This window comes from Pollachius pollachius, assembly GCF_949987615.1.
Source record: "Pollachius pollachius genome assembly, chromosome: 7".
Classification (NCBI taxonomy): Eukaryota; Metazoa; Chordata; class Actinopteri; order Gadiformes; family Gadidae; genus Pollachius; species Pollachius pollachius.
In genome coordinates this window covers 13,739,588-13,861,483 of record NC_136940.1, presented here as the reverse complement: position 1 = coordinate 13,861,483, position 121,896 = coordinate 13,739,588, and the positions used below count along the sequence as shown (strand labels likewise).

At 44.4% G+C, this 121,896-nt stretch overlaps 4 protein-coding genes and 1 long non-coding RNA gene across 7 annotated transcripts; 3 read left to right on the top strand and 2 right to left on the bottom strand.

Moving 5' to 3' along the window:
• Positions 1 to 1,737: 1,737 nt before the first annotated feature.
• Positions 1,738 to 24,657, bottom strand: nrd1b (nardilysin b (N-arginine dibasic convertase)). The gene is made up of 31 exons (XM_079739640.1): positions 24,560 to 24,657; positions 23,775 to 23,990; positions 23,294 to 23,564; positions 23,102 to 23,183; positions 22,723 to 22,876; positions 20,776 to 20,849; positions 20,598 to 20,693; positions 20,278 to 20,400; positions 19,996 to 20,053; positions 19,712 to 19,785; positions 19,432 to 19,501; positions 19,247 to 19,324; positions 14,877 to 14,997; positions 14,711 to 14,769; positions 14,535 to 14,589; positions 14,286 to 14,390; positions 13,780 to 13,903; positions 12,812 to 12,898; positions 12,448 to 12,567; positions 10,008 to 10,059; positions 9,510 to 9,660; positions 9,189 to 9,316; positions 7,386 to 7,548; positions 6,921 to 6,952; positions 6,571 to 6,709; positions 6,286 to 6,333; positions 5,228 to 5,280; positions 5,032 to 5,115; positions 3,412 to 3,619; positions 3,052 to 3,141; positions 1,738 to 2,953 (listed from the first exon to the last, which is right to left on the bottom strand). Exons 2-31 carry the CDS (start codon positions 23,966 to 23,968, stop codon positions 2,744 to 2,746), a joined length of 3,303 nt encoding a protein of 1,100 aa, XP_079595766.1. The 5' UTR covers positions 23,969 to 23,990; positions 24,560 to 24,657; the 3' UTR covers positions 1,738 to 2,743.
• A 470-nt stretch (positions 24,658 to 25,127) lies between these two features.
• LOC307078497 lies at positions 25,128 to 26,021 on the top strand. The gene is made up of 2 exons (XR_013811990.1): positions 25,128 to 25,426; positions 25,792 to 26,021. It is a non-coding gene; the product is annotated as an uncharacterized lncRNA (long non-coding RNA).
• A 14,516-nt stretch (positions 26,022 to 40,537) lies between these two features.
• axdnd1 (axonemal dynein light chain domain containing 1) lies at positions 40,538 to 53,106 on the top strand. 3 transcript variants are annotated; one of them, XM_079740084.1, is made up of 24 exons: positions 40,538 to 40,796; positions 41,021 to 41,160; positions 41,468 to 41,574; positions 41,673 to 41,751; positions 41,862 to 41,947; positions 42,042 to 42,095; positions 42,347 to 42,455; positions 42,589 to 42,710; positions 43,007 to 43,147; positions 43,443 to 43,547; positions 43,714 to 43,834; positions 43,926 to 44,027; positions 45,578 to 45,744; positions 45,874 to 45,934; positions 46,346 to 46,580; positions 49,126 to 49,342; positions 49,614 to 49,707; positions 50,008 to 50,189; positions 50,332 to 50,413; positions 50,654 to 50,983; positions 51,190 to 51,324; positions 51,553 to 51,617; positions 51,923 to 52,053; positions 52,485 to 53,106. In XM_079740084.1, exons 1-24 carry the CDS (start codon positions 40,754 to 40,756, stop codon positions 52,628 to 52,630), a joined length of 3,054 nt encoding a protein of 1,017 aa, XP_079596210.1. In that variant the 5' UTR covers positions 40,538 to 40,753; the 3' UTR covers positions 52,631 to 53,106. The 3 variants fall into 3 exon arrangements, with proteins under 3 accessions (XP_079596210.1, XP_079596209.1, XP_079596211.1); XM_079740083.1 differs by having other exon boundaries at positions 42,039 to 42,095; XM_079740085.1 differs by lacking the exon at positions 50,654 to 50,983 and having other exon boundaries at positions 42,039 to 42,095.
• A 120-nt stretch (positions 53,107 to 53,226) lies between these two features.
• Positions 53,227 to 60,017, bottom strand: nphs2 (NPHS2 stomatin family member, podocin; the record flags this gene model as incomplete). Its single annotated transcript, XM_079739341.1, has 7 exons — positions 53,227 to 53,493; positions 53,771 to 53,849; positions 54,235 to 54,494; positions 54,929 to 54,990; positions 57,802 to 57,874; positions 58,053 to 58,156; positions 59,636 to 60,017. 7 exons carry the CDS (start codon positions 60,015 to 60,017, stop codon positions 53,227 to 53,229), a joined length of 1,227 nt encoding a protein of 408 aa, XP_079595467.1.
• Positions 60,018 to 61,469: 1,452 nt separating this feature from the next.
• Positions 61,470 to 101,500, top strand: tdrd5 (tudor domain containing 5; the record flags this gene model as incomplete). The annotated part of the gene is made up of 17 exons (XM_079740634.1): positions 61,470 to 61,704; positions 62,232 to 62,437; positions 63,660 to 63,963; positions 64,174 to 64,370; positions 64,542 to 64,625; positions 64,986 to 65,069; positions 65,372 to 65,531; positions 65,858 to 66,015; positions 66,499 to 66,713; positions 67,262 to 67,471; positions 69,973 to 70,039; positions 70,417 to 70,614; positions 71,190 to 71,318; positions 72,996 to 73,073; positions 73,307 to 73,465; positions 88,942 to 89,143; positions 101,403 to 101,500. 17 exons carry the CDS (start codon positions 61,470 to 61,472, stop codon positions 101,498 to 101,500), a joined length of 2,784 nt encoding a protein of 927 aa, XP_079596760.1.
• Positions 101,501 to 121,896: the final 20,396 nt, after the last annotated feature.

Sequence of the window (121,896 nt, the reverse complement as noted above, 5' to 3'; positions counted from 1 at the left end):
TTCTTGTGTTCCTCCTTACGGGGGAGAGCTTCAGAGCATCACCCGTTGTGGTCCTCCCGTCCTTGAGGATGACTGGTGCATTGTCTGAGTGTCTACCATCTGCCGGGAGGAGATATGGGGCCCTGGCTCTGGCCCTGACCTGACTATATTCTCATGTATGTGTTATGTGTTAAAAGTTGACTATATTATAAGGTGACTGCCATGTGATGTGCTCATTAAGCTAGGGTAGGAGTTAGCTATATTTATAATGTACATGTGATGTGCTCAGCAGGTTATTTTGCCCCAACAGTACCTCGGACGTTTTTCATCCCCCCTACGTGTGTCGTTAAGAGGCGAGAATTCTGCACGATACGAGCTTAATAATAAGTTGACACGATGCACTCAACTCTTCATTAAGACACCTCCAACACTATACTTTAAATAACTGTTTCACTAAAATGCAAGTCTGAAGGTGAACAGCTCCGAAGGGTACGTGCACTCACACCACCATCTTGCGCAGCCTCCTGCGTCAAAATGGCGGAACATGAACATCAAGAATCAACAGTCATTTTATACTTTAATATTGATTGACGATGTAACGTCTGTTGGCATGACTTTGCTCAGTTTTAAACGTTGTGTACTGGTAAACCAGCTCTAGATAAGGGGAAATGCTGCCTTCCATACAGTGTCAATACTGTATTGTTGGGAAAAACGGTCTGTCTAGTTACTGGACCAGATAAAATGAGACGGAGAGGTAATAAAGTCTATCGGCACGAGGACCTTGGATTTATTAAGTAAAGTGGCAACGGTTATACAGAGTCATAAGCGTGAGAAATCGAATATGTCTAAGTCCCTAATCAGCGCTGATGGTTCGTCCGGAGCTTCGCCTCCGTGGAAGGTCTGCTTCAGAAGAAGGTGAAGAGTCTCAGAGTGATACAGTTTTATGCTGTATCTCCTCGGGATGAGGTGTGTGCGTTTGAGATGTGTGTGGTTCTGTGTGTTTTTACTTGACCTTGGTTCCCAGGCACTAGTGTATGCATGTATATCTTCTTGTGTTCCTCCTTACGGGGGAGAACTTCAGAGCATCACCTGTTGTGGTCCTCCCATCCTTGAGGATGACTGGTGCATTGTCTGAGTGTCTACCATCTGCCGGAAGGAGATATGGAGCCCTGGCTCTGGCCCTGACCTGACTATATTCTCATGTATGTGTTATGTGTTAAAAGTTGACTATATTATAAGGTGACTGCCATGTGATGTGCTCATTAAGCTAGGGTAGGAGTTAGCTATATTTATAATGTACATGTGATGTGCTCAGCAGGTTATTTTGCCCCAACAGTATGCTTCTCATAAATAAAGCAAAAGGATAGTAGGTGATAGGCATCAAGGAAATAAAGGCATGCAAACTTGAATCTGATCCTACTAAGTTCTGTTTAGTTCTGATTGGTTTCTATCGGATACCTGCTGTGAAGATTCCCAACCGGCTGTTTCCCCAGTGCACATGAGCGGTCGTTGTCGGGAACACGCGTAAGCGTGAGCGTCATCACTGGCGAGCCGTCTCGTTATCACCAGGAGAGTAAACGCGCCTTTACTTCAGCAAGAAAACTCAAGAGGGAACTCCAACCCATCAGAGTGTTCAAAGGACTTTCCTCCGAGCTAAGGTCCGAAACTCCCGGAAACTCTTGAGCGTGTTGAAGGGGGCATTAACCTGATTAGTTTGCACCCTTATCGCTAGTTTTGGAGAAAAAAAACACTCGGGACTGACAGGAATTCTCAAAGCTTTTATTTGTAATAAATCTATACATTTTTCTCCAGCTATGATCGCAATATTATGTCAGAACAAACCTACCTAGTGAGTTTTCAGGAGGTAGGCTGCAAATCTAGAACATTTACGCTATGCCAATTAACACAACAAATAAAATACTGGTAAACCATATTTTACCAAGCAGACTGCCATAAACCTGAAAATCAATTCTATATTAATTTCTTCAGTCGGCAGCCGAGTATGGCTCTTAGGTTTGGCCCTTGAAAGAATCGAGACCAGAATATAAAGGGACCCTATTTGACCACAAGTTGTGATGTTGATTAGCCATTACAGACTATTCAAAACCTACCCTATTGCTGAATGTACCTACCAGACTAATCAGTCGACTCTACCAACTGGCAGGTTGATGTAGCTGTTAATATACATCTGGGTGGACACTCCCCTTTGTGATGTCACTAAAAGGCAAGCTCTTGGCATGGTTTGTAATGGCCAATCACACTCACCTGGTGGCAAAGTAAGAGCCCTTAACATGCTCATGCAACACCCTTGAATGGCATTGCTGCACAAATTTGAACATGCAGTATTTAGTCCATGAGATAGAAAAAGATGGCATGTAAGAACGAGAGATTTCAGACACTTTCGGACTCACTCTTCTTGATGAAAGAAGTTTTTGATTACTGATTGTAATTTATTAATATTGAAACAAGTGCCTAGTTGCCAATTAAATGAGGGGCTGCAGAGGGGTGAGGTTAGGGCGTGTGCCTTGAGGAAGAGCTATTACTTGTGGGTGTGGTTTGAGGGCATGATTAGTAAAGGATATTGTAATCAGGTTGTTGGGTGTGGCTTGGGAAAGGGCTAATCGATGATCATGTCATTAGTGGAGTGGTTAGTGGAGGCTCTTGCAGTTGGGGCATGAATAATATATATTTTTGTAGTTAGGGGTGTGGCTATTGGAGGATATTGTAGGAGTGGAGGGGTGTGGCTGGTGGTTAAAGGGCGTGGCTAGTGGAGGATCTTATGGTAGGGGTGCAGGGGCAGGGCGGAGGTGAAGGCGCGGATATCCATGATCATAGTGGTGGTGTCCTTCAGCGGCGTGGTGGCAGGGAGGAAGGTGAGCTGGGAAACCTCGCCGTACGTGGAGAGGGCGTCGGCCTGATGGCCACACCCGGCTGGCTGTTCTAGGTCGCCCTCAGTCTCTCCGAAGCCCACCACCTGACATTCACACCAGACATATTAATATATGCACAGTATATAAAATAAAAATAAATAAATAACAACCAAAAAGTGGAGAAAATCACAGAGGTTCTTACATGCACGCTGAGCTTCCTGCTGGCGTCACAGTGATGTTCTCTAAACCAGGAGATCAGCTCCTCCTTGGTGATGAGCTTTAAGGCTTCGATCTGGACGCAGTGGGAGCAAGGAGACAAGTGTTTGGAGTAGAAGCCCATGAAAAAAGGTGAGCTGACAAATTAAGATCAGGCAAGGTCATGGCAAAAGATCAAACTTGCATGCGGCTGTCATCAGGTGGGAATGCAAGTATGTCAAAAAAGTTAATCTGGCTGTACCCTTATACCTTAGCGCTGTCTTTGGTTGAATACGTGAGTACGTGTCTCTATATGACTAGGTTATTGAATATATGCATACTGGGAATGTCTGTGTGCATCTCCCACCTCTTTATGCAGCCGGTGGAAGATGTACTGCTGGGTGAAGACCTCAAACCAGTGTCTGTCCACCTCCTCCCCCAGGTGAGAGTCCTCGCACTCCTTCAGCTTCACCAGTGCCGTCACCTGGGTCTTAAAGGCCTCCTCGCTCAGCGACGCCATTTTTTCGCCAAAACCCGCCAGGAACTCCTCAATCTTACCCTCCACGAAGTCAGTGCTGTGGATCGGCATTTTTAAACATCAGCAGTTTGGTGGTAGAAAGTGATACCAGGATATAAAGCATTGGTTCTCAACCTTTTTCGAGCAAACGTCCCCTTGACCTTACCCTGATCCTCTGCCCCCCCCCCCCCCCGTAAAAAGTAAGTAGTAAATAGCCTATATCCATTACCAACCCCACTCACACTCGTGAGTGGGGTATTGCTTAAATATTGCTCATATTGCTTAAATAAGAAAATAGCCCATTTCCTGTGCCGTTTTGGTTACTTATGGAATTATAAGAAAATGTCCCTATGAGCCTGTTTTATTAGTAAGCAGATTTAGCCCTTATAAGCAATAGGAGGCTGGTTGGATAAGAAAAAAAACGACCACATCAGCAGGCTACAAGACATGTCATTTTATCATGGACACATCACGTGAACAACATATGCACATCACCTGAATAATAAAGTGAATAACAGTCAACTATCAAACCATTCACGATACAGATCGCACAAGTGAGGCCTAATTAGGCCTATATATTTTGTATTTGAACTGCCACGGTCTTTTCGTAGAGTCTACTCTCAGAGCAGCTGGAACTGAAAAACAGCAAGAGGAAGGAGGAAAACGGGCTATGAAACAAAATTTGTAAGAGCCCTGTGCTTGATGGCCCGCTGCCAGCGTCTTGACATTGTGAGGTCCATCCATAATTGATGTAATTGACATTGTACTGGCGGCACTTTTTCTTGCTATCCGCCATGTTAGATTGTGTTTTGTTGGTTATTGAACTGTTAACCCGCGAACTGGGGTTATGTTTATCAGCGTTACTATAGAGATCATGACAACAGCTGATGTAACGGGAGTCCAGGCATGTGCAGGACCAAACCACGCAGTATGACCAGTGTTACATTTAGCATCAACAGTAAAAAGTAGCCGAGATGGTAGAGCGGTTAGAAACCCATAATTGAAAATAGGCTATTTAATTCAGGTAGCCTATTTTTGCACCAAAAAAATTTGAAAACCATGAAAGTTTAAAATAAAAAAACAAATGAAAAAAATTAATGAAATAAAAAAATTCCAAACATCTCTCACCTTCCCAGCGCCCCCCTAGGTTGTGCGAGCGCCCCCGTTGAGAATCCATGATATAAAGAATGTACATTTTCCATGTTTTATTATTTAAGAAGAACAGAACGTTCTTATCTGGCAAAGCCACACTAGAAATGGGAAGCAGTTTAATGGATAGGGGACAGTTTTATTGCCGTGTCCCCTGCAGTCAACACTACGCAACTACACATTGCTTTGCTGTTGGCAACTATGTACAATATAGCATAAACAGAAACTTAAGGTTATAGTTTAAACGTTTTTGTGTGAGTGAGAGAGAGAATTGTGATGTAGTCAGACCTGGTTTTGCTAAGCATCTGAGACTCAACTCACCTGTACTTTGTGGCCTGCGTTTCAACAGTGACCGAGTAGCCAAGTACTCCAGAGGTGTTCCTGCAGCTGGGGTACACCTGATATCTGTAGGGTCAAAAGGTTCCGGTGTTCTGTTAATTATTCACAGTCTTTTTGTGTAGTCCATATAGATTGATTTGGAGATGGTGTCAGGGGCGGAGCTGGAGAAAAAGCTCACCCTAGGGTCTCTTTAGTCCTCAGGAAGTCAAAGCAAGGCTCCTCCATGTGCATCTGAAAACAGAGGTCAGGGGTTGTCAGCGTCACCAACACTGCTTCTTTGACAGTTGAATCACCGTCACAAGGATAAGCAGCTTTCACTAACTGATGAAATGAGATTACTAGGGCTGTCCCCTGAAAGTCGATGATTCGAATCATCAGTTGGGAAACCCTGCAGGGTTTCCCGCCGTCTTCCTTTATTTATTTATTTATTTTAAAGACCCAACCTATAGTGTAGACGTGTCAGACCATATGCATGAATCGACACATTTATTGTGACTTTTTATTATTCTTCTGCAGCGGCAATTGGTGCTGAAAATAAATTGCAAACTGCGCGTACAGATGCCACCGCAGGCTTAATATTCACCTTTTGCATCATAGCTCTAATGATAATAATAAAGAGAAGCTTTATTTAGACACTGTCCATGTCACTGTGGCGATTGATTCATTGTAACTTTGTTTGCTAGACAGAATCTCGCAGAGGGAAGCGGCTGTCTCCCCTAACATTATTGCTACATTTTCTCTAGGAGTTCAGTCAGTGTGGCGACACAGCGCTGTGTATTCTTTCGGGCTCAATAAATACAATCAGATCGTGAACACGGGGCTCATATAGTGGATTATCCACTAGCCTATACATGAGCCCCGTGTTCATTATCGGACCGCATTATGGGCAGGAGCCTAATTAAAACCCGACAGGAATAAGTTGGCTACAATTCCGACGAGTTTGATTGACAGAAAACTATTCAGGTGAGAACGTAATGAGCGCAATGCGCAAGCACATATAAAAGGCCTATAGCCTATCAAAACAGAGTGTTAATAGAAAGAAAACTAATTTTTTAAACCTCCAAAAGACCTGCCCCACACGGCCGCCGAATAGTCAAATCTCTGGACTGAAAAGGCAGATCTGATTAGACTCAGAAAATTCAGAGTCGGGGACAGCCCTAGAGTTTACACTTTATTGCCTTACAATTTATTCAGGAGATCACATTCCATACACAGAAAAGTGAGGAAGGTACCCACCACCAGCAGCTCCATCAGAGTATGTTCACGTAGGTTCTTCAATCCAGACTGAAACAGAAGGAAAATATACATATATTCAGTCATTAAACACACAGACATTCATCCATTTATATTTACATCACAATTCCTGCGAGTACGCTGTACTCTACCCCAACATGTTGAAGCCATTACAGTACTGGACAAACAACACCCTGGCTGGTATTAGTCAGTACATGACCAGGTAGTAGTCAGTGGTACCCTACAAAGTATCAGTAGCAGCCTAACAGGTATTAACCAGCACCCTACCTGGTAGTACACGGTGACCTCAGAGTTCGCGTCTCCCTTGTTGAGGGACTTTATCTTACACAGGTGATGTTTCTCTGGGATCTCCAGCACGCGGAACAGCACAGGGACCTCTATTGCCAGCGGGTGGAACTGCAGCTTGCTGTCAACAGGAGAGACAGAGAGCAGAGAGCATCAACCACCACACTCACAACCCTGGCATCCGTGTCAATGCGATGCTCTACCAGTTGAACTTAAACAAAACTCAACCATTTGATGCGTTTCTTAAGGGAAAGGGAATTCTAAGTCTAGCAGGGGATGCGATGGATTGGAGCAGTCTGAACCGAGAACAGAATACAAGACCTAATACTTACTTTGTTAAGTACTGCAGGATCTTTTTGGACTCCTGTGTAGAGAAGAGAGGAGGTCATCCCCATGCTTCCAGCCTCCACACCGACTCACCACATATGTGTGTGTGTGTGTGTGTGTGTGTGTGTGTGTGTGTGTGTGTGTGTGTGTGTGTGTGTCAAGGTTGGATATTTACAGTTTTCAACAATGGCTTTTTATGCCCCCTTGTAATACTCTTGTTGCTTTGTTAACCATTTCCCGGGCAATTTTATCAAATGTGGAAGCATTTGTTATTTTCCATGTTCAATGACATACAATATTAAATTTCTTCAATCCAAAAAAGAAATCATATCCTTTGCAAATACAGGGGTCAACTGAGTCTCAAAACCGATTGAGAGTAAATCAAATAATGTTTTAGCTACAAAAATACTCAGAGCCCCGGTTAATCCTGACCCTGGTGTGCGTGCGTGGTAGTGTGCTAGTGTTCTGACCATGCTGGTGAGGTTTCCCTGCACCAGGCCCTCAGCGTACAGCTGCTCCTTCAGCTCTCTGCTGAAGGCCAGCAGGTCCTCCACGCTCACCCCCTCTACCAGGGCCTGGTACTTCTGTACAAGGGACCAGCGGCTGGGCTCCAGAACCAGCAGACGCACGTCTCTGGAGAGGCGGGGAAGCAAAGAAAATCATAAGGAAAATGAGGAATGAGGAAATAAGGAATAAGGAAATAATAAGAGAGCATAAGAGAGTGAACTCATGAGTGTGTGCACGTGTGTACCTGGCAGAGATGGGACAAAGTCACTGTTTGGCAAGTCCCAAGTAAGTCCCAAGTCTTAGCAGTCAAGTCTGAGTCGAGTCCCAAGTCAAGACAGGGAAAGGCAAGTCAAGTCCAAGTCAAAGTCACACCAAAGCCAAGTCGAGTCCAAGTCCCAAACTTTTTCTGAAGTCCTGAACAAGTCACCATGTATTTTTACTTAATGTCATTATTAGGCTTTTGATCATAATTTCAACATATCACTCTAATGTACAGTATCATTTCTTATCAATAGAGTTTTAATATGTTCATTGTTTCTGTCTTCAAATGTTTTATGATATGCGCATGCGCCGAAATCTTATGTTGTCTCAGAGGGCAAGCGAGAGTGGACGGTGGATTTGAATTGTATTAGTAGGCTACGGAAGGCACCACTGTAACCCTAAAGTTGGTAAAGCTGTGCCTTGACTAGTGTGGCATATGAGCTATGTATGGATGTCTGAAAGGACTGCTTGAGTGGATGTCAGTTACAGTATGCCACAATTTTCCTTAAGGAAATGTTCCTTACCACCCGCCTGTGTCTTCAATACTAGAAGCTGAAGTAGTAGTAGTAGTAGCTGATGTAGTAGTAGTATTAGCTGAAGTATTAGTAGTAGTAGTAGTTGTAGTATTAGCTGAAGTAGTAGTTGTAGTAGTAGCTGAAGTAGTAGTAGTATTAGTAGATGAAGTAGTAGCTGAAGTAGTAGTAGTAATAGCTGAAGTAGTAGTAGTAGCTGAATTTGTAGTACTAATGGTTGTAGTAGTTATGGTAGTAATGGTATTCTCTTTAAGAGAATAGCATAGCCGGTGCATGATTAAAAGTAGCCCAATAGGGTGGGAAAAAACACCCAATCTGGCAACACTCCATGAACATCCTCAAAATGTAGCCCAATAGGGCAGTAAAAACTGCCCGATCTAGCAACACTGCTGAACATCCTCACGCTCCAGCGTCAACGTTAATCAATGAGACCAACTGAAACAAAGCCGATATGAGACTTAAACTGTGATTCTGAAGAAAGCATAAATGATATCAAAATTCTGTTTAGATATTATTGAAGATACGAGTGTGTAAATTTGTTACTTTTTTTTAATGAAGGTAAACGGTTGAAAAATGATTTAGTTACGATGTCTTAAGTGTCAGAGGCTGGCCAGACGCTTCAATGGGACCAACTCAAGACGCAGCCGATATGAAACTAAAACTGTTATTCTGAATAAAGTATAAATAATATCGAAATTTCGTTTTGATATTAGTGAAGATAAGATAATTTTTTTATCTTCACGGAAATGAATGCGTCTTTGGTGTTTAGCCCCTCAGGTGGGAGATATGTTGGATTTCTAAAATAATAAATGCTTTTGACTCAAGACATGTCGAGTCATTACAAGTCAAAAAGGCAAAGTCCGAGTCAAGTCTCAAGTCAATAGCAGTCAAGTCTAAGTTGAGTCGCAAGTCATGCGTAATTTTGTCAAGTCCAAGAGTCCAAGTCATGTGACTCGAGTGCACATCTGGTACCTGGCCAGGCGCTCTGGGTTGATGAGGATGTTGAAGTAGGTCTTCTTCATCTGCTGGGAGAACATAGAGAAGACCTCCTCTTCTACGATGAAGTCCGCCAGGTGGTCCACGAGGAGCTCCAACAGCAGCTGGACAAACACACACACTTAGTTTACAAGGTTTGGGGACATTTATAAAGTGCTGTTCCAATGATTACCTCATCTTTTTATATTTGTGTTTGTGTTACTACGTGTGCAAAATGTGCATCTCTCAGAAAATGTCTAGAGTCATTAGTGTCTAGAGTTTGAACTTGAACACACTTAAGTGTGTGTAGGTGTCTACCGGCAGCTTGTGGTTGAAGCCCTTGAGCCTGAGCAGCAGGCCGTGCTCTGCAGCCACAAGCTTGTATTCCAGCTGGGCCACCTGGGCCTGGTAGGCGGGCTCGGCCAGGTTGTGGGCGAGGATGTTGACAAACAGGTCGAACAGGACCAGGCTTGGGGGCGGGTTGGACATGTTACTTCTAGCACAGTCAAAACAATAACAGCTGCACATACAAATGGGAGCCAAGATCCATTGCCCTTATATAAGATAGTAATTTAGATCCATTTAGTTAATAAACTATATATATGGCATAAACTATCAATAATTGTTTACATTCATGTCCTAACTACTTACTACTATTGTGCACGTAGAAATTTTCTGACATCTGACATTTACGTCGATTTTGCATGTTATTCAAAATGATCGATCAATGGTCACATTCTCTCCACTCACTAAATGTTAAGGCCCTGACATACAAAATTTGTGTCAACACGATCAAAATGTATAGGAGGGTTTTACCTCTTGGGGCTCTTCTGAATGATCGGGGACACCAGGTGGAAACGGACGTATGCTGAAAGACAAGATGAACCATGAGATTTGCAGAAGAACAACTGGCTATCAAAAGGTAAGGTATTCACCTATTGTTTACCATTGTTATTAAGTAGACACTTCCATCCAAACACATGGTGGGGATATTGGGGTTCAAACCCTATACCTTTTGGCTGGTGGTCCAACCACTAGAATAGCCCAACCCTAACCACTAAACTTTCCTGATGCTCACAAGTCTGTCATACAATTACTCGAACTCCACATACAGTATTTACTCTTGTGCGTCTAATGTGATTGACAAAGGACTACTCTTAAAATCCAACAACCTTTTCTTATCTTCTTTAGCATAGGGTACACTGGACCATCCTTTATGAAAGGAGAGGAGATAATGCTGTCCCACAATACCTTGCAGCAAGAACATAAAAACATTTCCCCATCGGGCCGTTCATGGAAACAAACAACGCTTATTTTCATACGATCATACTAATTGGTAGCCTGGCTCCCCCCGCCTAAGTACTTTCGCTCAATTTGAATTTCCCTTCAGTACTAGGTCTGGGTCTGCGGTATGTTAGTGGGTTTTCTCAGTCTAAATTTTCTGCGTCTAATCAGCGAACAGAGGGAGTGGCTCAGATCAATGACGTTAAAGTCAGCCCTCTTCTTTTTCTTTTGTCCCTGCAACTACCACTTTACACATACACATAGGCACACACCATCCACACTCACGCATAACATGGCCAACCCATTCCTACACCCTAACCACTTAATGTGAATCACCGATCACTCCACCCAATCTTTAATACCATCCCATTGTTTTTGTCAATTGTCTTGTTTTGTCAGTTCTGATGTCGTCTGTCTCTCACCTTGTCGCGTTGTATATGTTATGTTTTACACTTTATCGTGGTGCTATACTCCCCCCTCCCCTTATATGGATTCAGGACCTTACTAAAACAGGGTGAATTGTTATGGTAGGAAAATAGTACATGCAATGTAAATCTGAACGTAACATATTGTATATGCTATATATATATATATATATATATATATATATATATATATATATATTAGTGATCGACCGATATATCGGCCGGCAGATATTTGCGTTTTTTACGCGTAACGTATCGGCCGGTATTGTTTTCAGTATTGACAGATTTTTTTATTTTTTTAAACTTTTTTTTTTCTTCAGCATGATTTACAGACAGTTCAATAAATGTTATTTTTTTTAAATTGAGACATTGTAACATTTGTTATCATTATTGTGTCATTTTTATGATGAGGCTTAGCCTGGAAATCCAGACGCACATCTAGAAAGCTGTAGGGTCTGGCAACGAGTAATGTAAATGGCCCAACTCGAGGGGCGGCATCAAGCATGCATTTGAAAATATCACTGGATAACACACATTGGATAACACTACGACCAATCAGAAGAATACAAGGGGTGACGTATCCAGACCAGTGGGGCTAACCAATTGACAAGACTCTTGCCGTATCCGGTCGGTAAAACAGCAACGCTTTTGGCCCGCCTATATTGATACATCGATGTGATTGATTAATGTTCAGGGTCAGGGGAGGCCCAGAATATACACGACTATATTGCTCGTTCCCAGAGTGACTCGCTGAGCAAATTCAAATTGTAATCTCGCGAGAACTCTGGATTTCCAGGGTATTATCGGCTCCAAATATCGTGTCAAGAAAATCGGTATCGGCGTATCGGTTATCGGCTAAGGCTGATGAAAGAAAAAATCGGTAACGGTATCGCCCCTGAAAAAATCCATATCGGTCGATCCCTAATCCAATAGTTTTAAACTTCAACAGACCCCCGCCTTCAAGTGAGTTAACGTTTGTCAATTGAGTATGTCCAGACTCTCTGTACAAATGAAATGAAGTACGAAGTACTGGTAAGACCAGGCTAACTAATTAGGACCTATATCCATAAATATGAGAGGACAGAAGTGTGAGCATGAGCAACCAGTCTCAATGTGACAACTATTTAGTTTCCATTTTGTAACTCGGAGCCTTTATTGAAAGTGTTTATTTCAATTCCCACCATGGTAATAAACTGGTATTTTTCACCTGGTTGTCATACGCCCTACAAGAAACCACACGATAAGAACGCAGAAGTATCCAAAATCCTTCGTCCTTCTTCGGCGCGTTGTAGATTAATCACGGCAGACCAACGTCCATTACAAACCGCCGTCACATAATGACTGAGCTTAGTAAGTGCAGTCGGATTCTCTTCGCACTTCGACGGCCTTTTCCTCAGTTCTTAAAAATTCTCCTTCACAACTTTCCTTGACCTCATGATGTTTTCCATCGAGTTCAAGGTAAATAAACCGCAGGTCCAGTCTTATCCGATTGGTCTTGGCTGCCCCCTAGTGGATAGAGTATAACGTCAAGCCCAAGTTAGTCTTACCTTTAGGGATCTTGAACTTGTTGTCCTTTTTGTACCAGAGACAACCTCTGTCGCTGCTGGAGATTTTGACGGGAAACTCGCTGTCGGGACAGTCCAGCGATCTCAGCTCAAAGTCTGTCGCTGTAGCAGGAAGCAGGTAGGTTTAGTTGCATGCAGTTACTCGATTAGTCAAACTCAAACTACTGTCTCACCTTATTTTAGTGTTTACTATTTTTAAGGGTTATGTTGACACTTGTTAACCAGATAAATTTCAACTAGTTAACTAGTTGTGTTGGTTCTATTATTTAGAGACAGGCCATTGTCTGGTGTGCTCCATGTTGTTGCATTCTGGGTCAGTAATGGTAGGTACTGCTTCCAGACTGACCAATGAACTTGTTTTCTTCTGGTAGGTGGAGGTCTGAGTTCAATGCAAGTTCTTCTTTCCAGCGCCCTGCCCACTCCTCTGGGATGTCTGAAGGAGACAGAACAAAGCAGAACCAGTTGGTTGGCAATGAAACAATCAGAACCAGTCTCACAGAACCACACAATAGGCATTTTTACACTGCTACAAGCTGGTACGGTTGCGGCTTGGCACACCCTGCAATTTCACTGTCTTGCCTGTGTAAAACGAAGGGGCTATATTCCACCTTAGTCAAGGAGCCAGCTTTCTTGGTTCATTGGAGCAGTTTGGACTATGCATGGAGAGAAGACCTCTTTAGAATAATTTGCATACTCTGTTTTATTTTATTCAAGCCACTCGCATGCAAGAATGAGTAGACACCTGGGTGTAGGCTACAAACGCGATTAACTATTTACAAGTGCAAAAACACCAACATATTTTTTATTTTGCTGACTTCATGTTTTTTATCCTGACGAAACCCTTGTAAGGAAAGTTCCTCTGCTGCTTTCTCGGATATATCGCTCCATCTTTCCACATCTTCGTTAAATGCGACTGCATCACCTTCTCTCCCATGATGGTCAGCAGCTCGCCAAATTCACCGCCTCTCCAGTCAGAACTACAAATGTTGATATCACTGCGTGGTCTCGGTCATAGAGACAACGCAAAAACACTTCTACCCAAGGCCCTCCCCTGGTACCACGATACCGTCTAATCGCATTTACATGAAAGTGAAACGCCCAATATGTGTACAGTTCGAGAGGGGAAATTCGGGTGCGAAATCAAGCCAGTATATTACCTTGGTCAGTGTAAACGCATGCACCATGCCGTGGAAAAGGCGGGTATAGGAAGGGCATATTTGGCAGTGTAAAAATGACAAGTGTAAGACAGAATCAACAAACATACTATACATTTTGATCAGTTAATACAATCTGCATGTAGCGTGTGTGTGTTACCCTCTATGCTGTAGCTGGTGGTGAACCAGCGCTCCCTGAGGGGACAGTTGCCCTCGTGTTCCGGGGACAGCAGCAGCAGGTTAGCCCTTTCTGGAGTCAACCGTCTGAGGGCCTCACTAATCACCTACACACACACACACACACACACACACACACACACACACACACACACACACACACACACACACACACACACACAGCAGACACTTGATTCCAAAGCGACTTGCAATGAATTCCGATCAAGGTCCTTGAAAAGCAGGCTGAGGTTAAGGGCATATTGCTGAAGAATGCCAACAGCTTAGAAATTGGGGATCAAATCTTAGACATATCAATCTTAAGAGAAGCTTCTGATTTACTAAATGAATGGCACGTTCCATACTCAACCACTTTATTGATCAGTTTCACTGATCAGTCAATAATCGTGTGTGTGTACCTCATAGACATTGTTAGCTCCGCTTCTGGGTTGAAAACATTAAACACAGGGAAAAGGTTGGAGGTCACTGTACCTGGGGGTTGTACTCAAACATAAGCTGGTCTCCAGTCAAGAAGTCCTCCTTGGGAAACAGCTGCATATTCTCACAGATGTTCTCCACATACATGATGGGATCCGTCTGTCAGGAAACACACAGAACCAGAAAGAACCAGTCAGACCTAGTGAGAACTAATCAGAAACAGTACGACTCAATATGACCAAGTACAACACAATAATACCCAGCAAAACCAAAGACAACCATTAGACTCTTTAACTTCCTGACCTGTTCCTGATAATGGAACTCATTTGCTTCAATCTTCTGGATTTCCTCATAGATCCTGAACAGAGAGAGAAAAGGCCCACAACATCCTCATTAGTTATTATTTATCAAGTCTTCGAAAATGAATAAATGGGTCAAAGAACTATTTATTGGAGTATGCAGGCCTTTCGTGTGTGTACCTCTGCTGTGGTCCGAGGGTCTGCAGCATCTTCATGTATTGAAACACTAAGTGAACCACCTGAATGACATGAATGAATTTACCAATTACTAAATGAATGGCACGTTCCATACTCATCCACTTTATTGATCAGTTTCACTGATCAGTCAATAATCGTGTGTGTGTACCTCATAGACATTTTGGAAGCCCTGGTCTGTCAGGGTGATGGAGATGGAGAAGATGGAGTAGGTGGAGTTCTGGTCAAAACCTGTTTCATTGTTCCCTCCGAACAGAGCCAGGGCCCAGCACCTACCACACACACACATACACACACACACACACACACACACACACACACACACACACACACACACTAACTTACATGGGAAAATTACTGATCCAAAAATTGAAGGAGGTATGTTAAAGTTTTTAGTAAGGGCTGACCAAAACTAGAAAGCTTTATGCCAATACATTTTTATCTGCATTATTTTTTGTGGATAAACATTGCAACTTTGTCTCGAGATTGATAGACTGCCTATAAGGGCAGCGATAGAGCAAACTTTGAAAGTCTCTTTGCGTTTGGTTTCCTTAGTTTGTGATACTGTTTACAAGTGGTAAAAAAGCTAAGTGTTAAAGCAGATGTCCATATACAGGTCAAAGCAACATCCTAAATCCATAATATTCACAGACTAGAAACATCTACTATGGTGATATCAGGGTTTTTTGGATATTACTTAAGTAGGTGTTCCCAGTTGAACCAGTCCATTTTTACTGCAGAGTGTTTGTATATATTTGTTTCCAATTGCACTAATTTGATGCCTTGTGTTACTAGGCTCCACTAATCTATCATGCCTTGCAATGTACAGGCCTTTGTAAAAATGTCATCTATTTAGCACACGAGCTGTGGTCTCATTTTTATGGGTGGTAGGGTGGAGAATGAAGTGTGGGTCGTGGCTGGAGAGGTACCAAGTGGACTTTCAGGATGCATTTCATTGGAAGAACCTGGAGCCGGGCTTTAATAGTAAAAAAGAAATCCTCCTCGCCAATTTACCAGTTAGAAAAAATATGGGGTGAGAAAGGGAATGATTTGCAGATGGTAAGCATGCTAATTTTGCTTGGAGACTAAGGCTTGTCCAGTGCTGTGTGCTTTGTGTGAGGTTCATGGAGAGGATAGTAGCTCTGGCTGCTCTTGATGGTAGCTCGCAACACTAATTACGCTTGTTGCTGAGCTCGTAGGTTGCGCGGGGGTAGATGAGCAGGTGCGCAATGATGTCCTTAAGCGCGACTGCTGCGCTGTTCGGCCTCGTCCACTTAAGTTGTAGTCCAGTTCAGTGGCACAGGTCGTTAAAATCAAGCCAATCTGGCCTAACGCCAAATCCAGCTGATTTGATGTCCAATTTGCCATTGCTCTTAACTTTAAATCCCAGGAACTGCTCCTTGTTCTCTTTTGACAATGGGACTTTCCATCTTTCGAGATGTTGAATAAATGATTTTATTCAACATCTCGATTATTTCGCTTATTTAGTAGATGGCATGTTCTAGTGGCTGTGTATATTCACTTGATGTTTGGGACACCCAACCCGCCATCCCTCCGGGAATGAAAAATGATGTTTCTGGTGTTTAGCCTGGTCCACTTCCTTACTTGTCGCACACTCTTGTCATTTAATTCTTTCAATGTGGTTTGTGGAATGTGGAGATTAGCGAACAGGTGCTGAATTTTAGCCAGTGCTATTTCTGTAATGGCCTTCAGCTCCATTAAGATGGGTAAAGGGCTGAAATCAATGAGGTCAAGCCTGTTGGAATAGTCGCTGGTGAGCTCTGTCAGTTGCTCTTCTCAGTTGCCTGCCACATTGAATTTGTGTCCAAGATATGGGTAGGTTTCGTGGCGCAAGTACACTCTTAATGGTTTCTGTAGTATTGTGAATGACAGTGGTGTGTCTGACTTTGATGAATACCAGCGGTTTCCTCCGCTAGGCCTCTCATAGAAGATGACGCACTTCGTTGTTTCACCTCCAGTTTGGACCACTGCAAGAACATCTCCGTGCAGCTAAGCATCTGTTGGATGACCTCCTCGTGTCTGGATGCAATCTGCACGTCATTGGCGTACCCTTGGACTAGGTTAGGAGAGCGCACCCCTGCTGGCGCACACTGTTGTAGCCACCTCAGCCAACTATTTATGGTGAGGATAAAGTTGACCGCAGTCCATGGGCACCCTTTTTTAATTCCAATTTGTGGCAGTATTAGGTCGGATAAGTTGTTATTGCAAATAACCTGGAGGAAAGATGTTCTGTATACATCAACAATTATTTCAGTGTAGGCTTGGGGAAGATTTATCTCTTTCAGTGTGTATAGCATGACACTGTGTGGTAGAGTGCCGAAAAAACTGCATAAAACTTGTCATGCTTGAAAACATTTATCTCAATCTTTAGGCAGAAGGCGTGTTCATTCATCCCTTGCCGGCTGATGTAGGCCTTTTGACTTGGGGAGAGTATTTCGTTTTCTGTAAGCCATGGCAGAATGCGGGCAAGTAGGCATTTTGTAAAAACTTTATACACTGTCAGCAACGATGAAATGTCCCACCATGTAAACGGATCCATGTAAAGGGATGTTGTCTTTTTTTAGGGATTCTATGTATGAAAGCCCCTTTCCATGATTCGGGAACTTTACCGTTCAGTAGGCACACATTAAATATATGCGCATGAGACTTGCATCGTGGCCTTTAATGTCTCGTAAGTTACTCCATCGGAGCCACTCGCCTTATTATTGGGTAGGGAGGTTATGACTTTTCTACCTCTGTCTCTGTGAAGGCCTACATATGAAGCTTGCACCCGGGGGGGGGGGGGTCAATGATAATTTGGGATTGCCACGGTGCGTCCTAAAGTTGGTCGTGATCTACTTCGCCGCATTTATCAGTGTAATATTTATGGCCCAGATCCACATTACTTACTGCGGGGATTGGGTTTGGGTATGTGCTACTGTTTAGAACTATGCCAATTGCATTTGATCTGCTTTGTAGCCATAGATAAGAAAGTTTTTTTCTTCCCACCTGTATCGGGTGATGACTTTCTGTGCTTTTGTTGGTTTGCTGCGGTTGTATGACATTCCGAATGAAGCGTAACTGCGTCGCTATCCACTCCCGGAGCGAGTCCGGAAGCCGGGTGTCGGGGAGAGTTTGGTTGAGGCATGGGAATTTTTTTATATCCTTTGGGTATACTTTAATAATGATATTCCATATGGTATTCCATCATTATGGCAAGTCTTAAAAGCGCCGTTCTTGAAGTAAACTCAACAGAAGATACGGTTGATCTTAATCCATTTGTCTGCGTTTCAACTGCGAAGTCGAAACTCAGTTCTCCTCCAATCGCTTTGTATCCAAACTTTTCCTGAACGTCGCCTCCTCATGCTGGAATAATGTCCATTTGTCTGGGGGCAGAAGTCGGGTGTACATGGAAAGTCAGGCCTCCCTGCTGCCATCTGCGCCTTGGGCGCCGGGTCATGAACGCACCAACTTTGTTGCCTGATTCTACCAGTGAGTAATGCGGGTTTAAACGCCAACTTTAAAGTGATGATTATGCACATTGCAAACAGTAGTTTCATCACTTCCATAATAAATCCACAACCTTTACTTTCCTGCGTTATCTAGGGATGGGTCAGAATATTCGATTAATCAATTTTTCTTTCCCGAGGGTCAAAGCCGATTTTTAACATTTGGATCGTTAAAAGGTCCCATGGCATGAAAATCTCACTTTATGAGGTTTTCTGAAATCCTGCTCGCCTTTGAAAAAATGGAAGCTGAAGCACGCTGATTTGGAATGTGGCCCCATATGTCGTCATAAGGGGCCAAGCTACCTCCCCTTTCTCTGCCTTGCCCGCCCAGATAATTTGGCCCACCAATGAGACAATGAGCTAAGACCTTGCGAGCGCCGTGTGTGTGTGTGTGTCTGTGTCTGTGTCTGTGTCTGTGTCTGTGTGTGTGTGTGTGTGTGTGTGTGTGTGTGTGTGTGTGTGTGTATGTGTTTACACACACTGTAACGCAAGTGTTGTACACTTCTTTGTTATTTGAAAAACGGTTCTGCTGTTGGTGTTATGGCGCATAACACGTTGGTTCTCTGACGTCTCTCGTATTTCCACAACAAGACTGTAGTGGGGGTTATCTCAGCCATCATTGAGCCCTGCTGCCTGCTGCCCGCTGCCGCGAGGCACCACATCCGCTAGGCACCACCGCCGCGAAGCACCACCGCCTGGCATCCGGCAGCGGGCAGCAGGCAGCCGGCAGCGGGCAGCGGGCAGCGGGCGGTTCAGTCTACTTCAGATTGATGTGGAAGTGGAAGAACCAGAGACGTCGGAGAACCCGACGCAGTCGTTTGTGATCCATAATATCGCAGACTTATTCACATCCCTAGCGTTATCAGCGGCAGCCACGACGGGTGCGTGCTTAGGGTGGTGAGGCAGCGTTTGCGCTGGCCGCCACACACACACACACACACACACACACACACACACACACACACACACACACACACACACACACACTTCTCTTTAATAAATAATGACTCACTTCTTCCTGAGCACTGACAGGATGCTGCCCTTCCCCTCGTGGCCAATCAGCCATGAGATGTAGTGAAGGGGTTTCACTCTGCCAGAGAACACATGGAAGGACAGCACAACAGGCAGTGATGTTATCGCTGTGCAGAAGACCCAATAGGAATCCTCCACTGAAGCCACATGTGGACCAGGACTTACCTGTAGTGACGGGCCTGGGGGGGCACGGCCCAGCTGAGGGTGAGCCCATGCACCTTCCTCACCGGAACCACTAGGGGGACACACATACACACACATTAATATTTATTTAGAACTCAATATACCATACTATACAAAACTAAAAGTAACAATACTCAAAGTAATACAATCAAGAATAAGTAGTGTCAATATCAGCAAATCATTACATTTTAGTAGTAGCTAGTAGTACTTATTGCAACTAATGCCTTGCTTAGTAACAGTTAGCCGGGGGCCGGACCCTTACCCCTGTACATCTTGTTAAACGCTGGGGTCTCGAAGGGCTCCTGGAGATGAGAGAAGTCTGGCTTGGGTTCACCACTGAAAAACACAGAATAACACACCCAAACCTGTATCACATAGATGCACCTGACCTGTAACAGATTTAAATGATGCACACTTATAACACGTACCCGAATCCCTCACACGCACACGCACACGCACACGCACGCATGCACGCACACACACACACACACACACACACACACACACACACACACACACACACACACACAGTGGTGTCCATCTTACTTGTTGGGCACCTTGTCAAAGATCTCCCTCACCCACTCCTCCAGCGTGTCCAGGGTCTCTGCAGAACACAGAGCACAGAAAAATCAACTCCACCCACCTGGGACACAGCCACACACATACCCTGAGAGGACTATAGCTATGTAGTGGTTGGGGCAACGGCACCTTTTGATTGGATGGATAGGGCGAAGGTACATTTTGGCGGCTAGGTTCATGCAGAGGGCGGGGCTAATAATGTTTAATTGGAAAGCGATGGACAACCAGGGTCACACCTGGCAATAGTACCTTTTGATTGGACGGTCAGGGTCATGTAGTGGGCGGAGTAGAAGCGTTTCCAAAAATCTCTGAGCCGCTGATAGGTGTTGATCTGTTTCTCTTTGGGCTCTTGTTTTAAAGTCTGGGCGTTGCCTGTCGGAAGAACAACAAGAGGCAGTATGGGTTTAATGGTCAACAGAAAGAGAATCTTCAAGAGAGTAACCTTAAATTGTTTTTGGGCAGAACTTTTTGCATCATAATGGTAAGTTGTGTCACAATAACTAGTATGAACAAAATCAGGGCCATTTTCTATGGATATATACTATTCAGATTGAGGTTAGGCTGCTTACCCCAGCAGAACTTGGCCATGGGGTGACCCGGCTTGGCCAGGCTGCCGAACAGCATCTCCTTTCGGTGAGAATCTGACGGACGAGCCAACTGGTACTCTGGAGATCACAAGAACAGGAAGCCAATAAGATAGACAGACAGGAAGCCAGTAGGAACAGAGAGAGAAAGACAGAGACTCACCACTGTCCACTGCCTCCACCTCTCTCTCGATGGCGTCCTCAATCATCAGAGGGCAGATGAAGAACTGAGCCCACCTGGAAGATGAATACATGATATATCAGAATCAACCTTTTAACACCAATAAGCTGAGCAGCTAGCAGAAGCAAACAGCGGCTAGCATCAAATGACCAGCAGTATTTTCTGTGTTCCGCTGGCTACACCATAGAACAGGGGTCTTCAACTAAAATTTAACAAGGTCCAGTTACTAAAAATTCCTTCCAAGAAAGGTCCGAACCTCTAACCTACCACCTCCTAATAGCCTACTTTTGTCAAATACAATCAACATGGCATATTTCCTTATAATTTCAGATGTATTTATTTTCAATTTCCAAATAGATTACTTTTAACCATGAAAAACAAGTAAGACAAAGTAACCCATATTAACATTTCAAGTAAACAAAACAGGTACATTAGGCCTGCATTTCAAGTAAACATAAAAAGTGCATAAGGCCTACATGTCAAGTAAGCAGAACAGGTACACTAGGCCTGCACTGCAAATAAACAAAGTGCATTAGGCCTACATTTAGAGTAAGCTAAACAGGTACACCAGGCCCACATTTCAAATAAACACAAAAAAAGCATTAGGCCTTCATTTCAAGTAAGCAAAACAGGTGCACTAAGCCTACATTTCAAGTAAGCAAAACAGGTACACTAGGCCTACATTTCAAGTAAGCCAAACGGTGACACCATCTGTAGTGACTGAGACAACCTTTTTAAGATCAATCCCCCCTCTTTGACAGCATCTCCTTAATAGCCTCATAAATATCTTCTCATCTTGTGTGTGTCTCAAGTGGTGTTAGACCCAACAGGTCCTCACAGATCTCTTTCTGGTCTTGATGAAAAGAATCGCACATAAACCAAAAGCTGGGCATAATACGTTACATCTGAAGACTCATCAATGGCTAAGGATATGCATGCATGGGGCATTCTGAACAGCCGCATCAAGCTATGACAGTGCCTCATCTGATAACATTTCAGATTTTCTGGTTGTCGTTGCAGCTGACATTGGGATTTGCTTTATTTTTTCACACAATTCATCCCTTTGTTTACCTTCAAGTAACGTCTCGGCAGCGGCGTTCAAGCACTCCTTCACAACAGTCGCGTCACTGAATTTTTTGCCCCAATTATGTTGCCCCAAAATCCATGCAATCTTATGTGAGCATTCATTTGCACGTTGCTGGCCTATAAATGAGTGTATGAAGACTCGCTTAGACCTCTCAGACTGAGCTCTCAGCTCGGATATTTTCCGCGCTCTTACTTCTGGGGATACTTTTCCTCGAAGGATCTGTTTTTGGATTCGGATTGCAGCTTAATATTCCCGCTTTTTATCAGCGCCACGGTTTCAACACATAAAAGACACAACAAAGGTTTAGTACTGCTTTGCGGGAGAATGAACATGTATTGGTCAGTCCATTCATCTTTAAAATGTCTGTTTTCGTGGTTAACTTTCCTAATTTTCGAGCAAGCCATTTTCTCATTCCAAATCGCTCTTCTGGTAAACAAACGATTTGATTGGCTATTTTTTGAGTGACGCTATTACGCACATGCCGTGACAGACGGAGGGAGGGGGGGGAGTTCGGTGAGTGCATGATCTTCGCTCTGTGAAGATCTTTACTTTTTGCTGTTTTTAAGCTACTATTCTGCCTTTCAATTTGTATTTCAGTGAGAAATGTCTTAATTAACATAATCATGCTTTGTATGGTGAAATATAAAAAATAATAATAAAATATATATATATATACACATATATATATTATTAAAAGAAAAAAAAACCTCATTATTTTAAATTGGTCATGGGTCCGGATAGGACCGTCACTTGGTCCGGACCCGGACCGCGGTCCGCCATTTGGAGATAACCGCCATAGAGCATCACCGTGGCTTGCGCGGCTACATCAGCTTGCCTCTGACCTGTCCAGCGCTTGTCTGAAGTACTTCCTCTGGACATCAAACTGGAAAATGGTCCTCTCACAGTCGGTGGAGGCGTTATCGCTGCCCCCGTGCTTCTTGAGGAATGCATCAAAGCCGTTCTCAGCGGGGTACTTCTCACTGCCCATGAACACCACTAGGGGGAGACAGACACTCATAAAGATGTCATAAAGGACAGGGCGAGAGAGATAGACAGTCTGAATGACGTATAGACAGACAAACATACAGACTAAGAGACAAATAGAACACAGACGCATAATGAGAATTACAGACAGATAGGAGACACAGACAGACAGCTAGGAGACACAGACAGACAGCTAGGAGACACAGACAGACAGCTAGGAGACACAGACAGACTCACTGTGCTCTAGGAAGTGGGCCAGGCCTGCTAGGTCTTCCGGATCACTGAAACTTCCGACGGCAATACATAGAGCAGCTGCTGACTGGACACACACACACACACAAAACACACACACACACACAAACACACACATACAAGGGTGAGAAAAACACACGCGCACACGCACATACACACAGACGCACGCACACGTACCTGCTTCTCGCTGTTCGCCTTCTTGCCCTTCCCCGCTTCCTTCTCCTCATCCAGCTCCTCAAAGTCGCTGTCCGCCTCCTCCTCTTCTTTTTCCTCTTCTTCCTCTGTCCCCTCTCCCGAGTCGCCCTCGTCGTCCTCCTGCTGCGGCTCCGCCGCCGCCTCCTCCTCCTCCTCATTATCTCGATAAGGCTCCGCTGCCGTGCCCCCCCACTCCCCGTCCTTCAGCTCCGAGATGAGCAGCGCCCGCAGGCCATTGGCCAGTTGGATGTACCTGGGAGTGAGGGGGGGGGGGGGGATTTGTGCTGCTGAATTTGTGATTTCAGGCACTGGCGTATTCTTGACGGAGGTATAATTTGGCATTTAGCGCCCCCATCCTGCCATGTGTCGATATCAACATAAACCTCATCATTACTAATGGCACGGAAACCCATGCCCTGGAGTCGATGCGATTGGTGCCTGGTTGCCCTGATGACCAGCTCACCTGTACTTCTTGGGGTCGCTGGGAGATTTGACGATGCCGGGGTCTCCCATGTCAGAATGCACAACTCTAGCTGCTCCAGGACCAGCCCCGAGCGTATCCATGTCCTCTGCTCCCGGAGGAGGCTCACCTTGCTCAGATAAAGGCACCTGTCCAGGCCCGCACCCGCCACTCACACACTTAATGCTCAGAGGCATTTCCACAGAGTCGTCGGTCGCACTGGTAGGACAGAGGAGTTAGCAATAGCATTACCATGCATGCATTTACACGTTGGACGGGAATTTATAGCAGATCAAGACAGTAGACCATAATCACAGTGAATTAGAAATTAAGACTCGACAGAATAGACTCAACCATTGGTTATCGTTTGGATATTACGATCTTTACTTCCTACTATCCGTTATAGGGACGCTTTACATGCCAACAATCGCTAATCTAATTTCTGAGAGAGAGCGGTAAAACCAGCTCACTATAGCATCGCATCCTGCATATCCAACGTGTGGCATCATACACACCCTGACAAGGTAGTACGAGCGTAGATTATGCCAAGTGTGTCGCAAGAACATGCATGGCAGGCTATTTGAGGGTTATGGAAGTCTTAAGGCAGACTTAAACGCTGTGGTAGTCTTACGGAGAGGCTAGCTTCACACCATTAGCTTTAAGTAGTTGACAAGGAGCGCCCGTGAAATCAACCACCAAGGAACTCCACGTACCATACAGGTACGTTGGAGCCGCCAAACGCCTTGGCAGCGATACACAGAGAAGGCTACAGTTTCCTCAAAACTCACCTTTTTGCTGAGTTTATGCTATCTGTGTTTGTAAGTAAGTGGCCTAGTGTCTGACACGTATTGTCAACCTAACTGGAAGGAAGCTGCGTTGAGTCAAAACAAAGCCTGCGATTAGCGGACCGCCTCGACGGAAGAGATGTGATTGGCTGAGGTCAAAGCGCGTCTCCACAGCGTTGCGTCTTACGTAGGATACGTAGATTGGAAGATATGAAATGAACCCCTTTTTGTTTCAATTTTGTTGTAAGAGTAATGGTGATCTCATATGGGTTACAATTTTACACCTCTGGTGATGCACTTCTTCTGCAGCCATTCTCACAGGTGATGACATTTACATTTAGGGCATTTAGCATCTAGGGCATCTGTTTCTATTCGAATTTCCCCCTGGGGATCAATAAAGTATGTATCTATCCATCTATCCATCTATCTATCCATATCTATATATCTATCTATCTACTGCAAAACAATATTGTGGGTGATATTGATGGCATACATTCGTTTTTAAATTATTTTTTGTCAATGTTACTAAAATATATATTTCACAATATTTGTCTCCGATTAGGCCTACTCCTACTCCACCTCTCTCGGGAGAATTGCTTTACGGCACTACAGACCCACAAACACGGAACCGGCTCGATATAAACAAAAGTAGCGAAGGGATTGTTACATTCATCATGGATCAGCCGACTAAAAAGAGACGGAGAAACCCAATGTCGGAGAAACAGAAGAAGAGAAAAGGGACACTGACCGACAGAGATGCCAGACACGAGTAAACGTTGGGCGAGCTTCTCAGGAATAGCGTGAACTGAAAGAAAAAGAAGACTGCAAATCGGATGCCGACTTGCCATGGCCGTGTTGCTTGTGAGCCATGTATGTTTCTACCTTGCTTGCTTGCTGGGGTGTTAGCGTACTCGCTACCAAACACGTTTGTTTTCATGGTTGTTTTGCTGTTAGTCTGTCTCGTCCCCCCGAATCCAAGTTCTTGTTTATTTAGATCACTAGACCGCTATTCGAATGCCTCAGATTTTTCTAAGAGTGTATAGCCTATATCATGTGATATGTCCGGCTGGCCATATAGTGCAGTACCCTGCACGAGAGCTGCTAGTTAGCACATATTCGTCGGTAACAGAACTGTTACGATACGTGAACCTCCATTATAGCTTTAGCCATGTTATACCTTTGGTGTAGTTCTTGTAAACATGTTTGTAAAAAGATTGCTTTGTATTTTTTCTTAGTTACAAGCGTTGGCAAACAGCATTGTTATGAGGCTTGAGGCTTGATGACCCAAGACGGCTCGACCTGCCTGCCCCGGCAGTCACCACCCACATCCGAACTTGTGCGGGTACAAGTGTCATGAGGAATTTCAGAGAACCCTCAAGAAGATGTTACACAATAGCCGTAAGGCAAAAAACAAACCATGAAGAGCATTTCTTTCAATATCCAAAATAAATATTTTTCTAACCAATGTGTGTATTATTGAACGAATGAAAAAGGTGGGCAAACAACTGTTATTTAAAAAAAAAATGGAAACATTTTAAAACCATATACAATATTCATTTACAATGTTTATTTGCAAGCATTTACACGTAGACATAAATGTGTCCCTAATCTTCCAGACACAGCATCTGCCTATGACAACTCTCCTGCGGGGACTAGCGACAGCATACCGTCTCGATCTCTGAATCCATTTCCCTGTAATTCCGTACAAAAGTTACATACTTGAGCAGATACTTAAACGTACGATTGCTGCGCAAATTGTTCATGCCATCGCTATGTATTATGTTGGCCAACACTCTTACACTGATCGTTCTGTTCAACAACCAAAGATAAAACAATTCTAATCTAGGATATAACACTTCCCCGTCAACTATAAAAAAGGATGGGTTTATTGTAACACATACACCCTTTCAAAATGTATAACCTTGTCTAGTCTTTATGAACATCTATCTCGGACATGGCTCCACGCATTCGTCAGCTTCTTTGAAAACAAATGCACATGGCTAGCGTAGAAGTGGATGGGGAAGGGTCGTCAACGAGTTGTTACGACAGTGTTGTAAAATATGTCCTCTGGAGCTGTAGGGGGAGCTCAATGCGAGCACAAACCAAGAAAACAGCGAAGAAGTGGCCAAAGTTGCATAGTTCCCCTTTAAGAGACTGCATCTTAATTTGATGGCTGTGTCTCAATTCAGGGGACGCATCCTTCGAAGGCTACATTCGAAGGCCGATTGCTCACTGCGACGCGTCAAGGCTGTCCCATTTCGAACATGTGCGGTGTTCCAATATCCGTACTTACTACCCTTAGTTTGAGTGCGTAGGGCGTTCCAATTCAGATCGGGCGAAAATAAGTGTATCGAAAGGACACGGATGGTGTACTCAAAACGGTCAAATCGTGAAAGTGTACTGTAGTGGCTAAAACTCCCTTCTTGTGCATTTGTAAATTGCTCTAAACATATTCAGTCGATTAACCACTCTTTGCAGAAAGAACGAGATCTACGCGTGTTTACTGTTGAAACGACGGAAGAAAAAACAGTGCGTTCGCTCCGTCTTTACTGAATGACAAAAAGATAGAAAACAGTTTTACTCTCCCTCAATGCTACGGCAAAACAGCGCCCTCTATAGCAACCAATGTCCTATGCATCTCTAATAAGTATAAGCAATGAAAACAAGTACACTAAACAGTTATTAAACTAAAAAGCAAAACTATGCAAAACAATTAGTTAATCAATATAATAAACAATCACTAAATATTAATCTAAATATATAATATCTAAATCCTAATAATATCTAAGTCTAAATTACAATATGGCAAAATGGCACTAACATTTCCGGCCCCTAATTGCTCATCATGGGGATGACAATTACCTATCTAAAACTAAAGAATAATTTTGCATATTCTAATTCCTTCTGTCCTCTTTCATAGGTCTAAAACAACATAAACAACCTCGACCAATCTAGGTGAGGCCCACAAGATGGGCAACTATGGAAAATAATAAAGTTCTAAATAATAATGTCCTTTATTGTCCATGAGATTCTTCCATCTCTAGCAGGAAACACAACTTATCTATGGGTCTCTGTAAGGTGCTGGTCTTTTTTTTGACAAGGACCCGACGGACAAACCCTTTGGCATCGGGGATTGTCTTCTCCACTTTTCCCATTAACCAGGACCCTCTTGGAGCCCTCTCGTCCACGATTAGTACGATGTCTCCCTCTTTCACATTTCTCCTCTTCTCCAGCCACTTCTGCCTTTCTTGCAGTAGGGGCAAGTATTCTCTGGACCAGCGCTTCCAGAAGATGTCAGAGATATACTGCACCTGCCTCCATCTTCGTCTTGAATATAGATCCTCCTTCTGAAACACACCCTGGAGGGAGTGCTGGTTTTCCCTTGAGCAGGAGAAGATGATTCGGCGTCAGTGGCTCGAGGTCGTCCACATCATCAGATGACTTGGTAAGGGGTCTGCTGTTGATCACTGCTTCTACTTCACACATCACAGTTTGCAGACATTCATCATCCAGTGACTGGAGCTTCAGAAGGTTGGTAAGTATCTTCCGGACTGTTCTTATCTGTCGCTCCCAGATACCACCGTGATGCGACCTAGCAGGCGGGTTGAAGATCCAAGTGACTCCTCTTTGCAGTAGAGCCTCAGAGATCTGGGACTGGTTCCATTCTTTCATCGCCCGGCGGATCTCATGTTCTGTAGCTACCAGGTTCGTTCCATTATCGGATCTCATAACCTCCACTTGTCCTCTTCTGGCTATGAAACGTCTCACTGCGTTTATACACGAGTCGGTGTCAAGAGAGTGCGAGATTTCTATGTGGACTGCTCTGACTGTAAGGCAAGTAAACAAGACTCCATAACGCTTGACTTGCACGCGTCCTCGCTTTGCTTCAAAGGGGCCGAAATAGTCTACACCGATGTTAGTGAACGATGGTTGGTCAGGCAGTAGACCAGGGGTGGGGAACGTCCGAGGCCATTTCAACTGGCCCGCAATGCAATACAATTTTTATATTTTATATCTTCATATATGCATACATGAATAAAAATAAAAATCAGGAAAAAATATATATCGCCCGTCATTAGTTTTCCGAGAGAGAGTCCTATGTCCGAGTCAACGTCAGGGTCAGTGAATACAGCATGTGATGTACGTACCACTGCATTGGGTCGGAGTGACTGACACATGACAAGTACCGACACAGACAAGTGATGCATCATGGCGACTGTCAAGAAAAGGAAGGTGGACGCAGAATGCCGCGTATTTCAGGAAAAATGGACAAATGACTTTTTCTTTGTTGAAGTGAAAGGCAAGCCAGTGTGCCTAGTTTGTGGCGAGGCGCTTGCGGTGATGAAAAAGGCCAATGTCGAGCGCCATTACAGCTCGAAACATGCAAAACTCGACGAGTTGAAAGGACAAATGCGTTTGGATAAAATGAACGCTCTTCGTCGGAGTTTGGGTGCTCAACAAGCAGCTTTCACCCGGCCACAGACTGACAGAGAGAATATTACGCGTGCAAGTTTTGTGGTGAGTGAACTGATAGCCACGAAGCTGAAACCTCACGCTGAAGGAGAGTTCGTGAAGGAGTGCCTCGTAGCCGCCGCGGAGCTGCTCGCGCCCGACAAAGTGAAATTATTTCAAAGCGTCAGTTTGTCCCGGAGAACCGTTTCAGAAAGGATTACTGATATGGCGCAAGATATTGAAAAAACACTCAAGAACACTGCAAGAGACTTTGAGTATTTTTCTCTGGCCTGTGACGAGACAACAGACATCACACACACAGCGCAGCTTGCCATTTTTCTGCGTGGGATTACGTCTGAGTTTGAAACAAAGGAGGAGTTGCTGTCTTTGCAAGCCATGCATGGCACTACTAAAGGTGAGGATTTGTTCAATCAAGTTATTGTGGCCATGAACAATTTTGAACTGCCATTTGAGAAGTTGAGCGGCATCGCCACTGACGGAGCTCCCGCAATGGTTGGCACGCAAAAAGGATTGACTGCTTTAGTCAAAAAAGAAATGAGCCGACTGAGTCTGGATCCAAGTAATTTAGTTGTATGCCACTGTATGATACATCAAGAGAGTTTGTGTGCACATTCCCTGAAGCTTAACAATGTGATGAAAACAGTTGTGTCCACCATAAACTTCATTAAAAGCAGAGGGCTGAACAACCGCCAGTTCAAGGAGTTACTCAGCGAGCTTGAGTCAGAGTATGGTGATCTGGTTTATCATTGTGAAGTGCGATGGCTGAGTCGTGCAAATATGCTCGCACGGTTTTATACACTGCGGGAAGAAGTCAGACGCTTCATAGAGATGAAGGGTAAACCTGTCATGGAGCTCAGTGATGGCAAGTTCCTCCGTGATCTGGCCTTCATGGTGGACATCAGCAAGCACCTGTCAGAGCTAAACATCAAGCTGCAAGGTCCCAACCAGCTCATCAGCTCTCTGCTTTCAAATGTGAAATCATTTGAAGTGAAGTTAAGGCTGTGGCAAGGACAGCTGGAAAGGGGAAACACTGTGCACTTTCCCACCCTACAAGAACAAAAGCCTGATGTTACGACTGAATATGCTGGTGAGCATGCAAAACTCATCCAGGCATTTGATGAGAGGTTTCATGATGTGAAAAATATACAAAAGGAACTCGACGTGTTTGCGACACCATTTAATGTGCAACCGTCTGAAGTTAACCTCCAAATGGAAATAATTGATCTGCAAAACAACAACGAGCTCAAAGCCAAGTACCACAACCTTTCTCTGCTGGACTTTTACAAACTGTATGTTCGTGCTGAGGATTTTCCCATCCTGAGGAGACATGCCCTGAGGTTTGCATCTCTGTTTGGGACAACGTATCGCTGTGAACAGTTCTTTTCAAAACTGACTCTTGCAAAGACTCGCTTCCGCTCAAGACTGACTGACTCAAACTTGGAAAACCAGCTTTGAGTAGCATCATCATCACTGCCAGCTGACATCAGACGCCTTGCTAGAGAAAAACAGTTCCAGCCATCACATTAGGTGAGTCTAGAAATGCAGCAAACATGAGGCTTAGTAACACAGCAGTTATAGACTTTTTTGTCTTTTTTTTCATCTTTAGTTATGTGTTCATAATGGTATGGCCCTCTGAGGACTTTGGAAAAATTGAAATGGCCCTTGATGTGAAAAAGGTTCCCCACCCCTGCAGTAGACGATCAGGTGGTAGATTTGCCATCTGCCTTCTGTTCACTCACAGCAGCTTGACACTGCCGGCATTTCACACACTTTGAAAGCACACTTCTCACCGCTGCATTTCCTTTGCATATCCAGACCCTTTGTCTCAGCTGAGCAAGGGTATGGTTTCTCCCTCCATGTCCGATTTCCTCATGAGCGTTCCTGATGATCAGGGTAGTGATGTGGTGATCCTTGGCCAGGATAGCTGGATGCTTTGTGTGTTCTGGCAAGGCTGCCCAGTGCAATCTTTCACCAACCCGGAGAACCCCATCTTGGAGGAAGGGATCCAATTTCATGATAGAACTACTTCTCTTGATCTTTTCACCTTTCTGCAGAGCGCGAAGCTCCTCACGGAAGGTGTGACTTTGGCTGAACTGAATGATCACAGTTTCTGCTCTTCTGATGTCCTTGACAGTCAAACGGGTTCCTTTCAGGATGGATCTCCATTTCTGCATATGGTTCTTAACTGTCTTGATTTTCACAACTTGACTTTCTGAAGACTGGGCTTGCGACTCGAACGTCTGCCTTGTTATGCACAGACTTCGAAGCAGCTCCTTCAGCCTCAACATCCAGGCAACCGCCTTCTTCAGACTGTGCCAGTCGGAGTAGTGATGAGTCAGCTTGAAGAGAGGGTCTGTGCTTGAGTCGACAGTCTTGATGATGTTCACACTGGTCGTACGCTTCACATCAGCATCGTCTTCACTTATCTCTCTTGAGAACTCTGATAGGACAGGCCAGTGAGACTCACTCTTGGCTAGGAAGTCAGGACCTTCAATCCAGTTCTGACACTTTATGAATTGCTCTGCATTCAATCCTCTTGATGCGTGATCAGCTGGGTTGGAAGTCGTGTTGACATACTTCCATTGTGCTGGCCTTGTGTTCTCTCTGATTGTCGACACTCTGTTGGCAACAAATGTTTTAAAACGAGCGCCGTCGTTGTCGATGTATTGAAGGACGATGGTGCTATCTGTCCATAGTACAGACTCTTTGAGGTCCATCCGAAGCTCTCGCTTCATGATCTTATCCATCTTCACCGCAATGGTAGCCGCGGTGAGCTCGAGGCATGGGACTGTGACTGGTTTAAGCGGCGTCACTCTGGCTTTTCCTAGAAGAAACGAGCAATGAACTTGACCGTGGCTGTTCTCGATGCGGAGGTAAGTGACGACGCCGTAGCCCTTCTCGCTAGCGTCTGAGAAATGATGCAGTTGTGCTGACATTACTGGACCAAATCCCTCTGGCTTGATGCACCTCCTGACAGAAAAGCTAGCGAACTGGCTCAGATCAGACAGCCAGGCGAACCATCTGTTTGCCACATCTTCTGGAATCTCTTCATCCCAGGTAAGTTTCATTCCACAGAGACTCTGGACGATGGTCTTTGCGAGAAGAATGAACGGAGACAGGAATCCAAGGGGGTCGTACACTGAGCTTACGACAGAGAGGATACCTCGTCGGGTGATGGGCATGCTTTTCACGTGAATACGGAACTTGAAAGAATCTGATTCTATGCACCAGTCCACTCCAAGTGCCCTTTCCATGGGTAGTTCATCCCTGTCCAGGTCTAGGTTTTTAATCTCCTTTGCTCTCTCTTGTTCGGGAAGTGATGACAGCACTTTGCGGCTGTTACTTGACCACTTGGTCAAGCGGAATCCTCCACTCTCACACAGTGCAATAAGGTCCTTGGTTAAGGTAATAGCTTTCTTCTCGTCGGACGTTGAGACCAGGAAGTCATCGACGTAGAAGTGCTCTAGGACTGTAGTTACTGCTTCAGGTGATGACCTGTCTTTTCCATCCGCTGCAGTCCATCAAGCGTAGTTGGCGCAGCTTGGGCTCGACTTGGCCCCAAACAAGTGGACCACCATCTTGTACTCGCGCGGAGGCTGACTCAGATCTCCCTGTGGCCACCAGAGGAATCACAGAAGATCCGTGTCCTCATCAGGGACTCTTGCTTGATGGTACATCGCTTCAATGTCGGAGATGAGTGCGATGTGTTCGTGTCGAAACCTCGTCAGGACTCCTACCAGACCATTAGTGAGGTCCGGACCCTGTAACAGTTCCTCGTTCAGTGACTTCCCTTGAAACGAAGCAGCACAATCGAAAACAACCCGCAGCTTTCCCTTTTGTGGATGGGTCACGCCGTGATGGGGGATGTACCATACTCTGCCGTCGTTGCGGTTGCGCTCGTCTTCAGGAACTTCCACTGTGTAGCCTTTGTTCAGCAGGTCTGACATGAAGGTCTTGTAGTCATCGTGGAAACTAGAGTTCTTGGCGAGTTTCCTTTTCAGGTTTGACGCCCGTTGCTCGGCAACACATTTGTTGTTTGGCATCACCACATTTTTGTTCCTGAGAGGCATCCCAATCCTGTAGTGCCCGTTGACTTTCTTGGTTGTCTCAGTCGCAGACTTCATGAACTGAATGTCCTCTCATGACATTTCTGACTTCTCTTCGCAGGCTTGCTCTGGAAAGTCGTAATTGTATTGCTGCAGCAGCATGCTGTCCATGCCGCTGACTGAAAGTCTGTTGACTGAAGCCCTTTGACTGAGGCTTGACTTGTGGTGATCGTCACCTTTCTTGAGAGGGCCATTAACTACCCAACCGAGGGTCATCTTTACCACATAAGGCCCGTCGTCTTGGCTGTGGATTATTTTCCACGGCTCCATTGCAGAGTGAGCGTTCACTCCGATCAGTATCTCAACATCTGCGTCGATCTGTGGTAGCCGTACTTCTTTTCGTAGATATGGCCATCTTTCCAAGTCCTTCTCAACAGGAACATTGTCTTTTGTTACAGGTATGTCTGTGTGGGTGTAGACGTCTGGCAGGCTTATGTACTTGTTCTCTGTCAGACCGCACACTTCTAGATCTGAGAGCACATAGCAGGACACGGCTTCTCCTGGCCCATAGTACGGAGTAGCACTTGAGTCTTCTTACCATGGACACCAAGCCGTCTCATCAACCTTTCAGAGCAAAACGTAGCGGAACTTCCATGAACGAGTCCATGAACGCATACGTCTCTATTGTCGTGTTGCTCCTCTTGGATTTGATGCACACGGGCACGATAGACAGGATACAGTCATTGCTTCCGGCCCCGGTGACTGCCGTGACTTCACTCTTGGCTGACGCATCTTCTTGTGGAGTTGAGTGTCCGCTGGTGGAGCCTTGACCTTTCTCAGGCCTGGCGTTCTCTTGGTCGGTGTTCTCGTCCCTTTTGCTGTGAAGCAGGCTTGGGTGGTTCTTGCTGCAGATTTCACATGTGGCTCTCTTTTTACAGTCTTTTACCATGTGCCCTTGGGTCAGACACCCGAAACAAAGTCCTTTACCTTTAAGGAACTCGATTCTCTCTTTGTTTGGCAGACTTCTTATTTTGTAACATGTGCTCAGGTTGTGTCTTTTGTTGCAGTACAGGCATGGCTCTTGAAACGCGTTGCTTGTCTGCTTGTTCTTTCCAAGTTCTGAGGCAACCCCTTCTTCTGGCCTAACACTTGTGGCACAGCCAGTAGTTCTTCTCGGTCCGCCTCCCTTGTCAAATCTAGTGTTTGACTTGCTCTTTTCTTTCACTTCGAAGGACTCTTTGAAATCACCGAACAGTGGATCTAAAGCTATCTTAGCTTGTCTGTTGATGTACGTCACGAGATCAGAGAATTTTGCTCTTCTTCCTTCTCTTTCTTGTATGTCGAAAGCTATAACTCTCCATCTTTCAAGAAGTCTGAAGGGCAACTTTGACACGACGATCCGAAGGTTGCTCGGGCTGTTCATCTCCTCGAGGTACTCCATGTCCTCCATGACATTGTTACATCCGGTGAGATAGATGGAGAAGCTGTGAAGTGACTTGGCATCTTCTGCTTTAATTTGAGGCCATTTGACAGCCTTATCCACGTAGGCTGCAGCTATTTTCTGCTCATTGCCATAGTGATAGGCCAAGAGCTTTCTTGCTTCATTGTAGCCTCGTCGTGCGCTCATGTGTTGGCAACTTCTCACAAGTTCTCTTGGTTCACCGCTGGCGAATTGCTCTAGATAGTACAAGCGGTCTTCATCGTTGTCTGTACGACTGTGGATGATGTGCTCAAAGGCCTTCAGGAATGGCAGGAACTCGAAAGGATCACCACTGAATTCAGGGACTTCTCCTTGAGGTAGGTTGGCTAGTCTCTGTTGTGTGACTAACATCTCTGTGATATCCCTCTGGTTCAGTATCACTTCGCCGAGTTCAACTTGCTTCCCATCGGAACTTGTACTTGTATTATTGTTGTTTTCCTTCTTTGCTTGCACATAAGCCGTGTGTCTAGTTGGCCTGTGAGAAGCACTGTTGTCTTGGATAACTCTAAAACTGCTTGTCAATTTTGGTTTGATATCTGGAGTATGATGTTCAATGGTTGCTGCTGTCGGCATTTTCTTGTCGAGGTAGGAATTCATCCCGTCGTCGTCCATGTTATCTGTATTATCGTATTCTTCCAGAATTAGTAGCTTTGCTGTGGATTCTGCGATCGCAGTTTCAACGTCTAGCTCCTCCATTTGAGCCTTCAACTGAATCTTCTTGACTTTCAGCTGTGCTTCCAGTTGAGCCTCTTCCAACTGCAGTGCCTGTTTCTTATTAAGCTCGGCTGCGCGTGCAAGTAGGGCTGCACGGTTAACTTCCTCTTTTCTACGCAGAGACGATGCATGAGATGACGCTTTGGATACATTTGAGTGTCTGCTGCGTACACTTTGTGCTGTGAATGACCTACATTCTTCTAGTACTGCGGATGCACTGCCGTCTGGATCCACATCTTCGGTGGCGGACTCACCTTGCTGTGACTTCGTGCCATCCTTTGGAGTCACCTGTTCAGTAGCAGCCTGTTCGTTAGCGACCATAGCGTGTCGTCTTGCTTCTATTATCCACTGCTCCAGTTTGGTCAAAAAGTTCTCATACAATGTAAGATTTGGCTCACTCCAATACTGCTGGTCAGCTTCCCTTTCATCGTCTGATAACAGCATACTAACTCCATAGTTCACTTCAGTAAAATCATTCAGGAATTTTGAGTAATCAATAAGATGTTCCTTTTCTACTAGAAGTGCATTGGAATCATTTTTCATGAGGTTTTCTATTTCCTCTTTTTTGGATACAAGGCGTGCTAATACACGTTTCCTGAGTTTCATCTTGTCATCAAGTTTCTTTTCTAGGGCCTTTGTGGTCAACTTGATCATTCTTTTAATGTCTAGCTCGACATTGCCTTCCATTTTGGTTTCATCCAAATCCGACATTTCAATTGGCTGTTAATGTTAGCTAAGTCTCTTGTTATAGCAAACTCTTGCAAACTTCTGAAATCCAGATCAACAGTCCTTTAATCTCAAAACATGTAGATGTCTTCAAAAGAAAGATTCCAGGGCTGTCTTTATTTCCAGAGTCAAACTCGAGCTTCTTATGGGCTAATATGACTATAACTAGCAATAGCAGTTTTCTCAAAAATGTCCTTTGTGACTACTGGCTATACGCACATCTTGGCTATGTTGATTACAATGACAGAATTATCCTTATTTCGTCATGGACATCAAATATGCAGGTATAGCTTATCCAGTAATTAATCTTTGTTCTTTGTGTACTCATCCATCATTGAAAAGTCGTTTGAAATTCCAGTCGGGTGTACTGCGTGGTCCCAACAGCTAGCTACTTCATTAGCTGGCTGGCTAGCTTAATCCGGTCTCGTCCAGCGCGGCACATCTTCCCTCGGCTTCCAACGATGTTCTCTCACCCTCGGCGAACTGTTTTTTCTACTTAATGTAGTGGCTAAAACTCCCTTCTTGTGCATTTGTAAATTGCTCTAAACATATTCAGTCGATTAACCACTCTTTGACAGAAAGAACGAGATCTACGCGTGTTTACTGTTGAAACTACGGAAGAAAAAATGTCCAAAACAGCACAACACAGCAAATGTCCATCTCTTTCAGTTCACTCAGAAGTGACAATCTATTATCTATAGTAAAATTGTATAATTGTATATGTATTATTGTGTATGTATAATTTAGCATGATGATCGTCAGCATCAGCAAACGGTGACAAAAGAAAAGAAGAAAATGCAGAAAAGATTACTGGTGGATTCAATGAAGAACTTCCATTTGAAGTTCCTGGCTGAGCAGACCATCCTCCGTCTATCATACTCACTGTTCTGCACACTTCGCCCCTACTGGGTTGTGCATCCAACATGGGCAGATCGTGAAACATGCATGTGCAAACAACATGAAAATCTAGGCTTTATTGCCAAAAAGCTTCACCAGATGCACATCATCGACACATCCAATTTGGAGTGCCTGACTCAAGCCATCACGTGTGACACCACAAGCAAGCAATATATGTATGGGGAATGTGAGGAATGCAGCAATAATACCTATGCACTGATAGTGTCTCCTACCTTCAGTGGGCCACTGTGGACAAAGAACACAAAAATGATTCTGGAGCAGCCTCAAAGATCATTTTAAAAAAAATAATTTGAATGCTCCCAAGAAGAGCTGGTGGAAACTTTTTTCATTTTGCTCCAGAAGTTCAGGCTCCATCTCTTTAACATCAGGCTGCTTTCTCAGGGGCCCTGAAGCTGAACCTCCCTGCAAATGAATGTGCAGTCCATATTGACTTCTCAGAGAACTACGGCTGCAAGTACAAGCTGTCCATTTTGGTGCATCACACCAACAGGCCACTTTGCACACTGGGGTTTACTATGTGGGGGGGGACATCTGCCCCTACCTCCTTTTGCACTGTATCTGCATCCAGACTGAAGGGACCACCTGCCATATGGCAACACCTGGAGCCCATCCTGAGGGAAATCCGAGAGAGATTCCCGGATGTGACGACCATCCATTTTTTTATTGACGGCCCCTGCACACAGTACAAGCAGCGTGTTAATTTTTACCTCTTTTGTACTGATATGTTCAAAAAGGGGTTTACAAGAGGAACCTGGATCTACTTCGAAGCCAGCCATGGCAAAGTTGCCCCAGATGGTGTGGGTGGCACATTGAAGAGGAGGACTGACAGGCTTGTCAGCCAAGGAGTTGATATTCCCATGGCATTGTCCATGTACCAAGCTCTGAGTGAGGGACAATCAAAGCTGAAATTGTTTTACATTCAGGAGCAAGCTGTGGAGGATGCAGTAAAAGAAATGCCAGCTGACCTTCCAGTTGTACCGTCCACAATGTGGCTCCACCTTGGAAAATTCTCTACCGTGACGTCAGCTGCATGTGTTCGGCAACAGGGAATCTGGAGTGTGATTGCCAAAAAACAAAGTGCTTCAGTTTTAATCCCACAGATGACCACACAGAAGACCCCATATACAGCACACCAGAAGAGGGGGAGTGGCACAGTCCAGAGGTTGTGGGGAAATGGTGTGCCCTGGTGTATGACCACACCATCTACCCAGGGATTACCAAGAGGTGAATGAGACCCACTGCCAGCTGAAATGTATGCATAGAGTGGGGGAAAACCGTTTTTTCTGGCCGTTGAGGGAAGATCTCCATTGGTATCCCTTGGAGGATGTGCTGACCCTCATTCCTCCCCCAGAGAACGTTACCTCACGCCACATGGCCATCGCAAGAGAGGTATGGGATACTCTGGCCAGCCACGAAAATTAAATCTGAACATTATAACATCAGCTTTTTAAAATATTGATCAGTTCATGACTATTTTTGATAAGGCTCATTCATTTTAATGCCAGGTTGTCAGCCTACTCTAATATTACTATTTTTTATGTTTGTCCATTGAATATTTGATCAGATCCAGTTTGTGGTCTTGTTGACATGTTTATTTATTTGTCACATTTATGTCATGATCTACAATCAAAATGAATGTATCCATTCAACCGTTACTTTGCGCAACCCTGTTACCCTAATTTCAACCCTTTTAATAGTTTGAATGATTATATGCATAATGTATTTGAGCAAATATTTGAAAATAAATACTGAAATTAGCAAAAAAAAACATGTGACTATTGAAAAGTTGGGCAAGATAGATTTCAAAAGTTGCTTAAATTAATATAAGTCAACCCTTATCTGAAATTAAATGAGTATTCAATGTGAATGTGACTTTCTTTACTTAATGGTAAAGGTAAATATTCAACAATATTTTAAAATATACTTTTTTCATCTCATAAGAAGTGTACCTTTGATGCCTGAGCTGGACGAATCAAATTATTTGATGGATTATTACCTGTTTTTCTTAAATACATAACAGAAAATTATAAAATAAAGGGTCAATTTTTCAAGTGTTGATGCCTAAATTGTCCTCCAATTCTGGAATGACCCCTATATGTCCGTGACATGCCATTTCCTTCAAGATTATCCTTCAAGATTGGTCGGCTGTCTCCTGGACTGTTTTCAGTTCAGCGATCGTCACACAGCTGACAATTTGTCTGAACATTATGTTCAGACAAAAAAAAAAAAAAAACACGCGGGAGTGGGAGATCCAAGACAAGGTGGTCGCCTGCGTTAACGATGGAGCGTCCAACATCACCCTGGCGATTCAGAAGTGTCGATGGAAACACCTGCATTGTTTCGCCCATACGCTCAATTTTATTGTCAAGGGGGGGTTAAAAAAGCTGGCCGAAACCGTGGAAAAGGTCAAACATATAGTGGACCACTTCCATCGAAGCTCCTTGTCGGCAGAGAAGCTAAGGGCCACCCTCCTACAAATGGGTCTGCCAGACCTGAAGGTTCTGCTGTATTGCCCCACTCGGTGGAACTCAACCTTCTACATGCTGAAGCGTTTTGTTAAGCTGAGGGATGCAATCATCACTACCCTGGCTTTGGTGAATCAAGCAGTGACCACCTTGACCCATGAGGAGTGGGAGGCCATTGAAGAGGCATGCGAGGTGCTGCAGCCATATGACGAGGTGACAGTGGCGATCAGTGGAGAAGGGTATGTATTTTATTTATTTATTTATTTAATTTATGTAATTAAATTCATTGGGGCATAATAAATGACATGACATATATTGCATGACAATACATGGTAAATAAATAGATAAATGTATTTCAATAAATAGATACATGGTCAATAGATAAAAACATGGTCAATGAATAGATAAAAACATGGTCAATAAATAGATAAAACATGGTCAATAAATAGATATACATAGTATTTAAATAAATAGATGAATACATGGTAAATAAATAGAGTAACAAATTCCTAAATATTTTATTTCAAACACATTTAAAAAAGGTTCCACATAACAAAGATGACCCACTGTAACTGTGTCCTTTCTGTGTCCTATCTAGCTACGAGGACCAGCCGCTTCAAGCAGCCTGTGGTAGTGTGTGCTCGCAACCTTTCACAACCTAATATATTTTCATTTCACGCGTGAATGGACGAGCAGCGTTGGTGCCACCTCCTCCGTTGGCGGGCTCTGGTGCCATTTCGGTGAAGAAGACAAACTATGAAACATTGCCGTTGCTATGCAACCTTTACTGGGAGAGTCGTGACGTCCTAAATCGGCGCAGATCCGCGTCAGCATAATGCTTCTTCATAATAGTTAACTACTTTAACGGCACCAAAAATCCAAAACCCAAGTGGAATCTAGATGGAAAAAGTGTGTAGTTCAAAACCTGAGCAGCTTTTACTTGTTCGCCACCTACAGAGTTTGTCACGTACGATCATTCAAAACCCCCATATTATTTTCCATAGACATTTAAACAAGGGACCAAGAGCCTTGGAGGCGGGACTTATTTTTCAGTGGTCTATTGTCTTCAGAACATGATCATGTTTCTGGTTTCAATCTCACATTTCAACTACTATATATAGGCCTATAGCCTACTGTGTTTTTCTAGTTTGTGTTTGAAAACACGGGGGTTGAGACTAGTGAAACAATAAGGAAGAATATATATATATATATATTTTTTTGTTTGTTTGTTTGTTTTGTTTATTTCTTTCTGCCTCCGATAAAACCTGGCCGTGCGTTTGTGATGTCGCCATGGTAACGCCCCCGTGTGTCCGTGCCTAATGGTACCTTTTATTTGACAAAGTTTTATACTGAGTTGTGAAGGATCCGTATCGCTATGGCCACGTTTTCGAGATCGTTCACATCAGATGAGATTCCAGGTAAGCTTTTTGGGTATATTAAGTAAAATTAACACTTTAGACAAGATTTCCTTCTCTCTTCAAGTTTGTAGTCAGCTGCCGTAGGCCGTTGATTGTTGAATTATTACTTACTGTCAGTGGATAATGGCCAGTTTTACGCAGAGCCGTGAGGTCATATTTATACAACAGCTTCGTTAATAATGAAATATAAAATACTCAAACGTATGAACTGCTATTAACACCAGAGCTACCTGAGATCCGTGAGAGATCTGGGTCGTCCTGGAAAACGCGGGTTGTTCCAGTTGAGAACACGCACATCCCCAGGGAGCTGCAGGCCTCTCTGTGCGGGGAGGAGAGACCCGTGGAAAGCAGGTCCCAGCGCAAGGTAGCCTACCCTCTGGAGCATGCCGCAGATACTTTTAATAATGCATTAAAGAAGTCCCCTCACCTTTTTCATGGTAAAATAACATTTTACTGCTTACAGTTTAGAGAGTAAATGAAACATTATTGCTTAAAGTTATATGGTAGAATTATACATGAGCTCATTTAGGCTACAGCATCAAATTACACATTAATGCATTACTTTATTCATTCCAGATGAGAATTGTGTGAATCACATGTAAGGGGACATGATTTGCTGTTAAGTATATTGATACCGTTTTTTTGTTTAAGTTAAAAGTTTTGTTTCAAAGGAGCGTGGTGGGATGAATGGTGCCTGGAGCCAACGGAATAGCCAACAGCCATTCAGCCTCCGAGACCGCAAGCAGAATGGCCAGGGTTCTGGCAAAGGAGCTGGCAGGTTGGTCACACCGTACCAGTGGCCATAAAGCTTGATATTCAGTTTTCCAAGCCCAATCCTTTTTGTTGTTGTCAATGTTGTTTTTTCTTCAAACCCAGGGATGTGTCCTTCATGGGTGACTCCATGGCAATCCAGAACAAGGGGATATTGCTTCCGCCCATGATTGGCCAGACAAAGGTAGGCTCCTGTATACTACAATAGTGTTTTGAGACAGGTGTACAGTAGTAATGAGACAGATGTACAGTAGTGTTGAGAGCCAGTTTCTCTATCTGTCTGTCTGTTCCCAGGAAGGGACTATAGCTGAGAATTTGATCCCAGTGGAATACCATGTGGTGAAACAGCAGGGGTTGCCGGTGCCAGAATTATGTGGACAGTGAGTCCATCCTCCCAAACAAGGCAAGAAGACCAGAGGAGACTCTTTCTAACTCCTCCTTTCTCACCTCTGCCTGTCTGTCCTCTCTCAGTAGATCCACCATCGAGGTGCAAGATGCTCACCTTCCACTGATACTGTTTCCATCACTGTGAGTCAATTTACAATAACAATAATTACAATAAATACAATAATCATCATAGTTATCTTTCATGGTGCAACCATAGTCCAATTGCAACCCACATTCTCAACTACAATTTCTTTACAATCCAGTGTTAACCACTTTGTTACAAGAACACATGTGCGTACTTATATATTTGATATCATTTTCATAGGGATTTGGGTTGAAATTGAGGTTTAACTCACTACATTGATTTTCAAAGTAAGTTTGTTTGTTACCAGGAGGCCCAGAAGTCGCTGGGAGGTGGTCAAGTTGATCCAGGTTATGGATGACATGATGGAGAAAACAGGGATCCACCAGCAGACTGAGGATCTTACTGACATCTCTCAGGTTGATACACCCCGACCCTGACCCTGATGACATAACCAAGCCTCTCCTCTGTGAGGTCATCAGCAGGCCTACCCTGACATCATGTCATCAACAGACCCTTGTTCCCAACACCCCTGTTCCTCTATGTATGCAGATGGGGGCGCTGCTGGAGCTGCTTAAGGTGGAACAGAACATTTACAACATAGTCTTCCACGAGCTGATCAGACAGGTCAGCGTGAACTGTGCAGAGAGAGGCCTGCTACTGGACAGAATCAGGTCAGAACCACAGAGAGAGGGACCTTCAGAACCACTAATGAAACAAAAAATGTACTTGAATGATATGTGGATCCAAGAGCCACATAGACACAGACCTGAAAAGCCACAGACTTCAAAATTTGATGGTATTTGAAACTACATAGACACTTTAGAACGATATATACAGATCTTCAAACCATATAAAGATGGCCTTCAGGACCACATAGGGATAGACCTTTTCTCAAATTAGAAACACAAAGAAACACAAAGAGATGGACTGTTACACTACACGCTTCCGTGCATCTGTGCGTCTCCAGGCAGCAGTATGTGTGTCTCCTGGAGAGAGTGCCCCGACAGCTGAAGGGCCTCCATGCGGCCAGCCTGGCTGAGAGAGCCCTGAACCACATACTGACCCAGGAGGTGGTCTGCTTCAAGACCTGCATCCAGCACCTCAACACGTAGACCTGCCTGCAGTCTCCGTCGTCATCTGTATCCCTATCTTCATCTGTATCCCTGTCTTCATGTGTATCCCTGTCTTTGTCCATATCCCTATCTTAATCTGTATCCCTGTCTTCATCTGTATCCCTGTCTTCATCTGTATCCCTGTCTTCATCTGGAACTCTGTCTTAATCTGGAACTCTGTCTTAATCTGGAACTCTGTCTTCATCTGTATCCCTTTCTTCATGTGTATCTCCATCCTCACACATACGTTAGTTTATCTCTGAGGGTACCCTGGCTATTCTTTCTCCACAGGGAACTGGCTGAGATCAAGATTCACGATGAGAGCCTATCCCAGCAGGCCGAGCAAGCCCAGCAGAACCTGGCAGAAGCTCTGGACCAGGCCACCAAGAATGCTGAGTGAGGGAATATAGATTTTGATTTATGGTTTCACGACCCCTTGGTAATCCTAGCATGGTTTTGGATTCCTGGGTCTACTTGGTCTTTGCGCCACGTTTTCTCTGTGTTGTGTCCCCACTCTGTCTGTTGCGTTAACTTAACTCTTGGCCCCGGGTTTCGATAACAGTCTTCTCCAGGAGTACCACGAGCTGTATGAGCTGCAAAGGAGGCGCATGCAGAGCCAGATGGAGACGCTTGCTGAGGAAAGAGACCTCTGGAGGGCTGACACTTTCAGCCTTGCTGCTAAGGTCTGTAGTTAGGGCATCCAAACCAAATCAGAACAAAAATGTAAGTGTGAGTTAAAGAGTTGATGAAGATGATTGATTGTTACATCATCAGGTCATCAGTTTAGGGAAGCTGAAGCTGTTTCACCGGCTGCATGTCAGTGCAGAGAGCTGGTGCAAGACAGCCCAACAGTACGCTACATTTATCTCTATCAAGGTACATTACCACACTAACACTACACTATATATTAATGCACAATAATAATAATAATAAAAATGTATTTTATATAGCACCTTTCAGGATACTCAAGGTCGCTTCACAAGAGTGGGAGGTGAGGGTGTAGGCAAGTGAGTGAGAGTGCAAAATGCGCAAGGCGCTGGGTGGGGTCATGAGTTAGAGGCCATAGGCCTCAGAGAAAAGGTGTGCTTTCGTGTACTTTTTGAAAGTCTCCACGGAAGGGGCACAGCGGATGTTGGGGGGGAGCTGGTTCCACAGAGTGGGGGCAGACACGGAAAAGGCCAGCTGGTCCTTTTCAGAGGACCTGAGGGACCGCAGTGGGGTGTAGGGGTGGAGGAGGTCAGAGAGGTAACGGGGGGCCAGAGCATGAAGGGACTTGTATGTGAGTAATAGAATTTTGAATTTAATGCGGAACTTTACTGGTAACCAGTGGAGCACCATCAGGGTGGGGTGATGTGCTGCCAGAGCTTAATGCCAGTTAAGACCCTGGCAGCTGAGTTCTGCACATATTGCAGTCTGTCCAGGGTTTTAGAGGGGAGACCGGTGAGTATGGCGTTGCAGTAGTCCAGGCAGGTAGAAATGAAGCAGTGGATCAGTGTTTCAGTAACTGAGTCTGAGAGTGAGGATCGGAGTCGTGCAATGTTCTTCAGGTGGTAAAATGCAGATCTTGTGACATTCTTAATGTGGGGATGGAATGATAGGGTGGGGTCCAATACTACACCATAATCTCACTACCCTACACAAGTCAGCCCAAACAGTATTCTTATATTGTCTCTTCCAACCTGTATTGCCAACATACCTGTATGTTGGCAATACAGGTACTACAGGAGGACACTCAGCACGACAACCATAAAAAGGTTGAAGTGATGTAGTGAGCCCCAAACAGTGGCCACATTCCAGTGTTAAAGCAGGGGTATGTGCTTGGGCACAGCTGGAGAAAGGGATGCTACTACTCCTTTCGGCCATCTCAGGATGCAGCTTGTGGTATTGCTGCGAGTCAGCTGAGGCTTTCTCAGTTTCCCCCCAAGGGTGATAAGCACGCCACAAACAGTGAAATGGTTTCTATAGATAATGACTGAGAGGCAACAGTGTCTTAGTAACTTGAGAATACCAGGCCTTGTGGAAACTTCCATTACAATTGCATTCTACCTCCTGAGCCACTGCAGGCCAATACAAAACTACCCTATCACTACACTGCACTACTCTACAACAACACAGCGCTGCACTTCCAGTAAGGCTAAACAACACGACACAATACTACACAGTACTACACTAGACAATACCACAGTAGACTACCAGCAACACTCACTACAATTACACTAGACAATGCTGCACAATAGAATACTACACCACCAGAACAAATACCAAAGTAAAAAGGTTGTAATTAAGGACATTAGGATGAAATACAGCATGCTCAGCTAGGCTGAATACAGTCATTGCCATTACATTTCCATTTGAGTTCTTTAGCAGAAGCTTTTATCCAACATACTGCTGAGAACTATCCGGCATACGTGTTGGTTGTGTTCAAGGACACGGAGCAGATGAACATCATCGTACAGCTGAGTGACAGCTGGAGGGAGAAGCTTGCGTGCTTCATGGAGCGTCTGAGGAACACTGAGATAGCTCAGTGTGAACTCATCCAGACCGTACTGCAGGGCATCACCAAGCGCCTTGACATCTGCACCGCAACCAATAGGTAGAGTTCTGTACTAAGACTCCTACTGCTGTAACTAATCCTACTTCTGTTACTGTTTATTGCGCTCATAATATTAAAAAATGGACAGGATAGTGTAGTTGAGATGTTAATGTTCTTTTTTGTTTTTAGGAGTGCAGCACCAAAATCTGAAGAGGAAGAGATTTACACTGAGCTGATGCAGTGGACCAATGTAGGTGTAATAGATAACTCTGAACGGGCTAGTGCACAGCCACATGAGATAAACAGCCCTCTGATCTGCTCTTATGTCTCTGCCTCCTGCCATACCGTATAGTTTCCTGTCAGCTATTCACTGCTTGCTTGATTGCAACTCGGCAGCTTTTACACACCATGCACATTTTTATAATCCTCCTTAATCAGACATGACATGATGCTAAAATAATTATGATTTGGTCAAGACACTTTTATCCAAAGCAATTTGATATGAATTGTAGATCCACATCATCAAGGGGCAGGTAGGATTCAGACCTCTTGCTCTAGGATGCCACCGTGTAGACCTGTTACTTGTCATTCTCCAGTCATACCAGTTCTGGCTGATTTATCCAATGGGTTTGGTATGGAACGTGTGGTGGTGGTCCTGTAGACTCTGACGGTGCAATGCGAACGCTACAGCGGGGAACAGATGCTCTCCTGTCAGGACTCCCTGAAGGACCTGGTGGATCTGGAGGACTCCTGGGTCGAGGTTGCCCTCTACGTCTTCCGGAGACACCCCGGCCTAGATGGAGAGCCCCCAAGAGGCCAGGAGGCCATGAGGGAGCAGGGCAGAGTGGTGTCTGAGCTCCACCAACAGCTGGAGACACGGGTCAATGGAGAGAACGGTCAGAGTCCCAAACACACACAAACAGAAAACACACAAAGGGCCCTGTCTTGCATCCGGCGCAATTGACTTTCTACGCTAACGCATGTGTCGTGGCTAGTTTGCAACTGGCGCAGAGCGTTCTTTTCCCTCCACTGCCATGCGTCGGTAAATTAGGGAATGATCTTGCGCCCCAAGGGGTGGTTCAGCGAAAGGAGGAGGCGTGTTTTGGTGCAAACGTTCCCTGGTGCTATTTTGCAGTTTCAGAAAACAATTGCGCCTCAAACCAGGAAATACCCGGGCCCTATTTTAACGGTCTGAAACGCAAGTGAGAAGCGCCAAGCGCAAGTAGCTTTGTGGGCGGTTCTATGGCGATGTTGCTATTTTACCTGCACATAAATGACTCTTGTGCCCGGCGCAAATCTAAAAAGGGTTGGTCTGAAGCAGCCTAATTACCCGTAGGTGTTGTTTGGGCGTAACGGGCAATAAACCAATGAGAGTGCAATCTCCCATCCCCTTTAAGAGCCATGAGCGCATTTGAATCCGAAGAGTTGATATTTTGACAGCGCGTTTGCAGTCTCCGATGAGACAGATGCATGACCACGTGAATTTCAAACTTCAAATGGCTCAGTTTATGGCCAAATAATATGGCCTAATTCACACATGGAATAGCGTTTTTTTCCACAACTTCAGAATTACTGAGTCCTCAAATAAATTTCGGCAAAGAAAACTTAACACACGTGATATGCGGTAACTGTGGTTCTATTTAATGATATACGCAATACATTAACAAACATCGTTTCTTACCAGTATTGTATGCATTATATGTTCAGATGCTATTTTAAGGGAGCATGCATAATGTTGCTTGTGCACCTCGCGCATACTCTTTGCTTCTCTCATCTACCTAGCCACACATTCTTGGTAAATTATTTGGGAAAGAACAGCTGATACAGCGGTAACAAGTTGTTCTTTTAAATCAGCATTACTCATTGCGCGGCTCGCAAGCCACATGCGGCTCGCCAAGCCTCTATTTGCGGCTCGCATGGCGGTAAAAATATACAGTGATATGATCATGCAGTGAATACAGATATTTAAAAAAACAATACAAACAATTATTTAAAAAATAAATCAACAGCGGCATTAAAAGGTGGAAATATAGCCTTGTCTAGAAAATATTTTTAAACTTGCTCGGCTCTACGCTGACAGCGGGGTTGCCAGATTGGCGGTTTTCCTGCATAACAAGAGAGAATGTGCTCTTTGGATGGACTTATTCTTATTAACTTATTCTTCAATAGCTTCCATGTTATGTGACCCAGTGTCTCCACATTATTCCAGAAAATAGCACACAGTCACACAAGTCTTAATTTTCCTCTCAAAGTGCACCAGATTGATGCATTCCAGGTTAAAAGGTACCAAATTTTCTTCCGGGGGAGCATGCCCCCGGACCTCGCTAAGGACCGGGTTCCCTCCACAGTTTCACAAAATTCTGTGGGAAACACTGCTTCAGGGAGGACATATTATTAAGCAGGCATACTTATTTATGACTGGATTTATAGCTTTTGATACTTTGCGGTAAAAATGGCTCTCCTGTTGACGTCGTCCTGTCAGTGCGGCTCTCCTGAAAAAAATTGTGAATACCACTGTTTTAGATCAATGCATCTGCAAACGCCGTACAGCAAACACATATTTTCTTGACACAGACATCATGTACAAGCCCATTACTTTTAGGATTGATGAGTATTTGATCGTGAGAAAACATTGTTTTACCGAGTGAGTGTTAAAAAGAATGAATGAGTCTCATCGGAGACTGCAAACGCGCTGTCAAAATATCAACTCGTCGGATTCAAATGCGCTCATGGCTCTTAAAGGGGAAGGGAGATGGCACTCTCATTGGTTAATTGCACGTTACGCCCCAACCACACCTACGGGTAATTAGGCTACTTCAGACAAACCCTTTTTAGATTTGCGCCGGGCGCAAGAATAATTTATGCGCCGGTAAAATAGCAACATCGCCATAGAACTGCCCACAAAGCTACTTGCGCTTGGCTCTTCTCACTTGCGTTTCAGACCGTTAAAATAGGGCCCAAATACTTGAATGAACCCTATTTTGCAACAAGGTGTACGGATGTCAGCTAGGTGTTCGTCTTTCCAAGCTATTTCAAAATGTTTTGACATCACACATGAAAATGTCGACCCAGATGTATGATGGATAGATCAACTCTAGCCTACTACCACACCTTGGACCTTTTAAACGCAAACAAACACACACGTGCAAAATAATTCCTCAGGTCCAAAAAAAGACAGACAGCTTAACATGTTGGTGCATTTTGGATTGGAAATGTTTTATAATTATGTTTTTCATTTAGTAATTTAGCAGATGCTTTAATCCAAAGCTCCTTGCAGAGAATACATGTCATTAAGGAGCAAGTAGGGGTTTAAAATGTTAAAATCATGTGCATTCCTGCTTACAGTTTATGTCATGATCAAAATGTGTATATGTTGGAGGAAATTAGCTTACATGTGGTCAACTTTCTGTTTCATGTTGTTTCTGACACTGGGTGTTTCAGGCATCCATAAACTCACCATGTCTCTAGTAAGCCCGATGGAGTCCTGGGCCAACAAAATGAGGACAGCCATTGGCCAGTCAGATACGATGCAGGCATCTGATTGGTTAAAGCTGGAGAAGGCCCTCTTTCATTGGCAGAGTATAGCAGAGGAAATGCTGCAGCTTGTCTCCTGCAGCCAATCGGAGTACGAGAGAACCCAGGAGAAACTACATGTTGAGTAAGTATGCACAAACCTAGCTAAGACACTAACTAAGAAGCGCACTATATATTTAATTCATAAACTCAACCTCAAGGAGTTAGCAAGATTATTTGTGGTTGTGTTATTGTTTGTATGTGTGTGTGTGCGTGCATTCTTGCCTGCATGCAGCTTACTTGTACGTTCTATTGACAAGTTATTCCATTTGTTTGCATCTACTGATATTTATGTCCTACATAATCTTTTGTATTGATGTGGACAGAAATAATCTAATTCAAATGTGTGTGTGCAGAGTTAAAACAGCAGATGTGTTGGATTCCTTAAGAGACTTTGTTGCCAGCCAATCCCGTTTCCTCAACAACAAGAACAGCAGCCTTTATGACTCGGTGAGAAACAACATGAAACAGATCATCTACTCCTCACCATTCTCCTCTCACCTTCTCTCTTCTTCACCTCCTCTCTAGCTCCTTATCTGTAGCTTCTCCTCTCCCCCTCCTTGTGATTCAGTTTGGTTATGTTTCCCTTGAATGCTCGTGGAAGAGGGGTGAGAGGTGGACTTTCGGCATCAAACTCTGAACCTTTTTGGTTGGGAGTCACACCCTAGCCGCTAGGGCTTTCTATTACATCTCCATCTGCTGGTCTCTAATTTCTGGTCTTTACTGGATATTTCCCTTCAACTCTTCCAGGTGTCCTCTCTCCACACATCCCTGATCCGCTGGACGGTGGCCCTGCTGATCACATTAGTACCTGACCATGACCAAGACCCTCAGGACTCTTCACTCACTGAGGTCGGCCGTCTGGACCACCTGGAGCGAGACGCCAGAGAGCTAGTCCAGAAACTAGAGCGCCTGTCCCAGAACATCATCAGGTATCAGATCTGAAATATTCCTGTGTAATCTATTGATTCACTTTGTTAAAGGAAGATTGAAGAATCCTGTACAATGGGTTAATTCTCAGGATTCCAGGCATTGAATGGAGCAGTATGATGAATGTTTGTTTTTTGACCTCAGGTCCTGCCAGTTTATTGTCGACGAGGAGCTGCAGAAGAACGTGTATGCAGACAGCCAGATGTACGAGCACCAGAGCTTCCAGGTAGAGAAGTTGTGGGGGGGTTGGATTCGTCCATAAATCACATCAATTCAGCCAGGGCCCTGGATTACTGTCCTTTTCCTTTCTGCTGTTGGAGCCTTTCTAAAATTTGTTATGAAGAATGATGTTAATCCAAATTACATATGCTGTTATTTGTATGTTTTCCATGTTTGTGCTTGAGGTGTGTGTGTGTGTGTGTGCGTGTGTGCGTGCGTGTGCGTGTGTGTGTGCTTGTGTCCCCAGCAAGAATGCAGTGATTGGATAGAAACGTGTCGGGTTCTGCTGTTGGACGTGAAGCGCGGTCCGGTGGAGCTTTCAATCAGCCCACCACGGCCCGCCTCCAACTACCCTGACTCCGCCCCCAACCACACTGACCCTGCCTCCGACCAATATGATCCCGCCTCCCACCCCCCTAACTCCACCTCCCAGCAGCTCCCTGAGCCAGACTCCAACATGGCACACCCAGACTACAAACGTTGTTGCCCTGCCCCAAACCTCCCTAGCTCTGCCTCCAAGCCCTTGTTAAGTGACCCTGAGCTCCTGCTGTCAACAGCATTGAGTCACCACTCTCTGGTACCATACACACACACATCAGATGTCATTCATAATCATAATTATATCACACAAGAGGGAGTGTCTTATACTGAGCCTGCTGCCACTATATACAGATTTGTTAGATGATAATAATAAATCCCCCATCTTGCCCTCAAGCAACTTGACTTCTTGTGTGTTTAGGGCCTGGGGTTGATGTTTATGTAATGTCTGTTGCTCTTCTGTAGGAGGAGCCACAAGGTTACGAAGAGGAGGAGGAGGAAGGTCCAGAGGAAGGCTCTGTCAGTGTGGTGAAGATGATTGGCTATGATGGAAACATCACGGAGAGAACCCTGGCAGAGAGCGATGCCCAGCGAGATACGGTTGGGAACCACAAACACACGTAGTACTTCTGGATGTTGTTTACAAATAACTTAACAAATAAAATATATTGTTTACACTGACTAGCAAGACAAGCAGAATACATTGCTTATAGTTTATTTAAAAGTATGTATGATACTATTTTACCATTATACCATCAATAGTATTACTGCATGAAACCTTTTCAAAGTGACTATATCACCTTCTCTGTTGTTTTGTTTATGTATCAGACTGAAGGGGATAGTTCTCAGAAGGATTCTCTGAGCACGATGGAACTACTACAGAGAGAACTACAGTAAATATACCTTGACCTGTCTGCATGTCTGTTTATCTGCCACACCTGCTACATGCCTTTCTGCTTTTCTACCTGCCTGTCTGTCTGCAACTGTTTACATTTCCCATATTTTGTATTTGTTTTACTGAAACAACTTATTCATATATTTAACAAAAGTAGTGTCAGCAATGTGTGTGTGTGTGTGTGTGTGTATTTGTGTGTGCCATCTGTGTTTGTGTGTACGTGTTTGTGTGTATGTGCACGTGTGTTTGTGTTTATATATTTGTAAATGTGTGTGTGTGTTTTTGTGTGTGTGTGTGTGTCAGTGCCTATGTGGTCCAGCTCCAGCTCTGTGAGCAGAGGGCTGTAACGGCAGAGGAGGCACTGCAGGGGGCGCTGCTGAGGATCCTGCACCTGGAAAGTCGACTACATGACAAGATAAGCATGGAGCCCGCAGGTACAACCAGAACCAGGGAGGGTCTGGCGGGCCATTGGGTCTGAGAATATCCTAATGACCAGATGATTACTGATTAAGCAATACTTTTATCCAGTAGAATTTGGCAGTTCATTTTAAATTCCTGTCAATAATGAGCTGGTTGTGGGTTATGCATCTTGCTCAAAGATACCTATGTCTTAGCATGTGGAAATTAGTGTTCAAACCAAGAGCCTTGTGGCTTGGTATCCAACACTCCCATTGTCCATACACAACCTGAATACATATTTAATAAATACAAGACCGAGTCCTGTTTGAACAACAGTACTTTCGGCCGAACTTTTAATGATTTTTGAGATGCTTAGGCTGGTGCAACAAATGTTAAAAGGCTAGACGGGCAGGGTTTTTATGTATTCAACATCCATGTCTATAGTAGACACTGATTCCTCTGTTAGTTTGTTTTGCAGTTGATACTGAAGCAGACCAAGAACGAGCAGATACAGCATGTACGGAAGAAGATACGGTACCAGAATTGACCCCAGCTGCTCCAAAGAAAACCAGTTCAAGAACCAAGCCCACCAAGAGATCCAAGAGACACTGACGGAACCAAACACCCCATCCTTATGCCCGTAAAACAGCAACAAACGAGTTATTGGTCAAGGGTTGAAAGCCACATAACATTCACTATAAGGTATTTTCTTTGGAAAATTATGCTTTATGAAGACTGTATAAAAAAGATATACAGACTAACGGTGAGATGTTCAGAGAAAAGCTCTGACGAACATCTGAGAACATTTAGGTTAATTAAAATTGGTTTGAGAAGGAATCCATCATTTAATCATTGTTTCTCTCTGCGTAAGATGTTTCAGAATTAATCACAGAGAAGCATATGTTCAAAGATATGTTCAAAGAGACAATCAATGATTCTACTCAAGTGAAACTTCCTACTCAAGTGAAAGTATTTTAAACATATTTGACTTTCTAACTAAGAAAATGGCTCATCCTCATGAACCTCATCCTTAATGCATAAACTTGTTGGTGAGAATGGAATGGTTTCTTGTACTAACTTTTAGTTAAATACCCGACACTTGGTAATGTAAGATGAATTAAAAAGTAAATATATATATATATTTTTATATAAATATTTGTTTCGGAACATTAATACTGTACAGAAAAACATTTGTTGATTAGAGAAGGTTACATCATAGGTGAGTCTGTCTGCTCCTCCCCCCCCTCCTCTGCTGCTGAGAGGGGGGTTGGGGGTGGGGGGAGCCCGGAGAGGTCCTGGGTCATGGCGAGGAGGTCGGAGGGGAGTGTGAGGAGCAGCGGGGGTCGCTCAGATCTCTGGAGGGTGGTGAGGAGCTGGAGGAGGCGCAGCTGGATGGCAGCAGGAGAACCGGATATGGAGTCCAGGGACTCCCTGAGAGCCTGGCAGGCCGCTCGCTCGCCCTCCACCGCCGTCACCTGGAGAGAGGGGAAGGAGACAGGAGAAGAGAAAGGGGGGAAGAGAGCAACATAGAGCAGGTAAAGAGAGAGGGACATTACGGAGGAGAGTGGGATGAGACAGGAAGAGGAAAACAGGAGGAGAACGAGAGAGGGAGGAGACAAGACGAAGAGAGAGATGGACAGAGCAGGAGAGTGACATAGCGATAAATATGAGACTGGTATCACTTCCTTGTGCACACGTCAGTTTTTTTCATCTTTCCATCTGTGTCGTCTGTCTCTTCATGTGTGTTCTCACTATGATCTGAGCTCGTCGTTGGACGTCTCTCTGCTCCCTCATGTTCTGTTGTAGCTCCTCTGGTATGCTCACCCCCTCTCTGACATACACCACGAGACACACAAGAAGAAACACAAAGGGGGGGACATACCAGGAGACACTCAGTGTAAAACACAAGGAGACATACAGGGAGAAACAAAGAGACACCAGGATAAACACAAGGAAAAACCAGGAGACCCACAAGGAGACACACCAGAAGACATACAGGGAAAAACAAGACAAACCAGGAGACGCCATCCTATTATTATTTTAGCTTTTATTTAATCGCATAATAAACGCCAGACCTCCCACGCATCCATCACTTCCACTCATTTCCCCCTTTCTTCACTGTGTGCTTGGTGGTCTTCAAATGACCACTTCCTGGTTGTTTGAACAACTAACACAGCGCTAGCCTCACATCCATCCATATTAAGCCAGGGACTCACATGTCCGCCCTCTCCACTTTGATGCCCCAACGACCGGCAAGGGAGTCCGCTGCCACCCGGACCTCTCGCCCCACCAGCTTTCTGTTGAGCAGGAACTGGTGGAAGTCGTGGCGGGCCAGGACGTCCCGGAGCGCTCCCTGGACCAGAGCTTGGAGCAGCTCCCGGGGGTTGGACAGAGACACGGTGCTGAGGATGACATTCTCGATGCGGAAGAGACACACGGCACTCACCTCAACGCGTGCCAGGTCTCTGGTCACCACCTATGCAGAGGTGTGTGTGTATGTGTTTGATAATTATTTCACTGTTTGGTCATTTAGCAGATGATTTTATCCAAAGCAACTCTGGATCTAGAAATACATGGAGGTATGCTTTTAGGGAGCCGAACCACTTTCATATTCCATCTTTTTGAAGGTTCTTAAAGCTTATAAATGGTGTGTCTGCTTAGTTTGTCCACTTAACAGAGAACTAAACATAAAGAGTACCTTTTATGCTTGCATACATGTGTGACAAACACCTTTTTCCAATGAGCACAAACCTCAGACTGAACAAGAAATTGGTTAAATCTCCTAAAACAGTGTTTCTGGTCAGTCCCCTTTACAGTCAACAACCTATTGTGGAGGACCTGTTCTACTCCAAATGTTCAGTTTGAAAATGGATCATGTGATCAAAGTACCGATTGAGATGGAATACGGACAGTTTTGACTCTGATGTCCTCCTTCTTGCAGACATCCAGCCAAGGCAGGTAGAACAGCAGGCCTGGAGGTAGAGGTTAATGTTACCCAAATATAGAATAGCTCAAGTGAAGTTGAAATGCCACATTTGTGAACCCATACCTTAATACCACATTAAAAAATAGTTGAACAATTACATCTCTGTTCTGTCACCTCCAGTGTTGGGGTAGTTACTCCAAAAAAGTATTTTTTTACTTATTACTAGTTACTTCTGCAAATTGTAATGAGATTACTTTACTGGTAACTGGTTTTGAAAAGTAACTTCACTGCTTATTACTTTACTTTCCCGTTTCTTAATTTACATGGACAAACATCATAGCCCTATCATCACTTAGTGTTCATTGTATAAATCTATACAAAATAGCATATAAAACCATATGAAAGAACAATATACCTGTCTGCACAAAGAAATGCCTCACTGTAAAATCCACAAACCGCAGGATAAAGTAGGCTATGGTGAGGTCAATCAGTAGCAACACACAAGTTTCAAAACCGGCTTTGGGAAACATGAGAACAAAAATTAAGTGGTCAATGAAAAATATAAAAAGGTCACTTTATCCCATAGAATTAAAACAGAAATGCACTTAAACGGCGGTGACACATGCTGTTACTTAATGTGGTCCAAAGGCTGAATGATCCTGATCTATTTCGCAAGCTATGACATGTAAATTAGCCTGAGTATACCCATGCTGCCTTGCGCGCGATTTCATTTCGCGCTGCTAGACAGCATGGATTACAAGGATCCGATTTTCGCCTGAGATAGGGAACCAATCACAGAACGGGGAGGGACGGCAAGACGATGACGATGTCTATGCGACACACCGAAGTTTATGTAGATTACGGATCCAAAATGGCAGCAGATGCGTTACCTTACGATGCAGCCTTAGATAGTGTTTTCAGTAGTTTAGAACGCAAGTTTATTTTGAAAAAATAGAAACTTTCGGCGTTAAACGCTTTCATTACCAAGAAGGATGTCTTTGCCCTGCTACCAACAGGCTTTGATTGGCTATGAGCTACGTACAGACTCATGATAGATATTCGTAGCGCCCAATAAACGGCTTCGGGCAATCCTAAACCACGCCTCAAATACGAGAAAATGAATGTGTGGTGTCCAGCCTTTATACCACATTTTTCACAAACTACCAGCTCTCGTTGTGAAGACTAGTCACCGCGCCATTCGTTTCAATGGGAATCGCGACGGCATACTTTCAACATAAAGTGTACATATTTATCTTTTGAAATTCGTCCCAGCCTTTATACCAGATACTCTAGGGTCTATAGTCCAGCGACCCTGGGACATTTATAGAGTTTGTGTGTTATGTGTTGCATTGCATTTCGTTGTCTGTTATGCCAGTTGTTCTATGTGCATGCATTGGAATGTTCTTCTTGTCAATCAGTGTGGGGGGCGAATCATCAGGTCAGCTGGGGGAGGGCCTTGGGAGAACAGGAGGGTGGGGGCTTGCACGTTGAAGGGACCGGGTTGGGGGGTTGCCCGGGTAACCGGTTGTTGTTAGTGTGGATTTTTGACTCTGGTTATGGGTTTCAGTGACCTGGTTTGCTACATTAAAGTTCCTTCAAGTACTTATGACTGGACATCGTTATGTCACCGGCGAGGTCATTACAATAGTATGTAACCGCGTTGTCTGATTACAGTTGAATTCATTGTTTACAACCTACCAGCTCTCGTTGTGAAGACTAGTCACCGCACCACTCGTTTCAATGGGAATCGCGACTGTATAATTTCAACATTAAGTGTACATATTTATCATTTGAAATTCATCCCAGCCTTTATACCACATATTCTCTGGGGTATATAGCATATAACCGCGTTGTCTGATTACAGTTTAATTTATTTTTTCCAACCTACCAGCTCTTGTTATGAAGACTAGTCACTGTGCCATTCGTTTCAATGGGAATCGCAACGGCCTATGAGTGTACATATTTGTAATTAGAAATTCGTACCAGCCTTTATACAACAGATACTATAGGGTATATAGCATATAACCGCGTTTTCTGATTACAGTTTAATGCATTTTTCACAATTGACCAGCTCTCGTTATGAAGGCAGTGTTAATTTTGGCAGCTAGATTTAGTCTTGGGCTGCACAGGGTTCTGTTTATGAGAGGCTAAAACACCCGGGACCCCCACCATCATTGCTAAATCAAGTCTATTATCTTGCTGATATGTTAAACATCCAAAAATCAACTACGCCCCCATCCCGCTGCTTTTGGTTAAAGTTGTAATGTTGACGTTGGAGAATGAGAACTAGGGAGGCGCTGAGTCTGAGAACCGTGCATTCCATGATTCGATTCACCGCTACCGGAAACTCGACTGAACGAACGAACGAGGGAGGTGCTGAGTCTGACTGACTCAGAGTACCGTGCATGATTCGATTCACCGCTATCGGAAACTCGACTGAACGAACGAACGAACGATTCGCGAACGACTCCTCTTGGCGAACTGAATGACGCGAACTGAATCACGGAAACGAATCACTAAATCCAACCCTATGTGTCACCTGCTTCTGCGCTCCAACACTTGAACACTCCTTCGCATAAGCAGCTACGTCACTCAAATCGATCGCTATGGCAATGTGTCGAGGCAAGCAGGCGCTGCAGACACACAGGCAGCACGCACGCATGCACGCACCACAACAGATCAGAACTTTACACGCAGGCAAACACGGCTTCAGTAACGCAGGAAAGCGCGTTACTTTAGTCTAGAAAAGTAGTGTAGTTACCGATATTTTAAATGTAATGCGTTACTTTACTTTGACACTGGTCACCTCCACAACCTAGGAAGACTACAGGAGAAAACTACAATAACCATCAACCACCTGGTCCCCTTGCCCGCTCCCTCAGCAGGTGGCCAAGTCGGAATATCACTGCCCGCTCGTACTCCTTCACCACCTGTCAATCAGAAAAACAGCCTTCAATAGAACATCCCATAATCCCAGCATCAGCAAGTCAATTCACTAAACATTTTTTTCAAGAGCAATAATCATATAAATATATAATATCATTTATTTGAATATATTTGTATGTATTTGCATCATATGGTTACAGTATTATTCAGTGATGGGTGTACTTTGAAGCAGAACCAGATGGAGAGAGGAAGGAAGAGGATGACCAGGGTCAGAACCAGGACCATCAGAAGCCACTCCCCCACCCCTAGGTGCCTTGGCTTGATACCTGCATGAACAGCTCACCTTCAGAACACACAGAGAACTACACTTCTACCTCACACCTCTGCACATGGGAACCACCAAGCAGAGTGGCCATGTTGGATATTAACAGCATGTTAAAACTATTACATGATTATATTTAGTTGAATCTAGAATGGTGAGGATGTTATCTCTATTTGACTAATCTGCTAGCAAATTATATGCATTAGATTGAGTTAGCAGTGTGGTTTTGGAGTCTAGTCTGACAAACTCTTTCCACCATAGTGGATGGATAAAGTGTAACCTTTGTATTCAACTTTTATAATTGTGTGTATTTTTATATTCATCTAATTGTTTATACTAAAATCGAATTGATTGAGTGTTCATGCTACATGCTACCTAGGTGACTGCCACACTTCAGCGAGGTGAGCTCTATGGGGCTCCTCTAGATAAAAGGATGCAGGGTGGTGGTGTTGAAAGAACGGTTTATAGAGCTCGTAAGTCCGCCCCTTCCTGGAGACCCCCATGGGACCTCTGGAAATAATTTGAAAATTAGAATGGGTTTCAATGGAGAGAAAGTAGTTATTTCCTGGTCCCAGTCTTTATATGCCCTGGATTACACATATGTTGTTTGTGGATTTAAATTATAATTTTTCATGCGAAGAAAACCAAAAAAAATTCGCGAAGACGTTTGATAATGTTAGGTTTTGCGTGAGGCCGCTTTGTGAACTACAGCCCCTCGCTGCTCATGACATGACGTGGCAAACTCTATGCTCCACTTCAACGCTTTTTTCCAAGGGGAGGATAAAAGCATTGAAAGAGGTGAAAACCATTATAAGTTCGGGCTTGTGGAGAGTTTCAGTTATGCCGATGGGGAGATTGTCGGTCTTATCCACGCCAGTCGCAGGGAGCGTGACGTCACATACGAGACGTGTAGTCTTTCTCATTGTGTTTTCTCTACAGCCTTTAACTGAAAAATTGCACAATTAAAAGGTCAAACTCTTCGGGCACATGAAAAATTATCATTTAAATCCACAAACAACATATGTGTAATCTGGGGCATATAAAGACGTGGACCAGAAAATAATTACTTTCTCTCCATTGAAACCCATTCATATATTTCGATCTCATAGGTCCCATGGGCTCTACCAGAAGGGGCGTGACTTTGCCACTATTGTTAAAGTTTGTTGAAACTGATACATGTCCTGATGTTCCATGTCGCCATCTATAGGAGAACTCTCCCGTGTGTGGGGAGATGGCTGTTTTAACCTGTACCCACTGACACTCAATATGCAACAGGTGTGCAGCCCGAGTCCAGTCAGACTTGGCTAGGTGATGCTGCTTAAACCAGCCGTCATCCACACACACTACAACACTAATCTAATCTGAATCCACGGACCAAATGTCAGATCATCTAATCTCAAACTGTTTGAAATACTTAATAATTATAAATGATGAAATTAAACTGAAGATCTGTAGCCTTTTTTAACCCAAAAGCTCAACTCACCATCTTGTCTGTCCGTCTCAAGCAGCCAACAGCGCTGCTCTTCTTCCTTCTTCTCCTTGTCCTCCTCCCCTCCCCCTCCTGTCGCTCTCACACTGTCCACATCCACCACTGTGCTCCTAACCTTTTCCTCTGTCCTCTCCTTGACTCTCACCTCAACTCGGCCCATTTGGTCTCCCTTAACCTGTGTCTCGTTATTCTCCTTCGCCTTCTGCTGCTTCCTCCTCTCCTTCTCCTCATTTGACCTGGCTCTGGTGCTGGAGGTTGGGGGGTGGCGTGCCTTGGAGGTGGCTGGGGGGGGCTTGGTTTGTTCTCCCCTGGACAGATGAGTGGAGCTCTTTCTCTCCTCCCCCCCAGCCGGGACCAGTTCTGCGGTGAGGAGCATCGGTGAAGGAGGTGGTGGTGGTTTGAAGAAGTGGTTGAAGAGGAGAAAACTGCTCTCCTTGATCTCTCCTGTGTGGGACAGAAGATATTCCACTTCTCTCCCTCTCTCTCTCTCTCTCTCTCTCTCTCTCTCTCTCTCTCTCTCTCTCTCTCTCTCTCTCTCTCTCTCTCTCAGTATACTCCTCTCTTTCCCCTCTCAAATGTTCACTTTTACTAGAGTACTGGTTCTAGATGTCTGTAGGAGACGAGTTGGCTGGATTTCTCACTGGCCAAACAAGCTCTAAACGAACTCTACACAGAATGATAGCAGCAATATGACCAAATTGCACAGCAACAGAATAAGAACACCTAGGGCATTCTTCCTAAGGGAGTTACTCTGTTGCTTGGACAGAAATGTGCGAATTCAGGTTTTCTCGTCCCATCACATAGCTGTGAGTTTTTTGTGGGTGTTTTTTCAAAAGAAAGCTGGGCACTCCCAAATTAGTTTTAATTAAAACTACAGATTAACCCGGGGTGGCCTCCATCCTCCTCACGTCATTCACTGACACTCTTACTGGGCAAGAAGTGTGCGTGCGTGTGTGTGTGTGTGTGTGTGTGCTTATGGTTGACTTTCTTGTTCCTCGTTCTAAATCGACTTGGCAGAACTGAGTCATATCAGAACTGTGATAAATGACGAAATAATATATTTTCTTTTAAATTGGAGCATGTAAATGTTACCGATTCCACCAGCTAAAACGTACGCTCATCAACCCAGTCCACTCCTCACGTGACTCCGCGCACTTCAATAACCGATCTTACTTAATCGATGCATTGAAATAAGCAAACCAGTGCTGAAAGAAAATGCTTTGAATTCTCAATTCAATTTCCCCTGTAGGTCAGCTGCTCTGCAGTAAGTCGGTAAGTACCGCACTACTTCAGGCAGTCATTAGAAACAACTTAAAAAAAACTACGGACTTTAGCGGGAATAGGTGGAAGGAAGCTAATGCTAACCAAAATGGTGATGGTAATAAAACATGGTCTGATGCTGCAACAAGTTTTAAAGACAACACGTTGATGGTCATATCAAGTGAACGAGTGCAGGTACCACTACAATGTAAAGTTATCGTGTAATTCTGCAATATGGGTATTCAATGTAACAAGGTAAATGTAATCTTATGTGAACGAGTGTAGATGCCACTAGAATGTGAAGGTAGGGTGTAACGTTAATGCTGCAACAGGATAACTAAATGCAGGATGGTAGGCCTACAGGTCATTTCTTGACGCTTCTAAGTTACCGACATACTGCAAAGTTAGGAAAGAACGCAGAAAGAGCAGGTTCTTGAGACTTCCTATAGACCTATCAACATAGGCCCTGGAGTGCACATTAAAAACAACTTAATGTCCACTCCACACTAATGTTTTTGTATTCTTTCCGCTTTCTTAAGAGTCTTTTCTCCTCATTTTCACAACAGTCATGATGATGAGCCAGGATCGGACGTTGGCCAAGCTGAAGAAGGATGTCCGCTCTCTACTACTCTCTTCCAAGATGGGTCTGAGTGCAGAGCAACTGAGGAAGGACTACGTAAGCATGCTGGGCCAGCATATGCCCCTGAAGGAGCTGGGCTTCCGGAGCATCCTGGATATGGCCAAAGAGATGCCTGAAGTGGTGTCGTTCATATACTTGGAAGACGGCAGCTTTGTTCTAAAAGGTAAGACCAATGTGGTCACTGATGCTGTGTCATTTGGGGTAGCCTGGCTATTAAAAGCTGAAAATGTCTGTCATGTAGCTAAAACACCCAGAGGCTGTGAATTAGCTGAACACTGATTTTCCCGCTGTGTCAAGTGCATTTATATATATTCACCTTTTAAGCTGTGACACTGATTTAGACATATCTCCTTTTTACTACTCTTCTGGCCTTCTGACCTCCTCTCTTCTCCTTCTTTCTCCGCTCATCTTATATCCTATCCTCTCTTGTCCTTCTCCACACCACTCCTCCACTCACTGTCTTTCATCTCCTATTCTTACCTCCTCCTCTTCTTTCGCTCTTCTTCCACTCCTCTCTTCACTTTTGCTCTTCACTCTCCATTTCCTCTCTCGCATCACATTCTTTCCATTTATCCTCAACCTCTCCTCTTCCTCACAACCATTCTTCCCTCTTTAATCCTCTAATTTGCCTTTCTTCTACTCCCTCTCCCTTCCTCCTTTATCTTTACATCCTCCTCTACTCCACCATAGCGGTCTCTGACGAGAGCACTGAAGGCATCAACCAGCTGGTCTCCAAGCAGCGGCTCACCAAGCCCAAGAACAAGAGGGGGTACCTGAGGTCTTTCCCCATGCAGTACCCCCGCCCCATGGCCCCTATTATACTGCCTCGGTGGGGCCGGGCACCCCCAGCACTCCCTGCCCAGCTCAGATCCCAGCTACGTCAGCTGATCTCCCAGGTACTGCCATCAGACTGTATAGAGCGAGTGACAGTTTGCTTCCGGAATTAATAATCCCATTTATTTTCTCAATAGAAGTTTTGATTAAAAGCCATAATGTCGTAACCAAGTATACATGCCACACGCCGTTATATTGTGAATCAATGGTATATTCTCCTGTAGAAGCCTCAAGTTTAATGGGCAACATCTCGTTTTTAGAAAACAAGTTCTCTTCGCGAGATTGAAACCACTACACTACCCATAAATTCTGAAGTGTTACATGACTTCTTCGAGTGGTTGAGCTTGCTGTTACCATAGAAACTTTTACCCGCACCCGCGAAATTCACGTCGTCAGCCTGGTTAGAGCTTCATCATGAACTCTTCATGATGAAAAATATCTTGATCTAGAATATGATTTATTTTATTTTCTTTTATTTTTATATAAATAAAAGTAAAAATATATGATATAGCACTAGCAGTGCTTTTTAGTCATTTGGGTAGAATGAAAGCATAGGAATACATAATGTTGAGGTAACTTGAATACGAGACTGAATTCACATGTTTTAAAAACGCGTTATTACGTGGTGACTGCCGTCATCAACAAAGGAACATACCATGTCGATGAACGATGCACGCACGCGCACACACACACACACAGAATGTGACACAACTTGTAAAAAACAATATAATAATGACAAAGGTTATAAGATGCAAGAAACTCGCTAAACTATTGGGTTGTAACCATTTGCGAAAAAGTTTTCAATGGTTTATTGGATGAGTAGTTCCTTCACTTGTTAAAATGTACACAGTCTTGTGCCTTTTTCCTCCCTTGCTGAATGATTGGCTTGGTTCCAGGCTTAAAACTCTTTTTATAACAATTTTACGAAAAGTCAAAGGTGAAAATCAATGGGAAATTTTATTCTGGAACCAGAGCTGTTAAAAAAGGGGGCAGTCACTGTTGCACTCTATAGAACGTTGACGCAGCGTCGGTGAGGTAGCCTATTGGTTTATGCACAGCCTCAATGAGGGTTGCAGAGCGTCTCCGTTTTATTTAGATTTTGGCCAGCAGCAACAGAAACAATCCATTTTAACAATGAGAGTGCAACCCCAATGAAAGCCTTATATCTTGCTCTATGCTGAATTATTTGTTATTTTTTTACACACACTGCCAATAAAAGCATGAATCATGTAAAAAAAAAAAAGTAATGTATTAGTTTTGGTCTGATTCTTGTTCTGGTTCCAGGGTCCGCTCCGTCTTTCGGAGTTGGAGAGAAGGTTCCAGCAGTGCTTCGGTCACCCACTCCGCTACACTGACTACGGCTTCTACTCACTGGGGGACATGCTGGCCCGCGTGCCGGACCTCTCCATCCTGTACACCAGGATGGGCTCCGTTGTTGGCTTCAAACAGCCGGACCAGCCGGGGCCTCAGTCCAGACCTCAGTTGGCCAAAACAGAATCTGTGAAGCCTGAGGCCATCAGACCCTCTCCCTGCTTATTCTCTCCTTTAAATCCAAAGACTCGGCTACTGCAGCCTGGACAAAGCTCAGGTGGGTGTGGGAATCTTTGTTGGGCCTAGGTGGGTGGGCTTCTATAGAGCTGCAGAACTCCTCCATCTATTCTACTATGTGCAAGATGCCCTAACCATCTCGTTAATATCATGTTTTTAGATTAAATGTTATTTTGTTTTGGATAAGAGCGTTTGCTTAATGGTAAGTATGTTTAGTAGTGTAACATACTCTTATCATCACAAACTGCAGCACCGTCACAGTGTAGTCCGAGCCAGAGGACTACTTCTGTTACCCAGAAATCCCTGGTGCCTTCCTGTAAAAGTTGGGATCCAATCCGTAATGGGTCAGAGCGGGTCCCAGATAACGGACCCCCACAACAACCAACAGGCCCAGAACCTCAACAACCCTACCAAGATGGACAGCTCCTGGAGAAGTTCATGTTCAAGGTGTGTTTTGTCATTCATTCATTCATCCTAGTCACAGCTCATTCTTTGATTCGACTCTTGTCTGTTGATCAAATAGTAAATTGATGTTCCCACAATGTTCCGCATCGTGATTCACATGCTAAGTATTCTGTCAATATTCTGTCACCTCCTGCTATTGTGCCCTCTTGCCAGCTGGAGATGGAGCTTCGTCAGAAGATTCTTGAGAATGGCTACGCAGGTTCCGTGAGTCCAGAGCTGAAGGACAAGCTACAACAGGTCTGGACCCCCACCTTCTCTGAGACCAGTCTCTTATATGTAGTATGCTACTGGAAGTGTTTCCATGGCAACCTCCATGCATCCTTCCCAAATGAGTTGAAAGTCAAGAGGTGGGCCCACCTAGCATAGTTGCTAGGATGCTTATTAACAAGATAGCAAGAAATCAGAACTAGCATAGGAAGCACAGGAAACTGGGCAGGATAGTAGAGTGACATGGGTGTTCAACTCTCACCTTAAAGATTCTGGGTTAGATCCCCGAGCCGGGCTAAAGTCGAATTCCTTTCAACTGTATAACAAAAAGCCATCAAACACTAGGCAGTAAAAATTATGTACTTTCCCCGTCTCGACCGGTCCCCCCAGCAGGCTGATATGAGTTACATTCTGCAGGTTGTTGGAGACCACAGCCAGGGGCTGTCCGTTCACGACCTGCCTACTCACTACAAGGTAGGCTCTGTTCCAACAATCCTCTGGTATCATCTGATACATGTGTCATACATTTCATTTAACTGTGCCTGAATTGATATCTTGTGGTTATTTGTGAGGGTCATTGAGTGCTTCATTTGAAAATTGATTAACAGTAGACCCATTGGATGCTACCTTTTATTGTAGAAAAATAATAGTCGTTAGCATTTAATATTATTGAACATCCATTAACTTATTGATATCATGAATGTACCTTTCTCTGTGATGTGATCCTATGGTTCTGGTGCTCTGCTGGTGGTTCTACTGGTGGTTATGGTGTCAAGAGGGTGTTTGGTGAGGAGCTTCCGGTGCTGCAGAGTGGGTTCCTCAGTGTCACACAGCTGGTGGCAGCACTGAGTGACATCTTCCACCTGGAGCCAGCAGGGGGCACCAAGGACCCCCACTGGATAGTCAAGAACCTCAGAAACAAGCACACTGAGTCGGGTCAGAACATGTCTGTCTGTTTACCTGTCTCTCTTTCCATCTCTCTCTCATGTTTATTTCTTATGTCGTCCTGTCTGTCTCCCTCACTGTCTCTCTGCCTGTCTCTTCTTGTCTACCTCCTGCTCTGTCTCTTTCACTGACTCTCTCTGTCTCCCTCCCAATCTCATTCTCTCTTGCTCTCTGGCTGTCTCTCGCTCTCTCTGGCTGTCCTCCTATCTGCCACCCTGCTACTGTTGTCTATGTGAAGCTTTAGCTCAGGTTATGTTTTTTATCTGTTGGCCAAATGTTAGCCAGCAGCTTAGAGTGTATATCTCTGTATCCTCCAGCAGAGTGTGGGGGAGAGGAGGGGAGACGGAGAGAAGGTTGTCTGTACCAGAGCATCAGGCGCTCCCTCTGGGAGCAGCATGAAGATGATGACGAGGAGGAGAAAGAGGACCAGCCTGATCCCACCACCTGCCTCACCTCCTTTCTTACCAACCAGCAGGTAAACCCTAGTCTGATGGTCATTGCTTCTACTGGTTTAGCTCCCTCACTTGCCATTGGTCCATCTAGCTGCCTGTTCCACCCTCGACTGGTGTCAAGTCCAATCCGGCCGTCAACAGCTCATGCAACCCCTGACTTGGGATTGACCTAAACTGTGAGGGTCTTCCTCCAGGCTCTCTTGTACAACAAAGTCAAATCACATTTACTGTGACGTCCACCTTACCTGTAAGAATCAATAATCTTATCTTAACTGTAAGTGTTTGTTATCAGCAGATGTATAGTAGGTTGAGGTTATGATTATGCACAAAAAAAACACAAGTGATAATTAATACATAAAGCATATTAAAGGAAATAAAATGGATCTAAATTATAAAATACAATCTCTCTGTTTTACATTGCCCATCTTAGTGTGTCTTCCCCTGTCTCCCTGCCTGTCTCGCTTTGATTTCATCCCCGTCCCACTCTCCCGCTGTCTGGCCTGTAGCTAGTGGAGCTGTACCCAGCGGTCCAGGTGCGGCCCAGCTCTATGGTCCCTCTGGACGCGGTGCGGGCCCAGCGTCTGAGGCCCCCCACCCGGCGCTGGCCCAGGGCCCTGGCAGCCGTGCTGGTAGAGCAGGTGGAATCCCCCGGCAGCTTCTACGTGCGTTTCAGCAAGAGCCAGGAGGCCCGCTCCATGGAAGACATGATGATGGAAATGAGGTGCTGCATGGGGAGCCCCAGCTGGGGGCTAGGAGATGGCTACAACACGGATTAAATAGTACTAGCAGAGGTTTAAAATAGGATTTAAGTAGGGCTAGCAAAAGGCTCAAACTGGGTTCCTAATGGGGTTGTATAGGGCTAATCGAGGGTTCAAGGGTTGAAGGGTTAAAAAGGATTTGGAAAGGGCTAGCGGAGGGTTAAAAAACGGATTTAAGGGGGACTAGTAGAGCTAAAACAAGAATACAGGAATATATGGCTCGAAGAGGGTGAAAGGGGTGAAAAAGACGGGTCTGTTGTAATGGTATTTTAGTTACTTTGGAAAGATCTTTTATAGTACATTAACTATTAAATGTAGATTTAAGAAGTTATTTAAACACTAACGCTGTGTGCTGAATGAGATCTAATGTACTATTCTTCTCACACTGTCTAATCCGTCTCTCCTGAGTCACACTCATGCATGCACGTGGGCGCTTAGCCTTTGCTGTGCTTAACCTTTGCTGTGCTTAACCTTTCCCGTGTTTAACCTTTCTGTTTATCTCCCTCTCCAGGGGCTGCTACAACTGCTCTGGGGTCGCAGCACGCTACCGGCTGCCGGAGCGCTACCTGCGGCCAGGGCAGGTCTGCTGTGTGGCCCCCCGGGACCTGTGGTTCTACCGCGTGGTGGTCCAGCGTGTGCTCAGCCCGGACCAGGTGGAGGTCTACTACGTGGACTTTGGAGACCTTAACCTGGTCTCCGTGGACAAGCTCATGTTCCTCAAGTAGGTAGAGATCACAGATATATATAGTCCACTTAAAGAGTTTTAATTATTGACGTCATGTTAGGTTTTGTGAATATCCCTCATAGGATTGCTAAAGTATTCTTCTTTGGATATTGTAGTCTTAAACAAATAGAAAACCCGACCTGAACAACGGAATTCAGTGCATTCACACAATGCTTGTTTTGTTCACTGAACCTAAATCTAGAGAAAGTAAAGTATTCCTTTACACAATTAATACAACATGGGACCCATTTGTTTTAGGTCTTAAATCCCATACAGCAGGGGTTAAAATGAACTATTTTTCACCAGCGTCCCGGAAACGTCCCGAAAAACATTTTGAACCGTCCCGAATTTTTCCCATAAATCTTTTTTACATTTTGAGTTGTTACTTACTGATAATTTAATAAAAACACAATACATTATGTTGCTGAAATAATATATTTATTTCCAGATGACAAGCAACACCCTCAGTCGCAGAACTGTGGTCTACGTGACCACATTTTTGCGACTGTGGTCGCAGAGCAGCAGGCTCTCGCACTGCTTTCCGCTCGAGCAGCGCGAGACTGCCTAATATGCCATCTTATACACGCCTTATTCGCGGCATGGTCCGCGCGTTTACACTGCCCGAGGTAAATTGCCTGCTTGAGCTAGAACCCCAATTTACCCTCTCTGACCCTACACACATTGGCGGTTTATTGGGTTTCATTCTGATGTAAATGCAACGGCTCCGCGGTTCAAGGGGGGCTTGGGTAGCGGTGTTGCGCTGTCTCCAAAGAGACACTGCAGCATATCATCATGAGCAGTTCTAACTGAAAAGAAAGGAATCCGCGAGCTGCTGATCATGTAAGAGAAGGTGATGCAGTCGCATTAAACAAAGAAAGATGGTGCGATCTACGAGAGAGACCAGAGGAACTGTCCTTACAAGGCTTTTGTCGGGATAAAAAACAAGTGGTCAACAAAATAAATAATATGTTGCGTTTTTGCACTTGTAAATAGTTAATCGCGCTTGTAGCTTACACTCAGACGTGAACTCATTCTTGCATGGGTGTCTTCATTCATAAAAACATTCGGGAGCAGTGTTTCCCATACATAGAACAATGTGTGGGGCAGCGCCACAGAATCAGCACAGAGCGCCACAAATTGATTGTTTTTGTTGTTTTTTAGGCAATTTTGAAATATAAATATTGTTCCGTTCATTCATCTCTGCGTAGCACTCTTTCTCCCTGTCATTCTCGTTCACACACGCACACAGAGACAAGCGCGCACACAGAGACAAGCGCGCATACATGCCAATGGTGCGCAGGTACACTACCACTTATTGGCTAAACCTGCATATCATATATGCACAAGCACTGACAGCGGATTCGCCCGCTCCTCCTCTCAATGCAACTACAAAGGCAAACCCGAAGCAGCGGGATATGTAATGGATAATGTATAGAACACCGGTAATTATCGGGAAAATAAGCCCCGTCAGGGCGAACTTGCTTCGCCCTGAAGGGGCTTATTTTCGAACATGACCGGCGATGTTCTCTACATTATCCCGCTTATTACACGGCTACTTTCCAAAACGAAAAAATAACTTCACATTGTGTGTCTTTTTACAATTTATTTGATACCAGCATTCGTGGTGTTGATCAGCAGAGAAATAGTCTGCCAAAGACGTTGACGTCGCTTAGCAACCGAAGACGCTGGGGTTGACAAGTTACCGGTACATGCGGAGTGATGCCAAAGACGTCATTAGAGGCGAAAAATCCGTTGTTTTCCTTGACAGCGGTCAATTATACTCATGATTATACTTAACAACGGTGAATTATCAAATATCACCACCGGAAGCTGTGAAGGGCCCATGCAAGGGACCCCCAGGCCGTTCTGCCGGCGATTTTAATTCGCTCTGCAGCAGAGGCTGGAGATCCGGAAGATCGTGAGGTCTCCCGGTTGGCCGGTCCACTTTGAAAATTATTCCAAAGAGGTCTAGACTCCGTGTGCAGCCCCGCCTTCTCCAGTGAACCAAGAAAGCCTGCGCCATGACGAACGGGGGATTTTACCCCCTCTGTCTCACTGAACAACACAAATGCGAGCGCAAGCGCGCCAGCCAATTGAACGAAGCTCAGTCCTTTTTCCATTAAATAAGTCTTTATTAGCCACCGACAGCGAACAAGTTCTGGTTCGCAGAAAGTGTTGAAAACTTAAACAGAAAAATGAAGTCAGTGCCCACAAAATTCTCTTCGTCCCGAGGTTGAACCGAGAGAGAATAAAAATCCTCCCGATGACAATTAATTACATCCCCGGGACGATGGGACGTTGTTGATTTTAATCCCTGCCATACAGGTTAGTGTGTTGTAACATCTAGTTTGGGGGTATCGTCTGTTTTCTATGGGCTGAGTTTGAATGTGGAGTAAATGGAACCCAGTCTGTTTCAGTGTGGTGTGAGCACAAGGGAAGTGATTTCAAATGAGTCAGGTTTCTCGATAGGAGGTTTTTATATCATCCTGTTATTCCAGATCCTGTTACTCTCAACTTCCTGCTCAGGCTGTCCCTGCAATGCTCACGGGAGTCCAACCCATCTCTGTAAGTTGTGTGTGTGTGTGTGTGTGTGTGTGTGTGTGTGTGTGTGTGTGTTTAATTTCACGTTGTCAGTATTGCTAAACACAAAATGTTTAACTTGTATATCAAATCCAGCAATCTGACTATGATTCTCTCCTGTTTCCCATTTTGTCTGATACAATATGTTAAATAATCTGAAGTTGTTCAAAGTCTTTGAAATGGATAAACAGTGTAATGTATGTTTTGTTCATATTTTAAAGGACAACTCTCCTTTTTATAAATCTGTAAACGTATAGAAAAACAACTGTCAACTGGCTCAGTGTACCTCTGCGTGATTGACACATGATTGGTCGCTTTCTGATGACCTGTATGTATGTGTGTGTCGTCTGCCCCCCCTGCAGGGCGACTGGAGCGCTGTGGCCACTGCCTCCTTCCAGAGCCTGTGCAGCGACCGCACGCTGGTGGCTGTCCTCCACGGTTACCACGGTGACGCGCTGCAGCTCCTGCTGTGTGACACGCACACGGAGGACGACCGCTACGTACACACCGCCTTGCTGGAGCAGGGCCACGCCCGGCCCTGCTGCCCTCCCAGCACCACTGTCAGTTCACACACCAGCAACCCTGTCAGTTCTGTTCACACGCGAGTACATAGCACATGCATGCTTGCATACATGCACAGTGTTTCCCCTAAAAAAACATTCTGCTCTGCTGGTACTCACCGAAAAAAAATAAACTAACGAGGTGAGCGAGATCACATATTGGCGCGGTCGATTTTGGCCAGATGGTAAAGCAGGTGGCCTGTGATTTACATTGTTATTTTCAGTTGGTATATCAAAAGCAAAGTGATCACAAGGAGAGGATAACTTGGATAAAGTGCATTTATTGAATAAAATAATTCTGAACTATGCAAAACATATTACATAATGAACATGGTAGAATTGTAAATCTTTCTATATAATCCCATTCAAATTTCATTCCTTGTTCTTAATATTCAAATTATATTCACATACAAATAAATAAAGAAAATTGGCCTGTAAAATTAGAGAGGGAACAATGATGCATAAAAACAAACATTCAGAGAATACACACACATATGCAGTACATGCATAGCAGAACATGTTTGTTTAAACTCTTATTGTCATGAAATTTACAAATGTATTTATGTCTGTTTCAGGGGAGTGTCCGGGACCACCTGAAGAGTCTCTATCTGAGAGAGGAGCTGATTAACCTAGAGGACGAAGAAGAGAACGCGACCACAACCATAACTCCCCAACCAATCACAGGACAGCATTGTCAGTATTTGGTAAGTCTGTCACAATAATTTTTTTATCAACATATGGATAAGACCTCGATATTGTTTCCCGACCTTAATGTTTCCCATTGCCTTTAAATCCATGTTTGTTAACATAAAGGTCCTTTCACCTTTAACATGATTGTTGGTTGTGCTTTTTTCCCAGGTCAATAAAAAGTGAGAGAAAAAGCTATAATGCCTCATGCTATCCCACGTCAGCCGCGATGCAAATATGTGGCATATTCCTATAATAATCGCGATGGTGAAAAGACATTTGGTATCCCAAATGAGAACCAAACAAAAGCCACCTATATTGTTTCATGTGCAATTAAACAATGCTTGTAGCACCGACTGCTTTCGAGATGAATGATAAAAACGTGTAACAGATTGCGATAATTTTTTGTCTATTGTAGACCTAATGTAGCTTACCAATATGGATGCAGTAAGAACACTGTTGTGGAACGTTAATAGGCCGTAACCTCCTCCATTCCTACAACTTTCACACTGGCCATGGTGACTACGACAAAGATATCCGACTGTGAATGGTTAAACGGATAAATTAGCTGGTGAAAGCCGTAGAAAATCCACCTTGGGCCAAATACAATTTGACACCAAACGGAAATCGCATTGTATGTTTGCAGTCCCATTCAACTCAATGATTTGTTTTTGGTTTTTTTTCGCGTTGAAAAAATCGCAACCAACAATCAAGTTCAATGTAAAAATGTGAGTCAGTGCTCTCCCCATGGACAATGCGGCTAATTATATTCACACCATCAAGAGGCGACGTTAATATAATATCCTTTACTGCCTATTATTTGCTCGGCAAGAAAAAATTGTTATTGATAGAATGCGCTCTAGAGGGCATAACGTTGATTAGTGCCATTGGCAATGCATAAGCCTGAGTATTCAATATATGGGTACATAATTATTAAGAATTGGCTAAATTGAGCATTACATATTTTTTATATAATTAGATTACTAAAAATAATAAGGCCTATATTCGAATGGGATTATAAAGGAAGTTTGACAGCTCTAATGTTTTCACTTAGTGCTATGTTGTTACAAGGTTCATATTTATTATTATGTAATAAATGCACTTTATTGAGATCATCCTTTCCTTGTAATCAATTTGTTTTAAATCTTAATATATCAAGTGAACAAACATTTGAATGCAAATATAAATTAGAAACCGCCTGCTGTGCCATCTAACAAAAGATTTGTGCGCCAATATGCCATCCTGCGCGCCTCCACTTTTTATTTACGGTTTATTTGCTACGTACCATTAGGCCTGAAAATAATTCTGAGGGAAACACTAGTGGTAAACTATTCATAGACATATAATTATCTGATATATGTATTGATCATTCATCTCGATAGCAGTCGGCGCTACAAGCCAATGTTTACTTGGACTGTGCTACGTGACTACTGGTTGCTTTTGAAAGCATGACGGTGTGCAGTTATATCATTTGTACAGTTTCCTTTTAGATGCCAACCAAAAAACCTAATTTAAAAAAACAATAAATACGTAGAATATCATGTTTGCTTTGTAGCTGATGTAAATAGTTAACGTGATTTTGGATGTCCGATTTTTCTTGTTTGCATTAACAGGAAGTCTGTTAGTGTAAGGGTGTGCGAACAGGAAATGTGTTGGCATAAGCTGCATTGACATGAAGTTTGTTGGTCTGTCAGGTTCTCGAAGAGGAGTCACTTCCTGAACCTCCTGGCCTGGAGCTTGTCGAGGCCTTCCACAACTCCACCGAAACACTGGTGCACAAACGCACACACGCATTTGCTGTCCCTCTAGCATGTTTGTAAATTTCTACCGTGGTACTATGTTAATACTGTAGTACCGGGTGAGTCTTCTAGTGGTCCTATTGTCCCTGTAAGATATACAGTGGTACTATGTTAGAACTGTTGTACCAGGTTAATCTATTGTCCTATTCTCCTAGTATGGTGGTGTTTAGTATTTACTGTATTTTCTTGTTCTCCACACTGATCAGAACCTGTGTGAGTCCTGGATGGAGAGGAACCCCTGTAGTGAGGGGGACCAGACCTGGGCCTCAGGTGGTTTAGTGGAGGACTTGAGACACCCCAGTTTCACCACTCTCCCTGAGCTAGCAGCAGACCACCAGCCCATTGATCTGCCCTGTGTTTCCCAAGTGAGTAGCTCTCTTAGCCTGACATCGTCAGACTGATTTGCAAATGCGTATTACTTTGGAACCAGTTCATTTGCGATTTTCCGAGGTGGGTTATCAACGGCCTCAAACCAAAATGCTTCTGTATGCAATTGGATAGACCTACAACCAATCGCAACGTAACCTGTGACACATTGGCCATTGACAGCCATCTTGGTTTTTTATGTAGAAGCCTTTACGGCGCTCTCCTAGGGCGCTCCTCTTATCAGTCATCGTATCAGACCCGCCACATATAACTTTTGTGACAGGGCAAACCCGGACCAAGTCTTCTGGATGTGTGACTGAACTGGCAGATTCATCTGCCAGAAGAAATTAAACATAGAATTTGCATTTCCTGCAGAAAATGCGAAAAAGTGAGGTTGAAAATATGTTTTAGTAAAGCCACAAAAGCCAACATTAAGACGTAAAGAAATATTAACACTTTATTTGAAGGTATCTACTAGAGATGCTCTGATTGATCGGACACCGATCATGATCGGCCGAGATTGGCCAAAAAATAGTTTGATTGGAGCACCCCAAAAGCACTGATCAAAAAAGCTGATCACATAACCTATATAATTCGTGCAACTTTTTATTTTTATTATTTATTATAATAAAAATATAAATAAAAACTTTTTAACATTTTATTTAAAATTAAGAAAATCAAAACAAATTGAAGAGCAATCTTTCCTACTAGGCAGTTTAATGTTCAGTGTCGTTTACTGAGAACTTGCATAGCTCAGTATGCGCGCAGGCACATTTCAGTACCGTAATGACAGCAGTATGCGCGAAGAGACATTTAAGGACCGTATATGACCCATTCCGCGGAGGCTTTGATGTTTCAGTCCTGGAGGATCCAAAGAACAGAAACTATTGGAACAGAAACTGGTGCTTGCCACCTATCCAGATTATAGATAAAAGATATTGAAGATTCCCATTCCCCTGCCATTCTGTGATCGGAAGTGATCGGCAATCGGCAGATCACGGTTTTGGTAATCGGTGATCGGGCCCAAAAATGCTGATCGCAGCATCTCTAGTATCTACATAATTGTGACATGTCACTGCCATAACTATGACATGTGTTGTGGCAATTTCCTTTAACAGATATTGCGTCTAGGTAAGATGAGCTTTCTAAATGCAAAAAGCACACAGCACTTGGCGAACAAATATAAACTAGGTTTAATGCATGCATATATTAGACTTCTCTCTAGCAGAGTGAGTCCAGAATACAGGTTGACAGAGATTTTTATACAGTTTCAGATCCTCCCCACATTGCAGATGTCAATTATCAAATCAGGTAATGTTTACTCAAGACACAGAGTTGCCTGTGTTGTCATCAAGCAGAAGAGTGCACAAGAGGATGTCCTGTGACCGTTTTACCAAGTACGAAGGTAACATAACGATTGATTCTGAGGAAGGCAGGCCGGTTACCCATAGAAAAGGGTTTACATTTAGATGCCACTGAGGAGAGTGGGCCAGCTAACCAGAGCACAAAGGTTAACATTTTGATTGACTCTGAGGAAGGTAGGACAGCTGACCAGAGCACAAGGGTTAACATTTTGACGACGTCACCCACTCCAGCGGTGAGGTGGCTGAACCAAGCCCAAGGGTCAATACATAGATGGCACTGAGGAAAAGAAGGGTGGCAAGACAATACAAGGAACGGAAAACAAAATATGACTAAAAGGTAGCAACAAATGAAATTTTCCATCACACTCCCCCCTTTGATTATTTATAATCACAAAATCATGCCAGCCTTAGGATTAAAAATGATCACTTGATCACAACAACATATGTTCCCAATCTATTATGTCCGACCCTGGGCTCCCAGTGCAGATATTTATACCACTGTTCGCTTTTACGGAAGGTAGTACAAAATCATTTAACATCACCTGAAATACAACTCACACTATCAATCCCATCCCATCGATACCATGGTCCAGGTCTGGGGTCCATTCTGAATGATGTTGATTCTGGCCTCATCTCTCACCAGGCCCGAGCAGATTTTTGGGCCTGGTTCTGACTTGATTGTGTGTGTAAGGGTGAGTTACTAGCACTTAACCCAGGTTTCAGTGTTGGGGTGACGGCCAAGAGGGTTGGGTCGAATGTGACCTTTGTAGTTGGTGATGGTGCCCGTTTGCAGTGGCTTGCGTGAAGCAGGCAGCACTCTTGGCTACCTTGCTGATGATGTGATCCACAGGAGTTGGAATGGTCCCAACCACCTTGGTGAGTTCCAGGCATGTCTCCGATAGTTATCCATGTATCGTGGAGTTGCCCTTCCTTGGATGGTGTTAAAGACTATTTACCAGTGCCCTGATCAGAGACTGTATCCGCAGTTGCATTGGCCAGTTTGTTCTCTACGGGACCATTCTCCCCCTCTACTGTCCCATCACTCTGAGGGTGGTACGCACAATGGGTGCGTAGGTCAATTCTACATACTTGGACAACTGCTAGGTGGCTTGGGTCACAAAATGTAAACCATTGTCACTGGATCATTTCTTTGGGATTCCCCACCTTGGGATGGTTCTACACAAAAATTGTGCATAGTTTGCGATTCCTGGTGTATACCAGTGCTGGTCAACGATATCTATCATCCCCCCTTTGATACGTGGTCTCTACCAGGTGTCAAATTAGCATTGACAGGGAACAAACATTTAGGTAAGCAAGGACGAACAGCTCAGCCGCCTGGGCTGAAAGGTTAGATGGTAACCTTGCCGATTCCACCACGCAGTCCTGCGTTGCAATGGCATAGCCCACTTCACTTATACCTGTCATCAGATTCTTCCGCCTAGAACCATCAAAATACAGTACATCATTCCCAGGTGGCAGCGGTGTAATAGTATCAATTTTGCCGCCACACAGTCTGTGTGAAGGAGTGTTTGCGATCCGGCAAACCTAAAGTAGGTGAGGGTATAACGGCCCTTTTAAGGTCTATAAAAGCATGGGAATATTGGGGTACTGCATGGTGAATACGGACACATAATTATGACACCGGCTTCCAACAATGGGTTAAAAACAGGTGTTATACCTCCGATCGCCTATTGACATAAACTGTACTTGGGTTATCTTGGCCTGTGTGTTGAACCATAGTTCCTCAACCTTCCTTAATTGTCCATCATAAGACATTCTGGCAGTACAATGCAAATTTCTGTGGGCATGTATTGTATTTCTGGCTGGTTCTGCATGCAGTGGTGTGCGTTTGTTATCAGTATGTCAGCTATTGATCGCGGTACTTCTTGCAGCAAGTCCCATTAATAAAAGCATCCTGGTGCGCGTAGCGCACACGAGTATGCTTGGATCATGGGGCTTGCATTGAAGGTAACAGTGAGGCCTGTGTCGGTGCAAATGACACTCAGCCCCAGGCGACACATTAACTCTCCTCGACAGGTCTGTCGGACTTTGGAACTTGTCAGAAACAGTGTGACATGTCATAAACGTTCATGACGTTTATATGTCTTGATTATGACAAGTTGACATTAATCAAAGTGACATAACCGGAAGTTGTCTTAGTCATGACAAGTTGACATTCAATTTGTTAATCAGTATTTGGGGAAGTAATAAAACAAATACATGTCATTTCACCCTGGTTACATGAACCCCTCCTGAAATTCACCAACATCCTGATTAAAGGAGGTCTTCTCAGGCTTACATAAAGTCTATCACTGACAACCTGGCACCGATGAAAAATGGACCTAGTCCACATATGGCGCTTTTCAGTCCTCAGCCCAGTAGCGAGGGCGCGGTATAGCCATGCTCAGTTACGGCTCGCGTTTCCACCGCCGACAGTACCCTTATGGTAGGGCGGGGTATAAGCCGTAAGGCGATAGCCGCGGCAGCTACGTAAGCATCGTGATCTCAAAGCAGCCCGACACAGTCGCAGGTAATGTGTTTGTTTATTATTATCCCCCTGTGCGATTCTGTCGACCAATCAACAGACGCCATGTGTGGTTCGAACTTGCCGGCACCCTTTTAGGCGTCTCGGTACCCCAACGGAGGAGGTAACGCAGTAACGTGGAAACGTTACCCGTGAACCGACCCGCACCCTCCGGTGGAAATGCGCCAATAGTCAACTTAAGTTACCTTGCATACAGGGTTCAGGAACAAAAGAGGTAGATGCAAATCTCTATTTTTCCCTTTGTTTAATATGACGCCTTCTACGTCACAGAACATTTGGCCCAAAATACTTTTGTACTTTTTCTAATATTTTGAATGATTTTCATTGCCATACATGATACGGAGACAATAAAGAAATGTCCCCAAAGAAATGTCCCCTTATGCAAGGGGGCCAGGATAAACACAAAGAAGGGGGGGGGGGGGGGTTGGCCTACATATAATACATTACATACATCTCATTCATACTACAAATAGTGGTAGATCCCAGATCAGTTAACAAATACAATATGCTCAATCGTTTTTTCGGTTTGAGGATGAGAATTGACATCACAGATCTGCGGTCCCCGGCACACCAGACTCATGCCAGTGTGTTTCCGTCTCTGTTTTTTCCCAGTGATGAGGTGCGTGTTTCTGGTGTGGTGGGTTATATTCGGGTAGTCTTAGAAGACCATAACTAGCAAAAATAGAATGGGTTGGGGCATTGAAATCAGACCATGATATGGCGCGGATGATTTTTTTGGGGGGGAAATTTCCAGTTTTTTTATATGACTGGGGTAAGTGTTGCACCATATGACATTGCAGTTATTTAAGTGAGGTTCAAAGAGTTTTATAAAGAATAGGGAGTGTTGCGTGAGGAAGCAGGTGTCTCAGCTTAAAGAACTAGTTATTTCACAAGGTAGTCAATATGGTGTTTGAAGTTTAGTCAGTCATCTAGATTTAGATTTAGATGTATTTGTCATTGCACAGGAATACAACAAAATTCAATGCACTCACATACTGGACTCATTAAAAAAAGACAGGTAGCATAATAGTCAATAAAAAAATACATTCTCATTCACTCAGTACATTCATGTCGTCATACACTATACTATACCATCAACTCAATATCATTGTATGCCTTAAAACAGTAGTGCAAAATATAAGTGCACAGCATTGCATTAGGTGTGTATGTCACTGATTAATGCTGTCAGAACTAGTGGGTTTGTTTTCAGGTCAGAGGTGAGTATGGCGATAGCTTTGGGATAGAAACTGTTCATGAATCTTGTGGTGCGTGTTCTGATGGACCTGTAACGTTTCCCTGAGGTCAGCAGTTCAATCAGATAATTGGCAGGGTGGAATGACTCTTTCAGAATGTTGTGTGTCTTCTGCAAGCATCGGGAGTTGAAGATGGTGTCCATTGTAGGTAGCTGTTGGTTGATGTTTTGGGCAGTTTTTATAGTCTTCTGCAGTGACTTCCTGTCTGCATCAGAACTGCTACCATACCACGACAGTATGCCGTAGGTGAGCACCTCTCAATGGAGCAGTGATAGGAGGACCTCAGGTGCTGCAGTGAGAGATTGGCTTTCCTGAGTGTGCGGAGAAAATGTAACCGCTGCTGTGCTTTCTTTACTATTGCTGTGGTGTTTATTATCCATGATAAGTTCTCTGAGATGTGTATGCCCAAGAATTTGAAGCTGGACACTCTCCACCCTCTCCCCGTTGATGATCAGTTATTTTGTTTTTTTGATGTTGAGGGTTGTTCTCTGAGCACAACTCTGTCAGCCTTTGAACCTCCTCTCTGTAAGCAGACTCATCACCTTTGGTGATCAGTCCCACCTCAGTTGTGTCATCTGCGAATTTGACTATGGTGTTGGTAGTGTGAGATGGAGCGCAGTCATGTGTGTACACAGAGTAGAGCAAAGAGCTCAGCACGCAAAGTGGGGTGGGGTGCCTGAGTGGGGGAAAGATACGGGCCCATTATGACCACCTGTGGCCTGTTTGTCAAAAATTCCTTAATCCAAAGGCAGAGGTTGAGTGGTATACCCAGGTACGACATCTTGGAGCACAGTCTGCTGGTGAGGATGGTATTGAAGGCAGAGCTGTAGTCCGCAAACAGTAGTAACAGTAGGGGCGTAACGATATGCGTATCGAAACCGAAATCGCGACACTTAAAGCCATGAACCTGTCTCGCGGTATGAGAAGGCAGAAGCGCGACACGCCCTTTCTAACTCCCATTATCCTCGAGTCCAGATCCAGCCACGTGATGTGAGCTGTTAGTGCCTGGGTTTGCGTTGTCCGGTAATAGAAAAATTAAATGTCCGACAAAATTGTATATCTCCGGTTGAAAATTGTCAGATTGAAATTTGCTTATCTGTCTAAATAATAGTCTGCTGACACCGCTCCTCTTATTGATGCCGTAAGTCTTCGACGAGATGCCCTCGCTGTGATGACAACGCTCCGTGGCTACGGAGGATTGCGTTTTTCCACAGCCTGTGATGTCCTCATATGCTACCGCTCACTCTCCTCGCTTGTCAACTCACTTGTTGACGACACACACACACACACACACACACACACACACACACACACACACACACACACACACACACACACACACACACACACACACACACACACACACACACACACTGCCATTCTCGCGCACACACATACGCTACTCGTAACACTATGCCTCGTTATTGCGAATCAGACGTTCATGTTTCTTCCCATCTATTTGAAAGTAAGGCTATTAAACATGTTACATTCTATACGGCCTGATTATGTCATTATTTAAGCTACATAGCCTAATAAGAAGCGATAATAGGATATTTGAACGAAAACGAAACCTATGCAGGTCACTTTGACCGGCACCGATTTTTCTAGCGGGAGCGCTGGTTAGTGCTACCAAACTATTCAAATTACTATTATTTATTTGACATTAATATTTTCAAATACATAAGCCTAAACCACAAAACTAGTTGAGGGTTTTTGCCTACCTGCAAGCGTCCCCCAACTGCAATCTGTGGTTATTTATTTTGCTATACTCAAATCTTTTTAGTGTTCCAAATTATTTGTTATTAAATGTTACATTAAGTTAATTGTTATGTAAGTGTTGTTTAAATAAACTGCTTTTTAAATTGAAAAAAAATCGCGGGATGTATCGAACCGTGGGTCAAAAATCGTAACACAAACGGAATCGTGAGTTGGTGTATCGTTACAGCCCTAGTGGCCGTGCATAGGTCCCCTGCAGCTCCAGGTGGCGCAGAACGGAGTGGAGGGTCGTGGAGATGGCGTCATCTGTTGACCTGTTGGCTCGATATGCAAATTGATGGGGATCCAGAGTGGGCGGTAGGGCAACTTTGATGTGTTGTAGAACCAGTCTTTCAAAACACTTCATGATTTCAGCTGTCAGTGCTACAGGCCTGTAGTCATTGAAAGATGTTATTGAAGATATTTGTGAATACTTCACCTAACACTGCAGCACAGTCTCTGAAGACCCGCCCTGGGATGCAATCTGGGCCAGCTGCCTTTCGTGTGTTGATCCTGCGCAGAGTGCGGGTGACATCAGCAGGCTGAAGGACGAGGGTCTGGCTGTTGGTGTCTGGAGCCGGATTGGTGGTTGTCATTCCCTCCACCACAAAGCGGGCAAGGAACCGGTTCAGCTGCTCCGCCTCCAAGGTACTTCCGCTGGTAGTGCTGCTGGTGTTGTTTTGCCTGGTGATGTGACGTATCCCCTGCCATGCCCGCCGGGGTCAGAGCTGCTAAAGAGGTCCTCGATCTTCTGTTTCAATGCTGCTTTAGCATCCTTGATTCCCCTCTTCAGGTTTGGAAAGGCCTTGTACCGTTGCACGTCACCGGATTGGAAAGTAGTGTTGCGTGTCTTAAGCAGGAGTCGGTCACCCCTGGTCATCCACGGCTTGTTGCTATGGAACACACAGATCTGTTTCATGGTAGCGATGTTTTCCATGCAGCATTTGATGTAAAACAGTACAGAGGATTAGTAGGTGTCAATGTTGTCCTCAATTATGGTCCAGTCTGTATCACTGAAGCAGTCCTGCAGTTTTTCAGAAGCTCCTTCTGGCCACACTTGTTTGTGCAGATACAGTGGGGCAAAATAGTATTTAGTCAGCCACCAATTGTGCAAGTTCTCCCACTTAAAAAGACGAGAGAGGCCTGTAATTTTCATCATAGGTAAACCTCAGCTATGAGAGACAAAATGAAAAAAAAAATCCAGAAAATCACATTGTCTGATTTTTTTAAGAATTTATTTGCAAATTATGGTGGAAAATAAGTATTTGGTCACCTACAAACCAGCAAGATTTCTGGCTGTCACAGACCTGTAACTTCTTCTTTAAGAGGCTCCTCTGTCCTCCACTTGTTACCTGTATTAATGGCACCTGTTTGAACTCCTTATCAGTATAAAAGACACCTGTCCACAACCTCAAACAGTCACACTCCAAACTCCACTATGACCAAGACCAAAGAGCTGTCAAAGGACACCAGAAACACAATTGTAGACCTGCACCAGGCTGGGAAGTCTGAATCTGCAATAGGTAAGCAGCCTGGTGTGAAGAAATCAACTGTGGGAGCAATTATTAGGAAATGGAATACATACAAGACCACTGATAATCTCCCTCGATCTGGGGCTCCACGCAAGATCTCCCCCTGTGGGGTCAAAATGATCACAAGAACGGTGAACAAAAATCCCAGAACCACACGGGGGGACCTAGTGAATGACCTCCAGAGAGCTGGGACCAAAGTAACAAAGGCTACCATCACTAACACACTACGCCGCCAGGGACTCAAATCCTGCAGTGCCAGACGTTTCCCCCTGCTAAAGCCAGTGCATGTCCGGGCCCGTTTGAAGTTTGCTAGAGAGCATTTGGATGATCCAGAACAGGATTGGGAGAATGTCATATGGTCAGATGAAACCAAAATAGAACTTTTTGGTAAAAACTCAACTCGTCGTGTTTGGAGGAGAAAGAATGCTGAGTTGCATCCAAAGAACACCATACCTACAGTGAAGCATGGGGGTGGAAACATCATGCTTTCGGGCTGTTTTTCTGCCAAGGGACCAGGACGTCTGATCCGTATGAAGGAAAGAATGAATGGGGCCATGTATCGTGAGATTTTGAGTGAAAACCTCCTTCCATCAGCAAGGGCACTGAAGATGAAACGTGGCTGGGTCTTTCAGCATGACAATGACCCCAAACACACCGCCCGGGCAACGAAGGAGTGGCTTTGTAAGAAGCATTTCAAGGTCCTGGAGTGGCCTAGCCAGTCTCCAGATCTCAACCCCATAGAAAATCTTTGGAGGGAGTTGAAAGTCTGTGTGGCCCAAAAACATCACTGCTCTATAGGAGATCTGCATGGAGGAATGGGCCAAAATACCAGCAGCAGTGTGTGAAAACCTTGTAAAGACTTACAGAAAACGTTTGACCTCTGTCATTGCCAACAAAGGGCATGTAACAAAGTATTGAGATGACCTTTTGTTATTGACCAAATACTTATTTTCCACCATAATTTGCAAATAAATTCTTTAAAAATCAGACAATGTGATTTTCTAGATTTTTTTTTTTCATTTTGTCTCTCATAGCTGAGGTATACCTATGATGAAAATTACAGGCCTCTCTCATCTTTTTAAGTGGGAGAACTTGCACAATTGGAGGCTGACTAAATACTTTTTTGCCCCACTGTATGTGGTCTGTATGCTGGAGTCAGGGACATTCAGATATGGTCAGTTGCAGTGTGCAGTTTTCAGCTTAGCCTAGCTCGTACTCCGGATCGACAGCCCCTCTTCTGCCTGCGCTCTCGACACCGCCTCCCTCGCTTGCTGGCTGGGAGAGTAATCCACTGATGACCTCTGTTGTGATGTCGTGTCCGGTGTTTGATTGCTTCGAGATGCAACTGTCTTGCATCAAACCGATACTGAGTAGTTTGTTTCGGCTGTATCTTACGTAAGGCTGTGCATACGTGGCATTTAGTAAACAGTAAACTGCTGATAAACCAACTAAAGAGTACCGTTACATCGATTGCTGAGCCGCAGCATGTACACTCACCGCCATAACTCATAAAATCTATGAGAACCCCCCAAGAATTTAGTCGTTTTCACTCTTCTTAGCTCCTCTCCATTTAATTTGATCTGGAAATTAAGGTCCTCAATGTTATGTTGTTTTTTATTGGGACAAAATATTAGGTAGTTAGTTTTACTAATGTTTAGGGATAGTTTGTTTGCTTTGAACCAGCGATCCACATTCTGAAGCTCTTTGTTGAGCGATTCTTGAAGTTCAGTTTAATTTTTGTGGGATAAGAACAGGTTTGTGTCGTCTGTAAAGATTGCTTTGTGGAGGGTCTTTGAGGAATTTTCCAGACTATTTATATACATAATGAAGAGGAGCGGCCCCAAAATGGAACCTTGTGTGACCACATATTTGATGTCTCCATATTGTGATGTCTGTTCGTGGATAGTAACGTATTGCTGCCTCTGGTGCAGAAGCTCTTGAACCAGGTCAGTGATGGACCTCTATTTCCGTAAACATTAAACGGGTCTTCATTGAGATTACATTAATACACAACACACATTGCTTGTTGTGGCATTTAAAAGACCAATATTGAGCATTAACTTGAATACGACCTTATTTACTTAATTACTTTTACATTACACACACGCATGCACGCTCTGTGTGCAGGGACACAGCCACAGACAATGTATGTTTGGTACATGAGATAAAAATAATACAACCCTCAAAATAGTCAAGCATAAAATGATCTTACATTTATGTAGAACTTCAACTTGAAATAATCTTACAAGAACTTAAAGAACATCAACCGGAGAACTATATAAGTCAACGCCAGCTTGACTTATACATTATGAATCAAATGTCCTTACAACTAGCGCAGAGGTTTGAGTGACAGGTCTGATGGCCCTCCCTCGCCCCTAATTACTATTGGACAGGTGCCCATCTCAAACCCCTTAATACTAAAATTAGTGGGTCAAATTGAAACGTCAACCTCACATTTATTGGTAGTGATTGAAGTTTGTAAAAAAAATTACAATAATCCTGCCATATTTTTTTCAAAACAAGCCCAAATTGCATGTACCTGCCCAATGTTATTTTTTCCAGCCTAATGTGATTAAGAGTAACCCAATTGGCCGGAATACCAATCTCAACACTGCTAGAACGTCCTCAAGCTCTAGCCTCATCGCCAAATCTAGCAACGCAGCTAGAACGTCCTCAAGCACTAGCCTCAACCTAAGGTATGAGACCAACTGAAAATGTACTACGCCTCATATAATTGAAGTGTGTTGATTTGTTAAACGTTTGAACGAAGGTGAACGGTTAGAAATTGACCAAGTTACAAAGTCTGAATTAGTTGGGTTGTCAGAGAATGGGCAGACGGCTCAGCCGTCTGCTCCCATTGACTTCCATTGTAAAGAAACATATTTCAAAAGTAGAATATTGTATTGAGTCTCTAGGTTTGAAGAGAATAATGAAGGAAGAAAGAGAAAAAGGATACAACTTAAAGGTCCCATGTCATGCTACTTTATGGATGCTTATAGGTGTTAGTGGGCCCTTAATACAGTTAGATTTCTTTTTCAAGAAATTCAGCCTTGGTGCAGAATTACAGCCACTACGAGCCAGTCCCACAATGAGCTTTCCATAAACATGCCGTTTTTTGAGGCGGGTCAAGGTTTAGGGTGGGGATTTGGCCCTGAGCAGCTTGCGGCCACGGTACCATGCGCTCGTGTTTACAGCGGATGTATCGCAATGACGAGGCACACACAGCTTTCGACCGGCGTGTTCTGTAAATATTCTAGAACACTCCGTGTGCTCCGGCGGGAGTCCTGGAGCTCTATATCTAAATAATATCATATTATACATAGATATCTATATGATATAATATATATTATCACGGCCAAAAGCTGTTTGCGCCTCCAGACGATATTATGAATCTCAAACGACTGCGTTGGGTTCTCCGACGTCTCTGGTTCTGCTACTTCCACATCAATCTGAAGTAGACTGAACCACGACATGGAGGAGAAAGGGATTGTAGACTGCGATTGTCTCCTGCCGGACCCCCGCTGCCGAGGCACCACCGTATCAGAAGCGGGCAGCGCCGTGGCGGTGGTGCCTCAAATTCTCTGGGCGGGCAAAGCAGAGAAGGGGAGGTAACCTGGCCCCTTATGGCGACATATGGGTCCAAATTCGAAATCTGAGTGTCTGAGCTTTCATTTTTCAAAGGCGGAGTAGGATACCTAGTGCTCGTTTTACATCTCACACCATTTCTAGCTACTGGGGGACCATAGGAAGGCTAGGGGATCTCATATTAATGTTAGACAACCTCATAAAGTGAAATTTTCATGCTATGGGACCTTTTTAAGAAGAACAACAGTTGAGTGCTGCATGCAGCACTCACCTAATGAGCTGGTACATTCATCTAGTTCTTAGGCTACAGATCTCCTATTGGCATACCGTATGTCTGACTAGAGTCAAATAATGCCAACAGGCATGTCTTTTACTATTATCGAATGTAAAGGGTTATTTAATATCATCTAGAACAGGGGTTCTCAACTGGTCTCACTCTGGGACCCACATTTCCCATGGTCATTAAGTCGCGACCCACTTTTATAGTCCTTCAAACCAAGCAAATGTTTTTTTTGAAAACTCAAGTCTTTAACATAAATATACTATTTTTTATTGAGCGAAGTGCATTTCAGAGCACCAGAGAACCATGACAACTGCGTAAAGAAGTGAATGAAATAAGTATCAAACATGTAACAAAATTGAGACCAACAAAATAAGATATTTGACTTCTATCTCTGCACTCAAAGCACATTCAGAAGAACCTGAGGAGGACCATGCAACAGCATGTAGACAAAAGGGAATATCAAATTGCACAAAATAAAGACCCAGAAAACAAACAAGGTCTTTTCACTGCATTCAGGCCACATTAATAAGAAACTGAGGAGTACCATGACAAGTGAATAAAATAATCAAAAGTGCACAAAGTAATTATGGCCACAAAATTATATATTTTCCTTCTATGTAGGCCAATTCAGAAATAATAAGGAACTTAGGAGGACCATTACAACTGCATGGACAAAAAGTATAATAAAATAAATATCAAAAACAATTAAAGATCTACAAAACAAGATCTGTTCACCTAACCCTTCATTTGGGGAAGTCAGTGAGACAGCTGGGCATGTGGTTTATTTTTAATGAGAGTTTCAAAGTCTGGGAGGACAGTAAACAGAGCTACTCTCAGATCATGCTCAGTGTCCAGTCTGTTTCTCTGCTTTGACTTGAGCTGCAATAAGGTGGAAAAGCCACTTTCACACAGATAGGTTGTGCTGAATGGTAGGAGCGTTTTGACTGCAAGAGTCACGAGGGATGGATACTCACTCATCACATCGCTGCACCAGAAGTGGGAAAGGGCTATCTCGCCAAATCTCTGGTCACATGACAGCTCCACCAGCTGATGGTCTTCATTGCTCGGCAACGTGATGCTTTCCATGTCGATACGGAAGGGGTCGCGTATCCAAGCATCATTATCTCTGTATTTCTCAAGGAAATAGTGGTCAAACCGAGCTTGAAGTTTAGTAAGATGCACACTGAGGGTTTTTTTCAGGTCACTTTTGGCCGCGGTGTCCAGCTGCTGTATTTGACCAAATTTCGTTGTCAAACAGTTCAGCATATGGGGAGTTATTCTCTGAGACGAAGGTGGCGATTTCTGTTTTAAGTTTATAAAACACCTTACCCCGCGATAGCCAGCGGACTTCTGAGTGATACAACACTTGCATGTGCTCGGAGCCCAAATCTTCACACAGCTTTGAGAAGCAGCGGCTGTTTTTTGCACTCCGTTTCATGTGGTTCACCACTTTGATTACATCTTTCATGGCCTCGTCAAGCACCGGTGTTCAACCAAATTCTGCGACCCACCGAAATGTGTGACCCCAGGGGGCGCTGTTGCACATTTTCTGCAACATGCACGTTTGCATTATAAGAAAAACATAAAACATAAGATCTCCCCCCACCGGTGGGTCCTTCTTTTCTTGATACTATCATTAATTCTAAACAGCGTTTTACTCAGTAGCCTATAGGGATAGGAAATGCTCAAAGGTAAATCAGCGTAATTTAACACTAACTGTAGCTTTTTATGGGTAAAGAAGTAACGGTGAAGGACCGTACTAAATGCCCTATCATTGCATGGGTCTGTAAAATGCGCTAATCAAATCAAAACAAATGTATTAATTAAGCACCTTTAATAAAAAGGTAATTGGTTGTGGGAGATCTAATGTTTTATTTGTCTTTTTGTCATGCCTGTCTACGCTTCAAACTCGTGCATATTGCAAAAAATATGCAACAGCGCCCCCTGGGGTCACACTTTTCGGTGGGTCGCAGAATTCGGTGTAACACCGGCACCATATCCTTGGCTGCCAGCGCTTCACGGTGCAAAAAGCAGTGGTTCCACGTCGCATTAGGTGCTCTCTCCAGAATTTGCTTCACCACACCGGAATGTTTCCCGGTCATGGTAGCAGCGCCATCAGTTGTGATTCCCACGCAGTATTCCCAGCTCAGGCCCACTGAGCTCAAATACAAATCCACAGTGTTGAAAATGTCCTCTGCCTTTGTAGTGGTAGGAAGAGCTCTGCTGCAGAGAAACTGTTCCTGCACATCACCATCCCATACGTGTCTCACATAAACCAACAAAATAGCATGGTTAGATATATCGGTGGATTCGTCCATCTGCAGGGCATAGTAGGGGCTTGCTTGGACGCGGGCTGTGGTCTGTTCTTTAATATTACCAGACATGTCCTGAATACGTCAAGCTACAGTATCATTGGACAGCGGTATGGTTTTCAGCCTGTCTGCCGCTGATTGACCCAGCACCTCTCTCACCATATTAATTGCTGCAGGTAAAATAAGCTCTTCGGCTATTGTGTGGGGTTTCTTTGCCTTCGCAATACGGTGAGCTACGTGGTAAGAGGCCCGGAGAGCTTCCTCTTGTTTCGAGCAAGATGCTGTCAGACACTACTCAGAAGTCCTCAGATTCTGGAGGTGTCTTTGAAAAAACTCCACCGGCTTGTCTTTACATGCAGGATGTTTAGTATCCAAATGGCGCTTCAGTTTTGATGGTTTCATGCTCTCATTTGCAAGCACTTCACTACATATAACACACTGGGGTTTCCGGTCCTTATTATCCTCAATGAACGAAAATCTGCATTTTAAATACACCGGGTCATATTTACGCTTCGGCATCGCAACACAAAAAAGTGAGCGTCAATCAAATGGCAGTTACCATGGCTACCGCGCCTAGGCGGCTGCACGTGTTTGACGAGTGCCTTTCAAAATAAATCATTTTTCAATATAAAAGACATGTCAAACATCAGATGCGCATTAAATATTTACTTTTTTTGACCAGCTGTCCGCGACCCATCCAGAACGGGTCTGCAACCCCCTTTTGGGTCACGACCCACCAGTTGAGAACCACTGATCTAAAACATCAGAGTCTGAAGACCCTTCTTTGAATTGATTGAACTTTTACTCGGGTACAATGTTTTCTCTTGACCAATACTGTTCCCTCAGGCCCCTCCCCTTATTTGCAATGGTAACCTTGCCACCACCTCGACCAGTTCAGAGGAGGATAGCAGACCCGATGTTGACCCGGCACCGGCCGTTACCTTGGACGCTTGCAGAGCGCCGATGACCTCCCTTGTCTCCTCCCTTCCTCCTATTCTGACCTCACTCAGCCTTCTCACCCCCGGACTGGCCAAGGGCTGTTTCTACGGTATCAACACACGCACAAACAATCAAACAATCAAAAATGCACAAACCCAAGTGTTAGAACCTTAAACTCGCTTTAGGGTACTGGGTCCATCGTTTTTCATTGTGTTGGTCTCTGAGGCTTTGGGTAAAAACAATAGTTTTTTTCAGTAGTCTACCAGAAACATATGATGTGCAGTAGAGCAACTTGAGCTGTATTTTATCGGCTTATCACGGCTCTTTATCTCTGTATCTTTCCAACAAGTGCCCTGTCTATATTCGAATAACAGTTGCACTGAATCAGTTTGTGTGTGTGTGTGTGTGTGTGTGTGTGTGTGTGTGTGTGTGTGTGTGTGTGTGTGTGTGTGTGTGTGTGTGTGTGTTCTTCCTGGTTATCCATGGGCTCACTCTTGATAGTAGAGGAAAGTCTTGAGCTTAATAAGTTTGTGTGCCTGGTTGTGCAAATGCATCCGTGTTTGTGTTTTTAAGACGCACTTCAATAGTCCATACGGGAAATAATGTCTGTGTGTGCATGTCTGTTTATGTATGGAAGTATATCTGTCTCATCGGATTTTGAAAATAAAAAGCCATTGAATTTTAAGCACTGAATATTCCTGCTTTGAAGTAACGTAGCAGATTGTTTTGCCTCTGAATTTAACTCTTTACATTTTCAACGTGTTCTCAAATTCAAAATCAAATATTATAATATGCAATATTCAGATGCAAAATTCAACGTATAAAATTCAACTTAAATATTTTCAATGACCCTAAATTTGAAATGCCAAATTCAGCTGCAAAATAAAAGTCAGTATTAACATCCGGGAACCTAAGGAAAAGCAATTTATCCTAGATGCAAGATCGCGGTCAAGCAAGGAGAGCGAGTGGGAACAAGAGAGTCACTCGTTGGATACCTGACTGATGCGGGAAGGCATATGCAGTAGGGGTGTAACGCCACACTGAAGTCTCGGATTGGTTCATACCTCGGTTCAGACATCACGGTTCGGTACAAGTTCGGTGCAATGAAATGAAAAGAAAAAAAAAAAAAAAAAGAAGGCAATTCTTTTTTATTGTGCATGTCTCAAGTTGTACAACCTAGTGTCATACAGTCTCTCCCCAGAGCTAGCTGCAACAGCCTGAACTGTGTAATCTAAGATGTAAACAATGAGTACCCCACATCATCTCCAGACTCCATCCTTAACTTGTAAACAAACGAAGACAATCGGTTATAAAACTGAAAATGTCTTATTTATGAAAGTGCAAAGTACACATAATTAGCGCATTTCCATCGGAGGGTGCGGTTTGGTGTGACTTGGTGGAGTAGTTCGGCGCAGCTCATTTACGGCTCGCGTTTCCGCCGCCGACAGTACCCTTGTGGGGGGGGGGGGGGGGGGGGGGGGGGGGGTATAGCGCACTGAGTGGCAAGATAAAAATATGAGGATGAAATATACAAATCAAGTTGCTGTCGAGCGCTTCTTCCCGAGGCCCGCCATGCTTCCGTAGGCAAAGGGACCTCGGATAGCCCCAAATTGGTGCACAAATAAAATGTGCTCTTAACCCACTACATCACCCTACATCATCATTACGATGCATGCAAATCCACTCAAGTCACGGCAATCAACCAGACACTTCACATAGTTATTAGTTCATCGCTTATTTCATGAACTATAATGATACGATAAGCATCTACAGTCAGTCAGTACGTTGATTTACCTTTGCCCATTTCCTATTATAGGCTGTGTAAAATGATGTTTAGAATTAACGTGTGTATCAAGAAAGATATCATCACAGCTGTTGCCATTGGACATGGCTAAAACCTGCTATACATATGCCTTCCCGCATCAGTCAGGTATCCAACGAGTGACGCTCTTATTCCCGCTCGCTCTCATTGCTTGACCGCAATCTAGAATCGAGGATCAATTGCTTTTCCTTGGGTCCCCGGATGTTAACACTGAGTTTACTACATTTAATTTTGCAGCTGAATTTGCCATGTGGAATTTGGGGATGTTGAAAATATTTAAGTTGAATTTGGAACATTGAAATTTGCATTTTGCATCTGAATTTTGTGTTTTGATTTTTTTATGTTGAATATTTGAACATTGAAAAATAAGGTTGAAAAAGATTTGTTGAAAATTTAAAGAGTTAAATTCAGCAGCAAAAAATCTGATACGTTATTTGAAGGCATAAATATTCAACCCGGTATCACGCGATTTCGTGCTCATGCGCACAAACGTTAATCTATTGAATCGTGTCCCAGAGCACGATTGTCCGACTTTTTCTGTGCTACACAGAACAAAATGTAAACCAATTCATTCTGAATGGGAGCGTTTCGCAGATGTTTTCGTGCTACACAGAATGAAATGTAAACCAATGCATTCTGAATGGGAGCGTTTCTCCGATGTTTTCGTGCTACATAGAACGAAATGTAAACCAATGCATTCTGAATGGGAGCGTTTCTCCAATGTTTTCGTGCTACACAGAACGAAATGTAAACCAATGGATTTTGAATGGTAGCGTTTTTCAGGAGAGAGAGAGAGCTCTAGTTATGTATATATATATATATATATATATATATATATATATATATATATATATATATATATATATATATATATATATATATATACAGGGTGCGATTTGTGAAAAAACCAGAGGGGGGGATAATTTTGAGAAACATTTTAAAATGTTTCAAAATGAAGACGGACCCTGTGTATTTTGGTTGTTAATTATTACGATGTAATGGTGAAAATACTTTGGGTGGGGGGGATAATTTTTTATCCCCACCGATACATATGTGTATATATGTGTATATGTGTGTGTGTGTGTGTGTATATATATATATATATATATATATATATATACCCCCCCCACCTCCCCAAATGGATATGGAGAATTGTTGCCACGTCCCAGTGGTGGTGGTGTCATATATATGAAAGACGGCGTTCAAATATACTACAATGATCAATTAGGAGGCCGAAGCCCTAAAGGAAGTGATGCAATAGGTGACTGAGTCGAGGACATTAAGAAGTAGGTAAGCTATAGACCTGGGGACCTCTTTTATATCAAAGGGGGTCTCAAAAGATGCATACGATTATCAACTTGTGGGCTCCAGCCCTACAGGAGATGACTCGGCAAGTGCTCCATCTCGTTGCGCCTCAGCAGCGGCTCGCTTGCAAGATTTTGCCCTGAAGTTCTTCACAGACCTACACCCTAGCCATCCAACATGCATATCTGAGAATCAGGCCTCTCTTTAATAATGACAAAAAGTTATGAGAGAAATGCACATTAACTTTTTGTTATCTTATAAGCGCCTTGGTGCCGGCTCCTTTTGACCTTTTGACCCCAGACTTCAAAAACTTGGCCACAGGCCACCTGTGTTTACACACCTTAAGCCACAAATGTACACCTCCATCCCACAAAAAATGGGGACTCGAAACTAACCGCTGTCTTATGTACATTTACTCTACTGTTTGAGGTCACGCCCCTTTTCCAGCCTTTTCGAGATAGCTAGAGATGCCAAAATGTACACGCACATTTCCCTGAGTCCTGAGAACGAGAAGAGAAGATTTGGAGTTCTAGCCCTTAGAGAAAAAAGAGTTTTCCCCAATGGACTGTTATTTGGACAAAGCATCTCAGAAGTGGTGCCTGCAAGACCTAGTGGTTCAGAATGTGGTGGAAAGACAGTTTTTGAGATAGGAACGTCCTACCACCATGAAATTTGAATACCTTATTCTAGGGCCTAACTGGGACCCCCACACCGAAACTTGGCCAGGTCTGACCCCGAGGGCAGGGAGGGGGGGGGTCTGAGGATTCGGGTTAGGGTTAGGGCTGGCTTTTTCCCAGAGACCCACAATTTTCACAGAGTAATCCCAAGATGCACCCTGGTTAAAGGTCTAATGGACAAGTGTCTATCATTTGTCAACTAATTTAGATTAAAGGGGACATTATACCACCAGGTGTGAGTGTGATAAGCCTTACACGCCGTTTCGAAAATCTGCCCCATATGACATCACTAGTGAGCGTGTCCACCTAGATCTGTGCTGGATAGATCAGTCTACCAGCCTACCCAGTGGACTGAAGTAAACGTTGCTCATCTATCCAGCAAAAATCTAGGTGCACACACCAGACAGTGATAAAAAATGCATTGATTACAAAAGAAACTTATTAATTACAAGTCTAAACTGTGGAAAACAGAACGATATGGGGGGCAATATAGAGCGTGCACTGCGCTGCCCTTCTGAAGTCGAATAAAATCTCCCGATTGAAATGTATTGGTTTAATATTGAATTAATTAAATATTAAAATATAAATTAAATATTTTTTTAAATATAAAATGATTTAGTTATATTATAAGTAGACAGGTAGCTTTCATTCAATTATCGTTATAACAAGATCTGTATGCTAGAGCGTGCACATGCGCAGCCCGCCCCCACTTCTGAAGTCGAAAAAAATCACCCGATTGCCAAGTAACTGATGGGCTTAAGAGGGCCTCTCCGTATATATATATATATATATATATATATATATATATATATATATATATATATATATATATATTAGAGGTGGGCATAGATTATTATTTTTAATCTAGATTAATATAGATTAAAATGGCTCATTTGAATTCTGCCGAAGGCATTCATAATATATGTGTGCTACCTAAATAATGACCAAAAGTAAGTCTTTTAGAAAGGGTCTCTCAAGCCAGGTGGCGCATTAGACCAGGGGCTCATCTCCTGTTTCCAAAATGCATCACAAACTGCTTGAAAAAAGCTGTTCTACTATGATAATTGATGATGAAAATAAATAATGTTCAATAAGATGCACTTGTGTTTATGGACTGTTTATTCAGTTGAACATGAATTTTGAACTTTAGGCCTACATGACAGGCCATGATGAATTTAAGAACATGAGAATCTATTTCTTCTTCTTCCACCAGTCACTCAGGCAGACCAGCTTGTTCACAGTTTCTGGTGACAATTTAGATCTCTTCTTCTGCACAATATGGCCTGCTAAAGAAAAAAGTCTCTCGCATGGGACAGTTGTTGCAGGAGTCCCCAAGTATTTACGGGAAATGTGGGCAATCTTACCATAGACAGCAGTGTGCTCCGACCACCACTTCAGTGGACACTGATCTAAGCTGGCACTGGGCTCTACCTTGTACCTCTCCACAGTATTGTCTTCTGGTGTCTCCTGATCTGATTCTGAGTCTGATCCCATGACTAGCAGGGCTGTTTTCTTCTTGGGTGGCTCAGGGTTCTCCTCCCCGAATGGCTGCAGAGCAGGTTCTTCTCCCTTCACCAACTCCCTTAGCTTTGCCCACACTGGTTCCCTCTCTGCTCTGGGCAAGCACTTGAGGTCCTTAAATCGTGGATCTAAAGCAGTCGCCACCTTTGATGAACAAAAAATGAACCAAAAAATAATAATTATTGATTGACGAAAAATTCACTTTCCAAATCCAACCTCCATATTTCTTCATGACTCATTAATCTATCTATACATCGACCGATCTACTGGCTTAACAGTTTCTAATGATCAAACAATGCAGTTATCTTCTGGTCAGTCTGACATACCTTAAGCCATTCCAGGTTTATTTTCTCCCTCCGCTGGTTGAGGTCCGTGGTGAAGGAAGCCTTGAATCGCACAATATAGGCAGGATCATCATCTGAGATGTTCATCGCATGCTGGAGGTGGCACAGGGCAGGTAGAACCACAGAGCACGATACATACTTATCCCCACCAAGGAGCTCAGTGATGTACCTACACAGACAGACAGACAGACAGACAGACACAGAGCAATAATTAATTAATGACTAATTCATTTAACTCAGATTACACATTTTTAAAGTTCTTAATCACATTACATTTAACTTGTATGCCAATTCATGAACACGCTATATTTGTAGACCATACCTGCATGGCTCCAGCTGTTTCTCTAGCTTTGCCAACTTCTCATATTCAGCATTTGTTGGGAGGGCCAGATTGTGCTTCTGCTGAGACAGCGTTGTGTGCAGTGCGTCTCTGTTGCGCCTCACACGCTTGATCATCTCAAGGGTGGAATTCCACCGTGTTGGAACATCTTGCACGAGTTGCTCCTGATCTTGTCCAAGGGAGGCTTGCTGGGCATTCAGCTCGTCTGAGTTGGCCGGACTGTGTTTGAAATATCCGACCACTTTACGGCACTTGGCCAGTGCACCATCAAAACCACCTTCCCGAAGTGACATTACAATAGCTCTCTGTACAACATGCGCAACACAGGGCACATGCTCGAATGGCAGTATCCTCCCTGCTGCCACCATATTAGGAGCGCTGTCTGTTCCAATAGCGCTGATTTTGTCAGTTTTCCCCCACTGATTAGCGACGTCGAGAAACTGCCTGGCACACGCTTCGGCAAAGTGACGCTCCTCTGTTTTCATCACACCTAACGGACAGACAAAGTAGATCAGAATAAGTTCACTAGTAGTAGTAAACAACTTGCAATCATCAAGAAGCAAACATAATGTTGTGGTGGTAATTCATGGTGTTGTGGTAATTAATAAGTAATTAAATTAAATAATGTAATTTAAAATTCAGTGTTGGGCAGTAGCTTCACTACTTGTAGCTAAGCTAGTTACTAACTACAAATCTCAGTAGCTTGGTGGTAGCTTCACTATTTCTTGAATCAAGTAACTTTTCAGTCTTTTCACTTCTGGCGTTATAATTGATTTTTGGCCCTATGTCCAAAATTCCGAACTACCCCTTTAACTTCTTGAAGTAGCTTGGCCACTATTTCTGGGGTATTTTTGTGGCTAAACACAGCGCAGCCATTAGTATAGAGAATATCCCTGCAACATACTTGAACTTGTAGGCCTATCTTTGGAATTTTGAGTAAAGTGATTAATCACAGATTCAATCCAAATTTGAACACACATTTCCTTGAAATTTGGTTCAACTTAAACATGTATGTTGAAATTGAATGAACTACTTTTGCTGTGTAACTTAGCTTGTTCGCCTACATTTGCCTGGGTGGTAGCTTTTGTGTAGTGAAGCTTTATTTATGGTAGAGAAACTGATAGCTAAGCTTGCCCAACACTGTTAAAATTACATAACGTAGCCTAGAGCGAAGGAGATGAGTTCCCAGCTGGCATCGATGAGGTGTACAGTAACGCCGAGGTAGTTATCGTTATTGACAGATGTCCAATGGTCCCCAGTCAGTGCTACACACGTCGCCTCTACCATCTTCTCATCTTTTGCGGCTTTCTCTGCGGCGTGCTGGTCATTTATTCTTCTCATGATAGTTCGCCTTGCAGGTAGTTTGTAAGATGGGTCACCTGTGGCCGCCTGGAGAACAAGCTCGAGCCCATCATCTTCAACCACGCTGATGGGCCGGCAGCTGGTGGCGATCCACTGAGCGAGGAGATTCGTTAGATTGTCTGATAAAGCTGTGCTGACGGGCTTGCCTCGGTTGCACTCAAACATAGTAGTTTGACGAACACGACTCAAGCAGTGCTACAGCACTGCTTGGCTTGGCATGTTCCGCATTAGCTAAGGGGTGCTTTGCGTTTAGGTGGTACTTGAGACTGGAAGAACTCCTACAGTAAACTAATTCCGCATTGCACAAGGTGCAAACAACCTTAGTTTTGTCAAGGTTTCCATTGGGAAGCTTCTTAAAAATAAACTTTCCCTTTAGCAAACACGGCGGCTTCATAGCTGCATCCATGTCAGCACGTCACGTTTGATGTGGTAATTTGACAGTAGGCATACACTGGTTCGAAGTCTGACTCGTTCTCGCCCCCTACAGTGCAATTCGCCAGGTTTTCACCCAACTTTGAGAATAGATTAACGGCGATATTTTTTTTATCGCCGATAAAGAGTCTCGCGTTAACGCAGCCGTTAACGCCGATAATGGCCCACCACTGATATATACACACACACACACAGTGGGGAGAACAAGTATTTCATACACTGCCGATTTTGCAGGTTTTCCCACTTACAAAGCATGTAGAGGTCTGTAATTTTCATCATAGGTACACTTCAACTGTGAGAGACGGAATCTAAAACAAAAATCCAGAAAATCACATTGTATGATTTTTAAGCAATTAATTTGCATTTTATTGCATGACATAAGTACTTGATCACCTACAAACCAGTAAGAATTCCGGCTCTCACAGACCTGTTAGTTATTCTTTAAGAAGCTCTCCTGTTCTCCACTCATTACCTGTATTAACTGCACCTTTTTGAACTTGTTACCTGTATAAAAGACACCCGTTCACACACTCAATCAAACAGACTCCAACCTCTCCACAATGGCCAAGACCATAGAGCTGTGTAAGGACATCAGGGATAAAATCGTAGACCTGCACAAGGCTGGGATGGGCTACAGGACAATAGGCAAGCAGCTTGGTGAGAAGGCAACAACTGTTGGCGCAATTATTAGAAAATGGAAGAAGTTCAAGATGACGGTCAATCTCCCTCGGTCTGGGGCTCCCTGCAAGGTCTCACCTCATGGGGCATCAATGATTATGAGGAAGGTGCGTGATCAGCCCAGAACTACACGCAGGACCTGGTCAATGACCTGAAGAGAGCTGGGACCACAGTCTCAAAGAAAACCATTAGTAACACACTACGCCATCATGGATTGAAATCCTGCACTGCACGCAAGGTCCCCCTGCTCAAGCCAGCGCATGTCCAGGCTCGTCTGAAGTTTGCCAATGACCATCTGGATGATCAAGAGGAGGAATGGGAGAAGGTCATGTGGTCTGATGAGAGAAAAATAGAGCTTTTTGGTCTAAACTCCACTCGCCGTGTTTGGAGGAAGAAGAAGGATGAGTACAACCCCAAGAACACCATCCCAACCATGAAGCATGGAGGTGGAAACATCATTCTTTGGGGATGCTTTTCTGCAAAGGGGACAGGACGACTGCACCGTATTGAGGGGAGGATGGAAGGGGCCATGTATCGCGAGATCTTGGCCAACAACCTCCTTCCCTCAGTAAGAGCATTGACGATGGGTCGTGGCTGGGTCTTCCAGCATGACAATGACCCGAAACACACAGCCAGGGCAACTAAGGAGTGGCTCCATAAGAAGCATCTCAAGGTCCTGGAATGGCCTAGCCAGTCTCCAGACCTGAACCCAATAGAACATCTTTGGAGGGAGCTGAAAGTCCGTATTGCCCAGCGAGAGCCCCGAAACCTGAAGGATCTGGAGAAGGTCTGTATGGAGGAGTGGGCCAAAATCCCTGCTGCATTGTGCACAAACCTGGTCTAAAACTACAGGAAACGTGTGATCTCTGTAATTGCAAACAAAGGTTTCTGTACCAAATATTAAGTTCTGCTTTTCTGATGTATCAAATACTTATGTCATGCAATAAAATGCAAATTAATTACTTAAAAATCATACAATGTGATTTTCTGTTTTTTTGTTTTAGATTCCGTCACTCACAGTTGAGGAGTACCTATGATAAAAATTATAGACTTCTACATGCTTTCTAAGTGGGAAAACCTGCAAAATCGGCAGTGTATCAAATACTTGTTCTCCCCACTGTATACCTGTGTATATTCTGAGAAATGCTCCAATCCAAAATGCATGGGTTTACATTTCGTTCTTTGCAGTACAAATAATGTGGGACAATCGTGCTCTGGGACAGGATTCAATAGATTACTTTTCGTGAGCGTGAGAACGAAAGGTTTTTGAGGATGTCTGCTGTAAAAAACGGGGAAATCAGAGTAGGCTATCCCTAATACACTACATTTACCCTTTGATGCATTTGTTGTTTTGACACATACATAAGTAGAGGGTTCACTGCGCTATCTGCACACACCCTTTCTGTGGTCGAAGAAAATATCCCAGTTGAAAGGCAACGGTTTGAATTTCGTTCTGTGTAGCACGAAATAAGTCAGACAATCGTGCTCTGGGGCACGATTCAATAGATTACTTTTCGTGAGCATGAGAACGAAATGTTTTTGAGGTGCACACCCCTTCTGAAGCCTCTCTCTCTCTCTCCCTCCCTCTCTCGTTTCGTTCTGTGGAGCATGTTAATTGTCTGAGAAACGTTGCCATTTGAAATGCATTGGTTTACCTTTGTTTCAGTTTTTGAGGAGGTCTGCTTAAAAAATAGGAAATATTGACAGATATATAACTAGAGGGTGCGCTGTACTGTCTGCTCTCTCTCGGACAATCGTGCTCTGGAATGCGATTCAATAGATTAACGTTAACTGATGAGACAGATATACTTCCATATATACAGTGGGGCAAAAAAGTATTTAGTCAGCCACCAATTGTGCAAGTTCTCCCACTTAAAAAGACGAGAGAGGCCTGTAATTTTCATCATAGGTAAACCTCAGCTATGAGAGACAAAATGAAAAACAAAATATCCAGAAAATCACATTGTCTGATTTTTTTAAGAATTTATTTGCAAATTATGGTGGGAAAAAAAGTATTTGGTCACCTACAAACCAGCAAGATTTCTGGCTGTCATAGACCTGTAACTTCTTCTTTAAGAGGCTGCTCTGTCCTCCACTCGTTTCCTGTATTAATGGCACCTGTTTGAACTCCTTATCAGTATAAAAGACACCTGTCCACAACCTCAAACAGTCACACTCCAAACTCCACTATGGCCAAGACCAAAGAGCTGTCAAAGGACACCAGAAACACAATTGTAGACCTGCACCAGGCTGGGAAGTCTGAATCTGCAATACGTAAGCAGCTTGGTGTGAAGAAATCGACTTTGGGAGCAATTATTAGGAAATGGAATACATACAAGACCACTGATAATCTCCCTCGATCTGGGGCTCCACGCAAGATCTCACCCTGTGGGGTCAAAATGATCACAAGAACGGTGAACAAAAATTCCAGAACCACACGGGGGGACCTAGTGAATGACCTCCAGAGAGCTGGCACCAAAGTAACAAAAGCTACCATCACTAACACACTACACCGCCAGGGACTCAAATCCTGCAGTGCCAGACGTGTCCCCCTGCTAAAGCCAGTGCATGTCCGGGCCCGTTTGAAGTTTGCTAGAGAGCATTTGGATGATCCAGAACAGGATTGGGAGAATGTCATATGGCCAGATGAAACCAAAATAGAACTTTTTGGTAAAAACTCAACTCGTCGTGTTTGGAGGAGAAAGAATGCTGAGTTGCATCCAAAGAACACCATACCTACAGTGAAGCATGGGGGTGGAAACATCATGCTTTGGGGCTGTTTTTCTGCCAAGGGACCAGGACGTCTGATCCGTGTGACGGAAAGAATGAATTGGGCCATGTATCGTGAGATTTTGAGTGAAAACCTCCTTCCATCAGCAAGGGCACTGAAGATGAAACGTGGCTGGGTCTTTCAGCATGACAATGACCCCAAACACACCGCCCGGGCAACGAAGGAGTGGCTTCGTAAGAAGCATTTCAAGGTCCTGGAGTGGCCTAGCAAGTCTCCAGATCTCAACCCCATAGAAAATCTTTGGAGGGAGTTGAAAGTCTGTGTTGCCCAGCGAAGGCCCAAAAACATCACTGCTCTAGAGGAGATCTGCATGGAGGAATGGGCCAAAATACCAGCAACAGTGTGTGAAAACCTTGTAAAGACTTACAGAAAACGTTTGACCTCTGTCATTGCCAACAAAGGGCATGTAACAAAGTATTGAGATGACCTTTTGTTATTGACCAAATACTTATTTTCCACCATAATTTGCAAATAAATTCTTTAAAAATCAGACAATGTGATTTTCTAGATTTTTTTTTTTTCCATTTTGTCTCTCATAGCTGAGGTATACCTATAATGAAAATTACAGGCCTCTCTCATCTTTTTATGTGGGAGAACTTGCACAATTGGTGGCTGACTAAATACTTTTTTGCCCCACTGTATGTGTCTGTGTGATCATGCAGAGAGTGTGTATTGATCAGCTGCTGATGGGCAGAGCAGCTGACGCAGATTCAATCAAGGCTGCTGGGGCCATTAGAGCTGCATCCAGAGCTCCTTATTGTTACGCAGCGCGTGGTTTAACTCAATGACGACAGGGAAGCGATGGCAAGCAACCAATTGCATACAGAGTTGTTTGAACTACGCCCATTGATTACACCTCTTGTGCTGAAGAAAAATGAAGCACCCTCCCCAGACCAACATGCAATCTACGATAGAGCTTGGTCTGGCAATAGCCAGGCTAGCTCCTTAGGGGTGTTTGTGTGTGTGTGTGTGTGTGTGTGTGTGTGTGTGTATGTGAGTGTGAGAGAGAGAGAGAGACGGGGGAACCCACGTTTAGGGAGCTCATAGACGACCTCACTATAACTGACTGGTCTGGGTGGTGTCTTGTCCTGTCCAGGCATGCCGGGCACCTCACTGCAATCTATCGGTCCCGCCATGACCTTTCCGCTGTTTGGGGGCCGCAGTGTGGCGATTACCAGCAGGAAGTGCGACTAGCTGATCCCGCCTTCAATTTCTTCCCTGCCGCTCTCCGCCGGCACGGCACCGCATGAAAAAAGGCCAATCACGTCGCAGGAAGTGAAGACGGGTTTGTGATACCGTTGTTTGGTTTACCAGGGTTTTATTGTTCTACATGGGTTTTATTTTTGCTTCCTGCTAGTGAGAGTTATCGAACTTGATTTTCATCTTGAGTCTCCGACAACATGCATATTTGGTCGTGCTATTTTCTGTGATTGGCTTATTTGGTTGTAGTTTGTTTTCAATGTGTTACTGTTAACTTATGTTCATGTTTGTTTGGGTCATGTAGTTAAATGATGACATTTAATGTGAAGAACAAGGGTATATTGCCAAATGTGAATGAAATTTAGAGAATAAACCTTATTTCATCAATTATTCAAAATAAAGAACTTATTTTTTTCGTCATAAATGAATTATTCTCAAAGTTTCGGGGTCTTGAGAAATGATGCCCATATTTTTATATTGATGAAACTAATAAGAATCATTTTATAACCACAAGCAAATCATCATAACAAATAAATAAAATTCAGTATTTGAGAAGGTTAATGTAATGTAGGTGCCTATCTCTTATCGACATAGAATGTATATTTGTAAACCCTTTTGTGGGTTTCTGTGGCAGTTCTTCCCAAGACTTCTGTGAGCTTCAATGTAGAGGTCCTTTTACATTGAATGTTATTGATGAGATTGATGGCGATTACATTACAAAAGATCCTTACAAAACATGGGAGCTTAATGGGACTTTTCACATTTTGCTCAGCAAGACGACAAAAATAATTCACTGCAAGGTCTATTTATTTATATTGATTTATTTACGGCTCTAGCCGTAATCAGTTTAAATCTCAGATCTTTTTCATAGTCACCATGGACACTGTACATGTTGTAGGACATGGCAGAGGTGACAGCCTGTGTGTTTCTCAACGCAGTCCTCTTATACCATAGTGGTAAACTCAATTCATAGACATAAGTATCGCTAACTGTTTCATGTTTTGATCATTCATCTTGATAGCAGTCTGCGGTACAATACTCCATGGTACGTGAATATTGGTTTCTTTTGATTACATGACTGTGAAGTAATGACTGTGAAACCTCAAAAACAAACACCGCCAAACATGAATGTATGATGAATGCATCTGTCCATTTTTTGTCATCTTTTTGTTAAATGTCAGGTGTCTGCTGATCATTTATCAGCAACTCGGGACACACTTCCAGAAAGTCCCTAATATAGGCCTGCACATCCATTTAGAAAACAAAAGCCTGTTTCTAATATACCTCTTTCCTGCTTCCTAAACATTTGTAATGGATGTATGACCTCTGACCTCTCTTCCTCTTCCTGCACGAATTAATGGTAGATCCTGAGTTGATTTTTTTTTTTTTTTTATCAGGTTTCTCAGGATATATAGGACTAATATAGAACCCTCTACAACAATGTGAATAGTTTAACCAATATATTAATGATTTACTGATGTTTAACCATTTTCTCAGACTCAAATCTCCGATCAGGATCAAACTTAGTTGGATCCATTCCCTAATTTGTATATAGTGAACACTAGAAGTACACTATAGTAGTACACTATATTACACAATGTTATTATATTATTATTATTACACAACAAACAAGTATAGGCGGAATACTACGCCAAAAGCATCAGTCGCAGGTGTATTGGTGGTATGAACATAGGTGCAGCAATCTCTATTGGATGAATCCAATGACAATCTTCTATGCATCATGGGTTATAGTGTGGAAACAATTGCTTATCAGTCGTTCAATTTTGTAACGGTTCATTATGGGTATAAAGTAGTACCTTATGCAGGCAACCAAAACGCAAAATGGTTACTCCTAAATAGTGTGGGGCACAATTTCGGACACATAGGTAGGACTTAAGAATTACAGCAACATTAAGCATTAATCAAGTATTAATATTGGGTGAATTCTTACTGAATTCAGCATTTACAAAGCATTGTTCCTAAATTATTACTCATGAATTAACAATCTGTTAAGTTTATTAACATAATGAGAAAATGGTTAATACGATAATTATTCATAAGTTCATTATTTACAAATAATTGATGTGTTAATAATGCTCTAAATACCCTTAATAAGGCTAATAATTTATGATCAGGTAAAATCAGGTTAAAATCAGAGTTCAGGGGCCGTATTCACAAAGCATTTTATCTTACCGCTAGGAGTGCTCCTAACTCGCGCGAAAATATTTTACGTGTAAGTTTTTTCTTAAAAGTTATTCACAAAGCCGCTGAGACCTACTCTTACTAAGGATGAACCACTAAGAGTGACGCGCCGTTGCTATGGATTACGTCGATTCTCGTGCACGAGTTTAGAAGGGCTCAGTGCGGTGATTGGTTGTTCAGACGAGCCCACTAAATCACCGAAAAACAAGGAAATAGCCTAGGCTAGAAATTAATTCCTATTAAGTAGTTATGGACAGTGCAGTTAGCAGAATACACGCATGTTGACAAGTTTATGCAGACCACGATAATGACGTTGTAGCCTGCACGTTCAAGAGAGAGAGAGAGAGAGAAAGCAAACAATAAAAATACGTAAATTGCATTAAATCAAGGAGGCAATAAAAAAAAAAACACCCTGCAAACTATTATCCAATGAGCATATTTCAGCACTTAAACACTTTAAATAACAGCCCATACCGCTGTTCAAGTCCCCTTATCGTGATGGATGATGAAAACGTGAAACGCAAGCGAAAGGCCAATTGGTCCTAGGACCAATTGTTACTACTTAGAAATATGCGTGAACCTAAATGCTTCCTTCCCTGCTGTGTGTCGCTCTACCGACGATTGCGAAAAACGTTGGTATGCCCTGCAGTCACAGTGTAGGTTGGAGATTGCCGACTATAAAAGAGCTGTCGCAGCTACAGGTAAGTCCATTATTAACATTGCTTGCATTCATTTGGGAAATGCATTTGCATGTCTTAAATTTACAATTAACAAAGGCTACAGTGATATGAAACATGAATGAAACTGAAATTTAATTTGTTGGAGGAGGATCTGCACCAAAGCCGTTGTCCCCGGTCGCATCGGTGGTGTACGGCGTCCTAGGCTCGGACACAAGCATAACTGGCCTTGAGGGTGCAGCTGATCCTGCAGTCGAGTTGCTAAAGGAGATTGAGGGGTATGCATGCAATGATTGCAATAGGCTACATGAAAAACCTTTCTGTTTAATATTTACAGAAGAATTACAATGTGCAACTGGTCAACCCACTTCCCAAAATTGTGTTACAAATTATATATATATATATTTATTCCCCACAGGAGGAATGAAGATCAAAGTCCAGCTGCAGCTGCAGCATCACATCACACAGCTCTTCCTCTTCTCCCCCTCCTAGCCCTTCCTCTGCCAGCTCTTCCTCTTCCAGCTGCACCTCCTCTCACAGCTCTTCCTCTTCCAGCTGCACCTCCTTTCACAGCTCTTTCTCTCCCTGCTCTTCCTCTTCCAACTCTCCCTCTTGGTGCACCCACTGCCTCTCCTCTCCCTCCTGCTGCTGGTGCCAGTTCACTTTTGGAGAATAAATTGAGGATGGAAATGAGGGTTTTAAAAGGCAAAGAAAGGTCCTCAAAGCGAAAGAGTGGCTTATAAAAATGAAGACAGAATATTACAGTCTTAAGATAGAAAAATTGAAAGAAAATAAATGTTATGAACTACACAAATGTGTGTTGACTGATTTGTGCCAAGGTGTTTACCTAAAATGTGTATTCACAAAGTGATCCCTAAATGCCAGTCCACTCAGTTCCACACGGCCAAATTCATTGTCATGTTGATCGCCATCATCATCATCATCATCATCATCATCGTGGTCATCGTCCTCTTCATCGTCGTCATCATCATCATCATCGTCTGCTCTCTCTGGGGTGAGGCGTATTTCACCGTGGAGGACATGAAACCGACGTTTCGTCTGCCAAATTCCTCTCTCCACAACATTTCGGGTATGTTTGTGTGCTCTAACATATATGGAGGAAAACAGTTAACAATAATAAATATGGATTCAACAAATAAAAGGCGTCGAAGAGCCAATACGATGTGTTTTACACATAGGACTAAGCGTAATCTGCGTAATCACTTACATGTTTTACTTTAACTGTGCTCCCGGTTGTGGATTGAGGTAGGGTGTCAAGAGCCACGTCTTGCAGGGATAGCCACTGTCACCCAGCAAGTGACATCCAACTGGTACATGGTGCCTCTCAAAAAGCTGCCTCAGACCGCTCTCCATTAAAATGCGCGAATCATGGGTAGATCCAGGCCACTTTGCAACAACATCCAGTATGTTAAAATTTGCATCAAAAACAACCTGTGTGTTGATGGAATGCACTTTCTTCCTATTGACAAACACGTCCTCATCTTTTGATGGCGCAATTATTTTTATATGCGTCCCGTCAATAGCACCGACCACACCGGGCATACCTGCAATTGCCATGAAGTTGGCTTTGATCCTGTGTAATTGTTGACTGTCCAAAGGTAACCGGATAAACTGTTGGATGATATGTGGTCTAGAGAGCGCGTTGATAGTGTGGTTTATGGCACGGCTGACTGATGGTTGCGATATTCCGAAGTCGTCTGCATTGCAAAGTTGCATTTTCCCTGTTGCTAAATAACGTAGTGTTGCCAAACATTTTATTTCGGGACTAATCTGATTATTCCTGTTAGTCGGGGATGTTATTGCATCCCGCACTAACTCCACAACAAGTTTAATACCCTCACGATTTAGCCTATATCTCTTCATTAACTCACAGTCTTCCATTGTCTCCAAAACATTTCGTCTCGCAGCCATTTTACGATTCTTTGTGAATAGGTCTTAGTGAGTTAGGAGTCCTCTTGAGGACTTTTAAGCTCTCCTAGACTTAGGTGCTACTTTTAGGCCTAAAATACTTTGTGAATTGCTCTTAGTGAAAAAAGTTAGGAGTCCTAAATTTAAGAGTGACACGCCCATTATTTTTAGGAGTTACTCCTAAATTCGCCAGTTAGGACCTACTTTTAGCCCTAAGATCCTTTGTGAATACGGCCGCAGGTATTTATAAACCATTAGCTAAATCTTATGCGGTGGCTCATCTAAAATGAGGACTTTGCCTTTCTTCTAATTACTACTTATTACTGGGTACTGCTTCAATGCAACTTGAGGTGTTTCCAGCCATTACAAGTCATTTATAAATGCTTAGTAAGCCATAGATAGCCCTCACATAAGATATCTACTTTTGCTTTCTAGCTACCTGACCTTATCATGAATCGCAGCATTATTTGTGTGTTTATAAAGAATTAGTAACACATTGTAAATTGTTTATATTTGTTAATGGTCTTGCACCATTCCATCATTTTCCCGAGACGGGAGGCAAATCTTTTTTCCGTAGGATGGTAGGGGAAAGTACCGCCTTTTTCACCACTGATTCACCTCTGATTGGTTAGAATGGCTCTCCTCCGATGGGTTATGGTTAGGGTGAGGTTTAGGGTTAACCCTAAAAAACTACCAAGCACTCCTCATTGTCAAACCCGCCTAGGGGGTGAGACCCACTGATGCTACAGACTTATTAAAGATCAGTGCCAGTTGGTGGGACCTGGTGGTGTATGGTATTAACGGTATAGAGAGTAGGCCTACACCGGTGTGAATTTGTGCTACATATGGATTTTGATGTGACCGATGTGACCAGTAGATCACAGGAGTGCTAAAGAAGCAATTATGTAGTACAAGAGACGCAGTCGTTTATTCATAATATCATCCAGCGCACACAGCTTTTGGCCGTGTTCTGTAAGATATTTTAGAATACTCCGGGAGCTCCGGCGGGAGACCTGGAGCTCTTTATCTAAATTCTGAAACATAATATATAGACATCTATAATAATATAATATCACGGGAGCGTGATAAAAAAAGCGCCTCTGGATGATATTATGAATAAACGACTGGGTCGGGTTCTCCAATGTCTCCACATCTATCTGAAGTCGTGGTTCAATCTGGACTTCAGAGGGTCAAAGCCAACGTTTCTTCCCCCAATTCCTTCTCCACCATGGCCGACAATCAATACACAGGTCTTGTTTTGCAAACCCGCAACCGCAAATTACATTCGACACCCGACCAGACCTGCTATAAATTGATATCAACGTCCGACCCGCACCCGGAGGAAAATAACACACGCCTGGAACGCCAGGGAATTACACTACCTGGTTTTGCGTGGTGGCAGTGGTGCTTTAGACTTCTGTGCAAAAAAGGCAAATCATCCACTGTGGACGGTTTTAGTTGACTCCTCCGCTGCTGAATAACATATCCAGCACCGGAGAAGTCTCAGGCGTCTGACCTAACCAGCATCCGTGTCTAACACAGTACATGATTTTTCCCCCGTTTCATCTAAATTGTGCGGGTCACCCGTCGGGTACCCGAACCTGTGCAGGACTCTGGCCAAGATAACCCCTACTACGAGTCTTTACTTGTTGTGGAAGTACCAGAGACGTCCGAGAACTTGACGCAGTCTTTAATTCATAATATCATCCGGAGGCGCACACAGCTTTTGGCCGTGATATTATAAATTATATAATATTATATAGATACCTATATATTATATAATATATTATTTAGGTATAGAGCTCCGGGAGTCCACAAACGGCAACAATCTCTCCTCCACCATGATTTTGTTCACACTGGACTGCACTGAGTGAACGCTGATTGGCTGTTATGTTACGTCCCTCAGGGAGTGAACGCTGATTGGCATTGTGGGAGTTGTCTTCTTCAATCCACAAGCGCCAAATAGTCACTTTATAGCCTTTTGTATGTAATAGCCTTTTCTCTGTCAAGAAAGCACACAATTTGAAATATATGTTACTAGTCAACTACATATATGACCCACTTTCAATACAGATTCATGTCTCCACCGGTGAAATTCTCCTTTAAAGGGGACATATTATACCACCAGGTGTGAGTGTGATTAGCCTTACAAGCCGTTTCGAAAATCTGCCCCATATGACATACCTAGTGGGCGTGTCCACCTAGATCTGTGCTGGATAAATCAGTCTACCAGCCTACCCAGTGGACGGAAGTAAAGTTGCTCATCTATCCAGCACAGATAGTGATGTCATATGGGGCAGATTTGCACGGGGGAAGCGCTCGAGACCACAACAGAATAGAGGCTCACGGAGACCCTATGTATAGTGCATGTGTTCCCTGTTGTGAGAGATCATTGTAATAAATGCCGAGTGTGGCTTAACCCCGACTCTGAAGCGTGATACGTACCTTGAACCCCGAGACATCGAGGAGCGGGTTACCTCATATGGTGGAGGATGCGGGCAAGTGAAGAACCCATTACAATACCCCGGTAAAACTACCCACCAATCCGGCATGCAGAACACGGATGGAACCGCGGCCGCCGCCGCCCCGTGTCAACAGAAGGTGCAAGCCTTAACACTACAGCGGGAGACTACGGAGAGCATTGCCCTGCTCCGCGAAGCCATGCTACGGCTCACCCAACACGCCGTCCGCGACGCCCCGACTGCCGCCCCGACCAGCCGGCTCACCAAGCGTGGGCCCGACGACGACGTGGAGGCATACCTGGAAGTCTTCGAGCGAACCACCCAGAGGGAGAACTGGCCAGATGAGCAGTGGGCCCACATCGTGGCACTGTTCCTCACCGGTCCCGCCCAGCAGGCGAGCCAAGACCTACCAGCGGTGACCGCCCGACAGTACCCCGTCCTCAAGCAGGCGATCCTGGCCTACTACGGACACAACCTCACGGCCCGCGCTCAACGCTTCCACGACTGGCGATTCAACGTCCGGGGTGCGGTACGGACGCAGATCGCACAGCACTGTCGGTTAGTGAAGAGGTGGCTAGCGACCGGAGAAGGACCCAACCCTATCGACCGGGTTCTAATAGACAATACTGTACGACAGCTCCCGCTGGGCGCCCGACGGGTACTGGCCCACCAGTCAGACAGCTGGAGAACTGGCAGGTGGCCCAGCAACTGAGCGCCAGTACCGGGACCACCCCACGACCCGCGGAGACCAACGGGGGCCCACGACCGGGGCCTCGGCACCCTCACTTTACCCCCCGATCTTGACCCAGGAGAGTCGCGAGGGGAGGCGCTGCTACGAGTGCGGCCAGCCCGGCCACATAGCCCGCTACTGCCCTGGAGACCGGGACGTGTCGATGCCGTCGGCCTACGCGGACAAGGGGATGGGCTGGCCCTGCATGCTGGCACCTGTTGGGCGCAGGGGACGTCCGGGAGCCTGACCATAACAGCGCGGGTCATGAACCAGGACACGCAGGCCCTACTGGACACCGGCAGCGTGGTCACCCTCCTCCGCCCCGACTTGGCGGGAGGAAGGGAGGGGAGACCCATGGAGGTGGCCTGCGTGCACGGGGACACCCGAACCTACAAGACCTGCCACATGGTCGTCCGGACACCACACGGGGTGTTCACGGCTCGGGCGGGGATTGTACCCCACCTCCCGGTGCCGCTCCTGATCGGGCGGGATTGCCCGATATTCCACCGGCTTTGGGACCCGGCACGAGAATCCCGGAGCAGGAGAGAGCCTCCCCGCAGAGGGGCGAGGGGAGCTCGGCAGGCCTACGGGGCCACACGGTTCCCGTCGTCCCCCGGGAGTCGACCGCAGAGGACCAGGAGTCCGAGGGGAACGGACCCTCTCCACCGGTGTCCCCGATCCACACGGGGAGAGGGCCCGTCCGGTCCGGGTCGCCGGGACCCCAACCCGACAGCCCGGAAACCCTCACGGCACCCGAGCAACACGACCCCCCGGAGGAGCCGGAGAGTTCCCCCTCACCGAGTTCTCGGACTTCTTACTGGGGAGGGGGGAAGGCTCGGCCCGACCTGGCCAGTTCGCCAGCGCCCAGCTCCAAGACGAGGCGCTAAAACATGTCTGGAGCCACGTTTTGGCCCACGACGGACAGACCCGGGACTCGGTGAGTCACCAGCCGCACCCACACTTCAGCACTAAGGGGGGACTGTTATACAGAGTAGTGGAAGGAGAGGGGGGAGTAAGGGAACAGTTAGTAGTTCCCCGAACGTACGTAAGCAAGGTGCTGTTTATGGCCCACACCCACCTCCTGGGAGCCCATCTGGGCATGGACAAGACCCGGGAACGGGTCCTCGTGAGATTTTATTGGCCGGGTGTAAAGAGGGATGTCGAGCGTCACTGTCAGGGGTGTGCCGAGTGCCAGAGGGTAGCGCCTAGGGCCACAGTCAGGAACCCCCTTATCCCCATGCTGATTATAGAAACCCCCTTTGACCGAATAGCTCTGGACATTGTGGGGCCCCTTCCCAAGACCAGCCGGAGACATGATACATCCTGGTACTGGTGGACTACGCCACCCGGTACCCCGAGGCTCTACCCCTGCGCGCAGCCACCGCGAAGGCGGTCGCCCGGGAACTAATGCTACTGTTTAGCTGGGTAGGGATAGCGATGGAGGTGCTAACCGATCAGGGCTCATGCTTCATGTCTCGCGTAATGAAGGAATTACTTAGACTCCTGCAGGTGAAGCAGCTCCGGACCTCGGTCTACCACCCCCAGACGGATGGCCTGGTGGAACGGTTCAACAAGACTCTGAAGCAGATGCTTTAAAAGGCCATGGACATGGATGGTAAGAACTGGGACCAGCTATTACCACATGTCCTGTTTGCCGTACGGGAGGTGCCCCAGGCGTCCACCGGGTTCTCACCGTTCGAGCTGTTGTACGGACGAAGGCCCCGCGGCATCCTGGACATAGCCAAGGAGGCATGGGAGAGCCAGCCGCCCCCCCACCGCACCACCCTGGACCATGTAGAACAGGTGAGGGGCCGCATGGACCAGGTGTGGCCCATCGTCCGGGAACACCTCCGGCAAGCCCAGCAGGCTCAGGCGAGGGTCTACAACTGGGGAGCCCAGCTGCGAACCTTCCAGCCTGGGGACCTGGTTCTGGTCCTGGTCCCCACGGCAGAATGTAAGTTCCTTGCCAAGTTGCAGGGACCCTATGAGGTGGTTGAATGTGTGGGGGAGGTAAATTACCCGGTTAGACAACCAGGGAGGCGAAATCCTACCCAAATATACCCCATTAACATTTTGAAGCAGTGGAGAGGGGGAGGGGAACCCCCTGACCCTGCTCCCCTGGCGCTTGCGGACCGACGCGAGATCCCAGAGGTGGGGGAGGACCTCAGCCCGACCCAGAAGCAAGACCTCAACGAGATCGTCATGCAGCACCGGGACGTGTTTTCCGAGCTTCCAGGGAGGACCACGATCGCCCATCATGATATCCGGACGGCGCTGGGAGTGAAGGTGAGAGTTCACCCCTATAGGATCCCGGAGGCACGGAGGGAGGCCATCCAGGCCAAGGTACGCCGGATGCTACAGCTCTGGGTCATCGAGGAGTCCCGCAGTGCCTGGTCCAGCCCGGTAGTCCTCGTACCAAAGCAAGATGGAATCGCTTTTGTAATGACTTCCGGAGACTGAACGAGGCGTCCGAGTTCAACGCCTACCCCATGCCCCGGGTGGACGAGCTAATCGAAAGCCTTGGATCTGCCCGTTACCTCACGACCTTGGACCTGACCAAGGGGTATTGGCAGGTACCGTTGACCTGGGCTGCCCGGGAGAAGACGGCGTTCTCAACCCCAGGGGGGCTGTACCAGTACACAATCCTCCCCTTCGGAGTACATGACGCTCCGGCCACCTTCCAGCGCATGATGGACCAGCTCCTGAGGCCCCACCAGGCCTACGCAGCGGCCTACATAGATGACATCATCATCTACAGTCACAGCTGGGATGTCCACATCCGCCAGCTGAGGGCCATGCTGGGGGAGCTGCGGAAGGCGGGCCTCACTGCCAACCCGGCCAAGTGTCGTCTCGGGCTGGAGGAGACGGTGTACCTGGGGTACCAGGTAGGGCGGGGTACCGTCCGGCCACAGGAGAGCAAGGTGGCCGCCATCCGGGACTGGCCCCAACCCCGCACCAAGAAGCAGGTGAAGTCGTTTTTAGGACTAGTCGGGTATTACCAGCGGTTTATACCCGGGTTTGCCACGCTGGCCAGCCCACTGAACGACCTGACCCGGAAGGCCCTGCCGGATCGGATCATCTGGTCCGAGGCAGCCAACCAGGCCTTTGGGACACTCCGCTGGGCTAGGCTAGTTATTGGTTTTTCGAAATAAAGCCCTCCTCCAAGTCAGGGGCGCCGGCCACGTTGAGGTCAATGTAAGCTGTTTTGCTGTATGTCAAGCAGAGACAACTTTTCATTGGCGCAAGAAAATTTGCCCTCGGTTCACACCAGAGTGCGCCCCAGACAATGGTATCGCTTTTCTTTTTTGTTATCACCACATTATTGGACAATTCAGCAAATCAATCAAATAGGCTACCACCAGCCTGCCGCCATCGGCAGCATTCACGCCAAAACAACGACTTTCAGTGAAGAGAGAAACCTAACTAGCAGTTACTCGAAAACAAATATGGAAACCACAGTCACAGAAAACTCTTTCGTTTCTTTACGGCAATCACCATTTTTCCGTCTGTCAGATGTGGAAAAGAAGAGGGTGAAGGACTTGGGACCTGACTGTTCGGATTTAACGATCTCTCAGCAGACCACTGATCGTGGGAGAGCATACTCGGAGCTTCTCCTCAAACATTTATGTGAATCGGAATTGGCTAGATGTCCAGTAGCTAATGCCTTTTTTTGTTTCCCCTGCCCGTTGTTTCAAAGTTCTGGCACTGAAATGTCGTGGACCATAATGGGGATGAAGGACTTGAAACATTTCACTGAAAAGTGTAAGAAACATGGATCCAGCCGAAGCGACCTTGACAATAGCTTGAAGCTTAATTTTTTCGGAAGGCTTAGCATTGCAGAGCAGCTCAACGAAGGCTATAGAATCGGTATCAGAAAACACAACGAAGAGGTAACAAGAAATAGACACATCCTCTCAAGAATTATAGATTGTGTGAAATTCTGCGCCGCTTTTGAGTTGGCTTTGCGTGGCCATGATGAGAGTGAGAGCTCCGATAACCCAGTGATATTCCGTGGCTTGGTGGACTTTGTTTCCTCACTTGACATTGCTTTGAAAGAGTACCTTGGGACGTCAAAGACGATCCAGAATGAGCTCCTTGATTGTATGCTGTTGTGAGGGAACAGATCATCAAAGAAGCCCAGAAGAGCGATTTTCTGTCAATCCAGGCAGATGAGACGATGGACATCAGCACCCAGAACCAACTTGTGCTTGTGCTTCGCTACATCGATGAAAGAAACACAATGCAGGAAAGGTTTTTTGAGGTCATCCCTCTGCTGCAGCAAGAGCTGAGGCCATTGCTACAGCACTGAGTGAGCTTCTCGCTGGAATCATTCCTAATCAACAGAAAGGTAAACTCATCCGCCAGGCATATGATGGAGCCAGTGTTATGAGGGGTGCCACTTCAGGTGTTCAGTGGAGAATTCAGGATGAGTACCCAAATGCCCACTACATCCACTGCTATGCACATCAACTAAACCTGATAATGCAACAGGCAACCTCTCACCTTTCTAAGGTGAAGAATTTTTTTTCTGACCATGGTAGATTTTCCAGTTTTTTTTACAAGGTCTCCCAAGCGGACCGGTGTCCTTGATGAAACAGTGGTTCACAGAATGCCAACAGCCATTATCGTGAGATGGAACTTTCACAGCCGGGCGGTCAATACCGTGTTTGAACACAGAGAAGACCTAATTGCATGCTTTAGTAGGATTCGATCAACAATTGGCTTTGACGACAAAACCAACAAAGAAGCAGGCAGTCACATTAGGCTACTGGAGGATCCTGACTTTAATTTTTTCCTTTAACTGTTCCATCACATCATGCCCCATGTGGAATTCCTCTATGCCAAGCTCCAGAAGAGAAACACAGATGCAGTTCACATCAATGGATGCATTCAGCAGTTTCAACAGGAGATACAAAAAATAAGGTATTAGCAGTGTTTCTATGATTATTATTATTATTATTATTATTATTATGATTATTATTATTATTGTTATTATTATTATTATCTTCTATAATAGTCATTTATAGTAATAATAAGACTAATGAAAATATTTTTATTAAGAGATTCGATCCACGCAATGGTGGCGGAACAAAGCGGTGGCTCTGAGCCGCCGAGGAAGCGCTATGCTCTCGGGGAAGAAGACCTCAGTCGGATTGCTGCAGAGGTGAGTCTGTGATATAGAAATGAGTTGTTGTCCTTGACAATGCAGTCTTCTATATTACTCCTCAAAACATTAGAAACACTATTATCACCCCTATTATGTAGTTGTCTGTGTATTTGTTATGATCCCATGTTTACGTATTTCACTTTCATTCATTATAAACAGCTGCCATGTAGTGGCTTTTAATAGTAAATATAAAACATCAATTGATTTCTTATATTATCACAGCAGAATTATGAGGTTGTCTTGAGTAATAATATGTATACACTTTTATTTCAGGTGAAGGTCTTTTCACTAGGGCCTAGTGCAGTGGTATTCACTATTTTTTTCAGGAGAGCCGCACTGACAGGACGACGTCAACAGGAGAGCCATTTTTACCGCAAAGTATCGAAAGCTATAAATCCAGTCATAAATAAGTATGCCTGCTTAATAATATGTCCTCCCTGAAGCAGTGTTTCCCACAGAATTTTGTGAAACTGTGGAGGGAACCCGGTCCTTAGCGGGGTCCGGGGGCATGCTCCCCCGGAAGAAAATTTGGTACCTTTTAACCTGGAATGCATCAATCTGGTGCACTTCGAGAGGAAAATTAAGACTTGTGTGACTGTGTGCTATTTTCTGGAATAATGTGGAGACACTGGGTGACATAACATGGAAGCTATTGAAGAATAAGTTTATAAGAATAAGTCCATCCAAAGAGCACATTCTCTCTTGTTATGCAGGAAAACCGCCAATCTGGCAACCCCGCTGTCAGCGTAGAGCCAAGCAAGTTTAAAAATATTTTCTAGACAAGGCTATATTTCCACCTTTTAATGCCGCTGTTGATTTATTTTTTAAATAATTGTTTGTATTGTTTTTTTAAATATCTGTATTCACTGCATGATCATATCACTGTATATTTTTACCGCCATGCGAGCTGCAAACAGAGGCTTGGCGAGCCGCATGTGGCTTGCGAGCCGCGCAATGAGTAATACTGGCCTAGTGACTAGGCCATGTTACCTTAACATATTTTTCTTGAAATCTCTGTCTCTTATCTGTTTATGTAGGTGTGTGATACAATAATGGGACACTCCAAGGAACGTTTCGCCTTCACAGACCACCTCATCAGTGCCACCTTGCTGCAGGTCAATAGGTATGGAGAGTACCACAACTCATTCCCTGAAGTTGCACTGAGCCACCTTAAAGGCATATCCAATGCTGAATGGAAGCAAGCTGAGGACGGAGCTGAGTCTCATCTACGGGAAGGAGGAATTCAAGTTTGGTGCTGTGGACCTTTTTCAGTTATTTATGGACAATAACCTGTCAGAGGTATTTTCAGAGACTGTCACACTACTAAAAATTTTGATCACAACACCCATGTCCACTGCAGAGGCTGAGAGGTGTTTTTCAACAGTGAAGAGGATCAAAACCTTCCTCAGGAACACCATGACTCAGGACAGGCTGAATGCCTTAGCGATCCTATCCATGGAGAAAAAACTTGTGATGGAGATGACCGACTTTAATCAGAAAGTCATTGACAAATTTGCAAGTCAGAAAGATAGGAGGGCTACATTTCTTTACAAGTAGTGGACACTGGTCTAGTTTAAAGTGTAATTCCGGCGAAAATTTAATTTTAATATATTCTGCCCCAAAACTGTGTGTTGTGTTCTGCATTATATTTTCATTAAATGTGCCTACTTTTTGAATATATTCTGCCCCAAAACTCTTCATTTTCAATTTTGTGTGTTGTGTTCTGATTATGAGGCGCTATTTGACCCACAATATCAGAATAAAACCCATAGGTCAAATTGCAAGGTAGGTCTGTATATGCAGTGTAAGCTTGTACAGGCCCTGCAAGAACACATAACTATTGAACATATAACAAGTGGTGAGCTGAGTTTTTTTATAGACATTTAAATTGTTGAAGTTGCATATTTGCTAAACTTATTCAATAAAGAATTGTAAATGATAGTGGTGACATTCAAAACCATGATAACCAGCCACTGGTTTTTGATGATATCATAGCTGACTAATAAAAAATGCGGTACTAGACACACACACGCACACACACACAAAGACACAGAAAGATAGACACACACAAACACATATACATAGACGCACACGGGGGTGAGGTTGATGAGGGGGAAGTTTGTTAGAGAAAGCAGTTGGGGATATGGGGAGGGGTTAGAGAGAGCTGGGCAAGGGGCACAGAAAGACAAGAGTGAAGGATATGAATAGGGGCTAGAGAGAACTGGGAGGGGTGGCAGAGAGAGAGAGGGTGTGGGTTAGAGGGAGGGGTGCTGAACTAGATAAACATTGAGTAAGAGCTGCCTCACAGAACACAAAATAACATTAGACTTGTTTTGATACACACACACACAAACTACACAGTCAGTTGTGTTTTTTTTTTGTGAGTTTCTCCAATCTAGAAAGCAATTGGTTTCTATAGAGATATTCCTTGCCCAGCAGACTCCATGCTTACCTGTGTATTTATTTATGTGTGTGTGTGTGTGTGTGTGTGTGTGTGTGTGTGTGTGTGTGTATGTGTATTAGAGTTTTTGTGTATTTTGGTGAAACATGTAGGTACAACTAACGGCATTCATAGTTTGTGCTAAAATAAAAATTAGTGTTTGAGGTCACTTTGTGATGTGTTTGAGGTGACGTGGTGCTGTATTATGCTGTGACCTTATATATGTTTTATGTTTGGTTGTGTATGTTTGAGGGGTTACGGAGTTGTGTTTGATGTTATCGGTAAATGTATTTTCCACGTTTTATATTTGTGTGTGTGTGTTTGACAACAGGGGACCCAAGGTGACTGTTGTCAAACCGACTGACCCAGCAGTTTACACTGACTATCCGGTTTCACACCTGCACCTCCCCTCTCAATCGATACACCCCGTCATATCCAACGCCCATCCGACTCGATAGCAGTGACCTCTGCTCCTGTTTCATATCAGCTGATTGTAATTTAAGTTCTTCCACCCATAAGACATAACCTTTTTATGTGAATGAAATCCCACTGATATCTGTGTGTTTTCACTGAGCTCACGCAACAACCAGTTGAGTGAGCTGTTATTTTGCTGTATCTATATGGATGGAAAGACAGATATGTATATTGAGGATTGGGAGTTTCTTTGACCTTGTGTGACCTTGACCGTTCTGCAGGTGCAGCAGTTCTTTGCTGAGCCCAGAGGGAATAATGGAGGGGTTCAGTCCAAATTATCCGGTAAGGTTCTTTGCTTGTTCTGCAGGACTCTCGTGTTCTGCCTGTGGGATAAGAAGAGTGGTTCTGGCAGCTACTTGGCCCTCGACTGTGCCTTGGATTGTTTGTGACTTGGAAGAAACCAAAATGTTGTTAACATCAAATGTGTCGTCGGTATCACTGTTTGTGTATTGCTGTCGTTAGACCTTGCTCTACTAGAATGTTGTTGTTTTTTTATATCAATATACTGTTAATCAGTGTTGTGCCTGAACGCGTTCATATTTTGGGCGAACGTGAACTGAACATACTGTATAACTGCCTGATGAACATTACTGTGAACTCGTTCATTCTGGTGTCTGTGAACGCTATGCTCACTCGGTTTAACTTCGTTCAATAGTGGGGTTATTTGTTTATCAACACGGCGGATGCGCGCGCAGAACGCTGTGTTGTTTGACCGGTTGCCATGGTTATCTCCGTGTGGTTAATTTGCAGTTGCAGTGTTGTCAGCTTACTGTTACATTAAACTGTAATCAGAAAACAATATCAATTTCAATATCAATATGTACACTTTATGTTGAAAGTATAGACCGTCGCGATTCCCATTGAAAAGAATGGCGCGGTGATTATTCTTCAAAACGAGAGCTGTTAAATTGTGATAAATGAATTAAACTGTAATCAGACAACGCGGTTATATGCTATAGACCCTAGAGTATCTGTGGTATAAAGGCTGAGACGATTTTCGAATTATAAATATGTACAATCCATACGTTAGCTCTCTGCCTAGTGTAGCACCAGGAACAGCTGGATGTACGGAAAGGGTCAAAATGGGTCCAATCCCCAATGTCCACAGCCTGATGAAGGCATCCTCAAGCAAAATGCCATATGCTGGCTGCCCCTGAATGACATATGTCTGAGTTCCCTCCAGTCGTCAAATGACAGTAACAATAAATAGTAAAATAGAAGTGTCACCAATTAATGTGTATGTATTATCCAAGTTTAAAGGGGACATATTATGAACACTTTTCCGGGGATTTGGAGTGTTGTTTTTGGTCTCTGGTGCTCCCACACGCATACAAACTTTGGAAAAAGTCTGTACATGATTTTTTGAGTGAGATGTGCATTTCTGAAAGTACCCCACCTACAGTTACCAAATGAGCGAGTCAGTTTCGGTGCCCCCTCCTACGTAGGAAGGGGGCACAGTTGAATATTACCTCCCACTTCCCCACTCCCCTCCAATCAGAGCATGGCTACGATTTTGTGGACCAGCCGACGAGAAGCTCCGGCGGGGAGAACTCGGTGGCAGCTCAGCTCCGGGAGTACAGTCCCTTTCTTTGCCGGACTGCCGCCGAGCTCACCCCTGCCGGAGCTGCCGGACTGCCAGTCCGGAGGAGGAGACATGGAGGAGAAAGGGATTGTACTCTGGGAGCTGAGCTGCCGGACTGCCACCGAGCTACCCCCGCCGGACTTTTCAGCTCCCGGAGGACCCCCGCCGGAGCAGCCGGAAAGCTTCGGCGGCAGTTCAGCTCCAGGAATTACACCGCCAGAGCTGCCGGACTGCCGCTGAAGCTTCGGCGGCGGCCGGACGGCTTCGACAGTGGCCAGACTGCCGCCGAAGCTTCAGAGGCAGTCCGGCAGCTCCGGCGCGGGGAGCTCGGCGGCAGTCTGGCAGCTCAGTTCCCAGAGTACAATCCCTTTCTCCTCCATGTCACGGTTCATGGACTTCAGAGAGTCAAGGCCAAAGATCCTTTCCCCCAATTCTTCTCAACCATGGCCGATATATCCCCCACTACGAGTCTTTACTTGTTGTGGAAGTGCCAGAGACGTCAGACGCAGTCTTTATGATTCATAATATCATCCGAGGCACACATAGATTTTGGCCGTGATATTAGATATAATATTATATAAATACCCATGTATAATATTATTATTATTATTATTATTATTATTATTATTAAATTATATAGATATAGAGCTCCAGGAGTCCGCAAACGGCAACAATCCCTTCTCCTCCATGCTTTAGTTCAGTCTGACAGCTCATTGGTCAATGGGCAGCAGCTCATTTGCATTAAAGCTACAGACACCAGAAACAGCGCATTCTGAAGGGACCGAGCCAGAGGCTTGTGGGAATTTTCTTAACTCAAAGTTGTCCTGAGGGCAGAAACGTTTTTGATTGGTTCAATCTGACAACCAATCGCAAGACAGGAGAGCATTGTAAATTCGGCGGGGCCGCCGAATTTCAAACTCAACAACGGAACAAGCCACCATTTGAATCCACCATCATTAAGTTTGGAGCAAGGTGAGCAATTTTCTGTGAAATGGAGCATAGTATGTGCAGCTATGTGTCATAGTATGTGCAGCTATGTGAGATTACATGTGTGCTAGCTTAAATGTGTTATACATGTTAAGATAGCGGAGCACATGTGTGCTAGCTTAAATGTGTGATACATGTTAAGATAGCTAGACTGCTAGTAAAGCTAATTAAGCTTTACTGTACTTATATTAAAAAACAATGGTTATTTAGGGTTACGGTAACCCTAGGCTAACCCTAACCATAATCATTATTTGTCTGGGGGCAGTTTAGTCTCTTCTGGTCCCAGGGCTGAAGTAATATTCTCCTGCCCTCAGGGCTGAGTGGCCTAAATCATTATTTGTTTGGGGGCAGTTTAGTCTCTTCTGGTCCCAGGGCTGAAGTAACATTCTCCTGCCCTCAGGGCTGAGTGGCCTAAATCATTATTTGTCTGGGGGCAGTTTAGTCCCTTCTGGTCCTAGGGCTGAAGTAACATTCTCCTGGTCCCAGGGCTGAGTGGCTTAAATCATTATTTGTCTGGGGGCAGTTTAGTCTCTTCTGGTCCCAGGGCTGAAGTAACATTCTCCTGCCCTCAGGGCTGAGTGGCCTAAATCATTATTTGTCTGGGGGCAGTTTTGTCTCTCCTGGTCCCATGGCTGAAGTAACATTCTCCTGCCCTCAGGGCTGAGTGGCCTAAATCATTATTTGTGTGGGGGCAGTTTAGTCTCTTCTGGTCCCAGGGCTGAAGTAACATTCTCCTGCCCTCAGGGCTGAGTGGCCTAAATCATTATTTGTCTGAGGGCAGTTTAGTCTCTTCTGGTCCCAGGGCTGAAGTAACATTCTCCTGCCCTCAGGGCTGAGTGGCCTAAATCATTATTTGTCTGGGGGCAGTTTAGTCTCTTCTGGTCCTAGGGCTGAAGTAACATTCTCCTGGTCCCAGGGCTGAGTGGCTTAAATCATTATTTGTCTGGGGGCAGTTTAGTCTCTTCTGGTCCCAGGGCTGAAGTAACATTTTCCTGCCCTCAGGGCTGAGTGGCCTAAATAATTATTTGTCTGGGGGCAGTTTAATCTCTCCTGGTCCCAGGGCTGAAGTAACATTCTCCTGCCCCCAGGGCTGAGTGGCCTGAATCATTATTTGTCTGGGGGCAGTTTAGTCTCTCCTGGTCCCAGGGCTGAGTGGCCTAAATCATTATTTGTCCGGGGGCAGTTTAGTCTCTTCTGGTCCTAGGACTGAAGTAACATTCTCCTGCCCCCAGGCAGAGTAGCCTGAATCATTATTGTCTGGGCAGTTTAGTCTCCTCTGGTCCCAGGGCTACATTTGTTCCAGACTGATGTTGTCAGAGGGCAGGTGAATGTCTCCTGGTCTAAGGGCAGAAAGATATTTCTAGATTTTTCTTCAGGCCTCTCATGTCTGCCCTGGTCTCAGGCTGCCCTGCCCAGTCTTAGAATTAGTTTGAGGGCAGTGTCATTTCCTCCATTTAGGTTTTGCCACAGATATGTAAGTATCATAGTCATAGGTAGTCATAAGTATCCAATTTTCTGCTTCAGGAGAAATGCATGCTTTTAATTTTTATCTTTTGTCTTTACCTGTTATTTTACTTCAGTATCATGGTTCTGTTCTAGTATTTCATACCCTTGTATCTTGTATATGTAATCTTTTTTTTAAATCTACAGTATACTGCAGTTACATGGATGACCTCACAGAAGCTGGATGGAAGTAATGTAAGCTTAAGCGCAAGTTCTACCAGGAGGACTCAAACTCAC

What these genes read in the sequence shown, in the direction of transcription:
- nrd1b (XM_079739640.1), bottom strand. Translation starts at nt 23,968, where the DNA reads ATGCCTCTGAGCATTAAGTGTGTGAGTGGCGGGTGCGGGCCTGGACAG. An exon ending in GTTTAACAAGATGTACAGGG is followed by an intron (nt 19,502 to 19,711) that starts GTAAGGGTCCGG and finishes GTGTCCCCCTAG; the next exon opens with TGGTTCCGGTGAGGAAGGTG. An exon ending in GCTTCAACCACAAGCTGCCG is followed by an intron (nt 9,317 to 9,509) that starts GTAGACACCTAC and finishes GTGTTTGTCCAG; the next exon opens with CTGCTGTTGGAGCTCCTCGT.
- axdnd1 (XM_079740083.1), top strand. Translation starts at nt 40,754, where the DNA reads ATGGCCACGTTTTCGAGATCGTTCACATCAGATGAGATTCCAG. An exon ending in ATCTTACTGACATCTCTCAG is followed by an intron (nt 42,456 to 42,588) that starts GTTGATACACCC and finishes CTATGTATGCAG; the next exon opens with ATGGGGGCGCTGCTGGAGCT. An exon ending in TGCATCCAGCACCTCAACAC is followed by an intron (nt 43,148 to 43,442) that starts GTAGACCTGCCT and finishes CTTTCTCCACAG; the next exon opens with GGAACTGGCTGAGATCAAGA.